Source organism: Dendronephthya gigantea, unplaced genomic scaffold (genome assembly GCF_004324835.1).
Source record: "Dendronephthya gigantea isolate DGI-Jeju-01 unplaced genomic scaffold, DenGig_1.0 000039F, whole genome shotgun sequence".
NCBI lineage: Eukaryota > Metazoa > Cnidaria > Anthozoa > Malacalcyonacea > Nephtheidae > Dendronephthya > Dendronephthya gigantea.
Window position 1 is genome coordinate 1,115,841 of NW_021163049.1, and position 144,179 is coordinate 1,260,019.

The window sequence follows — 144,179 nt, forward strand, 5'->3', positions numbered from 1 at the left end:
TGAAACGAGCAAAGGCATACACTGCTGGATCGAAACAATGCGCCCTGTGTTTGATGGAGAAGCTCTGTATTATAAACGCTAACAAAAACACTCTTTTAAACAAAAGATCTGAATTAATTTCTAAGTGTAGACATGAAAACAAATTTTATGCAAGTAAAATATTTAGTCTGATGATCGCTTTTGAGCGTGAAACTCCGAGTTACTGACGGTTTTTAGTTTATAATTTTAGTATTTTAATATAAATGGATTTCTCGTTTTAACAGTTTTAACTATTCTATGCATGCTCTACGCAGCCACGCGTATAGAGCTCTCTCCTACCGAGTGATCTCTACCTGCTGGTAACCACCTACTATTATTTGCTCCCGTCTGGTTGAGCTCTCTTGTTCACGAAGTTTTAGTTCAAAATGCAGAAAATCCAACTCCAATACACCACCAAGAACATCCCATTGCCTTCAAGAAACGCATATAAGTCAGAGCTCCTTACAAAGGTCGAAAGCGTCATCAAAAGCATGCGATGGAAAGCCTTCTTTTTCCTGAACCCAGCAACTAATCAAACTCTGCACAAGTTCCATTTTGCATCAACAAAATGCCCACCACAAATCGAAGAACTGATTCCTTTCGAGAACGACCTATTCAGGATGATTGAAACCATACAATTTAGAAACTTCAACGACCAATTCCAGAGCAAAATGAAAGCTGACATCAAGAAGATAAACACCTCAGACAAAGTTATTGCATTTGCAGACAAAACGAGAAACCTGTACGAAGTTGACAAAGAGGATTATGAAAAGCTCTTGCGGGAAAACATCACGAAGAGCTATAAACGAGCCGATGAACAGCATTTCAATGACATAAACCAAGAGATCAAGAGCATTGCTACCACCCTCAACATCGACGATAGGGTCGAAATAATGGCAAAACAACAAGCATACATTACCTTGAAAGACCATAAGGACAATTTCCTAAACAAGCCATCATGCAGGCTCATTAACCCTTCCAAAAGCAACCTCGGGCGGGTAAGCAAACAAATTATCGAGAGAATCAATGATAAAGTCCGGTCATGCATCAATGCTAACCAGTGGAAGAACACAGATTCGGTCATCAAATGGTTCAATGCGCTGGAAGATAAACAGTCACTCACGTTTCTAGTGTTCGACATTGTTGATTACTACCCCTCAATAACAGAAGACCTACTCACTAAGTCACTCGACTTTGCTAGCCAGTACGCAGAAATTTCCGATCAAGACCGCCACATCATTATGCATGCCCGAAAATCTCTATTGTTCGACGACGGAGAAGCCTGGCGTAAAAGAAACAACGCCGCGATGTTTGATGTCACCATGGGGAGTTTCGATGGGGCCGAGATTTGTGATCTTGTGGGCCTTTTCATGTTATACCAACTCACAACGAAATTAAACAACAATAACATTGGCCTCTATAGGGACGACGGCCTCGCAGCCTTTCGATACATGGGACCGAGAACAGCTGATCGAATGAGAAAACGACTATCTGAATACTTCAGTGAATTCGATTTGAAGATAACCAGCCAAGCTAACTTTCCCAAAACTCCATGTTTAGACATATAATTAATATAAAAATTTTACTCAAGTTAGTTTAAACTCACGGACAATGTGTATATTGTAGAAACATATGTGTATGTAAACTACTGATAATATATTCAAATCAAGACCTAACATATATATATATATATATATATATATACACAGGTGTAGTGATAGAAACTATCGTAAAGATAGAAACTAGCGCATACAAAATCGTCTGGGTAGAGTGCTCAATGCTAATGCAGAGCGGCATAACACAAGATGAGAAAACGCAGGTTACTTCATCGAAATTTTATTTACTACAGGACTGTTTCGTATGACAAGCTTATAGCTTGCCACACTCGTCAGGTAAATAATATAATATTACAACAGCACGACAGACTATATACAGGAGATGCATAATTAATTAATTAGATCATGTTACATGGGTGTTACTAAGGAGAAATTTCTTTCGATGTCGGCAGGCGGATACGAGTTTGTTGCGTTTGTTAAGAGAGCTTAATTCAGGGTGACAGATAATGATGAATTTTTCGGAAAGGCATAGATTACAGCGTTTGGTTTTGTTGCAGTATGGTTTTGACTTTTTCATTATTTTCCAATTGATGGTGTATGGTGTATTATTATCTTTTAATTGCCAAATGTGTTTGCTCAGTTCAGTTGCATTTTTCTTAGTTTTGTTGCGGAAGGTGCTGGTGTGGTTGAGATAGCGTGTTTTAAAAGTATTTTCGGTAAGACCAACGTATGTTTCAATTTCTTTCGTCGCCTCATTGGTTACAGCAGCTTGATACACTACGGCTTTTGTTTGACACTCGCCTCGAAGTGGACATGCGTCTTTCACGCGGCAATTGCATCGGTTTTCTGTGGTGATGTTGTTGTTAACTTCGTTCCGCAGTATTGTTTTGTTGTGGGATGAGATGATGCTCTGTACGTTTGGCATACAACTATAACTTAACTTTAACGTGTTTCGGTTGAAGATTTGTGCAATGGATGGTTTGGGGGAAGGATTCATCTATGCCTTTAAGGAACTTGTGGCCAATATCGGTTTTGACGTTTGAGCTGTAAGGTGGGTTGTACCAAGTGACATTTCTGGTTCTTTGTCGGGTTCGTTGAGTAGGTTGGGGGTTGTAGTGTAAGTTATAGTTGTATCCACTCTTCTTTAACGCTTCTTGGTATGGGCGCTTGCTTGAATCAAATGATTCCTTGTCTGATGAAATTTTTGAAAGGCGTTGATTGATCGTTTCGGGGATTCTACGCATAATGGAGGGAGGGTGGTTGCTCTTGACGTTGACGTACTGGGGCATGTTGCCTGGCTTTGTATACGGTTTGAATGTTCCGGTCATTAGATTGAATGTAATGTCTAGAAAGTTTACGCATTTCTTGTTAGCCTCGATAGTTAGTTTGAGTTTATTGTCGCTGAACACTTTACAGATTTCTTTCTTTATTTTTTCTATCTCGCGTGGAGGGACGTTGAACGAGCTCAGGCCATCATCTCGGTACAAACCAATAGCATTTCTATACGTGGCAGGAAGTTGTGATAGCAAGTAGGCTCCCACCAGTTCGCATGTTTCCGCACCGTCAAAACTGCCCATTGTCACATCAAAATTCGAGCTACTGTCCTTCTTGCACCAAGCTTGGTTTTCACTAAAGAGCAAGGAGTTCTTGGCTTGAATTATGATGTGACTTTCTTCTTCTGTTATCTCATCATATTGGGACACGAATGCAATAGCCTTGTTTAAAAGCTCGTCTGTTATCGATAGATAAAAATCAACGACCTCAAAGCTGATAAACGAGTGTGCGGGTTTGTTATCAATGTTCTTGAACCATTGAATGACAGAGATACTGTTTTTCCATTGCATCACACCGGTGGAAGATATAATTTTATTGTTGATTCGCTCGAGGATTTTTTTACTAATAATGCCGATCTCGGATTTGGCGGGATTGATGAGGCGCGTTGTCGGATTGTTGTTGAAGTTTGGCTTGTGGTCTTTTAACGTAATGAAACATTCTTTCTCGGCCATTGCATCGATTCTACTATCTAACTTTAGGTTTTTCGCGATTCTCCGTTCTTCTTTGGCTATTTCGGCTGTGCTGTTTGCTGTCGCTTTCTTGTAGGTTTTTGTAATGCTGTTGTGGAGAAGTTGTTTGTATGGCTCGGGTTTCACGCGGTAGAAGTTGGTAGTCTTGTCGGCGGGTATGAACAGTTCGTTGTCTTTCTTTATTTTCTTAATGTCTTGGTTCAGTTTATTTTGGAATGCAGATGTTGACGGTTGGAATTCAATGTTCTGAACTAGCGTTAGCATTCTTTCCTCAAAATCATGAAGTTCGGCGATTGGTGGTGGTGATGTTGTTTTTGAAGCCATATGTTTCTCTCTTGATTGAAGTGTCAGTTTTGTGGAGAAAGTGGTGCGCTTTCCATCTCAAATGTTGAAGGAAGGATTGCGTTTTTTCAATTAGGCATCTTCTGTACATGTTTGGCTGTGCTGTTGGGATATTCTTCGTGGAGTAGCCAAGGTTTGTGGGTTCCATTTCAATATGTATTAGAGTGCTCGACAGTGAAGGAGCGTGATATACAGGTGTTGTGATAGAAACTATCGTGAAGATAGAAACTAGCGCATACAAAATCGTCTGGGTAGAGTGCTCAATGCTAATGCAGAGCGGCATAACACAAGATGAGAAAACGCAGGTTACTTCATCGAAATTTTATTTACTACAGGACTGTTTCGTATGACAAGCTTACAGCTTGCCACACTCGTCAGGTAAATAATATAATACTACAACAGCACGACGGACTATATACAGGAGATGCATAATTAATTAATTAGATCATGTTACATGGGTGTTACTAAGGAGAAATGTCTTTCGATGTCGGCAGGCGGATACGAGTTTGTTGCGTTTGTTAAGAGAGCTTAATTCAGGGTGACAGATAATGATGAATTTTTCGGAAAGGCATAGATTACAGCGTTTGGTTTTGTTGCAGTATGGTTTTGACTTTTTCATTATTTTCCAATTGATGATGTATGGTGTATTATTATCTTTTAATTGCCAAATGTGTTTGCTCAGTTCAGTTGCATTTTTCTTAGTTTTGTTGCGGAAGGTGCTGGTGTGGTTGAGATAGCGTGTTTTAAAAGTATTTTCGGTAAGACCAACGTATGTTTCAATTTCTTTCGTCGCCTCATTGGTTACAGCAGCTTGATACACTACGGCTTTTGTTTGACACTCGCCTCGAAGTGGACATGCGTCTTTCACGCGGCAATTGCATCGGTTTTCTGTGGTGATGTTGTTGTTAACTTCGTTCCGCAGTATTGTTTTGTTGTGGGATGAGATGATGCTCTGTACGTTTGGTATGGTGTTTTATTATCTTTTAATTGCCAAATGTGTTTGCTCAGTTCAGTTGCATTTTTCTTAGTTTTGTTGCGGAAGGTGCTGGTGTGGTTGAGATAGCGGATACAACTATAACTTACACTACAACCCCCAACCTACTCAACGAACCCGACAAAGAACCAGAAACGTCACTTGGTACAACCCACCTTACAGCTCAAACGTCAAAACCGATATTGGCCACAAGTTCCTTAAAGCCATAGATGAATCCTTCCCCCCAAACCATCCATTGCACAAAATCTTCAACCGAAACACGTTAAAGTTAAGTTATAGTTGTATGCCAAACGTACAGAGCATCATCTCATCCCACAACAAAACAATACTGCGGAACGAAGTTAACAACAACATCACCACAGAAAACCGATGCAATTGCCGCGTGAAAGACGCATGTCCACTTCGAGGCGAGTGTCAAACAAAAGCCGTAGTGTACCAAGCTGCTGTAACCAATGAGGCGACGAAAGAAATTGAAACATACGTTGGTCTTACCGAAAAAGTGAATGTTTATATACATACTGTTATTCAACTCAACTGAATAATGTTAGCTCCACCACAAGTTCATTGCGTCACGCAGTTTCAATCAACCGGCTGGGAGGTTTTCTTTCGCGACGTGGGTTACGTGGTTCGAACACAGCACTTGCAGTCCCCTCCTCCGGTTCGTTTGTCGTAGCTGAATCACGAGTCTGCGTCCATTCAGCATCAGAAACCGATGACTGGGGCGATGAGTCCACTGGGAAAGCGTTAGGCTCCGCTGGAAGGACTAACCTGGGATTTTGACTAACCTCAGGAACAACTTCTCGGCCTCCCGGTGGTGGATTATCCATATCTGATGGGTGACAGGCGCAAATCTGGTCGATATGTCGTTTCCACGGCATGCTGTCGACTTGGACGGTATAAGTGACCGGTCCCAGTTTTTTTAACACCACTCCTCGAATCCATGATGGCTTCTTCGGGTTCTTCCGGTAATCTCGAACCATAATTATATCTCCTAGTTCATGCAACCGGGTTCTTTTCTCTTCAGGCATTGATCTTTTCATTACTGATTCTCCTAGAGATGGTTTACACACGTCTAATCTCGTTCTCACTTTTCTTCCGAGAAACAGCTCACTTGGTGTAACTTTAGTCAAACTGTGCGGTGTGGTACGGTACGATAGTAAAAACCAGATGCCAGTTTCTGATTTAATGTACCCGATTCAGACTCCATAGTCTTCATGGCTTGTTTAAAAGTACGAACTGCACGTTCAGCCTCCCCATTTGAACTTGGGTGATACGGTGCTGATCTAATATGGCGAACTCCATTGTTTTTCAAGAAGGTCTGAAATTCTTCAGCTACGAACTGCGGTCCATTGTCCGACACTAATTCTCTGGGAAGCCCAAACGATGAGAACAGGTAACGTAAGGCGTTGATGGTACTCTCGGCCATCGTAGATTTCATCTTGACGACATCTAACCATTTGGAATGAGCATCGACCACAATCAAAAACATTTCCCCCAGAAACTGTCCGGCGTAATCGACATGGATCCGTTGCTAAGGTGATTGTGGCCAAAGCCAAGGGTTGGCTTGAGCTTTCGGACAATTTGGCAAATGCTCTCTACAGGGTTCACACGCCGCAACTTTTCTCTCGATGTTGGTATCCAGGTTTGGCCACCAAACATGTAATCTCGCAAGGGCCTTCATACGCACCATGCCAGGGTGACTTCTATGTAATTCGTCCAGGATTTCTTCACGATAACATTCTGGGACTATCACACGAACTCCTCGGAGCAGACAATCTTCCTCGATAGAGATTTCCTCCCGCACACGATGGTACGCTTGTAATTCGCTGTCGACCTCACTTCGAGGCCAACCACACCTGGTATATTCGGTGACCCCAGACAACCACTTGTTGTTCCTTGTAGCGCTGGCCATTCGAGTGGCGGATATTGGTAAGCCGTTGACTTGCATTTTGTTCACAAGTTCTGCTTCTTGGAAGAAGACACCGTCCAACACTTCGCCGGATGCAGCGAGAGGGAAACGTGACAGCGTATCGGCATTTCCATTCTCTTCAGTTGAACGGTACTTGATGTCGAACTGGTAGGCTGATAGTTGGATCGCCCATCTCTGAATACGCGATGCTGCCAAGACGGGAATTCCCTTTTTTGGACCAAGAATCAGCGTCAATGGCTTATGATCTGTCAGCAAGATAAATCGTCGTCAGTACAGGTATTGGTGAAATTTCTTAATTCCGAACACAATTGCAAGGGCTTCTTTTTTTATCATGGAGTAGTTACGCTCCGCTGAAGTGAGATTCTAAAGGCATACGCAATCGGTCGTTCTTCATTCGCACTATCCATCTGATGGGAAATCACTGCTCCCAATCCGTGGGCAGAAGCATCCACTGCTAAAACCAACAGCTTCTTAGGGTCCTAATGAACCAACACTTCTGACAACACAAGATGCTTCTTAACTAGTTTACAGGCATTTGCACATTCTTCCGTCCAAACCCACTCCACGTTATTTGCCAAAAGATCAGTCAGCGGTTGAACCATTGTCGACATGTTTGGGATAAATTTACGGTAATAGTTCACAATACCCAACCACGATTGCAGCTCCTTCTTGTTGTTGGGATCTTCGAGCTTCAACATGGCTTCCACTTTCTTCGGTGAGGGGTGGATACCCTCTTTGTTCACCACGAAAGCAAAATATTCTACTTCGTCTTGCATGAACGAACATTTCGACTCTTTAAGTTTGATGCCAAAGTCGTCTAATCGTTGTAATGTTAACTCCAAATTCTGCCTGTGCTCTGTATCATCTTTGCCCGTTACTAAAATATCGTCAAGGATATACCCGACTCCGCCAATCCCTTGGAGTATCTCATCCATAGTTTTTTGGATTTAGTTTTTCCAACGAATCGAGCGGTTAATGGCGCGAGGTATTCAGCTGCGTACTTCATTACTTTAACTATGTATTCTATGCCATGGAAGACGCTGGCATCCTGTTTCTTGACAATCCCACACATGTTTTTATATTACACTACGTTTTTCTACCCCGAATTAACCATTCATTGCATGGATACAAGGATGCTTTTAACAACCATGGCATTTGGACTGCCAATAATTGGTCACCAAACCAAATGTGGTTGAATGGTATGTTGAACGGAGAAAATCCATTAGCACACAAAGGACCGCCTTTCCAATTTGCTCTCAAATTTCATTTTCCTTGAGTGTACTTTCTATCTCTATTATTTCACGCAGTAAAACTTTATCTTCTGATGACGACCATGGCATTTCAGTGTCTCTAACTTCCACCAATTGATACAAACTCATAAACTCTGGTTTCTTTACGTTTTTTTAACATTGAGTTGGAGTTAGACTGGTTGCTAACAACTGTTGCTCTTAAACGCTCTCGATGTCCAAGTTGAGAAAATGCGCCAGCAGTGGAATGTGATATCATTGCTTGTGCGCGATCCAAAACTGAACTAACGGTCCTTGATGCCATTGATGTGGAAGATGACACAGAAGAACTCCTGGAATTTGCTACGGTTGAACTTTGAGATGCATTTGCTATGGTTGAACTCTGAGATGCTTTTGCTACGGTTGAACTTTGCAATGTACTTGATTCATTCAAGGGTGCCATAAACGAAGTCAAAATAGAATTTGCCTCCTGCAGATGACGAGAAAGCACTTGCAGTTGCTTGGCGTCCGCCATTTTGTATCATTTGTATTACCATGTGCATGTAGACCATGTGACTTTTTAGCTTGGTAACCATGCATCATTAAATTGAATATTTGTTGAATTCAATAAAAATTCATTGAATTGAATATTTGTTGAAAATAAAAAAAAAGTCATTGAATTGAATATTTGTTGAATTGAATAAAAATTTATTGAATTGAATATTTGTTGAATTGAATAAAAATTCATTGAATTGAATATTTGTTGAATTGAATAAAAAGTCATTGCGTTGAATAAAATATCATTGAATTGAATAGTGGTTGAATTGAATAAAAAGTCATTGAGTTGAATAGAATATCATTGAATTGAATAATTGTTGAATTGAATAGTTATTGAATTGAATAAAAATTCATTTAATTGGATAATAATTGAATTAAAAGAATGAAATTTAATATGCAAAATCGATATTGAATATTGCTACAATCGGCTTGCCATAGTTAGGAAGAAACAACACTGTGTTGTTTATGTATTGATAGATCTCTTACATTAATGTATATTATGTCAATAGCAAGTCGATACCTGATATTCTGCATACAGTACATAAATGATTCTATACAAAACGGACATTTTGGCGGTATACGGTATTGATTATAAGTATATTGTTTGTAATGATTTATGCGTCGAAGTATCCACATCATAGAGATAATATGCACTGTGGTTTATTTACATTATTTACAAAGATTTTGCCTATTCTTATGAAGTGACAAATAAATTGTTGCCATCATATAAATGTAGTGAATGTAGTCAGAGCCGTTTGATGAAGAAAAGAGACTAAACCGAGAAAATTGCGCCCGGTTAGGCCGGTTTACATGGCAACTAAAATTATAATTTAATAGTGACAGTATCCGTGGCTAACGTAACTTGAGTACTTTGAGTAATTTCCTTTTGATTAATGTTTAACCTAGTTCATTATATTTTTACTGGCATAAGTCAAAATGTTTATGTTGGGACAAACACGTCTGGTTGCTTAGGTATTACAGGGCATGAAAACTTTGCACTATCCTTGGATCCCTAGTTAGTACAATCTAACTTCCTTTTCATATATTGTCTTTTTTGAGTATCTTTAACTTTTTCCAAATAGTTCTGCTTGTACATAATATTTGACAATTTTGATGATTTTGCAACCTTTTCGGAATTTAATTTTCTGGCAGCTGCCATTTTATTTAATTTTTTTACATTTTCATGATATGATAGTCTGTATGTTGCAGTGGATGCCTTAAAATTTTCTTTCACTTTTCGGGGTTTGATTGTTGGTATGTTGCAGTAGACGTCTTAAAAATCTTTCTTACTTTTTCAGGATTTGATTGTCTGTATGTTGCATTGGCTGTTTTAAAAATATCTTTTACTTTTTCAGGATTTGATTGTCTGTATGTTGCAGTGGCTTTTTGCAAAGATTCCTTAATTTTCTGAGGATTTGAGCTTTTGTATTTCTTATTATATGACTTTTTTCTCTCGCTTTCTTTCTTTTTAAATTTGTTATTCAACCTTCTTTTCTTTATGTATTCTTTCATATATCCGCTTCTTTTGAGAATTTTCTGAGATATTGTTATTACTATTGAACTGCAAATTTTGTTGATTTGGGTTTTGTTTACTAGTTCCTGTCTGATTTCCTATTTGTTGATAAACAGATTGTTCAATTGGCATTGTAGAAACATAATGCAGTTCTTCAAGGTGTACAATATAAATATCTCTTGCATTTTGTCCAGACTGAGCATAAATAGAAGTTACAACTGTAGTCTCAGTAAAATTTTGTGCACTTTCTGTGATATGAATTCTCAAATTATGTGCATTCGCAACTGCCTGTATAATAAATTAATAATATGGTCTGCCCATGAGCCTAGCCTTGACATGTTGTGTAAATAATGCGACCAATATTGTTCAGTATTAGACTCTATGAAATATTCTGAACGGAGTAATGTTGGATAGCATGAGCTCTGATTTAGGCATGGCAATTTTCTGTTCCATAAAGCTGATTGCTTACACTACGAAATAAACTGTTACCATCACCAACAATGTTTACTGGCTTTTGTCCTATTCGAGCTAGTCTTGTGGTCTATACTGACATCAGGGGCGGATCTAGGATTTTTTTATGTTCTTCAAAAATTGACAAATTTGCATTTCGGGGGGGGGGGGCTGTAGTTCAAGTTTTTTTTAATATACTTATATGATAAAATCGAATTGATATACAAAAGATGACTGTCTCAGCCAATATCAGGGGTCATCTGCATGCCTAGAAAAGAAAAACTGCATAGCAGCACCTTCCCAAACATGAACAGCCTCTTTTTTGGTTGAGGCCTAGCGGTCTGGTTTTAAGGTGCCAGACAATCGCCTTCACACCTTTGGGTTTGGTTGGAAATAAGTGACTATTTGGGACATTTCTTGGGTGCAAAACTGCTTAATTTTTTACAACGCCCAAGTCGGTTCCAACCTTTTAACCCCCCAACTATTATTTATTACATTAAACTACCAATTTCATGTATGTTTCATCATTGTTCAAAGTTCATAATTAAGAGACTGTCTCCCCAAAAACTGATCACTCATATTTTACGTAAAAAGTAAACCCACCTAAAACTTTATGATTTTTTGGTTTGGGCTTTTAATTACCTGAATCGCTTTTACGTTTCTCAAATATTTTATTTTTATCCAGATATACTGATCAGTAGTCCCAGGGATGTAGGAGACAAAATGGCGGCTGTCTGAACGCGACATTTCCTACTAAATTTGGTTGCCGCATACAATGAACTCTGACTTTCAATGTCAATTCTATTGGGATATTTTTTAACAACAGGTGGTTGAAATTTATTGTTAACACTAACATTCTTGATTTCATGTATAAGTTATTAAAAACATTGCACAACGTAACCAAGTCTGATCCGCCTTGTCTGTACGACCAACACACCGCGTTGAGTAGAATTTGATATTCCCAAATCTGGATTGAAATTACCACAACTACCATGGTTCTGTTATATAATAGTTAGTCGAATAATATGATATGTTATTTTGTGTGGGTCTGTTTGCGTTTCTTCAACAGAATGCTGTCAATATACATCAAATTCGGCTTAATTTGCAAACGGAAATAATTGGCACTGCGAACTCTTCAAGTACTCTTTGGCCAGAATAATTTGCTAAATACTTACAAAAGCAAAAGTATTGTGTTTTAAGAAAGCAATGTTAAATAGTTTCACAACTAAAGACTACTTTAAACTTCTGGAAAATCATAAATATAGAAAATATCTTGATTCTAACGGATTGCCAACAACCGAAAGACGACAAGCCACACACAGAGTTGACCATTACTTTTAATATTTTACGCGTTGTACCCTACAAGTTTGGTAAAAAAAAGTGTTTAATTATTCAAAATCTTATTATTCAAATACTTTCCCATATATTTTTTCCACTACGGTACTATACTTCTGGTATGCATAATTGAAATCAACATGCATACGAGTCATCATCAATTTTTATCACTGGGCGCTTCTAGCTTTTTACTAAAGTTTAAAAGTTTGTTAACTTCCAGAGTGCACTTTGACTTGTCAAGTACACAAAATTCTAAAAGTAAACGAGACTTACCTAGTCGAAGTTTTATTTGAATTCTGTGAGTTATTGGTCGGGAGTGGAGGAGTCATATGACATCATATGAGAAAGCCATGATCAGTATTTAACAGAACCAGAGAGTACTTGACCCAAATCGGGTTGGGATATCGTCACACTCCATAAGTATTCATCAAACATTTAGGGTGGGCATATTACTCCTCCGCTCCCGACCAATAACTCACAGAACCCAAATCAAACTTCGACTAGGCAAGTCTCGTTTAATTTTAGAATTCTGTTTCGTCATTGGTCTTGGTCGCTACGGAGTCATATGACATCATATGAGATTTTAAAGCAGTACAAGTACACAATAAACACAGTAAGTAAGCCCAATAAATCAAAACTTGATTCATTCATAAACAATAACATATAGGCCACTCGTTATTGAGTACTATTTAACAAAAACCTGCCAAAATTGCCCGCTGTTTTAACTGGTTTATTATAGTATTTTCCAAACGTAGACTCTTGTGACCATCCAGCACTCTGCATAATCATATCAACGGGCATACTCTCAGCTTTTGCTGCTGATGTTGCTGCTGCCCGAGTACTGTGAGCTTCAAATTTTGAGGTATCTATACCAGCTAACTCTAACATCTTTTTTAACCAACGACTAATAGTATTCCCTGAAACCTCTTTATGAGGCATTTGGTGACTAATAAAAAACCTTCGCTGTTCTCCCTGTAATTTCGCCGTTCGTTTGACTTACTTATTTATATGCACGACTGGACATAAGGTCTTGTCTGGTGTGTATGAAAGCAGTTCTATCAGTCTGAGGTGTTTACCAGAATGAGAAGTTTTTAGGAAGGAGTTAATAAAAAAGGTACACTTTGTTGAAGGATCATGGTAGAAATAAATAATGCCTGTAACGTTTGGCGGCATTGGCCGGTCAGTAATGCCAACAACATAACTGTTTTATGAGTTAACGTTTTAAGGTCTAGTTCCTCTGGTTTACCCAAACTGGTTAAATAATTAAATACGATATGCACATCCCATGTGTCAGAATAATGTGGCAACGATGGTCTCGTTTCAAAAACTCCTTTCAGAAAATGGGTAACCAGAGGGTGAGTCCCAAAGTGTTGATCGCTGGAGAAGGTACAAGTTGCGTATAATGCACTCCGAGCTGTATTTAACGCACTATAGCCAAGACCTTCCTTGTATAGCATTGCTAGGAAATTAACTCTTTCTTCTACAGTCGTTGAAAGGGAATCCAATTTCCTTGTATTGCAGTACCCTCGCCATTTATTGAGGTAAGGTAAATACTGTCTTTGCGTACTTCCTCTCCACGATGACATGATGACCGAAATAGCTCATTCTGAAAGGCCTTTATTTGTAAAGGGTTCCCGGAAATGTGGCACATCAATAACGTTAACTTGGGATGCAGAAGGTGGATCAGGTCTGGATTGCTGGGCATGTAGATTGTGTTCTCTCCGTTGGGTAACATAACAGGCGTCTGGATTATCATTCGCATTAGAAGTGGCTACCACGGTTGAGCAGGCCACTTGGGGACAACAATTAGGGCTGTGCTCTCCTCCTCCCGAATTTTTTGTAGAACTAAAGGTATGATGCTAAATGGAGGAAAGGCATAGAATAAATGCTGTTTCCAAGAAATGGTAAATGCATTCACAGCCTGGGCTTCAGGGTCAGGTATATATTGATAGGCAATAAACGGTTTTACTTTATAATTCAGTTTAGAGGCAAAAAGGTCAATAACTGGTGTTAGATTCAGTAACTTAATGCTTTATTGAAAGATTGTTTTATCTAGGGCCCATTCAGTATCCCTCAGAGGCTTTCTAGATTCTCCATCTGCTGCCTCATTCTCAACACCTGGTATATGGGCTGTGCTTAAAAATATATCTTGTTGTATACACCAGTCCCAAATTTCCCGAACTTGATTATTGTTTTTGAGAATGGCTGGTGCCCATTTTCCCAGTGTTTGCAACAGCAGTCATGTTATCTATTCTCAGACAAATGTATTTGCCCTTCAGGTTTGAGTGAAATGCTTTAAGAGCAAAGAAAACTGCTAGCATCTCCAAGTAATTTATATGGTGGGTCGCCTCAAGTGTAGACCATTGACCTCCACACTTGAGATCACCTAAAACCCCGCCCAGCCTGAGTTGGATGCATCATGTATAATGTAAGGTCACACTGTGGGAAGGGCAATGGGTTTGCATAAGCTATCAGCTGATCTATCCACCAGCGTAAGTCAGCACATGATATGCTGGATAGCTTCATAGGTTTGTCAAAATTCCCTTTGTTTTGTTTTAGTGCCTCTGTTTTGTCCATATCCAAATCTCGAAAGTGTAATGGACCTAATTGAGCTGCAGGAAAATTTGAAATTAATAGTCACAACACTGAGGCAACTTGGCGAATACTAAGAGATGGGTTGTCTAGTAACTCTGTGCATGCATCTTTTATTTTATTCATCTTTTCTGTGGTTGGAACTATCTTCATTTCAACAGAATTAATTGTAAACCCAAGGATGGCTATATTTTGACTGGGTATAAAGGATGACTTCTCTGGGTGTATAACAAACCCCAGAGCATCTAAAAGTCTTGTTGTATGCAACACATTATTGGCACAGTCCTCATAGTTATCACCTTGTAAATAAAACTCATCAATATGACTAACCGAAATGTGTCCCGGTCGCCTTAAGTGGGAAATAACTGGCTTTAGCAATTTTGTAAATTTTCTGGGACAGAAGGCCAGGCCATTTGGAAAGCAGACAAACTTATACAGTTGTTCTTTCCCGGAAAATTTTAAATACTTTTCATGCTCTACTGCTATTGGCACTGAATAATAGGTATCCTTCCGATCTACAGAAGCCATATAACAGTTTGGCTTTACCAAATTTACTACAGTGGAAAAGGATTCCATCTTGAAATGCTGATATTCAATAAATTGATTTAAACTTTTAAGTTTTAAAATCATTCTGGCTGACCTGTCTTTTTCTGGTTGTAAAGATTGGAGAAATGTACTCCCCAGTTTCATGTTCGCAAGGAACAATAAAACCCTTCTCAAGTAATTTAGAAATTTCAACCTCACATGTATACTTTTCAGCCGAATCCCAGCAGTTATCACTCTACCTCTTTTTCGGACTGTATCCTTGATGAGGCGTTTGTGAAAATTCAAGATGCTGTCCTGATATCATGCCTAAAACTCAGCATCTGAGGTTATGGACTGTCATTTATCATAAAACAAACTAAGTCTACCCGCTCTAAAACAGGACACTTGGATATGGAAATATGATACAAGGCCATTAAGGGTTACATCATCTACCTGCTAAATATTTGGGTACTTTGTTGCTTCAGTCATTGGTTTGTCTTTCTCTTGCCTGCCTGGAATTGTGTTTTTTGTTGGGGATAGGGGCGAGAGTTGTTGCCCCTGCCTTGCCATAAAAAAGGCTTACTATGACGGCTTTGAGGCGATTTTCCTTTCAAGCGGTTATTTTGGCCTTCAAAGTGGCGCCGCATGTTGTTATTGAACTTCTCGCTTGTGCTCGTAGTTGAATAGCTGATTTTGTTGGCTGCTTTGATACTAGCCATCCTGGCCTGTAAATCATCGCCAAACAAAAGCTCAGTGATTGGGGTTTGTGGCAAGCATAAGGAAATATATTCCTTATTTAGGTTTTGCTTTATCAATTCCTGGCGGCAGGTCAACAATTCCATATGCGTATGGCCAAGCAAAGCCAAACCGTCATGTTGTATGTCACCAGTTCGCCAAGCTGCTGTTTTAGTTCAGCATCTGAGCCCGTTGATGGTTTAGCTTGGAGCGACAACAACCCTTCTGTGGATTGAGTTAAAGCAACCCCAACCGCTACCAGCATTTTCTGATTGTTGACTAACTTGAGATCAGACCCACGGGTCGTATGGTTCAAGGTTGACCAGATCTCGTGGTTAATTCTTGGCACAGTGAGCTTCTCACAATTCTGCGGCCAAGCATATTTATTGATTTTGTCCTTCAATTTGGCCTCTTCCAATTTGGATGACCAACATTGGTTTACGATTTCTGCCAGCTTCTCGCTAACATCATGGCTCGTCTGAGTTCCCTCAACGTAGTCTTTCACTCAATATATAATCCCCAGCTGCTGAAGTATTTGGAGTCTCGGGCGCTTCGCCATCTTGTGTGTTGTCATTTATTAACTCTGAGTCAGAATTGCCCTTGTCTGCTTCAGACAGTGGGTTTTCAGTAGTAAGCTTGTCAGCTGGTAGCGCTAGAGTTGTTTCTTCGCATCTGGTTTATCTTGGGCAGCTTCTACCCTCAACAGACGTGTTAGAACCAAATTTATATTTTCACTCATTTTTGCCATCATTGCCATGATGCACTCTTGTCCACAATCAAATTGTGGGTTTTTGTCGTCTTCTTCATCCAGTAACTCTTCTTTGTGTTCTTCAGAGATAGTCTCGCAACCAGGTCAATTGATCATCTCATCCATAATTCAAGATTTCCACGGAAATATTCAAATTTTGCTTCTCTGATTTTGCGTGTAACTAACCTTGCAAAGGGTTCATGCACAACTGATCATGCAGTTCGTGCGCTTTCTCATATGATGTTATATGACTCCGTAGCGACCAAGACCAATGACGAAACAGAATGCTGCTGTAGTTGCGCACACTGGTCATACTTTCCATCAATGCCTTCCTCATATCCATCGCTGTCAGAATATCATGTCCTTCGTCTCAGTACACACAAATTGAGTTCTTCATAGGACAAATAATTCGATTGCAAAGGTCTTTGCCATGCTGCAGCTCCGGTGTGGCGGTCTGAGATTGTCATCGTGCTGAAATTGTACATAAAGAACTGCGCATGCTCGAAATCGAGCTTGTAATCCTGGCACGCGGTAAGGCAATCTGAAATTGTTATCGTGCTGAGATTGTGGTATTAAATTTGTAAACAAAAATTCGCCAAATATTCAACATAATTTTGAAAAGTAAACACAAATACCAGGAATAACTACATGCATGTCGTATTATTACAAATTATTTACAATGCTTAAAACGTATGTATTATCTTTTTACCAATGCTGTTTATTTACAAATTGTTGAAAAAAGGATAGCAATATTTTATCTGTTGTGCTGAGATTGTTTTGGTTTATAGTTTGTTGTGCTGAGTTTGTTGTGCTAAGTTTGTTGTGCTAGTTTGTCATACATAGTCTGTTGTGCTGAGTTTGTTGTGCTAAGTTTGTTGTGCTGAGTTTGTCTTGCTGAGTTTGTTGTGCTGAGTTTGTTGTGCTAAGTTTGTTGTGCTAGTTTGTCATGCTTAGTCTGTTGTGCTGAGTTTGTTGTGCTAAGTTTGTTGTGCTGAGTTTGTCATGCTGAGTTTGTTAATGCACCCTACTTTTTTTTGACAAATGCCAGACAATTTTACTTGTCAATGGGGAAGCTCTGAAGCTGAATGGGTTAAGCATCACCCAACTAGAATAGAAAGACTTGCGAAGTACAGAATACTATGCCAGAATCTCATTGTGTACCTGACAACAAATGTTTGCCCACCAAATGTAAGCAAAAAAGAGGCGAGGAACATTAAAAACCAAGCTAAGACACACTGTGGGATTCTAAAAGTAAGTCATGGTTGTCTAATGTTCATGGCTGTCTAATTTTGTCTATTATTTTCCTATGTATTATCAATTAACCCATCGAGCGGCTAATGCAGCCCAGTGCGCCCTACTTATTTTGTTTTACTTGTCTAACGCCTGATGATTTTACTCGTCAGTGGGGAAGCTCTGGAGCTTAATTAATGGCTTAAACACTGTCTTAATTGCACACACTATTTATAAAAGATTTAGTATAAGTGGCCCAGTGTAATAATATTGTGATTTTTATAAGATATTTCTTTTAATAAAAGATATCATAATATATATACAATGCCTAAATCCCTATTTACATTTTCTATATACAATTCCTAAAGACTATTTACAGTTCTTACAAGTGAAAAAGGAGTTTTTTGTTGACATTCCTTGGAATTCTTCGGCAGCCTCGGTGAAACCAATCTTTGCATTTTTCACACTCAACCATGAATATGCCTTTGGTGTATAGTTGTCGGCAGTGACAGAACACTTCAACTTTTTCCACACGAATATGTTTTTGGTGTTGTCCTCGAGTTACTGATTCAGGAAATAGAGTTAGATTGTCCTGCTGGTAGCATGTGGACAAGTGACCTCGCATCATCTCTTGTTTCCAGGTGCAATCTTGTGGTGAAATGCCATAGCACAAACTAATAGCAACTGCAATTGCAATGATCATCGAGAATCTGTACAAAAACCTCTTCAGGAGTACCTATAGACTCACAGCAAATACCCATTCTGCTTGCAGACCTCCAATATAAGGAAAATATCTTGCCAGCATAGCTTGGGCATGATCAGTATGTTCATCGGTCAGCCACTCTCCATTTTTAATTGTTGGTAGAATCATACCAACGTCTTTTTTGAAAGGGGTAGGTTTAACAGGCAATGGTCCAACTTTTCTTTTCTTTGCTTTCTTTACAGAAACAACAACTACATCTTGTTCTTCAACTTGAACTTTTCCTGGCCCAGCAGCTCTGACCTTTGATTCTATAATTAAATAATAATAATTGTTACTTTTACCAAACAGCTACTGAGCTACATACATATCATTGGTATTGGATAAACAAGTATACTTCTGATTCTACTGGAACCTCTTGAGCTGGATGGTCATCTACTTGTGGCATCTGAGATTTAGATGCTGTGTTTACGAACAGAGAATTATGCAGAATGTTGCAATCTCAGCACGGCAACATTTCAGCACACAAGACCGCGGGCGCATACTGCTAATGCGCATGTGCAGAACAATTTCAGCTCGGAACAATCTCAGACTGCCACACCGGGAAACAGTGGCATAGCCAACCTGAAGATTTTGTCTCGCTATGTAAATTTTGAGTTATTATAATTATTCATGTCTTTAGAAATCTATTGTTTTCTCAGTCAGTGAACACTAAAATATTAGCATAGCGGGACAAATTGACAGGATAGCTACGCTACTGCCGGGAAATCATATCTTTCAATTTCAATTCCACTTCTTCTGCTAATATAATGTAAAATGGCAAGGAGAAAGTTATTATGATAGCACCCAGCCTCGTCAGAGCAAAGGTATGCTGTTTTTATCTGAGAATTCTTTCTCTTTATTTTGTCAGGCAGATTTTCCAGAATCGACAATACTGCATACCAATCCTGTTTGCATGAATGAAATAAATGAGCGTAGGACATGACATTAAACGTTCCTGAGTCTCGTTTCAAAATGCAGCTGCTAATATGCCAGTTTAGACCCCGCTTTCCAAACCAGTCGGTTTGTTTCTCGCGATATTTTACTGTCAGAAATTTTATTGCCCAGTAACAAAGTATAAACATGGAATTATTCTCCAGACCATCAACCACATTGTGCTTTGCTTTATCCTGATTCTGTGACCTTAATATGTGGGCTATCCATTGTTCAACTTGTGCCTGAGCGACGGAATTGTAGTGCAATAGATCTTCCTGTTGTTTTTTGCTGTACATATTCGCTGCTGTGCATATAACTATCCTTATATCTTTTAGAGTCTCTTTGAGGTGTTCCCAACTCATACATGAACTGGAATGGGAATGTGAACACTTTTTCTGCAGATCTTTATCTATAGGGTCACTTACTCACTAGCGCAAAGTTACAGCAGTGCTCAGCTCATGTGTTTTCTGGTTCTTGGCAGTGCGTCACATAATCTGTCTTCAAGGAGCGCTTCCCTTCCCTGAGAAATTTCTTTTTGGTATCAGCCCATTCTTTAGAAATACTAATCTTTTCTAGTTCTTGTATGATGTTCTCTAAGCTTTCAAATCCTACCGCGCCAGTCTGAGGCAATGTTGTCAAGTCCTTGCAACGATTTTCTTTGTGAGGCTTCTCTTACATCTAGAATTCTGTAAAGGGTTGATCTACTGAGAGGTTCAAACTACAAGTACTGGAATATCATTGTTGATCTTGGTACCGTTCGGACTATATTTGGCATGGTAAGTTGCTCACGGGAATCAAGTTTTACCTATGTTTACCAAGTTTTAGTCTGTGTACGAAAGGAAATGTCTTGAGAAATGTATGGTCGGTTAATAAATTTGAGAAAATTATCTGATTTTTCAGCATCAATGCAAATTCTGTGGTGCTTTTTGTTTTCTATGGAAATTCCAGGGCCAACCTTTTTTGCATATGCGCGAGCTCGTTTAATTTTCATTTCGTTAAATGTTCATACGGCTCATGAAGATGGATAAGTTTTTTGGCTGAATAGCTGAAAGCGTACAAGCTTAGTATCTGCAATTTCAACTTCCGTGTTGGTACGTCTCTATATGCTGTCATCAAAGCAACAAGCTGCCACTTAATGGCTCTTCGCATGGTGGATGGATTGCTTCAAAGAGTTCTTCGGCTGCATCTGGAGCGATAACTTCACAGACAACAAGGCATGCTTCGACTGCTTTTTTTATGCAGTTCGTCTTGATATCTGACTTCATTTGTTCCCAGCTACGATGAACCCTTTGCTCAACAGGCGAATAGCCCTAGCCCACAACAGAGGTTTTACCGGCGATTCTTGACAGAAATTCAATATAGTTTGTCAAAATTTCTTCGTTATCACTGCCAAGAATAGTGTCTTCTTTTTCCTGTTCATTGTCATCTGGAAACCACTTGTGTACCATGCTCAACCGGGAAGCTCGTTTCAAAGTTGGTAAAGGAGGAGACTCTAAAACTTTATTTAATTTTCATTCTAGCCATATTAAAAGCTATCCTGCAAATTGAAATATCATAGTGAATAGTAATGCAGCACTATGAAGTTTTTACCTCAACCAACCAAACCAAATGTTTTGGAGATGCAAGCCACACCCAGGCTATGTGTTTTTGCAATGTCGGTACTCTTTGAATAGATAAAGTTAAATCAACGTGATTTGGTATTTCTTAGCTAAGCACCCAAACCAAAACAGTTTGCAAGTGTAAAAAAGATTGGATTTAATTATCATACAATACCTCTCCGTTGAATCATCATCCTTCGTGGTCTCTTCAGGAGTGGTATAATTTAGCCAGCAGCAGGATGCCATGGTCTCCTTGTATTCCTTTCTGCATTTAACACATATTGCTAAATAAACCAATGAAAGTTCATTGAAATTAGCTGAATTTCAAACAGCTCCCAACCAAACACTTACGCCTGTATTCTAAAAGTTCACTCACACTTAAACTCATTGAGTGTGAGATCTTAATCTTCTCATAATGTTTCAATGGCGGTATTTTTAAATGAATAATAGCTGATTTTTGCTTTTGCTGATGGAGATGAAAAAGAAGAGGAACAAACAAAACTTTTCTCACTTTCCAAAATACCTTCAAAGCAAAATAAAATGTGAAGATCATGCATTCCTTCCATAGCATTAGCACCATGCAATTAAACAAAACCTTATACCTGAGTTCTCTACAATCAGGATAATAAATAAAGATATTTCTATTTAAAGCAGAAGAAAGACCTAAAATACAAAGAAATTATGACCACTTTCCATCAAAACAATTCAAAATGGCCTCTTTAACCACTAGATCATCCATTTTGGCACCAGTATCCAGGCATTCCATAGAGACATACAAAGGCAAAAGGTTGTTGAAGTTGCTAAATAAATCACCATGTTCAATTTATAGAAAATAAAAAATTGGGATGTTGAGTATAAAATGGCCCATTAACAAGAAGCTCAATAGATGTTAAAATCCTTAAAGTTTGCACCAGACTATTATCCCATACCAATACCAGAGACACAGAACTGTACAGGCAATTTTCAGTTGGAGATGATCTGTAACCTATTTAGCAAAAGAACCACTGTTCATAATAAATGTTACAGTAATCAACCTGGGAACTAATTATAAAATTGGCAAATCTCAACCTTTGAGACTGAAATAACTTTTTAGAGTGTACATACTATCCTATAATCAATTATTAATGCAATATTGGACTATTCGCCCGTACCAAAAAATTAAAGTACATAGGATACTAAATTTTGAAGCAACAATAAGTAATCACATTTAATAAATTATGTACAATATTTGAAATAGCATCAAACATAAATACACCTGGCATAAATACACTATGCAAATATGATTCATACTTCTGTACAGCAGTAAGGTGAATAATTACATATACTATTCCATTATGTTATTTTATTTAGCTTTTGAGTTCCTATAGCTGGAATTTTAATTCCTGACCAATCAAGCTGATCACAATTAAAATTTAAATCAAGTGAAAAATTTGTCCCATTGCAATGTTCCCTTGCTCTAGACAAACACATTTGATATGATAAATGTTTAGGACACAGATACCTCGTCGGCGCTGGTGAAATTAGTTAGGCCTTGGTGCAGAAATTACGTGAAGGACCTTAGGAAATTATGTGAAGCACCACTATGATTAACATGGGTCATGCATGGCCGCCATGACAATGAGGTCTCTGATTTTTTCGATATTTATTGTGTTAAATTACTGTTTTTTGTTTATTGACTGACATGAAGAGTTTCCTAAGGTTACCATGCAGATACTACGGGAAAATCAGATCTCTTCATCACTGTTCAGCGACGTATGTGGGCAAAGAGTGATTATTCAATTCGGCCAACTTGGAAAAGTCTCTCTGGTGAAGCATGGTTTACGAAGGTCTCGTATGAGCCTTTCAAAATGGGCGAAGCATGGCCAAACTGCCTTACTGGTAGCTGGACATGACCCTCCAATCGATATTACTATCTATCTGGACGTATCTACTAATCCTGGCCCGCAATCTTGGAATACGATCGAAAATGTAATGACAAATAGAACAGAAACTAAGTCACGAAATCGGAATCGCCATTATTCAAATTTGGTGCAAATTCGATTGATGGAACCAGCCATTGTCTATAACAACACAGCGCCACTAATGAGGTGCTGTCTTTTGAATGCCCGATCACTCAGAAACAAAGGTCCTGAATTTGTCGACTAATATATGTGATTCTGAAGTGGACATTGCAATTATTACTGAAACCTGGCTGAAATCTGATGATGCTGCTGCTAAAATTGCCGCTACACCAACCGGATATCATCTTCAGGACCATCCTCGCCCAGATAGAACCGGATATCACCTTCATGACCATCCTCACCCCCGGTGGGGGCACTGGCATTTTAGTGTGGGACTCGCTTGTAATTAAGCAAGCTAGAGTGGGAGTTCTTGAGTCTTTTGAGTACTCAGAGTGGACCATTGTCTTTGGCTCATTTCGTCTATGCCTTGTCGTGATCTACAGGCCCCCCTACTCGTCTACTCATCCAGTTACTATGAATTTGTTTATCACTGAATTTACAGAGTTTCTTGAAACTGTTGTCATGACAACCGAATCGCTTCTAATAACTGGTGATTTTAATATCCATGTCAACATGCAACTGGATAATGATAGTTCTCGCTTTCTCAACCTTCTTTCGTTAGTAGGCTTACAGCAACACATTGATTTTCCCACGCATATTTCTGGTAACACTCTGGATCTATTAATAACCTGAACATTGGACTCTAATATCATAAAGGAAATCCAACCGGATATCTACTTTTCTGATCACTGTTCTGTACTATTTTCTATATACATTTCTAAACCTCAATTGTCAAGGCAGAAGGTATCTTTCAGGAAAATAAAAGCTATTGATACAACCACATTCATGGCGGACCTGTCTGCTTCTAGACTGTGTAGGGCCCTCCATCGGATCCTGACAAGCTAGTAGCATGTAATAATACTACATTAGCTGATTTGCTAGATCACCATGCTCCTTTAAAGACCAAGACTGTTACAGTTAGACCGCAAGTGCCTTGGTATTCGGAGGAGATCTGTGAGGCCAAGAGAGAACGTCGGCGTTATGAAAGGAAGTGGAGGTCCACAAGGACTGCTGCTGATTTTGAGTTGTTCAAGAGGAGAAAGAATCATGTAACTCATTTGCTAAAAGAGGCCAAATCGGTTTTTCTCACTGAATTTATCGATCAAAATGCGGACAATCAAGGCAAGTTATTTTGAGCTGTGAAAAGTCTCTTAGTTGAGAAGAAAACGTTATGCTTCTCGGACTACCAGGATAAGAACGAACTTGTAAACGAATTAGGGACGTACTTGTGCAAAAAGTCGCTCACCTTTGAGATGAGCTTGACCTAGTTTCCACGAATATGAACTATGTCTCAGATTACAGTGATGATTCATGGGCTCCATCTGTGTTTGAACAGTTTGTGTCGCTGACCGAGGACGATGTGCGCATGCTCATTGCGAACTCTAAAACTACATCCTGTTGTCTTGATCCTGTCCCTACGCCTCTACTAAAATCATGCATTGAGCCTCTTATACCAGTGATTACCAAAATAATCAACACCTCTCTGGAGTCAGGAGTTTTTACTAAGGACTGGAAAGAGGCCATGATCATGCCGTTGTTAAAGAAATTTGGTCTTGATTCGCTATTTATGAATTTGCGTCCAGTGAGTGATTTGGCTTATATTTCTAAACTTGTTGAGCGCTCTGTATTCAATCAAACTTATGATCATTTGGTCAGATCAGATCTTTATCCTGTACTGCAATCTGCCTATCGTCGGTACCATAGCACGGAGACAGCGTTACTTAAAGTTGGTAATGATATTCTTATGAATATGAACTTGCAGTGGGTTATGTTACTTGTCCTCTTGGATTTAAGCGCTGCGTTCGATACAGTGGATCATGGCATTTTGCTAAAATGCTTGACTTCGTGTTTTGGTATATGTGGGAAGGCTCTAGAGTGGTTTTCTTTGTCGTAGCCAGTGCATATTGTTTGACGGGGTTAAATCAGATAATTTTGATGTGTGCTTCGGGGTCCCGCAGAGAGTTGTATATTTCAAAGCTTTTTGAAATTGTGCAAGCACACTTGCCTGATGCTCACTGCTTCGCCGAAGACACACAACTATACCTGTCATTTAAGCCTAACAATCCTATCTATCAAGCGGAGGCGGTGTCTGTCATGGAGAGATGTATCAGTGACTTGAGGAATTAGATGTGCCAGGACAAGTTAAAGATAAACAATGATTTTCTCATTATTGGAAAAAAACTGAATTTATCATTATTGGATCTAGACAACAACTTTTAAAGATTAACCCTTGTACGATTCGTGTTGGCTATACAGACATCAAGCCTGTTTCTGAAGTGCGTAATCCGGGCTCTTGGTTTGATTCAAATTTTTCTATGTCTACCCATATTTCTAAGTTGTGTGGCGCAGCATTTTACTAGCTACATAATTGTAAGCGCATCAGTAGATTCATAGCAAGAGAAAAGTTGGAAATGGTTTTGCATGCTTTTGTTACAAGTAGAATCGACTACTGCAATGGTCTGTTCTATGGATTACCAGATTGTGAAATTGGTAAATTGTAGAGAGTGCAGAATGCTGCGGCAAGGTTATTAAAGTCTGTTAGCAAGTACAATCATATTACGCCCATTCTAAAGGAATTACACTGGTTGCCAGTTAGGTTTAGAATCCATTTTAAGATATTACTTCTAACTTTTAGAGCCCTTAACAGTATGGCGCCAGACTATATTAAGGAGCTCATTAATGTAAGGAAACATGTACGTTACTCGTTATGCTCCAATTCAGGTATTATTATTTCCCACTCAGTGGGGAAGATGTGGAATCGTTCGGTGATAGATCTTTCAGTGTGGCTGCACCAACTCTCTGGAATGCACTTCCTGCAAGCCTTCCTAACATTAGTTCTCTGTCTACTTTTAAATCCTCCTTGAAAACATATCTTTTTAAGTTGGTTTTTAATCTATAGACATAATTAACTGCTTTATAATAATATTGATTATGAGTATTTCATCAGATTTTTTAATGTATTGTCATGCGCTTTTGATCGTTACATGTAAAAGGTGCAATATAAATTAATAAATTATTATTATTAATATTATAATACATGCTACAGAGGTAATACATATTAATAAACATGCTTAGGTGACAGAGTCACACAGAATTATGTAAATTTCATGGATGTTTTTAAAATTAATTCATCCCTTATGGTGTGCTGGACTTGGACAGTCGCACACACATTTAATAGGAACTCGAAAGCTAAATAAAATAACATAATGGAATAGTATATGTAAATTTTCACCTCTTACTGCTGTACAGAAGTTGCCGTTTCTTCAACATGCAGATTTAGGGGTGAAGGATTCGGCACTGAAGTTTTAGCTGAGAGCCATGCTGGAGTTGTATATCGCGCTCAACAGCTCTTCTTCCTTCAACCTCTGCTTTTAAATCTTCATATCAATTTTGAAGATACTCACATTCACCTGTTGAAACACTGACCACACTTCCTCAAATATATTGACACAAGCCATACTGACTTGTAGAATCAAGACCCTGCAATTCTCGCTAAAAGACTTTGACCTTCGCATTCGAGTACGCAATACAGAAGGGTTGAATAAAGCTGTCTCTGATCACTTGATTGGTCAGGAGTTAAACAGGCAATAAGAAGTGAAGATCAGACCAACCTTGGAAGCCACCGAATGGGCCAATCAGATTGACCAGAAATGCCCCTAACCAACCTCCAGAACGATCAGGCCAAACCTTCAGAACGATCATGATTGTGCAGTTTCAAATTTGAATTTAGAGCGGAGACATCAGGAGAGATCAGTGTTAATTTAATTAATTCGGCCAGAAAATTAATTATGCCGCTGCAAATTTACAACTGGACTGTATTTGGAAAAATAAATATTATTTCACTTTCATTAAATTTTCCAACTAAACCGAAGTCAGTATCAACAAGCATTGGCACAAGCAAAGAGAACGATGCAATCATTGCATATGTACAGAGAATGTCTCCTATAAAGAGGAATTGTAAAAATACAGTTGATTACTCTACCCTCATCCTTTAGACAGTAATGTAGAAACTCTTCTTTATTCTAAGAGTAAGAGGCATTTCCAATAGATAGCGAGAACAGCCACACTTAATTAAGAATCCACAAATACACAAAGTCGGACGATGGGCGGAAAGTCAACATCAACGACATGACTAGAATTTCCTCTCCAGATCAAACTGAATATGCTTTCGAAGATATTCACACAAAAGTTGCATCCCTTGGGGAGATTTTAGGACCTAATTTCAAGGAATGGGATATTCTAGCAGTTTGAGTGAAAATATTTGTTGTCAGTCAAACTAGAGTTGGCAGGAAGGAATTTAAAGTTGTTTTCGCACGATTGGTTAAATACCACTAGGAAAATTTGGCTTGATTTATGGGAGAAACAGATCTCTCAGATCGCACAAGGAGTTTTATACCTGATCACTGAGGTGCAAGTCTGAATTTGGTCGGATGAAAAAAAGTTGACCACAACTGTTAATACCACAATAACAAGAATTGACGACACAACTGTTGATACCACAATAACAATAATCGACGACAAAGACCTTTCTAAAATTTGTAGCTACCATTATTACAAAAGAGATAAAAATAGATTGACCTTGAAATTAATGCGCAATTGACTTATTATTTGTTGTTGATTCGGGAAGAGATGTACGAAATTATGAATTTATAAGGATAGCTTAAATACAGTCGGTAAGAACTGTTTATTGGACTAGTTTGTTTGTCTTGTAAAATTTGTAATGTTTGTTGTTTAGTGAAGTGTACGTAGTAATATTATGTATGTGTTTATTTGTAAAAAACCTATTCTTATTAAACTGTGTTGAAAGTTGCGTGCTGTGAGAATTGAGCTTAAAGCGTATTAAGAAAGAAAGAAAACAGAAGAAATTGAGATATGTTCTTTTTCCAAAGAAATCAATGTTGGATTTATTGATATCATTAAGTCTGTCGATGTATCATTGTTATGTTCCAATTGCTCAAAAAAATCTTTACTAAGTATAATGTGTCTGTTCCCCATGATATAGAGGTGAAAATAAAACATTTCCTTGTCTTCATTTTTGTTAATGAGATGTTTTGCACTTGTTTACATTAATTCATACACAAACCAATCATGTGAACATCAAGTGTGTGTCATGTTAATCTCTGAACCCTGGCCTAATAACCAATTCAATATTTGCGATTCAAATTACCTTGTCATGGCATCGGCTTCTAATTCTAATTATTCTATTTTTAATTGCTAAGCTGGAAAATTTTTTAGCAAAAATTCTGTCTTTTATATCGCTCTAGAGACAACAACAAACCTTTCCCTTGGTCTTAATAAATATACATGTTCACTGTATCGACATATATAACTCAATAATATTATACTTGTTATAGACTATAGGAAGGAAGACCTCTGAGGGAAATCACCCACTCCAGCGCCAGCCAATTCGTTTGACCTACAGCCTCCAACCATCATGCTTAGCAAAAAGAAATTTTTATTGAGTTGTCTATTAGGAAGTTGAAAGATTTGAAGAATTCTTCGAGAATGAATAAATGGAAATCTCAGATTTTAACACTGATCTAATTTGTGAACAATTCTGGATGGTCAATGTTACAGTTCCCTCATCTGTAGAGCCTGATTTTTTCTGTAAACAGGATGTGACGTAATTTTTTGTTATACTATAATAAAAGTGTGGTGGTTCACACTCCCCTGTCCCAAGAAGATTCACATCTATTACTTACAACTTGAGCAAGTTATTTACATTGTGTCAAAACTCCTACAATTTTAAACGTCAACACTGTTTTATTTGGGAGAACTAAAAACAATAGAAGGTGACTCAATAAATCTACCGTTGATTCCCCGACGAATTGTAAAATTTTCCCCCAACAGGGGGGCTAGAGGGGGGGGGATGTAGCCCCCCCTCTGGCGCCACCCCTGGTTAGTGAGCACTCTATTCATGCAGTTTTAATTCATCCTGTTATAAGCCTCTTGATATCCATGCTCTTAAATCCTTTTTGTTTACAACAATGTACTAAACAAATTTTATTCTACTATAAGTATATATAAAATTTGACATAATTCCACCTACTAGCTATCTCAGACTCTCAGTAAAGTTTTAAAAACTCTTTTAGGCAATGACGTTCTTCAAGCACTCGATCATATTTCATATGGATAAATTTACTGGATAAAGAATCTTTCTTCTCTCTTTTATTACAGTTATGTTCCCTAAAGATCTCCAAAAAAACCTTTGCCATTAACCAAGACAAAAAGGACCAAGGGGCACATTAACTGAAGCAAGAAGGCTGTTCAAACTTTCTATAGAGAGCATGTCAGCTTTTCAAAGTTTATGATGATTGGGAACTAAATATATGTCAAAAATACTCCTAAAATGCCCTTATTGTAGGTATGTATATAATAAATACAGGAAAAGTGCAGGAATATTAAGGTACCTAGCAAAACCTTGTTATTTCAACCACCCAATGTACATTTTGAATAGCTGAAATTCTTCCAATTGATAAATTCCAGAATTAAATAATGGTAAAGTGTACAAATTAAATGCATGGATGTGTTAGAATCTATCTTAGATTAGAATTTATAGTTATAGTCAAACTGTATATATTTCACCATTTTAACTCAATTACATTTACAGGTCTTTACTCAAGAGAAAAGTCTCATATATTGCTACTGTTGCTTTCAAAAAAACAGCCGATCAATACACTGCGTACAACCTTAATCATATCATCAGGGCAATACAGTCCTTTCAGTTTTACTGTTAATATTGTGTTATACAATATTTACAATAATTCCAAACTATTACAAAACAATTATTTCTCAATTCATACATTGATGAAATCAGAAAGTTATACTGGTGCCAAAATGGGAATTTAAACCAACTTTTTTGTGCTTTGGGGCTAAACATGAAAATAAACAACAAAACTACAACTTTCTTACATATAAATTAAAAAAATGAAATATTCAGATTAATTTCAATACAATATTTACTTTTTATTCTCAAATGGTCTAATTGTCTCTTATGGCTTTACTGAAAGCACTATGTTGGGCTTTAATATTTATACTTCGAATACGCTTCCCGCCCGGCACGTCTCTGGCAACAATATTTACAATGTAAGATCTACTTAAAGAAACGTATATTGGGTAATGTGTGCATACCTGCCCACGTCAGTTTGAAATGCTCGTGATACCCCTTAGAAACATTTTCTAGGAATATCTCTGCACTAAATGGGACACCAATGTCAAAATGATGCAAATCAATGACTTCAAATGGCCCAAGAAGAAAAAAAATGCATATTCTAGTGCTGTTTTCGAATGAATTTCTCCTTTTTAAAGAGTCGATTGGTATAATAATAATATTTAATAATAACAAAGAAATACATAAATTTTGATACATAAATCCTCAAGAATACATGATAACTTCTCTCACTTGTTGCATCGACACCATGTTTTCCTTCAACGATAACAATGTCGATGTCACATGACTAAACAATCTAGTATAACTCTTAACTCGTATAGTTCAGAGTCTAAGTTAACTTGAATTTAACATGAAGTATAGCACACTCCTCCCGTTGATCACTGTGCAAGTGATCAACTGATGTACTGGTTATAACTGTTCATTCCTTATTAGTTCTCTTCGTCTTTCAGTAGTTTTGATCGCTGCTGCACGCCGACATCTCTGAGTAACTCAAGCAGTACATCTCAACCTTGTCCCTGACATGTCAACCCGAAGCGTTTTTGAGAAACTTTCAAAGATTCTGTGCGTGAAGAGGAGCACCCTCCCTGATGATCTCGGATAATGCGAAAACCTTTAGGTCAGCCTTGCGTAATCTTTCAGCTTTGTTCGAATGCCCAAGAATAATCAATCATCTTACCTCATCAAAGATTAAGTGGTCGTTTATACTTAAATGGCCCCTTGGTGGGAAGGATTTTATGAGAGAATGATAAAATCAGTAAAGAGATGTCTTCGTAAGACACTGGGGAATGCACAACTAACATAGGAAGAGCTACTTACGGAATTTGTCGAAATTGAATCTATTCTAAACTCCAGACCACTAACATACACATCAACAGAAGATTGCAAAGAGCCTGTCACTCCATCACATTTTATGTATGGTCACAGACCCCTATCCTTACCAACACCAGAAGGAGATGAAGATAAAAACTGGGAACCATCATCAACAGATAATATGAGACGACAAAGGCACTTGGCTGTTTTATTAGACCATTTCTGGGGAAGATGGAAAAGCGAGTATTTATTGAAACTGAGAGAGCCGCATAGAGACAGAAATTCTGCGCAATCAAGCAAAGAATCAATCAGGATAAACAATATAGTAGTTGTTCATGACAAAAACCGTTCTCGAGGACTTTGGCAAGTCGGCAGAGTCATGAATCTAGTTTGTGGAAAGGATGGCCAAGTTTGCGAAGCTAGGGTGAGAGTTGCAGAACGCGGTAAGAAACCAACAACAATTCGACGTCCTCTACAGAAGTTATATCCAATCGAAATTAGTAATCAGAATGATGAAGAAACTCAGCAGAAAGCGGACACTATGGTCAAACATCAGTTAACTGAGGAACCTGTTACACAGCATGTGTACATTGAAATCCATACCTTGGAATCAGGGTTCTTCACATATAGTGGTCCAGCGAAATCTACGCCTGTGTTTGCAAACGGGAAGTCTTCCTTCACGGACAGTCTGGCAATGGAGGGGGTGGTGGTACACGGTAAGGTTCTCCTTTGTGTCTTCTGCAAATGATGCATTTGTGGATAATATTTCTCATAAATTGTCGGCCTCTTACTATCCAGAATCGTGCCCGCAACTCTGTCAATGTTCCTTTAACGCCGCAGTGCTTGACTCTTTCGTGGCAATGTTTTACAATCAGAAGTGTTAGATGTCTTGGATCAAGTAAGATAGGGTGTTTCGCCGATTCCATGATGCTAGCATTTTCCAGTTGTCCACCAAGTTTTCCAAGTTCTGAAAACTTAATGCTTCGAGTGGGGATGTCTGCTGGATTGTCTAGGCCAGGGCAGTGTCTCCATGATGATGACGGGATGAGGCTTCACACTTCGTTGACTCTCAGCTGAACAAACTGCTTTCACTCTTTAGTTTCTCCCCTTACCCAGTACAAGGCAATGATGTTTTCATCAAGCTCCAAGACAGACTTGAGTGCGTCAAGGTAGTTTTCATAAGTCGTGCGAGAATAACAGCAAACAAGAGTTCTAATCTTGGGATCGTTTGTTTTTGACTTGGTGCGACTCTTGTTTTTGCTGTGACGAATGCTGCATATCTTCGTGTTGTTGTAACAACAAGATATATCACTGCTGCATATGCTGAAATGGAGGCATCACAGAATCTGTGAAGCTGGTGGGCTACGACTTTCTCCTTAACATGAACAAAGTAACATCTAGGTAGTGTTATTGGTTTTGTTTTCCCCAGATCATCAACAAGTTTCAACCATTTTAATCTCAGCTCCCCTGTTAAAGGTATCCCATTCAAGTCCATCGTCACACAAGGACTGAAATAATAGCTTCATTTGAATGATGATAGGTGACATAAATCCAAGAGGATCATAGAACTTTGACGTAATGCTGATAACGTTCCTCTTCGTTGGCTCGCATTCCTTTGCTGCCTGAGCGATTGGTGCCAAATCGAACATGAAACAAGCTTGTTTGTAGGTCCATTTAACTCCTAAGATCTTTTGTTCACATTTCTTCACTGGTTCGGACAAGTTGCCAGTCGTTCCTTTAGTATAAGATTAAGGATATGTCTTAAATTAATGACGCAAATGAGCGCGTGTATATATAGCTTCCTGGGCCCACGCACATGGTTACAGGTTTAGTCAATATGGCAGATGTTCCAACTTCGGTAAGTCATTAAATTTTCATGACTTTACACAGCTATTGAATATTCAATTTGTAAAGTTTATCATGAAAAAATGCAACGTGAATAAGTAGTGTCTTTACAAGTCATCAAACACTTGCGTTATTCAGTTCGGGAAAGTCTATTTATATTTTAAACACCCACTTTTTGGAGGGTTTCGATGTAAATATATTACATTTTAGTAGGCGATAAGCTGTTAGCTTTTTTCTCATGGGAATAGGTCTCTATTTATAATAGGGATATTGCTTTATACTACTGTATAAATCATGCTACTATATAGATCATTCCATTTATACTAGCTGTAATAAACTGTAAGAGCTTTCCAACCAGTAAAAAACTTAAATATAGGAATTCGCATGCAAGTACTTTAAATCAGTAAAATGTATGGCCAAATTGTAACCTCATTCGGGTTAAATTCCTCTATAAAAATATATGTTCGAATTGTGTAGTTTTTCTATGTTTGGAAATTCATCTCACCCATTTTACACTCTATATTGCTTTTAAAACAGACCCCATCTATATATTAAATTAATCCTTATCTCTATGTACAGACTACAGTGCCTATTGCCAGAGATCCACTTATGCCAATTATTTCCGGATTATTTTTTGCCTGTTTATATGATTTCACCTAGGAGTAAACTCATCTGGGTTGGGCAGCATGTTATATGTGCAAATACATTGCCAGAATGAAACCAATTAAATGCTTGACATTGCCATCTTATGTGTACCTGGGATCATATAAACAAACTCATAAAATGTTTTTCCTTGTTTAATTAGTTAAAGACAATCTGCCAAGCTCAAGTCAACACTCTTCTGCAAGGAGTAAACGAAAGGAATCCTTTAAAAGTGTTAGTCGAACTCGTTCATATATTGCAAAACATGCAAGCAATGACAATAAGGGGAGGAAAAAGTCAGGCTTTTTCATCTTTGAGAAAGATTCTTTAACTGGCAAAAGGAAGACACACTGTCCTTACCGGCCAGGGCCAAGAAAGAAAGCAAGCACACTCAACTCTGCAGAAAGTTCATTAGGTAAGATTACATGATACAGATATATGCTAACTGCATTGATATAGATTAGTTAGGAAAGTGTTTGCTGTCGATTGTTAACCAATACTGGTACATGTACTATAGAAAGTATCCTAGTGGTTCCTACAGTACATTAATTGTTATTTTGAGGAAACTTGAAAATGACAACAATGACAGGGTGAGTAAATTTGTTGGTTGAATTTTGTCCAATGATTAAGAGTCAATCTCAAGGGTTTCTCGATTTGTCAAAAACAACATATCAGCTGAAGATGAGGCAGTATGGTATTTTGATGTGTTAGACACAAGAACATTAGATGTTAGATGATGTGTTCAGATAGACTTGAGTGATGGTACATGTGCTGATGTTAGTTAAGATTCTTTACAGTACAGTAAATACGGTACTGTGTAGATAACGTTAATTTTTTTTATTTTGTGAAATGTTGTGTAGATCATGAGATTGTAATACCTGGTGATGATATGTCAAATGAGCCTGAGATCATCCCAAGTGAAGGTTTGTATGACTACCTCATTGACCAATGACTTTGCTTTGCTATGAGATTTTGGCCATTGATACTGTACCTTCAAAATCTCAACCCATTGACTAAGTTACATTGTACTGTACCTAGCTGAAATGCCCTACTTTACTATTTTACGATATTATATATATATATATATATAATATATATATTATATATATATATATATATATAAAATATGTATTTAGAATCATATATGAGTAGAGTGCTCGATATACCAAAGTATAGAGCTAGTATAAAGATAAGATAAAATAAACTTGCTTTACTTCATAAGATTTTATTCACTACAAACTTGTTTCGTATGACAAGTAATGTTTGCCACACTCATCAGGTGACTTTAAATGTCGCTCTATGTTGTTGCCAAGGTTATATATACTATATACATGTTTCACGTAAACAGAAAGCTTTAGTGTTAAATTACATATAAATATATACAGATTATATCAAGTAATTATATTGCTTAAGAGAAATTTGTTTCTATGCCTGCATTTCGATACCAATTTGATATAATCTGTATATATTTATATGTAATTTAACACTAAAGCTTTCCGTTTACGTTAAACATGTATATAGTATATATAACCTTGGCAACAACATAGCGCGACATTTAAATTCACCTGATGAGTGTGGCAAGCGTTACTTGTCAAACGAAACAAGTTTGTAGTGAATAAAATCTTATGAAGTAAACCAAGTTTATTTTATCTTATCTTTATATATATATATATATATTTAGTAGAATCATACTAGCATACTATTGCAAATGCTGAAATTTGATTGGCTACTCTACTCGCTATCTAATTGTTGATTCATAGCGAGTAGCGAAACAGTCGTATTTCTGGCGTATTTTTTAAAAAAATGGCCTCCGGCTCGCGTTTTTCTGAGGTTTCTGAGGATGAACTTGATTGTTTACTTGAGAAGGCAATTCCAGAGAAGACTAAAGCTGCCACAAAATACGGGGTCAAGATATTTAAAGGTAAAAAGTTCAATTAAATTAACTAAACATGCATTGAGGTTGAGTCGTTCGCATTTTAATAACGATGTCAACAAATACAAAAACAACAAATTAAGTAAACCAAAAACAACCTTTTTCCTTAAGAATGGTTTGCAAGTCAAGACAAGTTCAGCACTCCTATCGAGGAGCAGTCGAAAGCAGAGCTAAATAAATGTCTGCAGCTGTTTTATGCCTGTGTTCGGCAGAAAAATGGGACGTGTTTTAAAGTTTCTTCGCTAAAAGCTATTCGAGCAGCACTCGACCGCTACCTGAGACAACAACCAAACAACAAACCTTGGTCGATAGTTGGACACCCGGAGTTCAGTTTGGCAAATAAAACACTCAACTCTATTTGTGTCAATATGATGAAGGAGGGGAAAATAAGTTCGGTAACCCATAAAAATCCCATAACGAAAGAGCAACTACAACAACTTTTCAAGACTGGGCAACTCGGCAAAGCTGAAACAACAAACCCGTCTCTACTCCGAACTGCATGGTTTTACGTTATACTATACTTTGGAAAAAGGGGCGAGAAAACTGTTGAAGCAAATGCTAGTTCTTTGGGAAACTCCAGGCAAACGAAAGTACTACGAACTTCGAAAGGACCTACCTGGAACAATGTTGGCGACCAAAAATCATCAAGGAGGTCTCTATGACAGTGCTGACGAGTCAGATGGGAAAATGTTTGAAACCCCAGATTCTCTTCGCTGTCCCGTAAAAACACTGGAAAACTATCTGAAACACCTCAACCCGAACGTAGAAAGTCTTTTTCAGCGACCAAGTCCAGCATCTGTGAAATTTAATCCAGATATTGACGAGGTTTGATATTGTCAAGCGCGAGTTGGTGAAGCGATGTTGCAGGAATGCAGGAATCGAGCCGTATCTGACCAACCACTGTGTCCGTGCAACATCTGTTACCGTTCTTTCGGACAGTAATGTCGAGGCAAGGCACATAAAATCTGTTACCGGTCATAAGTCAGACCAATCGATCGAGTCTTACAGCGTTCGCCCGTCCTTTCGCCAGAAAGAAAATATGTCCAACATATTAAGCTGTTTTATTAACGAAGACAACAAAGACGAAGCCTCCACTCTTCAGAACTCGGCAAGTCCTGGCGATGGTGAATTGGCAATCCAATATTTTGACAAAAAGACATCAGTGTCAAACCGAAGTGTTCAAAATATTCATCCAAACTACTTCAACCAAACACAGCCATACACTTTCAACAACTGCTCAGTTTCAATCATCAACAACTATCGTTGAAAAGCGTTACACCAAAATGCAAGGATTTCTTCTTTGAATGATTTATATAGTTATACCCAAGCCAGTTTCACTTTTTTATAAGTTTTCCTTGATAAATTCTGGCATGGCTGATTGTTTACGACTTGTTTGTCGTAAACTTCGGGCTTCGCCCTCATCAACTATCACCTCATAGAAATCTCGAGCTCGTAATCTAATTGTTAAATATATATATATATATATATATATATATATATATAATCTATATTATAGATATTATATTATATATATATATATATATATATATATATATATATCAGCTCATATCCTCGAGTAGCAAAAACATATTGGCGGGAAGTTTGCTTGTTTGTTTAGAGGAAATAGAGAGGGTAATTGATGAAGCTAAACAGCTTATAAAGCAATGGAATTTGAAAAAGCAAGTTAATATCAAACGGAATTGGAGCTTACAGATGGATAACCTTGAAACAAGCTGGAAATATTGCAGACCCAACCTTTTTGAAGATGTTCTTGGCCACTGTAAAATTCCAAACAAAGATGAAGTTTGCCATAAGTGTGAAGAAGGCAACATTGTTCTAAGATGCAATGATTGCAAAGATCCAAGTCAACCATCTTGGCATAGGCAGCCCAATTATGTATGCATATTTATATGCTATATATATTTATATAAGGTTGGCAACTTTACGAGCTCTGACGAAGTATATGATGTAAACAATTGAAAAATATACACACAAACGCTGATGAAAACTAAAAAAGAATTTTAAAAAATAAAACAATGCTAGTTTTCCTCAATTCTCTTTAAAAAATATTGTTCAAATACAGTGGATAAGTGCGAAAATATAGGCAATTTTTAAAGCATTTGCTGCCAAAATTTCTTGTCTCAATGCAGGATACCAAGGGTGCCGGTATTCGTCATTTTTTTTTAAATACAACACGCAATATGACTGGGCAGAAAAGTATAGAAAAACATTCTGCCCAATCATATTGCGTGTTGTATTTAAAAAAAATTATGAATACCTGCACTTTTGGCATCCTGCATTGAGACAAGAAATTTTGGCAGCAAATGCTTTAATGCTATATTTTTGCACTTATCCACTCTATTTGAACAAAATTTTTTGATGAGAATTGAGGAAAACTGTCATTGTTTTGTTTTTTAACATTTTTTTTAGTTTTCATCAGCGTTTGTGCGTATATTTTTCAATTGTTCACATCGTATACTTCGTCAGAGCTCGTAGGGTTGCCTACCTTATATATAATATATATAGTAAACTATATAAACATGCATACATAATTGGGCTGCCTATGATCTTGGCGGCAAATATGTCCCTCTAGGATTTTGGCCCAAGTCAACATTGATGCATAAATCAACCTCGTTCCCAGGGTATTCGCTCTGCCTTAATTAACATTACTCGATTTTACCCAAAATCTGGGTAATACCATAGAGATTATAAATAACACTAGAGGGGGCATTGGTATCAGAAACATCAGTCGAAAAAGGGAGCGCGCTACTGGGGGGCAAATACAAGTCCCGGATGCTAAGCCAAGCGCCTATTGGCCACATTGATGCCTCCTTAGCAACCACGTTAGCAACAACTGAAATCTGTATTAAAAAATTTCCATTTGTTGTTTGAGGTCACTTTGCCGGTTTTTGAGGAAAAACAGTGTTTTTTGAGCTGGCTTTACCACCTTGGACATCCTGAAATGATATTTTAAGGCAAAAACCATTTAGAAATAAAAAAATCTCGTTTAAAACGACTTATTTTGGCCTTGGACATTGTGAATGAATGAACATTAGCGTGCTCCCCAATTTCACCTCGATGCCTCCTGTAGTGTTATTTATAATCTCTATGGGTAATACGTCATCAGCTCATATCCATAGATATGCTCATACCAGGGTACGTCGCTCAAGTGTGGGCAGAGCGAATACCCTGGGAACGAGGTTGTGCATAAATATGGCATTATAACTTTTGAACTTTTGTAGTGGAAGCACTGGAACGTTCTACCAGGGCGTTTTTCTGCGTTATAAAAATAGTCCCTGGGACCATGGGACAAGGTTAAAAAAAACTTCAAATAGTCAAATACAAACTCAACATGGCCGAACTTGTCGACGACGGTTAACATGACAATGAACAGTTTGATGCAAAAGATATTATACGCTATCACTTTTTCAGGGGTTTCAATTATGAAGAAATAAGAAGATTTTTAAAGAAAAATCATTTCATTGAATTAAGTATTAGAACATTGAAGAGGCGAATAAAAAGCTACGGACTTCGGAGGAGGCAGGCAGAATACGATATTGCCCAAGTGAGGGAGGCTATATAAAATATAATTGATGGCCATGGAAGCTCTCAAGGATATAGATCAGTGTGGCATAAACTACAGTTGAAAGGATTATGAGTGCTCCGAGTTGTTGTCCAGGAGACTCTGCGAGAAATTGATCCCGAAGGAGTCGAAGAAAGAAGAGCACATGGTCTTAAAAGAAGAGAGTACAGGAACCTAGGTCCAAATTACACGTGGCATGCTGATGGGTATGACAAGTTGAAGGCTTATGGCTTTCCGATCCATGCTTGCATAGATGGTTGGAGCAGAAAGATACTGTGGCTATATGTAACCAGATAAAACAATCAGCCTGACAACCATAGCATCCTTTTTTCTTAAGGCTGTTGAAGAATTCGGTGGGTGCCCTGTAGACTTGGTTACTGATTTAGGAACTGAAAACGGAACAATGGCTGCCACTCAAGCTTTTTTCAGAGATGATGCAGATAGCCATTGTTATGTTCCCTCACCTAGGAACCAAAGAATTGAAGCATGGTGGGGGGTATTTAAAAAGTCATGCTCAGGTTGGTAGATAAATTTTTTCAAATACCTAATAGAACAAAGAGTGGTGGATATTGCATCAAAATTACATATGGAATGTCTTTGGTTTGTTTGACCTTATACAACAGGTCTTAAATGATGTCAAAGAACAGTGGAACACTCATTACATTAGGGGATCTCGAAATGATACTGTTAAAGGTCGACCAGACTCCTTATATTACCTACCTGAGCTAAGTGGAGGTATCAACAATCTTTTATTGCCAGTTCTACAAGCTGAAATTCATTATGCCCGTTCACATATTGTAGAAATTCAAGAAGAGAATATATATCAAGAATACTTTAACTATGTTCTACAGTCATTATCATGTGATAAACCAACAGATTGGAGGGGGGCACTTGAACTCTATAATGTCATCCTACAACATGCCAACCGAGTTTGAAAGCATGTTTTCTTTCACAGATGAAAAAAATACCACATTAAAAAAAACTGTACATACCAAACTGAAACTATTTATATACAATGTAACAAGATAAATAATATATACATGCTGGCAAAATTTAAACATTTCATTTTATGAAAAGAGCAACACAATGAAGATTAGAAATTAAGGTGATCAGTTCAGTGTATAAGCATCCAGTGAGCTTTGTATAAGTAATCTTCCTTTGCTCACTGCCATCACAAAGGTTGAAAAAAAATAGCAAACCATTAATCACATGTATATAGACTAAACAGTATTTTAATATAAATATTTCAGTAATATTTTGTAGCATTAGCCAGATGCCTTTTTAGAGATCATACAGCATATCCAGCAAGAAACAGAAACATCATCTAAGATTATGGGTTTGCCATAACAATAGATTTTACCAATGCATAATTTAATATGAAAAGACAAATTCAACATGGAAGAATTGTACTCAGTGAAGTGTCAAACCAAATGTCTGATATCATTCAACGAAAAAATCTAAATAAGTATATAAATATAAAATTAGTTGAGCTGTTTAAATGTTCTGCTCCATCTTCTCCCAAATTGTTGACTTTTGCAGTAGCCAATCAAGAAAACATGTTTAAATTTGTCACTTGTTTTCATTGAGCATCAGGCAAGGTGATATCTTGCCCACATGCTCCCACAACAGGAAAGGAGAGTGTGTGCAAGTTATTACGCTCCATACAGTCATGATCAAAGTTAACATTGATATTGAGATTATCTCCATTAATTGGTATGTGTTTTTGGCCAGTTAACCAACCAAGCACACCTGCAGGTGTGAGATCTGCTGATTGATAAATGCATGGATCTATTGCATCACAATCTTCCTTTGTAGTTTCAATACTGTCCTCTCCATCGTTCCATGTGAGAGCTTCTGTGTATCCTGTTACTTGGTCATCTTCTAAACTTATCAGTAAATCTTGGAAGTGGTCAACCATTTCCTCTTCAACCGCTCGTCATGAGCTTCCCTCTTCTGAATAACAGGGTTTTAAGCAAGATAATACATAATTGGCATCTGCTGGTTTTCACTCTTTCCCTCTCAAACAGTCTTTTTACAGATCACTATTAGCATGCGTCAAGGCTGGTAAACTGTAAAGATCGAGACCTTTCCTAAATTCGTTAAGATATAGTAATCTTTTACTGATGATGCTCACAATCACAGTACCAGTAATATCATCAATATGATCTTCATCAATAATCCTGGTGTACCCATGTTCTAGTATAACGTCTTGAAAGCCTTTAGGATCATTTTGGATTGCTTTAAGTAACTCTTGCTCGTTAGAAGTCAAATGCTGTTAAATGTTTAGAGAACTCAGGTCAACATTACCATCAATTAGCATTTTGTAAACACAATCTTCAAGGAAACATGGAGGAGGTCCCCCCTTAGCAATGCTTACGGCTATAATTTGACCACATGTGTAGAAAGTACCGTTGTGTACATCGAGCATGGAATTTACGGGGCTTCCATTTGGGAAAATGTTCTTTCCTATTTCATTTACCACAGATGTAAGAAATTCCTTGGCCAGAGCACCATTGTCAAATCCATATTCTCCTGCAAAATGTACCATTAGTTGATGCCTGGGACTTTTCTTTTTTGCTTCCCTTTGCCATATGGTCAGTTGCCGCAGCAAGTTGCTTCCCCTTCTGATAACAAAAAAAAACTGTTCGAACTGGTCAACTTGATTTGCCATTTCTTGAACAATATTCAATATACTTTGGTGTTGCATGCTTTTTTCAGATTCTTTTTTGCTTTTACTTTCATCTGGTAATACAACCACTTGTGTATTAATGTAATCTGCATTAGGCTGTGGCACAACTGCTTCATCCTTACGAATGATTTTTGCCTCGCTATCATCATCAATGTATACTGTATCATCACTGTCATGATTGAACGATTGAAGTTGCAGTTCTCTAGCAAAGATTTCATCCTGCTCAACTTGAGATTTAGCCATTTTTTCAGCTGGTCCTGCATAGCATCATCACTTTCAATATCCTGGTCAAAGTTCTCACTCTTTCTTAGATCATCTTTGCTGCAAAGATACAAGGTTATCCTCTTGTAATCTTTACCACTTTCCTCCTTGTAACTCTTTGCAGTAAAAAACTCTTTTGTCCCTGGCAAAAACAGGGCTTCTTTTTCATCTTGATAAACCAGAGTATATTCTTCATCTTCATCAAATTCATTTCTGTGGTAGGCCTTCCACTTATCAATTCCCTTTTCTTTTACCTCTGCATATGGCGCTTTATTTGAAATTTTTAGAGCCACTCTCTTACCACGGGCAGGTTTTAATTAATGTTCTTTCCACTGAATCAGTCCTATGAAAATCACAACATCTTCTGCTTTGTCGTTCTTTTTTACTTTGGCTTTTTTATTCCATTCAGTTCCTTTTAATTTTTTGTATTCAGAAAATGACTTGCATGCAATTAAACTACTCGATGATGAACTGGTTGATGATGAACTAGTGGTTGTCTTCAGTGTTTCTGTAAGAATATTGAAGTATATATTTTTAATTTCGGGAGAAAACATATACTTTGATCAATTTGATGTAACTTTGAGGTTTCGGGGGGGGGGGGGCTTCTCTGTTGACAAAAATAGAAAATACACAAACAAAAAATTCGAACATCTCTAAAGAAACCATTCATTTTCTTTTATTGTTGTATAAATTTATTAATTATAAAAAGGTGACATACCTGTTCTGCAATTAACACAGTACTTTCCGCTTGCTAATTATCCACAATTGTGGCAATAAGTGTGATTTACCACCATGTTTTTACAGTGTTTCCACGTCACTTACTAACACTTAATAATGCATTAAGGAAAACACGCAAAGTTTTAAAAATCATTAGCAATTAAAACATCTGCAGTGTGTGTTTTATTAGACCTAAAAATCTTTCTTTCCCCCGACTATCTTTATATCTGATAAAACTCTGCTGCTCATGTTCTACATTAAATAGTACTTGAGATTTTAATTTGATTTCTCTTTATATAGACATATGGTTTCATTTTAACTATTTGGTGTGTCCTAACTGCAAATCAAGTGACAAAATGCTGGACTGTACAGACAAGTTTCATAACAATTATTATGCTAAAAAAATTATATATATATATATATATATATATATATATATATATATATATATATATATATATACATATATACATACTAATACATATACATATACATATACATATACATATACATATACATATACATATACATATACATATACATATACATATACATATACATATACATATACATATACATATACATATACATATACATATACATATACATGTACATGTACATGTACATGTACATATATATATATATATATATATATATATATATATATATATATACATATATATACATACATATACACATACATATACATATACATAGCTTCCTGAAAATAAATAATAATTTTTTAAAATCGTAAATGTTCCATTCACAAAAAACCCTTTTTGAGGTACCTTAAGTCATCAGTTACCGGCAGAATGGACAGCATTTATGGCTGGCTTGCATGACTAAAATTGTATATACTGTTTGTATGAATGATTATGTACTGTACTCTATGTATATTCAGCCTGGTCCTATCAATGTTTCCACGTTTCCCGGTCTTTTCGTGAATGGAAATACTGTCAACATGAGCTCGATATGTTGATGCACAAAGACTGGATGGCTTGCCTGCCATGTCATTTAGACCGGCATTCCATGCATATCAACGGAAACATGAAGTTATACAGATATCACTCAGCTGGAGGGTATGAGAATAGATGTGATAATTATTTATGGCTATACTATAAATGTTACAGTACTGTAAATGTATAGTGTGATTAGGCTACTGTGTGTATACCTTAAAGCAAACGTACAAAAGAAAGAGAGGATTGGGAAGTCATGTTAATAACCAGTCAATATTAATGTTTTCAATAGTACTTAAATATAATATCAATTTGATTATCACACATTTTTTCTTACATCCCAACTGTAGGAGAAAAAGGAATGTTACTATGACGAAAAGTTTGTTGCATCCGATAAGAAAGTAACTGAACACCTAGAAAAAGTGTACGGAAATGAAAAAAGGGTATGTCATTGTACAGTACAAATGGGGCCATTGTAATATACATATGCAATTGTATGTGGTTTCGTTGCTTATTAAATTGTGCTGTGTTTTATAGCAAAGTGCACACGATGTAACTACAAATACATGTGGAGACACAAGTTGGAGAGCTGCCAAGAATATTTTGAAGAAGAAAACGAAGCTGGATGAAACTGGACTGGAAATTGCTGGTTGCAGACACGGTATTGCACAGCGTTCTGTTAACATGAAGTTTGGTGAAGTTTATGGATATGCCCATTATTTGCAAACAACTTACTTTATACCGCTGCATGTCCGGTTTTTTTGGTATGATGTTGTTTGCAAATATTCGCCATGGCTTCGAAAACATGATAACCAAACTGCGCAGTTGATGCAACCAGCACTTTCTGTTATGCATGCAAAAACCCACTCGTGGTCGTGCCAGGTTTGTTTTGCTGTGTTTGGTATGTCTGAGTCACTTACTGCCGGTTATCCTAAAAAGGTTTTGGTGTTTGATTTTCATTTAAGATAAGTTATAGTTGAAATATTCAATCCCCTATGAACATGTATTTCAGATAAGTAACATTGATATATATACAGGGTTTATTTCATAAAATGGCGAATCTATCCACTGTGTTTGAACAAGGAAAGGGTATTGATATATATACTCTATCTGAAACACACATAGTTGAAAACAGTGAGTTTGACAACGTTGAGCTTTATCGAATCCCGAGGTACCACTTTGTGAAAAAGAATAGATCTAATGGACTACATGGGGGAGTAGCGGCATATATATCAAACAGACTGCAATGGAAAAAGCGACCTGATATAGAATCGGAGAAGCTCAAGTGTATTTGGATACAGATTTTTCCAGCAAAGGCGAAAAGTTTCCTAGTTGGCTGTATTTATCGCCCACCTGACTCGTCACCTTATCATCTGAAAGACTTCAACAAACTTTTTAAAAGTATGCTATTAACTGTAAATGACCTTAAAATGGAGACGATACTCGTGGGAGATATGAACATAAATTATGTTAAAAAGCCTGATCACCAGGAAATGAAAGATATCATAAATACCGCTGGTTTTAAGCAGATTATTGATAGCCCCACAAGAGTTACTGCAGAGTCTAGTACGCTGATCGACATTATTTTGACGAACAGAACATTGCTGAATGGGAAGTGGTGCCATTATCGTTAAGTGATCATGACTGTGTGGGTTGTGTGCGCAAGTTAAATTATGGAAAGTATAAGGCAAAATCAATCAAAATACGAAATTATTCATATTACAACCCGACTGAATTTTGTAAGGATATAAATGCAGAAGATTGGCACAAGCTTTACCTGATACAAAGTGTAAATGAAGCGTGGGCATTTATGAGAGATCTGCTATTTGCGAAACATAAATAAACATGCTCCAATTATAGAGAAGCGGGTCAAAGGTCGTTTTTGTCCGTACTCTTGTCTGAACTGAAGAATCAAATGAACATTCGTGATAAGCTTCTTCGGAAGGCAAGGAAAACAAATAGCGATATTGACTGGAAAGCCTATAAACAGTCAAAAAACCGATGCAACAACGCTGTAAAACAAGCCAAGTATGAATATCATCAAAATCTTCAAGATGAAACATGCAATAATCCTAAAAAGTTTTGGATAGTAATAAAGAACATATTCCCAAAAGCAAATTCAAAACAAACTAGTTTGGATGAAGCCAACAAAATAGATGTAAAATCAGTTGCGAACAAATTTTGCGAATTCTTCTCAACAATGGCTTTTAAATTAAAACAAAAGTCATTGCCATTAAGAAATTTCATCTGGGGAAAACCACCTGTACAGGCAAAAGTGAGAACAAATAAACAGTTTAAATTTACCTATGTGAGCAAAATCTTTGTTGAGAAGCAGCTAATGGCTTTTAAACGAGGAAAATCTGCTGGACATGATAATATTCCACCTGGTATGTTGAAGGATGCAGCAAGTGAATTGGCGAAGCCATTATCGTATATTATAAACTTGTCTTTACGTACTGGTGTAGTGCCCTCAGAGTGGAAAATTGCCAAAGCGACGCCTATCCACAAGAGTGGATCAACATCACTGTTCGACAACTATCGACCTGTTTCAGTGTTGCCGATCTTATCCAAAATCTTAGAACTGGAAAGCAATCACTTGTTATCTAAATATCAATTTGGCTACCGTAAAAAGAGATCTACAGAACATGCAACGGTTTTGTTCACCGACAACATTCGAAAGAAAGCGGATACGGGGAATCTTGTAGGGGCAATATTTGTTGATCTTTCCAAAGCTTTCGACACACTATCCCATAGTATATTACTAGCGAAACTCGAAAGTTATGGTATTGTGGGTTTAGAATATAAATGGTTTTCTGACTACTTATTTCAACGAAAGCAAGTGTGTAATTACAAAAACACATTGTCAGATGAATTCCCCTTAACATGTGGTGTGCCGCAAGGATCAATCCTGGGACCAGTATTATTCCTATTATATTTTAATGACCTGGAAGAAAATCTCACTCATTCGAGTGTTATATTATTTGCTGATGATACGGTTCTTTATGTGGCAGACCCATCATTTTCCGTCATCGAGAGCAAGCTAAACGCTGATTTAAAGAATTTAAATAAATATTTTACGGACAATGAACTAATTATTAATTTAAAGAAGAACAAAACCGAGTCAATGCTATTTGGTACAGCGAAAAGACTAAGCAGTTGTCCAGATGAACTAGACCTACGTTACCAAGATACAAAAATTAATTCAACGACTACATACACATATCTTGGAACTACCCTAGACAAAACATTAAAAATGGCTGAAAATTTTAGAAAAACTTATAAGAAATTATCGTCAAAGTTACGGTTACTTTCTTCCTTGAAGCCGTGCTTAACTCGGAAAAGTCTGGGGAAGATCTATTAGGGAATAATTTTACCAACAGCTTTATTCAACTGCACTGTAAACCTTAACTATTCCAATACTCAACTAACAATGCTCGAATCTATAGATCGAAGGGTGGAAAGGATTCTTGGGGAGAAAAAACCTAGTATCCTAAACGAAATTTATAAACACACTGTGTTGATTGTTAAAAAATGTATGTTAGGGGAAACTAATGAACATTTTGCAGATTACTTTACTCTTAAGGTGCATGAAAAAGTCACGAGGAATAATGGGACTTTACTTTGTATTCCGAAAACAAAGCTGAAACTTGCCAAATCAGGATTTTTCTCTATGGGTGTTAAAATTTATCATACCTACATAATTACAGTGACAGTTTTGTCGCATTTCATTAACAATAGAACGCGGAATAACGAAAACAACGCTATTAATTTTTAAGACAAACTTTAAAAGAGTACATTAGAGATCTGAGTGATGAATGCGTTTTTTAAGTTCATGCAAGGGAGTATTTTATCTGAAATCAGTCGATAATAGAGGCCAGCTAGTACAAATGCGTCACATTAAACCAGTCAATCTATAATTTTTTCAACGAAACTAAAATTGGCAATTCGCAAAACCAATTTTAATTTAGCAACCAGTTTTAATTTGTTTATTTACTATGCTGGGGGGATGAAGATGTCTTCAAAAAGGGGTATATTTTTTCGGGGCCCTGTTGGAGTTATCGCAATATTTTCGACGATCCCCTCCAAAAGATACTTCAAAATTTAAATGCCGCCCAGAAATCAGAACCCAAGGACCAAGGAGTTGAGGTATTTTTATGCTCAGCATTAAAATAAGAGTAGTTGGCAAGGACACACTTTTCTTCCACAGTCAGAAGGGCAGTTGAGAAATTTGTTTAGGTTAGTGACTTCATTACAGGCGCCACGCCATGGTTAATCAGAAACAGCGTTTTCAGAGTCTCATATACACACCTTTTAGTAGGGTCATGATAAATGATCATGATGAGGCCCCGCCTCACCAAAACATTGAAATATTTATATTCCGCTTCTGTATATACAGAAAACTTTCAGAGCCCCCCCCCCCTTAATGCCTGAAAATATTTTGGTGCCCCCTTAACATCTTCATACCCCCTCGGTATGAGTGTTCCCTAAACAATAAAACTCTTTTGTAATATAAGGTAATCCCCTCAATAATAGGGTAATCCCCTCAATATATATATATATATGTATATTTATACTGTGGTTGATGCTGTTGCTTCTGTTGTCGATGATCGCGGTTCTTGACTTGACATACAAGTTTCTAAAATAAACAAAAAAGAGGCAAAATAATAAATAAAACAGGGTGCAATTGTAACAGTTTCTTTTGACAATTTGAAATCTAAGGTTACCAAGAAGAAACTAGCTAATTTATAATCCTCCTATAACTGGGAAGACTATGTAGACTTAGACTGAGAAGACACCTGCATCATGGTTACTTCAAGCTTTTTTCTTACAGTAAAAATAATTTTGGGCTGTATCAACGCTTGCATCGATGCACGGGCAGACAATCGCAGGCTACAACACCATTAGTACGTTTAGTTAGGAATAACACATATACAAAAATGTTTTTACAATAAATTTTTAGCCTATGGCTATGTACACATAGCTAGCTGTACTGTTGTGCTGTATAGTGAAACCTTTAAATTCATATATTAGACTACGCAATGCGAATTTAAAAATGTCATTGCCATCTGTCAAAAAAGAATGTCATCAACGAAGCTTTGCTTTTTCTGCCACAAAGCTTTGGAACACTTGGTTAGCTAGATGTATTCGTGTCTTAAGAAATATACAACATGGGCAGGCGTGTTGTGTCAGAGATACAAACACTCGTCTTCGACTTGAGTTTGTATCATCTGATACAACACGCCTGCCCATGTTGTAATTTTTTTACATATATATATTCTTACAAAACTTTCCATTCTTCAACATACACGTCAAACCACCATACTCTAATCGTACACATCTCTATTCTTGACGTTACAAAGACTAATGCCAGCTTGTGTGGACAGAAGATCCTCAGCAAAACCTGGAGTGTCATAGCTGAATATGCTGTGGCCCCAAGCATGCTTTCTCTAATGAAAAACTACCACATCATAGTTATGATGAATATGCAAAACATCCGCCTAGAGAGGTAAAAATTGATACAATATTCAATAAGTAAAATACATTGATAACAATTCACTGATGAATGATGATAACTGTACTTTATAGTAGGTCGAAACAGAAATAAACAATTCTAAAAATAAGTTCTTTGTAGGGTTGCATGGCGATAAGGCATATACTAATATTTTGTTTGTTGAAACACCATGTAAGTTTATCACTGCAAAGCATTCGATCCGTAATCGGGGATTCTCACTAGTGGTAATAATTAACAATTATTCGCCGAGGGCGAGGTGATTATCGTTGAAAAAATCCCGAAATGAAGTCAAGGTTCTTATTTAAGATAATCACCGAGCCTGAGGTGAGTAATTGTTTTAGCATAATTTCATAGGTGATTATGGAAGAAAAAAATAAAAATTACACATTTCTTTGTCATTTACAGGTACTGTAATAGACAAAACAGCTTCGGCCACCGTTTTGAAAATCGCCTCTGTGATTATCGCGTAATAACCACCTGGGATCGGTTGTTCGTACGGCGTTTAGCTTAAACGCTGTAAAAGTGAAAATTAATTAACATTCTTATTTGTCTCATGAGTCAGTTAACTTAAATATAATGCACTAAGTATGTTGTTGTAACTATTATATTGTTCTATTAACAATTAAAACTTTTAGTTTTGTTATTCAATGAATCTATAAACTGGCTTTCTATTTTGAACTTAACCACCGTTTAAGCTAAACGCCATACGAACAACTGGCTCCTGAACGGCAACCAATCAGCGTGCAGAATTTTCAGTAATCACCAATGCAGTTATACTAAAAACATATTATTACGAATCAAAAGCTTTGCAGTAATAAATTTACCCTGATGGTGCATGTTTCCATGTTTTCACACTAAATGTTTATGACTGCATTGTAAAGATCACTTAAAATGACTTAATAAGTTCTTTTATGGAATTTTGGTAACTTGCAATATTTGGTAACTGAAAATATTTGTACAAGGTGAAATATTGCGTTTTCAAAATGTAATTATGCAATGTGATGTCACACCGGTAATATTTGCTCAATACCTAATAACAAAGTCAAATATCTTGAGGAAAAAGCAAGTTACTGAAATTCTGCAAAATAACTTATTAAGTAATTCTAAGTGACCTTTACAATGCAACCATAAACATTTGGGGTGAAAGTTCGTGTCATAGGCACTTAAAGTTACCCTACAGGCTACTTAATTGGAAAACGGCTATTTCCAATTGATAAACAATCGGTGTACTTCCTACAATTAAATTACTATATGTTTTAAATTACAATAAAATGCGCAAACTTTTGAAGTAATCTATTTTGCATATTCAAAACTTATTTAATATTGAATTTATTAGTCTGCCATTATGATATATAAAGCTGCACCATAGTTCTGACTATAATCCTAGCATAAATTACGTAAACAGTTGACAATAGGCAAAAAAAAATCTCTCAAAAACCCCTCATAAATGAAACTTACACTAGATATGAGACTTGCAGTTGAGGTATAAAACATATTTGCTTTAACTCTAACAGACATGTTTGTAAACTCTATTTTAATACGGCTTAGTACATCAATGTTTTATACGTATATGTACTTACCCTGTATTCAAGCAATTTTCTCTGATCTGTTGCATTTGTCATTTTCTTGTTGCTAATGTCATCCCAATATTTTTCATCTTTCATTTTTGCAGCAAATTCGTGTGTACATGCTGTATCCTTACAGCGTTTGGAAGCAATAGGAGAATACATGCCACACAAATCACACATTTTCCCTGACTTTTTTTCTTGACTAAAATATGGCCAAAAATATTAAATTATGCGAATGTAATCCTTTGCCGTAAACTAACAGGAAGTTAGTTGTTGACAACTACGTCGAACAGGCGGATGTAAAGATAGTGATTTTAAACAGTTTTGTACTGCCCAGGTTCCTCTTCTGTTATTGCCTCAATTATTTGCTGGCACATGAGGTACAGTATGTGTCATTAGGCACCACCATTTTGGTTGATGAAGCCATTTACTTGGAAATAGTTGAGTTATTTTACTATATTTCGCTTGCTTTTAAAACATCTTACTGTATTATCGAGATCTGGCACAAAACAACAAAGAATAAAGAATATAAGATGGCGTCAATTGCAAACGAGCAATTACCAAGAGATGAGACATGGCATATACATACATTTGTTGAAAGTAATTCAGGAGTTTTGATTGGCTAGGAGCTGTTGGTAAAATTGTCATATCCGCTCGGTAGCTGCCCAACTTTGGAGTTATGACATCACCGTGGTGTATGAAAACAATTATACCACATTTGATGTGATTTTGTGGTATAGTGAAAAGGTAGCACGCTATGACGTGATGCTAATTTATGCAGCTTGTGCCAAAACCCAAAATAAATTGCTTTCTTGTCTACAACGTAAGCATTTAAACTGATTCCAAAATTTTTACAAATTAATAATAAATACATTCATTTTTCTATGGACAGGTGTGCATGAACCAGTTTTGTTGGTGCCGGCTAGGCTAGCTTTCAACAGAAAACACAAGTCCAAAATGTATGCCGTTGGAAAACTAGTTAGCTCCAGCCAATCAAACATAACACTACAAGTAACTAAACCAAAAAATGTGCTTGTTGTTGGTAAAACTTTACAGAAAACTAATTGACCAATTAAGCTAGTCAGAAAATGACCTAAATACTGAATATACCTCATTTGATTTCCCTTTCACTAAAGTAGAAAATTCTGATAAACAAAGTATACAATTTAAAAAAAACATTGCAGTCAACTTATGCTATAACATTTTTGTTTTATTTTTACCTTCACTCAACAAATATGAAAAATAGCGACCTAACTTTCACAGTAGATTTTTTCTCTTAAATCTGTGATTTTGTGTGATTACAGTAAGACAATAAGATTAAATATGGAAAATCTGAGATGCAATGAGAAAGCAACATGCACTTTAAAATAAACTTGATGCAATAAAATATTGAAAGCATTTGAAAGTCAATAAAACCAAATTAAAACAATTTTTCATGCACTATACAAACTACTTCACATTATAACCTTACTATATAAAATTAAAAAACAGATTTTTTTTCTAATCTATATTCCTTACTAATCTGATTATTTTGTGTATACACGTAATTATATTTGGCCAGTTTTCATAGTTTAGTATTTTAACTGTTAGAAACTGTATACTTTGTTTATTATCAAATTTAAATGTATTATAAAAGAGATGGAATAGATTAACTATATTTAGTCTGATGATTTAGTGTACCCACTTTTTTCATGCGCATGCACGACAAGTTACTAAATGCGTGCATCCCCATTAGATGAAACTTGCTTGCGTAATTTGTTTCGCAAGTAATATTTAATACGTAAATTTGACTAAAAGTTTGTAATAAAAGGCTCTGCAGAGGGGAGTGGGAACATTTTGCGAAGAGGTTTGTGACTGATAGATGGATGGATGGATAGACGGACGGATAGATAGATAGATAATCTTTATTGCCTCCAATACTGAAGAGTATACGTATAAAAATTACATATCAATTTTTTAAAAATTATCTACAATAGTTCATTTAATAAATAGAATTAAACTATAATGATATAAATGTAGAAATGATTTAAAATATTCAAATATATTGTAGAAATGTTTTAAAATATTAAAATATACTGTATTATGTAAAACTAATTTACGTTTCTAATAATGTTGTTACTTTACTAAACAGTTTAATTATACTGTTTGCCAGAATTACCATAAAACTATTTAAAATTGTTTGATCCATATTAAAAAGTTGATGGGTGCCACCAATTAGAGTCTCAAAGAGATCCTGTTCGTCCATATTGTTCAAATTTGAGGTTTGACACAATTTGGATTGGTAGGTTGTCAGTTATATTGTCCCACATTGAACTTCGGTCGCGACACAGTTTTGAGCAATCCATAATGAAGTGGCAGCTAATATCTTCCAGATTTCTCTGGCAAAGTTTACATGTATAAAATTCATCACACTCCAGAACACCTCTGATTATACTGTCAGGAACATTTCCACAAAGTATGTTCACCAAATTTGCAATTGGGACACGATGCAGAGGATTTCTCTTCGCTACCTCCCAATGAATAATAGGTTTCAAATCATGATGCGATAGATAGATAGATAGATAGATAGATAGATAGATAGATAGATAGATAGATAGATAGATAGATAGATAGATAGATAGATAGATAGATAGATAGGCAGACAGATAGAGAGATAGATAGATATCAAAATGGTCATATCATAAATTTATGTACAGTCAATAGACTAAGTTGCGAGTTCAGGCAGTTCACTTGTTTGCACACATGTCTATGTAAATCTGCTCCTTTGTTCAACAATTTCTTTAATAAGAGGAGGTGGGACATGAACAATTGTTGGAGGTCTTAAAGCAGGATCACTTGTATTGAGGGCAACAAGTTGTGTCACGCCACCACTATCACCAATTCTCCTTCTAAATATTTTTGAAATGAGCACTGGCACATATTCATAACTCTTTGTCACTTTTACAACTTTGTTATCCCACTGCCTTGTCCTTGGGTTTTATTTCCTAGTAACCAAATTTTCACCAGCTTTTGTTGTTGCTTGTGCAAGATTTATATGGAAATTCGAATCAATTGCAGTGAGCTGCCTTCTTGCTTTGTATGCTCTATACCTAAATCAAATCGCAATGTGTAATAACCTTTGAATTAAGGGCATGCATTCATTTGCCTGAAGGGCATTCGTTTTGGGGTGTAGACTAAACCAAGGCTATTAGCACACTCAATACCACCAGTATGCCTATTAGGTGAAATAAAAAATAAATTAAAATAACCACAAACTAGATTGCTTATTTCAACCAGTTTTTCTTCCTTACCTGAACTGGGTATAATACTTGAAAGAAGCAAGTAATTCTGGGTTCAAAATTACTTTTTGCAGTTGAGCAAAATCTTTGTCTCATCGATCAAACTGAGGGAGAGTTTCATCATGGTGACCCTCCTCTTGGTCACATTGGCCACCTAGCCATTGATGATCATTGCAGATGTGATGCAATAATCCGATCCATTTGTCCTAAAGATACTATTTGGGATATGTAAGAATATTCTGCTGAACTGTATCAATGTGCAAAAAAATCCTACATAGCATTAAAATAAAAATACCTTCATAACTTTTAATGCCTCTTTGTCAGTGGTTGCTTCATTCTCCCTACATCTATTTGAACAGTGCCAAAAATATTTGATTATATGGGGTGACCAGTCTTTCATTTTGGCCATTGCTTTTGAATTTCCTAACTGAAGAGAGATCCAAATTGAAGGTAGTTTTTCTAATTATAATGGCACAATTGCACTTGTGTCAGTCTAACCGCAAGTTAAGTGTGCACATCAAAAGTGATATACAAACCTTGGCAAGGCATTTTTGAACGCTTTTGGACTTGTGCCACACGTCCAAGCTATGTATCATATCCTGATATTCAGCTTCTGTGAAAGATAAAACATAAATTGACTTTTATTTAACTATTATAGCACTTTGTGACTTTCTTTCACCTAAAGGTTTTAAAACCTGGAGAAGAGCTAATATCTGTCTTCTAAAAATGCTTGTTGTGATAACTTTTGTTAAGACAAAAGATTACCATTTAATGAAGCTGCAAATCATCATCATTATGCATCTTTCAACCATTAAAAAAATGAAAGGAAAATATTTTAACATGCCAAGTAATGCTTTAACAGATGTGGAAGCATCTGTTACCAGTTCCACGATTTTCAATTCATCCCTTAGACAATCAAGGCTTCTCATGACTGCCATTTTTTCCATGTTGGTGGATTTTAAGCCAACATGTCTCTTATCCAAGACTTCAACATCAAGAATATAATTTGACTCTTCTTCCACCATGAAATAGCCCATATTCTTGGCATTGAAGCCTGATGAGTCACATTGCCTGTCACCGCCAACAACTACATCCTTTCCAAAAAACTCGCCTATTATATCTCCTCTCATCTTATATTGGATGATTCATTAACATGGAGTGCGCATGTTAAAAATCTCGTTGGTAAATGTGGTAAAAGAGTGGGGATGCTGGGTCGACTGCGAAAGGACCTTACAACGCATGCAGCTGAGACCTTATATAAATCTCTTATAATGCCTGTTCTGGAGTATTGTGACAGTGCCTGGGAATGTTGTAATAAAGCCGATGTTGACAAGTTGGAACATTTGCAGAGAAGAGCTGCAAGAATTGTGGTAAAGTGTGATTCAAGTGAGAATGCTTTGAGTATATTAAAGTGGGACACTTTAGAGTCTCGAAGGAAAAAGCATGTATTAAAGCTAGTGAAGAAATGTATTAATGGTAATGTTCCACAGTTTCTCTGTGATTATTTTAAGTTTAATAGAGACGTTATTACAAGGAGAACACGCCAAAGTGACCTTCTTAGAGTTCCGGCGGTTAGGATAGAAGCTGCCAAAAGATCATTTTATTATAATGGAGCCGTCATATACAATAGTTTTTTAAATCAATAATGTATAACAACGGCTTGTGCATACGGACACAAATTTTATATATATATATATTTAACGATTAGCTAAGTATTAATCATTGTAATAATTTGTAGTTTTATTCTTTTATTGTACATATGAATGAACTTACCAGGGCTCCCAATGATAACAGTGTTCCTTGGGACACTGAAGGGATTACCCTGGGGGTAAATAAAGGTTTCATAGTCATAGTCATCCAAGACCACCATTCATTTATCTCTGGAATCATATAGAATCGTTGGAACCGTTAGAATGTCGAGCTAGAGAGAAACTCCAGATTAAGGAATCTTGCCATCCGTTCAACATTGGCATCATTACTTCCAGACAACAGGATAGAGGCAGCTGCTTGCAGATTATTAGCAAAAATGTCATTAACCACATGTGATGATGTGAATCTAAATTTTTGTCCCAAAGGACACTCTGCATTGACAATCACTGTAACACCAACAAAGTGATACTTGATGTGCAGTTGAGCAATGCACCCAGGTATCTGACATCTGGATTGAAACACTGACAGAAGCAGATCCAGGGAGCAGACAATTTTTTTTCCATTAACTTGTGGTACTTTTCAGGCATTGCATACAACTCCTCCCTCCTACTCAGTTTTCGATGGGGTCCATAGCCAATAGTTGAGGGTTTTATCTCTTGTGGCAGGTGAGATATTTCTGGCGAGACTTCTTCTTCAGACTCATCATTATCTTCCAAATCATGGTCCAAATTCAGGAAATCATTGTCATCAAAATCAGACATGTTGTCTTCACTGATAATGAAGGGAATAATAAAAGGATAAGAAACATGATATGAAATATTAGAAAACAAACTAACTGAACAACATCATATTTCTTACTCTGAATCACTTTCTTTCTCTATAGTTCTTTCATCATGTTCTGTCTTCAATGGCCAGCTGTGTAATTTCATATGATCTGTACAAGAAAAATAAAAAATGTTTTATGAAATCATTGACTTTTTACATAAAAATTGTTGGGAAGAATATACCAGAAGACCATACCTAATATCCTCCAAACTGCTATCATCTGACTCTTCTTCGTCATCAGTAAACATAGATGTATTTCCCTTATCCTCATCTCTTGGTGTGACATTATGACTAATGTTTTATAAATAAGACTTTCTTAATAATCTTATCAGGTTGTTACATGAAAGGTAATATTCATTGATACTGAGAAGTCAAATAATTAATAGCAGTATACTCCATAGGTTTATACCTTTCAAGTGATATACTTGGTCCACCAAAGCTTGAGTCACTGGCCATTGGTGGTAAAATAGGCGACTCCACAGGGACAACAATGTCTCTCACAGCTTTTAGTGGAGTCGATGTTGTCGGACCTCAAAATGCAATTTCAATGTTTATTTTGGCTCATTGGCAATATCTATGGTTACGCAAAGCATGCACTTTTTTGAAAGGAAATCAATATTCTCCCTAGAGAAAAAAAAAACGCCTTTTCTTACCCTTGTTAGTGACATGTGATACAACCCCAATGTCATCTCCTCGTGCGACACTGTCACATTGGTGCGTTCTTCCTTTCGGTCCTTTCTACCTCCCACACATGGTGCCGCCATCTTGGATATTAAACTTGATATCTACAGGCTGTAGTTTTCAAGTTTCTATATGTTGTGCCTCCAGGCTTGGAGTACGTAGCGTCAACCAACTTACGATTTTTCTTACATTTATTTTACTTGAACAGTCGGTGAAAACTAAATACAATTACATACATAAGACTAATTAAGACTGCTACGACTATATACAGCTAAAATAATGCAAACAGATCACAATATACTCGGTAACTTACATCTTTGCTTCTACGTCTCTTGGCTATAGCTCCAATAATGTTAGGCTTCAGATTAATACTCCGATATATAGGTTATACTCCAAAGAGGATTCCGATTAAAAAAGGTCTATAGTTCACTGTTTGTTTTATATCTACGATTCATGACTAATCATGCATGTCATGAGCAATGTTTTGGCATAATAATATGTTCGATAGTCATCACACTATATGCGCAGAAAAGATGCGCACGAGGTGACACAGCTCCTTTAAACTTTGGAGATACTCTCTCCACCATTGCTTTGTGAATTCATTCAGTATATGTTGATGGTATTTCTGTCTTAGAGTGAGAGATCTATGCATACTGCTAATTTCAAACTGTTTGTCGTTTGGTGTGGTGGCAATGGTTCGACCGTAGATAAGTGACGAGGGGGTAAGTGGATATGAAATACCTTGTTTGTTATCATACATATATGTCAAAGGTCAATTGTTCAACCTGGCTTTGATCTCTATCAATACAGTTCGCAATTCTTCAAAATATGACAATGCTTGTCCCACTGCTTTCTTCAGGCAACGCTTCATACTGCCAACCAATCATTCCCAGAATCCCCCTTGCCACAGCACCTTCTCAATAATGAATTGCCCTGTGACTCCTTTGTTTACCATATACTGCTGGGTCTCTTTGGCCCTAACAATTTTATTTACTTCTTGAGCTGCACCTTTAAAGGTCTTCGCCTTGTCCGACAATAACCGAGAAGGCACTCCTCGTCTCGCGGCGAATAGTCTAAAAGCTTGTAAAACCATTGTCACCGATAAACTGGGCACTAACTCAAGGTGGATTGTCCTAGTCGAAGCACAAGTCCAAAGACATACATAAACCTTGCTATTCTTTGTTTCACTTTGACTTCAATCAGTGACTAAAAGCAGCCCCGCAAAGTTGACACCAGTATTTGTAAATGGTGGAGCATCACTAACCCACCCGACTTGGTGGTAGGGCTGTGATTTTGGGTTGTTTAACGGTTTCCCTTCTAGTTTCTTACAGATCACACACCGTCTTACTATGACTGCCTCCTGTCCTCTGACAATCCAATATTTCTCTCTGATGTTATTCAAGGTTTCTTTTGTTCCATTGTGATTAACCGTCTCGTGACTATCCAGAATAGCAAGGTCGGTAAAGCAGTGTTTCTTGGGAAGGAGTATCGGTTGCTTCTCAGATAAGAACAATGATGATTCGTCAACTCCTGACAATGAATAATGGTTTCTTGATCTTTAAACAAACCTAAGTGCTTGACTAATAAGGGCTTTTTCCAGTTGGCATGTGAAAGACATTGCAATTCATTCTTGTAATTGCTTGCTTGAATTGATCGTATCCAGAGTTTCTCTGCTGCTTTCATTTAGTCTGCGGAGATTTTACGTGATACTGAACGACACCCTCTTGAGATGTTGATAAATCGCATCATGCTCACTGTAACTTGCAGCAATCTTGTCTTACTGCTATAGCGATTACAGTCAATAACTGCCTCTATGTTTGGCGATAGAGCCGTCTTTAAAACGCTGGTCAGCGATCTCGTAATCGGAGGAGGTGCCTTTGGTTTCAGCATTTCAAAGTTTGCTTTGTTCTCCTCTATCTTGGTATGTCCTGGTTCGGATGGCCACAATTCTTTGGGGGCCGCGCCATTCCACCACGTTTTGTTTTTTGCCAGATCCGGTCCACAAATTCCGCAAGAAGGGAGGTCAGCTGGATTCTTTTCACTGGGGCAAAACTTCCACGAGTCTATGCCTTTGAGCTTTCGCATATCACTTACACAATACTGAATGTAAGCCTTCCATGCTTTGTTGTTTCGAATCCAACATAACACCGTGTACGAGTCGGTCCATAGAAAGATCTTAGGAACCTTCGGTAAAGACAAAATGGCTCGTTGTACAGAATTCACTAAGCATGCTAATATGGTAGCCCCCGAAAGCTCGAGACGTGGAATTGACTGGCGTTTAATGGGTGCAACTCTCGTTTTTGATGCGACTAAGGAAACTTTTCCCACTTTGATGTACGATGGGTAAATATACAACAGTGGTGTATGCCATAGAAGAAGCATCGGTTCCTTGTGTTCGTTGTAGCTGAAGTAACATCGTGATATTCGAATGGGCTTCATTGCATGAATATAGTTAAGAATTTGATTCCAGGCGTCTAACAAATCTCTGACTAAAGGATCATCCCAGTTAGTCCCATCAATACATAAAGCTTGAAACAACATCTTCATAACAATAGTGAACAGCGCCAGGAGGCCTAGTGGGTCAAAAAATCTTTGCAGATAGTCATAGCACCGAGCGCTTTGTTGAAGGAAGCCTGTTGATGAAATCCATCAACTTACTAAAATTATACTCAAACTCATCCTGTTCAGTGTCCCATGGTATCCCTAGTATCTTCACGGACGAATACTCATCTTGAGTCAAAGAGTCACTAATCGACTGTTCTTCTAATTTTACAGGTTCTATATTATCTCGATACTGCTTCGTCGAACTAGGTATCAATTCATTATTGTTTTCTTTGCTAAGATTTACAGATCTGTCGACTACTTCGATGTCTCGCTTGCTTCCGTGGGGTTTCATGATCTCTTCGTCTTGTTTCGTTACTTTCATTTGTCTTTCGTCGTTGGCGACTCTTTCTTGGGAAACCCTTGAGTTTGATGTCCATTTCCTCAACCTGAATCCACCATTTTTCATAATTTCCTTAGACTTCTTGTAAATTTCGACTGCCTTGTCATTGTCTGTTGAACCCCCGACAAAATCGTTTACGTAGAACAAATCTTTAAGCAAGGCAAAGATTTGTGGTTCTTTCTGTTCGTACTTTTCTAAGTGATGCTGGATCAGAGAAGACAAAATAGCTGGGCTCGGCGTCAGCCTGAACACCAAGCGACAAAACTGGAACTGAACATTTCTGGATGTTCCTTAAAAGGGTCATCGAACCATAAAAATCAAAGCATCTCTCGGTTGTCAGAATGTATTACAACTTGATTAAATGTCTTTTCAACATATGCACTGACTCCAACTGGATATCCTCGAAATTTTACCAATACATTGAAAAGATGAGGCACCAGATTGGGGCCCTTTTCTAGACATTCGTTGATTGACAATGCTGATTAACCATGCTTGGCAGATCCATCAAACACAACTCGTACCTTTGTTGTTAGTTTCTCACGACGCACAACTGCATGATGGGGTAAGTAATGTGCCGACTCATCATGTCCTGGTTTCTCCGCAATTGGCTCCATAATTCCAAACTCTTGTTGTTGATAAATAACATTAATATTAATTTTTTGTAAACTTATGTTCTGATTGGTCGATTTGTACCATGTGAGTGAATTTATATAGCAACAACGCCACAGCAGTGCCATTATAGGATTTATTGCACAATCAAAATGGCGGCAATAAACAAAAAATTTGCCGAACTTAGTTAAGATGAAATTAATGTAATTATAGATGAATCCACACCGAAAAATACTAAACAGGCAACCGGTTAGGGTGTTTTAGTATTTAAAGGTAAGCATGTGTTGTTTATTTTTAAAAATGATATAAAGTCTTTACGAGTTTACTCAAAATGAATATTAAAAGCATTAAAGCACTCTTTGTTTGTGTATTATCGGGTTTTACATGCACTTGTTCACTCGGCTTCGCCTCGTGCAGTATTGAACTTCTCGTTCCTTGTTTGTGAACTTGTGCATGTAAAACCCGATAATGCACTCACAGAGTGCTTTAATCCTTAATTATCGTACTCTTTCAAACATTCCGAGTCCCTTTTCAGTTGTGAATGAGTTTGTTGTAATCTACTGACACAAGGTGAATAACCACTAGCAATCGGTTGGCATTCCTCCTTCCACGGTAGCCTCACTTGATATCGTTGACTATCTTCAATGAACCTGACGTTTTTCAAGATTTCTGGTTTGGTTGATTGTTCTGCTTCGACAATTCTTATGGACTCAGTATCCCAAAATGTTTGAACAGCTTTCGTTAATTCATCTCCCTCCTCGTCGATAAGGACGTCAGCAGGATAGGTGCGCTCTAACGTATGATTGGTCGTTGTCTCATAATTTCTAGTATGAATTGCTTGTGCATTTCCTGAGATTAACCAGCCAAATTCACTTTGCACCGCAGCAGGACCCTCATCACCTCGTTGGATTTCTCCCATAATTATCTCAAAATAATAGTCGGAACCGATCAAGATATGACTAGCTGAGGTGGAGTTGTGAAGTAGACCAAGACCATATAAATGTGGATAACACTCAATATCTAATGTCATTAGGGCGATTTAGCATGAGGACGTGAACGTCAAAGAGGACGTGAAAATGGTGAATAAATGGCGTGATGCGCCCAAATATGGACATGCCACGCCATTTACTCGCCATTTTCACGTCGTCTTTGACGTTCACGTCTTCTTGCTAAATCTCCCTATTGACAAAGGAGAGCATTAAATCTTTGGGAAGCAAAGTGCTGAGATTTCAATGTCCTTGTTCTGACCTTGCAAACACAGTCATACTTGGTCACAGCATCGTTTTCGAAACTTATCGTCCCCAAAAGTATTTAGATTCAATACCTCTGTCCTTTCAGTAACAAGTTCCAACTTTCGCTTTAGTGATTCAGTAACGTAACTTCTCTGACTGCCGCTATCCATCAACACTCTTACTGGTACTGGAGAATATATTTGAAGAATATGCATAGGTTGTTGCGGTTTGCAGAAAAACCTTGCTTTTGGTTTGAGCTGCAGTTGTCTAGATTTGATTAGCTGTAACAGTGTGGTTATCCTTCGGATTTAAAGTAGGAGGTTTAGGCGCATTCTCCTCAGGCTTGGATTCATCGGAGTTTTTCTTGTTCTCTGGAGGTCTTGGTGAACCTGCAGTACATATCGATTGATGATGGGCTCCCTGACAATGTCAACACTTTTGAGATGGAAAACACTGGTTACTGCAATGACCCACACGCAAACAAACGAAACACTGTCCAGCTCGTCGTAATATCTCTTTCTTTTCATTCAATTGCACCACTGTCTTGCATGACGCTGAATAATGCTGCTTTCCACAATATGCACATGTTATGCGTACGTATCCCCAACGCTTCTAATGCATGTACGTTCACACTCACCTTGTCATAAACAAATCTCAGTTGTTTGGATTTATCACCATCGCAAGCAGCTATTTTCAACAGTTTGCCCATATTGGCACCAATTATCTGCTGCGTTTTCCCGAAGCATTCTTGTAAAATGTCAATTGCAAGCCTGATAATTATCCTCGATAATAGCAAGCCCCTTTATTGCACAAAGTGCAGTTTATCTGTATTAACAAACACACATTCAACATGTTATACTATTGATTTATCAACTGTTGTAAAGCCCATATTTGAGGCACAAAACATAATTACTCAAACCACCAATGATCTGCCCATTCTGGTGGAGCCTATTGAGGCACAAAATGTTATTCATCCGCCCATTGTGGTGGAGCCCATCAGGCACAAAATGTTAAAGATCTGCCCATTATGGTGGAGCCCATTGAGGCACAAAATGTTAAAGATCCACCCATTGTGGTGGAGCCCATCGAGGCACAAAATGTTAAATATCTGCCCATTGTTGGGAGCCCATTGAGGATCTGCCCATTGTGGTGGAGCCAAACCAAGCACAAAATGTTATTGATCTGCACATTGTGGTGGAGCCCATCAAGGCACAAAATGTTATTGATCTGCCCATTGTGGTGGAGCCCATTGAGGCACAAAATGTTATTGATTTAACCGTTAAAGAAAAAAATACAATATATTCTGGTATTCAACTTTGGTTTCTAAACTATGGGAAGAAATAGATCATCACTATTTCACACTTGCTTCAGCTTTAATCAAAACATCAACACATGACAAGTATGCACTTTTAATATTAGAAGGCTATATGATGGCCTTGATAAATAGTGTAGATTTGTTTTTCTATCTTTTTGACCCTCATGCTAGAAATTATGCTGGCATGCCTGATCCTAATATGGCACTGCTGTTGTCATGAAATTTGCAAGTCTCACTGAATTAAAGACATATTTATGTTTGTTGTCTACTGAACTAAATACGAATTTGTTTGAAATTGTTCCAGTGTAATTTTATGTTAGCTGCAAAAAACAGTATAGAGAAACTCAATCTATGAAACAATCTATGTCTACAAATAGCCAGAGAGAAAAAAAAAGAAAGCAAATAGTGGAAACTGAAACAGAAAAACAAACTAGACTAGGAAATGATAGAATGTGTAAAAAAGAAAACGAGAAAGTGAAAATGCGGTTCAAAAAAAAGAGAAGACTTGAAAATGCTAAAGATGCTACGAAAAATTAAAGCGAGCAAAGGTGATAAGCAAGCAAGAGAAAATCTAGACCAGGAAGATTAATTGAAACTATTTGACAAAAAAGTGGTGGTATTGAAGAACAATGTTGGGCAAAGGCTAACAATAATAAATTTCATAAGTCTGTACAATACACTGTCTATCAGTGTACAGAATGTAAGGAGGGCATGGCCTTCGAAGTCTAAACCTAAGTCACCTTGTGTGTGCTCACGATGCTCAAGAGATAAAAATTCTAGTCCTAAAAATTTTCATATGAAAACTCAATGATACCGTTGTGTGTTCCAAATGAACTAAAAAATTTAACTCAGGTTGAGGAAATGTTAATTACTCAGGCTCTTCCTATTATGAAACTATATCTTAAACCTGGAGGTCAACAAGGTTATTCAGGGCATTGTATTAACTTTCCACAAAATATCACAGAGCTTGCAACATCTTTGCCGAGATATCCCAAAGATTTGGCAGTGATTATTGTCAAAATAAAAGGTAAAGACAATACCTTCAAAGATGTCAGGGTGCGAAAACATAGAGTACACAATGCTTTAGTTTGGCTTATTAAGAATAACCAACATTATTCTGAGTTATCAATAAATGAAAATGCATTACATTCTTTACCTGAGAATGGTGTACCTCCAGATCTCATGACTGTTGAAACTGATGATGATATAGTCTCAGATGACAATTGCTTTCCTGATGTAGGTCCACCTACTGATAATCCATCAGAGGATATTGTTTATAATGACTCTACTGAAATGAGTACCTTTTTACCAGTTGGTGAATAACCGCAAAAAGAAATTCAGGCTGTGACAAATCAGCTTTCTGAAAATGAGTTGAAAAATTAACCATTTGAAAATGAACCGTTGAATCAGTATAAGGTTTCACATTTGGCCACCATGGCTCTCCCAACTTTATTTCCAGATGGGAAAGGTGATCCTACAAATCAAGGCCTTCTGAGAGATGTTCCTTTTCAGGAAAGAATAAAGCATCTAATAAAATTTGCTGAAAATATTAATGGCAAATGGGTATATCGTTTGCCCAACCATCCCAGATTTTCTTACTGGGCCTTTAATATGATTCAAAGGAAATTGAATTTTACATCAAAGCGGAATATTCCTCAAACAGAACCCATGTGAAGCTCATCTCACAATTGATGAACTGCGTGAAATGGCTACCTCCACGTTCAGAAAAGTTCACTGTTCTGTTTGATAAAACGTCAACCATAAAACCACCAATGGCAGAGTGTTGTTTTAATACAACATTATATCCAACATTAGAAAATTTTATGAAGAAAATGGATGTTGGAATTAAACATGGATCAAAGGATTTTCTTTTACCTGAAGCTCTTTAATTAAAAACAATAATGTTATAACTCACTCACGTTCGAAAGTTATTTTGTTTTCATGTTTCGTTTATATATGAGATGTTGAAATATGATTCACTATGTTATACATTATAAATGTAAGTGGTATCTAATGTACATCCTAGGTTGTTCTTAAAAGAAATTGGGACACATAGAAAGGCAAAGAGGGTCAATTCTTTGTAACTCTTGGAACTCTTGGAAGTTATAGTATATAAGAAGAAGTATATGTAAATGTCTTATGTAAATGTATGTATAAACATGCTTATAAATAGTCAAGTGCTTATTAATAAAGTGTTCATTTACCCTCGCAACTTACATGGTGTCAGGTGTGGGATTATAGTTGATGATATTCTCGTCTGGGGGAGAACAGAAGGAGAGCATGATCGTAATTTGCTTATTTAGAATAATTACTGCCACGTGTATATATTTTTTTTGTTTTTTCTTAATTGTCCTACATCCATGTTCTAGCTTAATAAACTATTAACTCTATCTAAATTCAAGGTACAGTTCGTATTCTAAATAAGAAATAGGGTTCTCAATATTTGTCCTTCAATTTAACCAAGTGGATGTATTTAACAAAGTAATTGTTACCAATAAGTTTTATGCCTGATATTGTTGTACTGGCTTCGACAAACGTCCACTCCTTGTTACAGTAACATACGGTGCAGTTGCTCTAACATGATTCTTTGCACTTGTCATCACATGATCACGAGAAAGCAACGGTTTTCTGTCTGCTCGTCTGCTTCGCATATCTGACTCAGATTCAGCCACTTTTAAAAGATTCCTGTGGTTTCGCCGATAATCCTTACTGTTCACCGTTACGATATACGATCTTGGTTGTTCGGGTGTTGGTGACCTTCCTAAACGTGCATGCCCAACTGGTGTTTGAACTCGCACTTTATCACTGATTTGAAGACTTGGTAAAGGACGTGCTGACTTGTTGAAATATCTCTTTTGCTGTAACTTTTTCTGCAACAACTGCTCATTCACTGACAAAGGATCAATCTCTTTTGGAACAAGCAATGGAGAGGCCGTCGGTAACTTGGATTTCAATCTTCTGGCTTGAAGGCGTTGTGCTGGAGAACCAAGAATTTGATCACAAGGTGTATTTCTTAGGTTGAGAAGTGCTATGTAAGGATCAGTTCCGTCATGCTTGCACTTATCCAGCATTCTCTTGGCGGTTTGAACTGCTCTCTCGATAAGGCCGTTACTTTGGGTAAACCCAGGACTGCTGGTCTTGGGTACAAAACCCCATTCGTTAGAGAACTCTCTAAATTCCAAACTTGAGTACTAAGGGCCATTATCTGTGAATAATTCGTCTGGTATTCCGAATCTCGAAAAGTGCGCCTTCAACTTTTGAATAACTGTCCTGGATGATGTCCCACTGTTTAAGGTATTTAACTCAAACCAACCAGAATATGAATCTGCTGTTATAAGATAATCTGATTCGTTCCACGTGAAGAGATCGGATGCAACAATAGACCAGGGTCGAACTGGAACTTCGTGAATCTTGAGAGGCTCTTTTTGTTGATGGTGACGATAGGCATTACAAACAGAGCACTGTGACAACAAGGCTTCAATGTCTCTGGACAAAGCTGGCCAATAAAATATATCACGCACTCTGTTCTTCATGGCTTCCAAACCAGGATGCCCTTGGTGAATCTGGTTGAGGTATTCAGACCTCAAAGAAGATGGAACCACTATCTTTTCACCTTTAAAAACAATGTCATCTTGCACAATTAGTGGCTCTCTAAAGTTAAAGAATACCTGTAGCTCTGTGTCTGTTTCTTTCAACAATTCGGGCCAGCCACTATTGATGGTGGCTATCAGCTTGGCCAATACCGGGTCAGAAGCTGTTTCTTTCTTTAATTCATCCATTTTCCAAGGTGCAATTGGAGTGACCATCAAAACTTCAAATTCATCTTCCTCTTCTGCCATAGTTTTTCCCAAATGTGAACGAGACAATGTGTCCGCGATGTATAACTCGGTTCCTTTCTTATAAACGACACTCAGGTCATAACGCTGAAGCTTCATCATTATCTTCCGCAATCGCTGAGGAACTGTAAACAGGCATCTTTTGAAAAGGGTTTCTAGGGGCTTATGGTCCGTCTCAATTGCTACTTGTCTTCCATAAATATAATCGTGAAACTTATTACAGGCGAAAACTACCGCCAGTAACTACTTCTCGATTTGAGCATATTTTTTCTGGGTCGCTGTCAACGCTGGAGATGCATAAGCAACCGGCTTACCATCTTGTAAACACGCTGCACCTAGTCCATGACTTGAGGCATCACACATCAAGGTAACCTCTTTCTGCACATCATAAAATTGGAGGACTGGGGCTGTGGTAATGGCGACTTTAATCCTGTCGAACGCTTCTTGTTGCTTATCACACCAAGACCATGATACACCCTCACAGAGTGATTCACGTAATGGGGCTGATATTTCACTCAACTTCGGTATAAACTTTGATAAATACGTAACTATACCCAGGAAACGTCGAAGGGTAAAAAGGCTAAACCCGCATTGAATTATTTCAAGATGCCCGTCAACTTGGATGCACATGCGATACTTCTGATGAATGGCATTACTGTGCGTTGCAACTTTTAGCAAATAACAACATCTCTGTGGACAATTTTGCTAACTGCGTTAAAGATTTGTTAACGAAAGGCCGTGGGAAGTTCCGGAATATTATGTTGGCAGGCCCGGCGAACTGCGGTAAAACGTTTCTCCTCAATCTGCTGAACAAAGTATTTAATACTTTCACCAATCCGGCATCTACAAGCTTTGCATGGGTGGGTGCTGAAAAAGCCGAGGTCGTCTTCCTTAACGATTTCTGTTGGTCGCCACAGATAATCGCTTGGCATGATCTACTTCTCATGCTCGAAGGTCAGTTGGTCCATTTACCTGCGCCCAAGTGTCATTTCGCGCACGACATTGTGTTCGACAAAGACACGCCAATTTTTAGCACAAGTAAACACCAACTTGTCTACGTCAAAGGCGGCATTGTAGACGAAAGAGAGACAGAGATGATGGCCATAAGATGGAAAATATTCAATTTCAACCGACAAATCCCAGAGGAAGAACAAAGAGAAGTCGACCTGTGCACAACATGCTTTCCTCGCCTTATCCTTGATGACTATGAGTTTTTAGTTTAATATATTCATGATACATATTTGCTAGCATGTGCATAGTACATAAACATTAAAGCTAAAGCATGTCGACAAATACGCTCTACAGGATGCACTGTCTTGCTTTTCAAACCGAATTATATGAACAATCTAATTGGTAACGAGTAATCGGGGGAAGTCTAAATATAGCACAGCCACGCATGCATGCATGTTAACCGTATACATATCCACAAGTAACCGACTCTAGGCATTCAAATTTTTGAAATAAAATGCACAGTTATTTTGCACAAAGTCAACACGGCTTTCTAACGTTACACACACATGCTGAATTTGATATTTGTTCACAAATGATCTGCATCATAGTGCAAGTTACCACAAGTAACCACAACTAACCATTGATGTAAATATTATTGACTTTATACCATTGTAGTTTTTAAACGGATGGTTACTTGTGGTTAATTGCAGTTACTTGTTCAAATAATTTATCATTTTTAAGAGGGCAAATGGTTACTTGGTATAAATATTGGTATTTGGCCCGTATATACTAATAGATCTATATGCATGAACTTTATATATAAGCATGATATATATATATATATATATATATATATATATATATATATATATATATATATACGCAATTTTTTATGACTGTTTTAATTAGGCTAAGCTAAGCCCTATATGTAATACAACAGTAATGCATTGAGGAATTATAGCGGCCGGGACTTATATCTAATCAGTAGCTAATATTTTGTTTGTTTTCCCTTAAGTTTAAGAATATCTTTAATTCTCCTTGGCATACTTGCAATTGTCTTATCTACATATTCTTGTGAGAGAGACCAAATGTTCAGCTTAACTCTTTCGACAAATTCATCCCATGACTGGCGTATCATGTTCTTCTGCAAGATTTCTGCTTCCATTCTTTTTCGAACAATATGGAATAAATTTTCAATCGGATTCTAGTCAGGTGATCTGGCTGGAATAACTTGCATGTTAGCTCCAATAGATTTTAAAGCTTTTTTCGCAACAGCAGAGGTCTGTGAAGGATCATTATCCATTACAAATAATTTCGGTTTGGTATTATCGTTTTTTGTAATGTCAAATAGAATGGGGAAATGATGGCGTATAAAGCGTGCAAAATATGGGCCGTCCATCTTTACATATGGTTCTGCGCAAATAACACCGTGCCTGTGTGCCATAATAGCAACAAGCAAATGCAATCGTTTACCGCCAGCAAGTTCTTTACTCCTTTGGTAGTTAATAGCAATCCTTCGCCTCTTTTCCGCCAAACACTATTTTTAAACTAACAGTATTTTTAAATCTTTATTCGTAAGAACACCTTTCTTTCGACTCTGATAATATCCATATCCTAGCCGTTTCACATACGGAAGAAATGTTCTGTAAGTCACGCTTGTTGGTGAAATGCCGCTACGTTGAACTACCTCCATAACTGTGAAGTTTGGACTTCTTTCGTGGAGTTGCATAATTGCTCTCTTCAGTTTACGCTCATCTCGTTGCATTAATGTTCTTTTTCGACCTTGGCGAGACTTTTTTAACTTATTATCGTTACCTTTTTTTTCATATCAAAGCTTTTAATGACTCTAAGCACACTTGACTTTGACATGTTTGTTTTTAAAGCAATTTCACTAAAAGAATATTTGAATTCACGCCTCAATAAGAGTGCTAAAGCTTGTTGCTCTGCAGTTAAGTCATGAATTTGTGTCATGTTTGTACGTTTAAATGAAAATATTGTTACACAATATAATTAAAAATGGAATTTATTCGACGTATAATTAGCTTAATTGCTTCTTATTACTTGCTAAAAATTTCATTAAGTTACAATACTTGGTTTTAAAGTTACAGTCTTTTAAGTGCCTGCGGATAACGCAATAAAATACTCGGACAATCAGTGACATAAATATTGGACCCGCTTAGCCTGGAAAGGCAACATTTCCTCCTCCCCCCCTTTTTCAATGTTGTATGCTGAAATAAACCCTTCACGGGACAAGCCATTGCCTTGGATTTGTTTGCCAACATTTTTTTCACCAGAAAAAACAACAAGGGGGGTTACAAGTTAATTTTCTAAGATCACGTAAAAATGTACTCTGTCTATACAAGTGTCCCAAATTCTAATGTCACTGATTGTAGCTCAACTCCGCCGTCTTGAACTTGAATCTCTTCACCTTCAACTTAAGATTAACTTCTCATGCTCGATCCAAAACTTGAAGGAAATTACGATCATGCTCTCCTTCTGTTCCTCCCCCAGACAAGAATATCATCAACTATAATCTCACATGGCAAACCAGTGAACATCTGATCCATAGCTTTCTGGAATACCTCGAGAGCTGATTTTATACCAAACGGCAAACGCTTGAAATAAAAACGTCCGTATTGTGTATTGAATGCTGTTTTCAATGCAGATTTGTGGTCCAAGGGTATTTGCCAAAACCCATGAGAAGCATCTAAGGTTGTAAAGTACTGTGCATTAGGCATTCGAGCTATTACTTCGTCGACAGTTCTCATTGGATAATGTTCCATTTGTATAGCTCCATTGAGATCTTTAGGGTCGATGTAAATTCGAATTGCATCTAAATCTTTCTTTCTTGCAACGACCATCTGGGACACGCATTCTGTTGGATCTGTTACAGGCGCAATGACTCCTTTTGTAACCATATTATCAAGCTCTTGCTTTACTTTGTCTTGAAATGCAACTGGAAACCGTCTTGGCGGTCGAACAACTGGTTTAACATCAGGATTCAGTTTCATCTTGTATTTTATTGGCAATTCACCCAACTCGCCATCAAACAAATCTTTATAATCATCTAGAACTGCTGCTTTCGTTAGTGTAGGACATGGTTTGGTATTCGTTGGTGACGGGACTTCACTAGGACAGACTGAATCAATAACAAATATCTGTTCATCATTAGTTGCGTGTTGTGGATTTCGGGTGAAATATTGATCCAGTTGTTGTGAGTCACAAACAAAATATCCATCCCGATTTTCAGTGACTTCGTTGACATGTCGTCTTTGCCTTGGTCTTGTGAAAGGTTTTCTTGAGGACTTGCACACTTTCTGAAAATGATTCAACTTTCCGCATGCTCTACACTTCTTACCATAAGCTGGGCATTGTTGTCTGACATGTACTCCCCCGCAATTACCACAATTAATATTAACTTTCTGCCTCATTACAGGTAAGGTATACTATTATGCGCGTAAATGCGTCAATACCACCATGTGAATTCGATATTCATCATGGAGGACGGTCATGTTGTTCAAGGCTCATCTCGTCATATTAGAAACAGCGATATTTGTTCTTCTCAGTTAGCTAATAGTTTAGCAGCGATTGTCGACGATTCACCACATCACATTTCCATTTTCCATTTTTGACATTGAAAATATGTCTGTTAAGTATTCTAAATCCATAGTTTAAGTTATCCATAGTTAGTAAATCCAAGTTTAACGGAGATTCTTATCGCTGGGTTGGGGATTTCAACAACCTGAAAAACTATTTTAATGAAGTTGTGGACTTAACATGCAGATGGTCCTCTCCTAGTGGAGATGTAAAGTTATTTACAGCAAGTAACAATGCATTTTCAGTAAAATGGCAAAGATCAAAGAAGCTGGTTGTACTGAGGAACAACCCAGATAAGTATTTACTAAAATCATTTGAAAGTTTGGTTAGCAAGGCCAAGAAAGCGACTGAATTTGATAGCGATGACCGAGAAAATTATTTGAATGTCAAAGACGAGTTGCAACAAGCAATGCTACTCTCAAAAATTTATCAACTGGCTGCCACTTTTAACAACAAATTCGGCTGTATATTTGAACACCTTGCAAATTTAAAATTTTGTTGGCCCGGTAGTTTGGACACCGTTTTAATAAGCGCAAACCTACAAGAGGAAAACACGTCGCTCAGGAGTGATAACATCAATCTAAAGGAAGAACTCAATAGCCTAATGGTTGTGGAATGGAACTCAATAGTTGTGTCTGACCTAAACTCTCGTATTAATTGCCTCGAAGAAGAAAAGTCTACTCTGTTAACTGCCATTAGACTTATTCAAATTGAGAATAATTGTGCCTTGAAACACCTATGAAATGGATCCTCAATTACAGACTCAGATCCGAAATCAAGTGTGGTAAACAAAAATAAGGATTTGTCAGTTTTGTTTGTTGAAGAATGTCTGTCTTCGCCAAAGGCAAGTTCAAACGCAAGTATAAAAAGAAGAAATCTTTATCAAGCGTTAGGGGAAAGAATCATCTGCAGGAAAATCATGCAGTTAATCCCTCTAATATGAATTCAAATCATAATGACCCAGCTGGACAGTCAAATCAGTCATTTAATATTCAAGAGCAAAATGACATAGATGTTAATTAATTGAGTTCAAACACAGGAAACTGTCGATTAAATTCACATGCCCCTAATATAGCTAATAGCACTGAGCATGATTCGCAAAAAGGGAGGTCATCTACGTAACGACGTGAGAAAGTGAAAGGCTGGCATTCTAAAAACGCCAAAATGTAACTACTCGGTGACCTAAATTGTGATTTATTAACTCTAACACCCAACGCTAATACTCTTGAGCTTTTGGATATTTTTGACATTTTCAATCTTACTCAACTTATTGAGGAACGAACACGAGTGACTAATACTTTGCAGTCTTTACTTGATCTCTGTGTTGCAAACACCCCGGACAAGATATCAGTCTCCGGTGTCCAGTCGCTTTGTATAAGTGATCACTCGCTTCTTCATCTACATTTATTGCTCTTCAACACTTTCGTATCAAGAAGAGATAAAAATAAGTTAACATAAATTATTTGTCTATATTCAAAAATCTCTATAAAATGTCTATAAAATATAAATATAATAAAATAATTTAAGAAGATAATGTCTATGAAATGTAAATACAATAAATTAGTTAAGAAAAATTAATAATGCCAATATAGATTAGCATTTAAAAAAGAAAACTATTCAAATTGTTACAAAATTGTGGATAGCTATGTACAGATCTTAAGTCATTTGGGATATTGTTCCAATCCTTAATTGTTCTTGGAAAGAAACTATATAGATAATAATCATGGCGTGCCTTAGGTTGTATAAACGTATTATTTGAATAACTTCTGGTATAACGTGTTGATCGCTGATAATAATTAGGTAATGGTAATGCAATGTTATTGTTTACTAATAAATAGAATAGTTTTACTCGATGTGCCTTTCTCCTTTCGCTCAGCGGGTCCAAAGACAGAGATTGTCTCATTTCTGTAACACTAGATTTCCAGTCATAATTCTGCTTTATAAATCTCACCGCACGACGCTGGACTGCTTCAATCTTGTCTACTTGCTCCTGTCTATAAGGGTCCCACACAGCTGCTGCATACTCTAGATGAGGTCTTACAAGTGTAGTATAGGCTATACGCTTGGTGTCCTCAGAACAGGAGTACAGGTTCCTTTTTATAAAACCGAGCACTGAATTAGCCTTGTTTACAATCTTGTTCACATGAAGATTCCACCGTAAATCATCAGACAGCTGGACACCAAGATAAGGATGGTGCTTTACACCTGAGAGTTTCTGGTTGTATAATGTGTAATCTTTAAGAACCGGTGTCTTCTTCCTGTAAACCGACATTTTGTAACATTTTGTAGGGTTAAAAACCATTTGCCATCTTTCGGCCCATAAGCCCACTTTATCCAAGTCCCTCTGCAAGACCGAGGTGTCATAATCTTCTGAGATTTTGCGGTACAACAATGCATCATCCGCAAATAGCCTTAAAGTGCATTCCAGGTTCTCATGCATGTCGTTGATAAACAGGAGGAACATTAGTGGACCAAGTACAGTGCCTTGTGGCACTCCTGACGTAACATCAACTGGGTTTGATGACACTCCGTCCACTACTACTCTTTGTGTTCTATTTGTAAGCCATGACTCAATCCATGCAAGTGTTTTGCCTTGAATACCATAATGTGATAATTTACTGATCAGGCGCCCATGAGCGACCTTGTAAAAAGCCTTACTGAAATCAAGTATTAGCAAGTCTATTTGATCTCCGTTGTCTATATTTCGTGCCAGGTCTTCAACTGTTGATAAGAGTTGGGTTTCGCATGAATGGTTTTTGCGGAAACCATGTTGATTTGAAAATAGGATGTTGTTATTCTCGAGATGTTCCATTATGTTCCTGTAGAGGACGTGTTCCATAAGTTTGCATAATACAGCCGTCAAAGAAACCGGCCTATAATTGCCTGGGTCGTGCTTCACTCCTTTCTTGAATATTGGAACCACATGTGCATTTCTCCAGTCTTCGGGTAATTGGCCTGAACAATATGATTGATTGAATAGGAATGTCACAACATCCGCTATTTCTGATGCAGTTTCCTTAAGTAATGTAGTTGGTATTTTATCAGGTCCACTTGCTTTCTTGCTATCTAAGTTCTTAAGTAGTTTTTCCACACCATCCTTATTAAATAATATTGAACTCATCATCGGGATTTCACTGTGTCCTTTATTTGGTATAGATGTTAGATCCTCTTGTGTAAATACCTGTTGAAATTGGTTACTTAGGATTTCTGCCTTACTTGCACTGTCCGTCTTCACTAACCCATTTTCCTTCAATGGTGGAATTCCAACTTGATCTTGTCTTTTTGATTTAATATAAGACCAAAATTTCTTTGGTTTGTCTTTTAGATCAGAGTTGAGGGTGTCTGCTATAAACTCATCCTGAGCCTTCTTCATGTTGATTTGAAACAGTTTTTGGAATGCACGGTATTTTTCTTTGTCACAGGCCTTCCCTGATTTCTTATAGTTATTATATAATCGTTTCTTTTTCCTCAGGGCTGTCTTGAGATCTCTTGTCATCCAGGGGCAGTTACTCCACGAACCACTCTTCTTGTTTGGTACTCTTCTGTTTAGAATGTCCATAATACCTGACTTGAAAAATTCCCAGTTACTCTCGATACTTATATTATCTGGTTGTCTTTCAAAGAAATCTTCACTGAGAGTTGTTGCTTCCCTGCGTATATCAGTTAAGTTAGCCTTAGCAAACTTGTAAACTGTACGTGGCTTCTTCTTGTTAAGTTTTACAGACAAATTCAAATCAAACGACACGGCTGAGTGATCACTAATGCCTTGGACACTTGCAAGGTTCTGTACAAGATCTGGATGGGTAGTTAATACTAAGTCAAGCACTGATTCTTGTCTTGTTGGAAAAGTTACAAGCTGAGTAAGACCATGATCATCTATAAGATCGATCATTGTCTGGTTTACTGTAGCACTGTATTGTGGATTTGTCTTAACTGATGTATAGCTCCAATCAATGTCTGGTACATTCATATCGCCAGCGATAATAATTCTAGGGAAAGTTCCATTTGATTGCAATCTGTGTAACGACTATTTGAAGGCTTCAAGTGGTTTCTCATCATTTCCTGGTGGACGATACAATGAAGCAATATATACACAGGCTTCTGATTGGTTATTTGGATTTTAATCCATAAAGCCTCAGCTTGGCAGTCCAGTTGAATTTGATGAGTAGCAACAATTGAATTGTGTACAGCAATAAAGACCCCTCCTCCAGGATGTACATCAAGTCTGTCTTTACGAAATATCTCGTAGTCCCTGGGGAAGACCTCAGAGTTTTTTATAGATTCATCAAGTTTGGATTCTGATCCCATGATTATATGAGGTTTCTCTTGATCCACTAGGGGTTTAAATAGACCACTTTTATGTTGACTTCGAATACTATTGCAGTTCAAATTTAATACCTTTAGTTTTTGTAGATATTGTGACTTGTTAGATTTTTTTGGTTTATGTAGATGATTGATTCTTTGGTGGTTAATAGTTGACCTCGATTTGGATTGATTTAGGTTTGAATGTGGAGACGAGGTCGAGCTCAAAGCGGCAAAGGAATTATTTGAAGATAAATCAATCAATGATTGAGGCTCAGAATAACTAGGTTGGTCACAGTTGACACAGAGCCAAACGTATGATGCATTTGCTACGGTATTGTACGTCTCGTCGCCCATCGAACAACATTTAGTATGATACAAAATATCACATTTATCACATTGAATTCCTCTCTGGTTTACTTTTACTGGTTTAGAGCAGACTCCACATGGGTATTTCCAGTTGGGACCAGGATTAGATTGGATGTCACCACTCAAAAGTAAAGTGGACAACAATAATAGCTTAGAATTCGACGAAGTCCACAATGTCGTTGATCTACATCGCTGAAAGAACGCTTCATATCCTACGTAGAGCGAAGTTTTTCTTGCCAAAGTAACAACCAGGTTGAGGTTAGACGATTCATGTGCATATTTGAAGAAATGATCTGGTTTATGAGCATAAAAAATAGCTATAACTAATAGAATAAGTGGAGCTATAAAATTAGCCGCCATCTTGTAAGCGCATATTGTTCGCAAAACCACATGGCAGGGAAAAACTTAATTTGTTTGTTCATAAAAGACAATTAAAGCATTTTAACGAAAGCAAATTTTTGAACAACTTAACTACGATTGATTGGGGAAATTCTTGCTTGTCAGATGATCTTAATACGATGTGATCTCAATGGTTAACCAATCTTACACAAGTCCTAGATAAGCATGCACTTCTTAAGAAGGAACGTACAGGTAAAAAGAGGTCTGTATGGATAACCTCTGCGGTTGTCCAAAAAATGAGAGCAAGGGATTATTTGAAAAAACAATATGACAAGACACAAAATACTCTCTATTGAAAACAATAAAAACAATAAAATAGCTTTAAATACTCTTTATTAAACAATAAAAACAATAAAATAGCTTCAGTTAAAGAAATTAAACATCCAGACAGAGTGATAACTGATCCACCTGTTATTCTGGATGCTTTTAATTCATACTTTACTTTGATAGGTGAAAATCTTGCAGAAACATAGATAACTCAAATATTGATCCCATCTCTTTTATTCAACCTACAAACGCAGTATTTTCTTTCAGCGAAATAGAAATTCAAGATGTAACTTGTTTGCTTAAAAATGTCAACTCTAACAAGGCCACTGGTTTTGATGGCATTCCTGGAAAATTTTGAAGCTAGCAGCTGATATTTTGGCCCCTTCATTGACAAAAATATTCAATCAATCTCTCAACCGGGGAATTTATCCTGATGGTTGGAAAATTGCTAAGGTTGTTCCTGTCTTCAAAAACGGAGCGAGAAATGATTTGAACAATTACCGCCCAATATCAATTATTCCAGCTGTTGCCAAAATATTCGGAAAATTAGTGCACAATCAAATCTATCATTACTGGAAGTGTAAGCGCCGAATATAGCTGCAGCGTTTGAGGTTTGCATATAGTAAGCATTATATGCAATATATTTTACTAGGTTTTTATCTAGATATACAGTTTGTTATATCTAGATAAAATTGTTTGTGTGTATACATCTAGAACTTAAGAATCCGTACATGTGACAGGGAGGAAATGTTTTTTCAACGAGTATCGTGCAGCATATATATCAAACTGGACAAACTTTTAAACGCCTGACGTACACTGGTGAACTGCTCTGAAATTTACGACCGACCCACTGTTTTTTATATCAATCTTTTATAAATATAGTTCGATTCACACCAATATCAAGATTCATCAACAAACGGGGATCAAGAAGCGGTAGGAAAGTCAAAGAAAAACTAAATGAGAGCAGATATAAAATATCAAGGATTGATTCCAGGTTCTAGGATTGATTTTGTCAAATGTTATGTCACTGGCACCAAAAATCGATGAACTCCAAGCATCTTTGTCATCTTGCTTTATAAGTATCGATATTATTTGCATAACAGAAACTTGGCTAAATGATTGAATTTCGAATAACATCGTCAATCTTCCTTGTTTCTCCATCATTTGGAAGGACGGCTCAAAAACAATCATGGAGGTGTATGCGCTTATATTAGATATGGAATTGAATTTATATGTTTAACCGATATTGAGAGTGTGGATCACGAAGTGATATGGGTTGAATTAAAGCCAAAGCGTTTACCAAGGAAAATCCATAAAATTATTTGTGGCGTTCTATACCATCCACCTTCGGCTAACAATGAGAATATGAAAAGTTATCTTTTTGGCAGTTTACAGAAAATAGAATCTAATCATCTGAATTGTGGGATTATTTTGGCTGGCGATTTTAATCGGCTTAGTGTTGCAACTATATGTCGTCATTACGGTTTAAAACAAGTTGTCAAATTTCCAACTCGACAAGAAGCAACGTTGGATCTCATCTTAACCAACATCAGTGAGTTCGACACAGAATCGAATGTTCTCCACCGTTGGCCTTTCCGAACATTGTACTATTTATTTAACTTTATTTATCACCTTTCAGGACACTTGTCCTTTGTTCCGAAAATCCCTTGGTCGATACTTAAGCAATATCCCCTGGTCAACTTTGTCAAAATTGTCAACATATAATGGAAAGTTGTTTTACTTTACTGACCTAGTATGTAATGGCATCAACAGCATAATTATCCTCGTAAATCATCTGGGCCAGAAGGTATTCCAAGCTGGCTACTACGCGAATACGTGGACGTCCTGGCCCTTCCTATTACTAGCATCATAAACTCATCTTACTTTGAACAGCGTCTCCCAGATATTTGGAAGAAAGCCGATGTTGCCCCAATACCTGAGTCAAAACCCCATTAAAGATGTTTGTAAACATATTCGACCCATCTCCTTAACCCCAATTATGTCCAAAATGGCTGAAGAGTTTGTAGTGCAACAATTCGTCCAGCCGATCCTCTCTGTCCTTGACAAAAACCAGTTCGGCGCAATACCAGGATCGTCAACGACCAATGCCTTAATTAGCATGATTGATTGCTGGTCAAAAGCCACCAACGGAAATGGAGCAACGGTAAGGATTTTGATCTAATTGACGACAATCTGTTGATGAGTAAGCTTCGTAAATTGGAGCTGGATAATCGCGTGATCAACTGGTTAAAAGACTTTTTGACTAACAGATATCAAAGAATTAAATTGGTTAATGACTGTTATTCGGAATGGGGCCGAGTACCATATGGAGTTCTTCAAGGCGCTAAACTCGGCCCTTGGCTCTTTCTTTTAATGATCAATGACCTTGCAGCTCCTGGTGTAAGTCTATGGAAATATGTCGATGATACAACCGAGTCAGAAACCATTTCTAAAGGAGCGGTAAGTAAAATACAAGAGTCTGTAGACCATACAAATAACTGGTCTACCTCTAATAATCTCCATCTTAACCTTGATAAATGTAAGGAACTTCAAATCACCTTTGGTAAACAAAGTAACCATTTCCAGCCACTGACAATCGGAGATCATCGACTTGAACGTATTTCAGATTGTAAATTACTTGGCATGATTATCAGTGATGACCTGAAGTGGAATAAGCATATAGATAACCTAGTCAGCAGAGTACTGTGCCCCATGGTGGGTTGGCAACTTGAGAGGATGGTGGGGTTGGTAAAGCAGGCCTTCTACAAAACCACTGGTAAAACCAAACTGCGCTGGAATGAACTGGAAAAAGTACTTTTGGATGTTGAAACAAACTTAAATAACTGCCCACTAAGTTACGTTGAAGATGATTCTCAAATGCCTGCCCTTACTCCACATGCTATGATTGTTGGATGTCCTAGCTTGATACCAGAGAAAGCAGAGCCTGATGAAGTCAGTGCTGATCTAAGAAAGAGAACAAAGTACTTGCAACTGTGAAAACACCTGGTGGTCGAGATGGTCAGCTGAGTACCTAAAAGCTTTGAGAGAGCGGCACAACTTGAAGAATAACAACCGAGATGAAAGCCATAATCAGCAACGTGCTTTTGATAAAGGGAGATTAACATAATTGTGGAAGATGGAAAATGGGTGTTATCAACAAGTTGATCAAAGGAAGAGATGGCATAGTATTAGCAGTGTGTTTGAGAGCTGGAAAATCTTTCCTGGAATGTACAATACAGCATTTGTACCTGATGGAGATATCTTGTGACCGAACAGCCAAGAAGTTAGATCCTACAGTGAGAGAATTTACACCTAGACAATGTGCAGCAACGATCGCAAGCTCAGGTACATTAATGCCTGGCTCCGTCCACGTTTTAAGAAAATAGCGCACGCGCGGAACACGCGCAATTTTGAGGCGCGTGTTTAGTTAAAAGCACGAGAGAAATATGGCTGAAATGATGATTGGATTTTATCAACTATTTTGTACGGATTTATATGCATATTTATACGATATACGGTATGTTCTTTTTATGGTTCGAACCTTGCGTGTGTTTGTAAGGTCAGTACTTTTATTACTAATATACCAAATTATTAGCTAATAATTTTTACTTGTACACATTTTATAATCATGACGCTTGAATATTCTGCAAAAGCTGGCAAATATCAATATAAATATCATAAAATATCATATTCTGGCGTTGTTTATACGAAAGATTAAATATGTAAGAACAAAAGAACTATAATACATAGACACGAGTCACAAGTAAATGCAAAATGGGTAGCGTTTTTACAGCTTTCCAAAGCATTTGTTTTGGCCTTCTAGTGTATTTTGCCAAAGTGCAAGAATAGACTCAATAGAGATAGAAATATACAAAGAGAAGCATTTTTACAGCTTTACATGGAAATTATACTACGCTATATATTAGCAAAGATTACAACTTTAATTTAATGCACATAAATGTTTGATATTGATAAGGTTTGAAGGCTTCAGAGCATCAAATTCAATTAACCATTTTACTCATGCTATCCATACTGTATAAACACAGTTTCTACTGGCCAACCTGCTGACCAAGGACTTGAAGTCTTGACAATGTTAGTTTCAACTATTCACAGTATGAAATCTAGTTTAATTTATTATTTTAATGTTTATTTACATACTATTCATATACTGTAACACAGTTTCCACTGGTTGCCGAAAGACTCTAGGTCTTGACAACCTGCTGACTAAAGACTCGAAGTCTTGACAACATAAGTTTTCACTACCCACAGTACGAAATCTAGTTTAATTTATCATTTTAATGTTTAATTACATGCTATTCATACTGTAACACAGTTTCCACTGGTTGCCAAAAGACTCTAAGTCTTGACAACCTGCTGACTAAAGACTCGAAGTCTTGACAACATAAGTTTCACTATGCACAGCATGAAATCTAGTTTAATTTATTATTTTAATGTTTATTTACATACTATTCATGTTGTAACACATTTTTGTATATAGGCAAAATTACAGAGTGCCCTCATTACAAGTTCTGGCATAGATGGCCTCATTGCTGGCTTGCAATGTTTACATTGCTTTCCTAAGGACTCCATACAGGTATTTGGCAATTTTATTCCAACACTACATAGAATGACCCCAAGTGAAAAAATGTCACTGGATATACTGACAGGGAAACCTCTTAAAACCTCAGTGGCAATATGATTGTAAAAGGAAGTGTACTTTCGAGCTGTTGGCCTAGAAATTTGGCAAGCTTTACCAAAGTCTATCAAAAAACCTTTCTTCCTTGCAACAAGAACATTGTTTAACTTGACATCACAGTGCAAAAACCCTTTGTTATGGACATGAGAAAGAGCCTCTGCAATGTCGAGCAAAATTGAAATCCACTCATTTGTAGTGAGTGTTAATGGTTTTGCCATTGTTTGATTTGCATGTAACAGCTTATGAACTGTAACAGATTCTGTATCCTCACCAAGAAACTGCATGACTAACGAGAAAGGCTTTTCTTCAATCTGTACTCCCAATAGATATGGAATAGATGCATGAGTGAGTGTATTCATACATTGTGCTTCATTCATAACTGCTTGCAAGTTAGATGTTGGCAGTTTTTTTTCAAGAACAGTTACACCGAGCCTCTTAATTTTTTTTAGAACACACCGAGCCTCTTAATTTTTTTTAGAACACACTCTCCATAGGTTCCAGAGCCAACAGGGGCGGTAGCCAGTGTATTTTCTGCCAGTGGTAACAAGTCGCTTGCACTAATTTGTTTTACTGAAGCAGCAATCATTTTGGTTGATAAGGTATTGCCAATTGCTGCACCATCCACTGAAATCTACAAACATTAGAAATAGAAGTGAATGTGTAAATAATCAAACAAATAGTAATTGGTGGAGTTGTTAATTATAGAAATTGGGGGGGGGGGCTTAATATAATAAATTTTTCTTTGTTGTAAAGGGTTGAGGGTGCTGCATGGGACTTTTAATAATACATTTCTTTATTCAAAAATTGAAGACAAAATATATTTTAACCCTTATACATGAAGAAAAATCGTTATACGTACCTTTCTTATGTGGCTTTGTACCGGTATTCTACGCCTTAATTCATCAGCCTTTTTTGAAATATTTTTCCATTTCGTGTAATATTTCTCAGCTAGCGCTTTTTGGTCCTTTACTCCATCACTTATTTTCTGCGCTATAGCCGCTTCAGCAACCGCGCGTTTAGCCATCGCTTGCTGTTCCCTCTTGCGCTTCTTGCAAGTGTTTCGCATTCGCCTATTCTTTTGCAGTTGGCTTACTTCGTAGCTGGCTTTCCCCATTATGCCATTAGCAACAAAACCAAAAAAAGCACTCGAATATGTTGTATTATAGAAAAAAACCAAGTAGTTGTGATCACAGTCCCTGAATCAAAATTGATTTTAGCGCCAATTGTTTGATTTTGCGCGAAACAACGAAAATACGCGTTTCAGCAAGGGACTGGTGACGGGAGTGAGAAGTTATTCTATTAAAGTAAATGAATCGTGATGAGATTTAAAATAAACATTTGTGACATTTTTTTAAATAAATACTGATAAAGAATAAGTTTGTTTCGCAATAAATTCGTAAATAATGATAATCTTATAAAAGTTGTAAATCTATATTAATTTCATAGATTTCAACAGTCTGATTGGGTGACCTATGTTCAATGTCAGACCAGCGTTGTTTCTTAGCAACGACCTTTCTGTTTTTTTATACACAGTGATTTCAGTGGTTTGGCATTGTAAAATATATGAATCGTGCTTTTATAACGAATAATTTTTTATCAGCGAGCGTGTATTTTTGTAAAAACATTTAAAAGAAAACAAGGAAAGGAGACGGCTGTATTAAGGTAAGAATTCTATCGATTTTTCGTTTACGATTCTTTTATATATTTGGTGGCTCTTAAAAGAGCCGTTTTTTTAACTTTTCAAATTATTTCTTTTCCAGCTGCCACTGATACACCAGGGCTTTGCAGTATTTCATTTTGGCCATTAGCAGTTTGGATGTTGGATTTTTCATCAACTGTTTTGATGTTAGTAGTTTACCAGTTTTCTCGAAGTATTGATGCTCTATTTTCTTTAAATGTTCTTTGATGTTGGTTTGTTGCTGAGATATTTTGGATTCCATGACTGGTAAGATGTCTGTGTATGTGTCTATTAGTGTTGTGTTTTTTGGAGAAGCCCTCAATCTTTTTCTTGCTCTGTCAAACTGAATCACCTCATCGGTCAGTCCTAAGATAAAACCCAGCTTTTGGCCTTGGTGTGTTTCTGTTTATCTCTCTAATAAACAAGAAGAAATATGCTAAGTGCCTAAGCAAAATATGTTCATACATGGACGACAGTGATCTATGTGACAGTCAAATACAAATGTTGGTGAAAGTACCTTTATCTGTATTTGTGGTTTGCATGGTACCAGCTTCAGAATTTGCATTTTCATCGGCCTCCTGACAATTAATCTCAAGACAAGCAACATTTTCTTCAGAAACTTCAACTAACCTTACATTACGTCCAACAGTATATTGCTCACCACTTCCATTACAATCATCTGCTTTCTCCCCCACCACTAGTTTGAACAATGTCAACACAACCAACTACAACATCACAACCAGCTGCAGCATCAGAGTGTTCCTCAGCATCACAATCAACCACAGCATCACAAGCAACCACAGCATCACAACCAACCGCAGCATCACAACCAACCACAGCATCACAATCAACCACAACATCACAACTACCTTCAATCTCATCCACAGCACCGACATCTGCACATCCAATTTTCATACTTTCCTCATCCTCCTGATTTGCTGTACACATGACAGTCTCCATATTACCATCAGAATTTTCCACCTGAAGTACTTTTATAGGCATTTTTATTTTTTTCTCCAAGCAGGTTTGCCAACAGCATTTCAAATAAGCCTCTTCTTTCTTAAAGTTGCTGGAGCGAAAATGATGCAAAGTTGGTCCTTTAGGAACTGCTTCAGGATTTCCCTTTGCATCAAAAAACTCAATGTCACCATTGTTGCATGTTCTCCACCAAATTCCTTCACCTGCTAATAAGAAATCACAGATCCTTTCAAGATGAACTTGCCAAGATCTGAAATTTCTTGCTAGCATCTGTTTAGAAATAACAGTGTTTCCAAAATTTGGTAGAGAAGATGCAAGTTTGGAAACATGAGCTTCTTGTGTGTCGGAGGTTGAAGGTTGTTCAGCTTTCAATTTCTTTTCAGCCTGGACTCAGATAAAGACATTACCAATGATGTGGTCAGGATGGTTAGATGATGTCATTCGGGTTATATTGGTAATACTATTAAATACTCTTTCCTGTTCTGTGTTTGTAGATCGGCCGCTTATTAATCTGTTCTGGATTGGTGCATGTGCTGTAATGTTGTGGAAGTAGTTACCATAAAACTTCCGAGTTGACATTTGCTTCAGGAAAAATCCGATAACTGACCTGCACAACATTGCATGATGAAAGGTAAGGTTATGGAGTCTCAGAACTGCTCGTGGTGTTCTCTTGGCTTCTGAGTTGTAGGCTATTTCTTGAATTTCTACAAGGGTGTCAAGCAACGATTGAACCTTTGGATTAACTGAGCCTCGAAGCTGATTGGAAACAACAATCAAAGCACAGCGGTAATCAAAGGTTCGTTTCGTTTCTTTTCCCCCAATGCTCAATTCAAGAACAGCCTTCAACTTAGAAGCTTCATTGGGTGGCAGATGGTCTGGTAGCTCACAAAATAGATTTTCGATGTGCTTCCCAATGTCATGGAGGGGTTCAAAACCTAGAATCTCATAACTAGCACAGTTAATTGACCCTAAGGTTTTGTTGGGACTGGTAAATAGTAGGGCTGGCACTCTTTGAACTCCATGCAGTTCATCCCTCAAGAGATCTTCTAGTTCTTTCTTCTTTTTTCCTTCGTAGATTGATCTGGCATTCAACTCCCTGATCAAGTTGGGTTTTGTTAATCCATGGAAAGGTTTATTTGACTTTGCCAAAGAATTTGCTGCACCGCATGGGCCTTTAAACACCAACTGCTGTCGAACCTCCAATGATACGTGTGGGCAACGAAACACATAATCAAGTTCATACACCCGATGAGCATTGGCACCACAGATGGCACAGTAGAAATTCCCACCCTTCTGTTGGCCAGCTTCATATTGACGAGAAGGACTGTCACCATGGAAGAACCTCATCTTGTCTGCAACAGGTACACCAGTGGTTGTTGTAATAGGATCTGAGAGTTGTTCTAAAAACTCAAGTCTGGTCTCTATGTAACACAATTGATCTTCATCACAGGATGATGACTGGATGTTGACCTTTTTTCCAGTGATGGCTTCGTATTCACTGTTGGTATAGAATGTGGCTTGGTCATACAAGCAAGTTGCCATAAAGACAAGGTGGGAATGGTTTGCAACTGTAGATAGGTCATGCCATACAAGTAGATGCCGTGTTCTTTCCATTACCTTCAGCCGCTCTCTCATATCTGTTTCATCCTCACCCTCTTTTCTCTCATTTAGCATTGTCAACCTGTTCTCAACTTCTGTCACACTCATGCTATTCACATCTTTTTCATCATTAATCCGCATAAATTTCTCCAACTCATGTAGCTTTCTTCTCCTGATCTCAACCAGTGCGCATTTGCGTCCTTCCACAAAAAAGGAAGACTTCTCGATTGAGCCATCCTCTTTGAGCACTAGCTTCTCATACTAAACAAAAATGAAAGATTCTTAAAAGTTTACTTGGTCCGTCTTGTTAAAAGTGTATTAACCCACTCATTGCCCCTTAATGGGTTAATCTACAACATTTACTACCTTATTAACATTTACAGTGCTAGCTTTTCTATATATGTCAATATTAGAAGTTAGAATCACAAAAGCTAAAGTGCATTTGATCTTGTCATTAATTGTAATTAATATATAATTGAGATTTAATTACCTTTCTTGGCACTATTACTCCCCAACATTTATTTCGCCTGACAAAACTTTTTCTTGCAATTTCTTCAGCACTTTACCATTATTTTCAGGAACAGGAACAGTGATTTCACCACCTGCACCTCTTCTTAACTTTTTTCTTATGTTGCCCTCATTACATTCTCTCCTTCTTTTCCTAATCTTTCCACATTAACACCTTCTGACTTTAGCCACTCCATAGCAATTTGACCACTGTTTTGAGCTATCTCTCCAGCTTTGTTTTTGATTTGAAATTGTCTTGCTAGTTCAGACCAGTTGACCAAAGTGTCATCTCCATAACTGTTTACTTCATCTTTCGTCCTTTCCTTATCCCATTCCATGTCAGCAAACTTGCCAACAGGACTTTTCTGTTTCTCTTGCTGTTTCTGCTGCCTTGTGCGTTCTATTGCATCTTCTTTACTTTCAAAACCAATTGTCAACCTTTCCCTTTGTCTTCCTGCTAATGATTGTCGATTTCCAAAGCATCTATTAAATAAAATTATATTTCGTTTTCACTAATGATATATCACCAGCTACTCTGGCTGGGTATTTTTACCTTAATTACCTGTAATTTACCCCTGATCACAGACTTAGGGTATATGATATCTCTATATACCCTGGCTGGATATTATAGGATATTTGTACAGGACTAGTTATCCTGGCTGGGTATGGTATCTCACTACTTATACCTGGCTGGTATTTTTACCTCACTATAAACTACCCGGCTTCTTGGTTGAACACCTTTACCTATGTGAATATTTTTATATCATTACCTTATAAAAGATGTATTTTCCCATTCTTTCTGCACTGCTTCCTTGAATTTTCTGTAATTAGTTCTCCTCAATGTTCAGATCTTTGACCTTTGTCAGCACATTTACAAGGGAATGGCCTGTTACCTTTTTAAAAATGGGGTTTACTTGGTCGTACAATGACTTTGCAGTCTCGCTCGCTTTACGGAGAGTGGTGGTGGTGTTACATGGTTGGTTACTGGGTAGTTGGATCGCAATAGTCGTGTTTGCAACATGAGGATTGTTTTCCTTCATTGAGCCTGTGTATCGATGTGATTTTACCGGGAATAATGCTTGAATATGACTGTATTTGAGCTGGCATGGCTTACAATTTTGAAACGTGTGTTCAATCTTCATCGCTTGGGACAGTTCATTCCATGCTTTAATGTTAAATGTCGCAGTGTATTGGTTCCGCTCTGCTATCTTCCTGTGGTTCCAACGACTAAATTTCACGCGTAGGGTTGGGAAATGTTTATCAAAACGTTTCACGTCAAGTTTTCCTTGCAGCTTTGAAATGTGTTTGAGAAGCGATCATATCTCTCCCGCATCAATCGTGCTTGATAAAGTTTTCGCGTCTCATTTTCTTCGCATTTTAGATTCTCATCTGCGTCAACTTGAGCTGAAATTTGCCAAGCGATCCCTCGCGCAAACCCAAACGTTAAAGGATGAATGAATGTCCCAGACATTCAGAAATGTATTGTCTCAAATAAAATGAGCTACACTATAATTTATAATATCGATTGTATAGCGATAGTGTAAATATATTTTGCTGCGCCAACGATCGCGTTCTTCACTGCAGTAGAACGTTTTGAAATTTGCGCGTAAATTTAAAACTTGCGGAACTGCGTCACTGGTCTTGTGATAATTTCACATATGTAACCTAGCCATATAAATTTTCCTGCGTTTTGTCGCCAAATATACATAACTTTCTTCGCAGTGTTTATGTAAATTCGGCAAACATATATTGCGCGCATATAAAGCACTTTTAATTCTATTGCAGAAGAAAATCGTATATATACATGCTAATTATAAGTACTTTTGTCTATCGTTAGTACAAATATGATTTTTATAACACGCTATATTGTTTTCAAAATACAAATATTGCCCTAGAAAGTGAACATTTTTCAGTCATATTCATTTGAAAATGGCCTCCATGTTGTTAAACGCTAAATCACCATGGAAATAGCCATATTATTATGTGTAGCCACTGCATCGATGTCAATATTACGCTGGCGCAATTTCATGATGGCGACTATTTAATGTCACACGAAAAACGCGTTCGACTTGCAGCATGATAATTTGGCAGATTTTTCACAATTTCATTAACTAAAAACATTAACAAGGGGGGAAAGTTTCCTACGTTTATTGGAAAATCGTACATTTATTTGTAAATAACATTTAATGACGCGATTAACATTCGTTCGACGCCGATCATCGTAATATAGCCTCATAAAATATTGAAACGAAGCCTAATTGTCAACTTTCCCGATTCATTCAACAAACACTGACATCATATATGAATGATTATGGCAATTCTGCGTCCTTTCAATCACGAATTATACTGCTGCAGAGCCTCTGAATATAACGTATATTTTTTTGTGTTGTTTTTCAAAATATACATCACGTGATCGTTGCCATGACAACAAAAAGTAGGTTAAATTTTAGAAACTACTTAGACAAAACATATAAAACTTGAATGGTAATAATTAAGGCCATATTTCTTTTTTAATGATTTTTTGTTTATTTTCCCTAAATATGCTACTGGGAGCCAGGCATTAATGTACCTGAGAGAGAGAAAATTTGGCTGATAGCTGAAGAAGAAGAGAAAGAACAATAGTATCAGAACATTTAAAGTTATGGGTCAATTGACATTGAACAATTTGTTGGTATTATATCATAATATTGAAGTTGATTTTATCACAATAACTGAACTTGTATTTACTCTTAGACTAGCCAAAGTAAATAGGGAGAGAGTGTGGGAGAATAAGTGATATACACAAATAGCAAGAAACATTAAGGGACAACTAGGGAAAAAAAACATAAGTGCAAGATCCAAAATGGTGGAAAGTTTATGTTTTCAAGAGAGATATATATTCGCTTAAAATAGTAGGTCTAAGTAATTTAAAGTAAAACAAAACTATTTGTAGGTATTTATTGTCATCTCCTGAAGCTATTATTGACACAATCGCTTTTACCTCATCTCTGCACAGTTGCGAAAGGGCTGCCAAAATCAACTGAGACATGGGAGAATGATCTTAACAGTGGTCAAAATTGACTCAACAAAAGCTGTACCATTGCCTGGCTAGCTGCTTTAGCTTTCTTTTGTTTGCACTCATTGCACTCCTTTTCCCGATTTTTTACTTCTTTTTGCGCACCTTTATTCCAGTATTCAGTACTGATGTTGACCAAAGTATGATTGGTTCCCAGGGTGTGTCTTCCAACCTCACGGTAATGCTTGACTGTCAGCTTCGTCACCCAACTTCCATGGGGCAATGTAACCAGAAACAAACTTCATACGGCAGGAATTCTGGATTACACAACCAACAACTACACGGAGTACTTCATATTCATCGATATTTGGCATAAGCTTTAAAAACTTGCACTTCACGGTTTAGTAGTTTCCCTTTTATGAAGAAGTTAATACTCTGGAAAACGTTTTCTCTGTGCGTCACAGATTACAGAAAGATGAGCTTCTTGGACCTCTTCTGGCTGCAATGGTCTAAGTTCTTGATTTTCGCTCGTCAATCGATAGTTGGGAATGAACCTCAATACTCAAACCAGGACATGAGTTAATTGTTGCCAGCTAGACCATCTGATTGGATTTAACCTCAACATGGGGTAAGACGGTACTGTAATAGGCTGTTGTTCACTAATCAATGTCCTCTCTCTCCTGCAGGTCAGCGACTTCTTTCTTCATAATGGGCTTCAGTTTCCATTCAGCTTCATTCTTTGTAGAAATTGAGGACCTCTCCACCACAATTCATTGGAGATTAACACTGCAGCTTTACTTCTTCAAGAACATAAGTTGGCAGGATTTTCCTGTGTCCCAGCATGTTGCCATTGTTCAGGGTTAGTATGATTTTGGATTAAGCGAACTCTGTTTGCCACAAACGGTCAGAATTGGCAACCTTTTCCACAAACCCAAAGAAACATGTTCATGCTGTCAAACCAGAAATACACCATGGTAATTGGGATCTCCAATGCTTTTGTGATTGCCAATGACAACTGCCATTCCAAGACCGTTGCTATAGAGTGTTATGAAGGCCTAGGTCTAGACATGGTATACTCACTGGAATGAACGGAGCTACGTGGGTTTTCAATGCAATTATATTAACTTGAATTTGTCAGTTCAGATGCTGAATTCCTAAATAGCTGACTGCACCATATGTGACTTGGGAGGCATCCACAAACATGTGCATGGACACTGATTCTTCTTTGGTCATGTTGAGCCATTAAGGGATCTTTAGCGACTTGAGATTTTCTAACTCTCCTAACCATGTCTTCACTTGCCAGCTGAGGTCATCCCAGCTTACTAACTCTTGCAGCAAAGGGAGAGATAAAAACCCTAATGGATTGAATATGCATTGTCCTAGGCTAACCACAACACCCCCAAGGTCTTCATTGAGGCCATAATCCTGTATTCCAAATAAACTTTCGCTGCTCATTTTTCACTTGAGATTTGTTCGAGAACATTACGGGAATTGGACACCCACTTCCTACACTCCATTCAATAAGTATTTTTTTTTGTGTTTTGCGGCCGGTTGATCGCTGTCTCATAATTGCTTCTCAAGTTTGGATGCTTCTGTTTCCAAGGGACACTGAGACTTCATAATGTTCGCCGGCATTCACTAATGAATCACGAACCCATTCTAGAGCAGATTTATCTCACAGGACATGGAATGGAAGTTGGATAGTACCATCACTACTTTCAAGTATCTTGTTCACCGGCTTTGTACTGAAAGTCTTGACTGTCTCGTTTAAAGCTTGAACTGTAACCGGTTTGTATTACGCTGACAATCCTAAAACTCCAGCTACATCTTCCTGGATGTAGGATGCACTGCTGGCTTCATCCAAGACAGAGCAGCTGATCTATGTTTCCAGTCACAGCAGCAGATATTAACATTTAACTACATCGGCATCTCAAGACGATTCGTTCATGAAGAGTTAAGCTCTTCTTCGGTCTTTATGTTTCGGCTGCTGCCCGCTTTCTTGTAGGCAGTTGCCAAAATCTCAATAAATGCCACAACTTCTATTTGTTTCTCCTCATGCAGTTCTAGGCCTTGTAATAAACACTTCAAACAAACATCAAACACGAAAGCTTCATACAAAGCTTAGTTAGTAGCATTTCAGCAGTTTCCTTCTGCCTTTTCAAGCGATAAATCTCATCTGCAGGCTTAGAGCCAAATTCAAAGACACCTTATTATTCTCGACGCCTTCGCTTGCTTAGTCAACCATTTCCTGCTATCAAATTTCAAGAAAAAAATCGAATACTCATACCAAGAGCAGTTCTAACAATTTATTAAATGAGAATCCTAAACGATAGTAAATATAGTCTATGATGAATGAGATATAAATATTTTTGTCTTTTTTTTATAGGTCTGTCTTTTAATCCCTAATCTCTGTGTTTGCAGAATGGCTTGGTGTGGATGTTGAGAGTGATTTCCGATGCCATCAGCGCCTTAGAAAACCACCTAGAAAAATCAATGACAACCCCACCACTAATGCTGTAGCACTTAGCCTGGAGTATTTTACAGGAAATAATTCAAAGCAGTATTAGATACTGAAGAATTGTAAACAATTCCAAAGAAACAACTGGTCCACTGATGTATGTTTTGCATCCTTCCAAAGGCAAGGTTCCACTGGAATCATTTAAGGACTTCAGAGAATTTTTCCCATGAGACCAACAAGTAGACAAGAAACCTTTAATGGCTGAACTTGCACACAGCTGTAGTGTATTGATATTATACATAGTTAGGTCATGTGGTTAATCTAGTAACCCGGATGACCACAAGGGATTTACCGTCTTTGGGAACGAGTTGACTAGGCGTGTAGCATGTAAAATATGTACTAAATAAAGACTAAGGAAAACCTCTACATTGGCGACGAGGATATGGGATCTAGGTCCCTACAATAACACAAACTGATACATACAAGAACAAGTCAAACAAAATCGAAAGAAAAACGGAGAATATGGCAGTGGCTTTACCTCATTCGCTGAATTAGATGTTTAATCGGACGGAGCAGTCAATACTCGCTGGAAGAAGTGGCTCACTCGTTTCAGAAACCTTCTGCTAGCATTAGCTGTGAACGACGCCAAAGACAAAGAGCTCTTTTGTTGCACTATGCTGGAGAAACACTGCCCAATACAAATGCTGGAGAAGACGAAAATACGTTAGAAAAGGCTGTTACGGCGCTTACAAACTATTTTACCCCCAAGAAGAATCGAGAATACGAGGTATATGTATTTTGTAAAGCCAAGCCTGAAAGCGACAAGAATATACTAGCGTTGAGACTCGTTTGCGACGGCTAGCTATCACTTGTGAATTTGCAGACACAGACGGACAGACAGATTAAAACACAAATCGTACAGAGTTGTTTGTCGCGCAAACTTCGCATGAAAGCACTACAAAACCACGAGATGACCTTAACACAGCTACTGGACGCCGGTAAAGCCATGGAAATGTCAAAGTCTCAAGCAGACAAAGACGCCAGTTCAGAAGAATCGGATGATATTGGTTATGCATTTTCTGTCATTGGCTCTGGTAAAGAACAATCACAACCCATGTTCAAAACCAAAGTCGAGTTCTTTATATCTATGGCAAACCTGTTACCGTCTACACAGATCACAAACCCCTAGTGTCTATTTTTGGCAACCCAAGCTCAAAACCCCCTCCGAGAATTGAGAGATGGGCCCTCAGGCTCCGGCCGTATCAGATCACAGTCCACTACCAGAAAAGCGAAGGGAACCCAGCCGATAACCTATCACGCCATCTCTCAAACAATCCGCTGCTGTCAGCCGAGAAGAAAAGATCGCCGAAGAGTACTTCAATTATATCGCCATAACCTCAACGCCAAACGCGCTAACAGTTCAAGAGATCAAAGAGGCTACCGAAACCGATGCAACACTACAAGCAATAATGACGGCGATAAGAACGGGCAGCTGGCACAAAGGATCAAAGCAACCCGGCATAGATACAGCAGATTTTGCAGCATGGCAGAAGGTAAAAGACGAACTGACGGCAAGCGTGAATCCTCAGGTTATCCTTCGTGGAACAAGAATAGCTATACCCAAAAAGCTACAAGATCACGTAATCAACTTAGCCCACGAAGGTCATCAGGGAGTGGTCAAAACGAAATCATTGCTACTCAAAATGGTGTGGTTTCCCGGCATTGACAAAATGGTGGAGAAGAAAGTCCAGTCATGTTGCCCGTGCTTGGTCTGAACACCTGAGTCCAAACGTGAACCGCTTCTGATGTCTCCGCTTCCAAAAGCTCCCTGGTCAGAAGTCAGCATGGACTTTGCCAAGCTTCCAACCAAAGAATACCTTCTGATAATTACTGTCAAAGTACTCAAAACTGTCAAGTCTACTTCAGCAAGTACGGTTATTCTAATAGTAGACAAAGTATTCTCTGAATTTGGCATACTAGACGTGGTCAAGACAAACAACGGACCGCCATTCAACAGCAGTGCATTTTAATCTTTTGCACAGACCCTCGGTTTTAAACACCGAAAGGTAACCCCTCGATGGCCAAGAGCAAATGCCGAGGTCGAATGATTCTTACGAACGGTCAAGAAAGTAATCAAGACTGCGAATGTTGAGCGCAACGATTGGAAACAAGAAATGTACCGTTTCCTCAGAAACTTCAGCGCAACACCCCACACCACAACAAGATCCCCCCGCAACAGCGCTATTTGGTCAGGCAATGAAGAGGAAGTTACCGGAGTTTAAAGCAGGCCAACAAGAGTCAACAATACGAGAAAATGATCGTAAAGCAAAATCGAAGATGAAGAAATATGCCGACACCAAAGCGTATGTTCAACCATCCACAATTGAAAAAGGTGACACAGTGTTCGTCAAACACGACGATTCAAAGAGAAAGCAAGAAACTCCTTACCAACTCGAGCCGTACGTCATTACTTAAAGGAAAGGTTCGATGGTGACAGCAAGCAATAGAAATGGAACAGTTACCCACAACTCATCGTACTTTAAGAAAGCACCGACCCAAGATAACGATGAAGAGTCGAGTGATGACGAGGATTTCGCTGATCCAGTGTGTCACAACCTGAGGTACCTGAGTTTGAAGCTGCCAAGGTACATCGCTACCCCAGACGAGCGCGAAGGCATCCTCTCAGATATGGCGCACAGCTGCAGTGGTGAAACGGAGGACAATTCGAACAGTCATTGAACTTGATAGAAATTATATATATGACTTCTAAGACATTTAATCAGAGTGTTGTGTTAGAGTTGAACTCATACAAATTTTGAACTTTTAGCGTACTTTAGCATCGGAACGTTTAAGTCCTGAGCTTTGAACTATGTCTCTTTGCATTTTCTAACTTGGGGAGGGATGTAGTGTATTGATATTATACGTAGTTAGGTCACGTGGTTAATCTAGTAACCCGGATGACCACAAGGGATTTAGGGTCTTTAGGAACAAGTTGACTAGGCGTGTAGCATGTAAAATATGTACTAAATAAAGACTAAGGAAAACCTCTACAATAGCCGACAATCACGACAATGCCTAGGCTCGTCACACCCAATACTGTAGCGAAAGACAAAGAACATTTAGCAAGTTAAAACTTGTGAAAAACACTGAAAAAACTACAAATTATTTAGAGTGTAGTAAAGCTGTAGAATTTAGAGTGAAGCTCCAAAGCTGTAATTTCATTGCTTTCAAGCATATCCGAAATGGTTTGAAAAATCGCTATTTGATTTGTACAACTGGTAATTTATGGTAATTCAATGTATTTTTAAACAGTTTGCATTCCAAATGCATTCCTATTTGCATAATAGTATTGAACATACATGTTATGATTGCAAATGGAACATTAATGCAATATTAAGTTGCAAATTCTGACAATTTACACGTTTGCTATTTGTTCAGCAATTTCTTTTGTAGGGGATGTACATAAGCAATTCCATTTAGATGCATTAAATATAGGATCACTTTTATGTAGGGAAACAAGTTGTGTCATGCTACTATTATAAATATTAGATCTTAAGCACTCTAGAAATTAGCACTAGCATGTTTTGTAGCTCTTCATTACCTTAAAAACTTTACTGCTTTGCTTTCATACTGGCTCATTATTGTGTTTCCAGATTTTGTTGCTGCTTGTAGTAATTTATTGTAATTCAAAGTATATATTAAAATGGTCTTATAAGTTTGCTACAGTACCGCTCAGAAAAAAACCTAATTAACGCATTCTCCTAACATGTTCATTATAAATGCATTCCAAATAGCATTCCAAATGCATTCATATTTGCATTCCTAAGCCACTGTAATAAGCCACGGTATTTTTTATGGTAGACTGTGTGGTGTGGTAGGAACCATATAGGGTTTAATTAATGAAGGTCATTTGCCATTGGTATTGCTTCCTTGTTGCATCTCATAATGGTTGTGTACTGCTCACAAAGTTGCTCATCCTTGTCAATAGGTTTAACCTCTTCACTGCAACTTCATAATTATCAGGAAGCTCAGGAATATCAATAAGAAAAGGAAGGCATAACTGATAGTGACTATCTACCATGTGTGCAGATTATGCATAGCTTTACGGTTTTCAATCAATAGTGCTATAGCAGTGGGTTTGGTAAAATATGCAGGATGTGGGCCCTGGGTGCAGGATATGGGGTTGGTAGAAAATGTGGGTCGGGAGAAAATGAGGGGTTGGTGGAAAATGCAGGGTTGGTGAAAACAAGGGATCAGTAAAATTCTGAACGGGTTGATGGAGATGCGAGGGTGATTGGTAGAAAATGCAGGATCTGTAGCAATTACTTGAAAATGATAACAAAAGTTGTTTAAACTACTAAACTTAAGCTACTAAAGCAAACACTCTTAAGCAAAACAAGTAAAAATTGTAAAGAGTCACAATACCTTACGGCGTGTGATCAAAAAAGTGTAGAGTCACAAAATTAAAAAGTTATCAAAATTTTTATAGCAAACTGTTAAGTGTAATATAAATATATATGGAAATTATTATACTTAATATAAATGGAAACTTGCCATCCTGATAGTAAAATGGAATACCTTACCGTGTGTGATCAAAAAGTATATACAAAGTATAATTTGGAATACTTAGACTCGATAATTCAGTTCTGTACTTATTTAGTTTAAAAATAAATATTAGAATCATTCCTGTATGTGAAAGCCAGTGAAACACTGATTTCCATTTTTCCACGATCATGATCTTCCCAGTTTCATTTTGGAGTGAAATCAATATCAGCGAGTTAACGAGTGGACCTTTTGGTGGTGTATACATAGAAAAATATGTGAAAATGGAAGAGAGTTTTATTATACTCTTGTTGAATCATTTCAGTTTTACGTTGTTCGTGTTGACGATTTACTGGTTTAATTTTGTGAATTGTGTGCTATTAAGGTCCCATTCTTGGATAACATATTGTTGTTGTTGATCATAAACTTGAAAACCTCTTTTTCCTGTAGTAAATACTTGTATACCAGTGATTGCTCTGCAAACTTGTATGCTGTAGAGTATAAAATTATCCAGCTATTATCTAGTACATTGATTGTTGTTTCTGCAAGCTGTAAGGCAAGCAGCTCACTATTGTCGATGGGGTCATGTGGGTATATATGCTCTCGCAATCTCGATTTTTCATCTCATGGCCGATGATCTTCAGTATACGCATTGATTACCAGTCAGTAGCAAACATTATGAAATTATGCGCTGCGTACGTCAACACAAGTCACGCTTGATTTGACCAGGTTGTGTTGTGCGACTTCTCGTCTTCCCTAGGCTTTCTTTGACTGTGTGGCAGTTCGCAATGTGGGTTTATTCAGGCCCCAATTACACTATATCGGATTGCATCGGAGCGACGTTATTTCCGTACCGGATTGGGCTGTTAATTACATTACGCCACTGCAATCCAGTACATGCCGCGGAGCGAAAATCACTTCGCTTTGGAGGTGATATGAAAAGTAATCCGATACGTGATTCGCTACGCGCCAACCAGTGTAATCAGAAAATCCGGTACGATCCGTTGCAAAATTAAGTTTTCGCGCGAAATTTTGAGCTGTGTTTACAAGTTGAATTGAAAAATGAATCCCCTAAAAAACGTACTTATGCTCACTATTATAGCGGCAAGCGTGCTGCAAATAATGTCTTGTTTGTTTGGCATTGCAACTGAGTTTTATCGTTCACGAAGACGACTTCGAAAAATTAATGATAACATCAAATTGTCGGGTTGATAAAGGTGTCGAAAAACAAAGAAAAGCTCGTCGGTTTTGGGTCAGACCAGGCCGAAGCTATGCCTGGTGGTCTTGCTTGGAAAACGAGATTACTCGTCCCGAAGAATGGAAAGAAAATTTTCGAATGTCAAAACAAACGTTTGATGTTCTTTGTCGCGAAGTTGGTCCGTATATTGCTGGAAAAATAACACCTTAGGACGCCAATTTCGGTTGAGAAGCGGATTGCAGTAACTTTGTATTATTTGTCGGATGGAGGAAGAATGAAGAAAACTGCAAATGCGTTTGGTATTGCACAATGTACGGTTTCAATAATCGTGAAACGAGTAACTCGGGCTATATCAATAAACCTAGCTGGTACATATGTGAAATTGCCTTTAACAGAAGAAGACGTCAAGACATCTGCAGCAAACTTTTTTGCTCGTTATGGTTTTCCCCAGTGTATAGGTGCAGTCGATGGGACACATATTCCAATAAAAAAAGCGAAAGAAGATCCAACATCATATGTAAACAGAAAAGGACAGTATAGCATTAACGTTCAGGCTTGTGTGGATTACAGATACTGTTTTTTTGATGTAGTAATAAAATGGCCTGGTATATATAAAATGCACGTATATTTGGTAACTCTGGAATCAATACAAAGTTAAGGAATGGGGTTATACCACCATGTAAAAAGACTGTTGTTGATGGTGAACAAGAAGTACCAATATGCATTCTTGGTGCTCCTGCCTACCCACTTCTTCCATATCTAATGAAAGAGTTTGCTAAAGGTGGTGAGACACCCCAATAATTCTTTGGGTACCGCCTATCATCCTCTAGGATGGTTGTTAAATGTGCTTTTGGTAGGCTGAAAGCACAATTCGGTATTCTGCGACGGCCCATGGATCTAAGCTTAGACAATATCATAACAACAATTCATGCTTGACAGTGCACTTTTATGACTTCTGTCATACGTTAAGCTTAGACAGTGCACTTTTATGACTTCTGTCATACGTATTCAAAGCGCAGATAATGAGATGCAAAATTAGGATATGGAATATTTCAATTAATCTAGTGGAAATTTGCATATAAATACCATGTTTTGAGGGAAGCACTGGCTTCTGGCTCAGTTAATAAAAAACGACAGCTGTGGTGCGGCGAAAAACAAATAAGGAAAATCGTGTACTGTCGTCCAGCCCATAAAAGATCAGTTTTTTCATTAATATAATGGCTGATAATAATGGAATATAGTACAATATCCAGATGTTGCTCCTTGTCAAGCTGCTGTACAAGATCCACCAAATGCAGAAACCCAAGCAGACGGTTAGCTGCCTCAAGTAGGCCAAGCTGAACGAGCAGCACAACCCAACGTTGCTGTTGATGCAGCTGATCATGTGACACAACTTGAGATATTGGTCTTTTAATTTTGTCCTATTGTAACACGTCTATATCTTCCTGTTGTATGTACGTCAGAATACCTAAAAAACTTATGTTGCATTCTGCTTTAAGTTTGACCGCCACCCGGGCAATAATGCAGGTATTTGGTCACTACATTCTGCATATTCTGCATACTCTTAATTAAATCAGGAAGCCATTGTACTTCCCTCCATGATCTTCCAGTTAACCAACTTGATTGTGTCATTGCAAGCATTTATTAAAAACACACACACACAATAAAACAACCCCGGTCACTTGCCTGCGAGCTGGCCAACGTTTACCCTTAGGTTTAATGAGGATTGGGTGTTTACTAGTTGGAATAGAAATACTTGCTGTCGTTTTACCCCCAATAGCGTATTCTACTACATGTTTATCCCGTTGTAGGAGTTCGTGTCAGCTAACCGGTGTACGCTTGCCTGACTGTTTTTAACTTCGTTCAACATGAATGATTGCATGACTTGTGTGCATGAGGGTTCACTAGGCAATACACTGATTTGGGGCAGGCAATCGCCAGTATTAATTGCTTATATGATATCATTGTGTGTGTATGAGTATAACTAGATAATATAAGCTGCTCTGGGCAAGAGATCGCCAGTATCTTCTCACCAATGGTTCATACCTGAATGAATGTTTGTCTGTGTTAGTATTCACTACACAGCATACGTTGCTTTGGGCGAGAGATTGCCACTACTTTATTCCCCAATGGTTTGATGTATGAATTATTATTGCATTGTCTGTGTGAGTGTTCACTAGACAACACAATTGGTTTTGGGTGAGAGATTGCCAGTACTTTTGTCACAAAGGGTCTAATACATGAATTATGGCACTGTTTGTGTGAGTGTTCACTAGACAACAGATGTTGCTTTGGGCAAGAGATCGCTACTATTTTATTCACCAATGGCTTAATACATGAATTGTTGCATTGTCTGTGTGCATGTTCACTAGACAGCATATGTTGCTTTGAGCAAGTAATCGCTAGTATTCATTGCATACATGCCAATATGATGTTTTCATTTCCGTTTGAGTATAACTAGACAATGTACGTGGATCTGGGCAAGAGATAGCCATAATTGTATTCATCATGTATGAATTATTGTATTGTCTGTGTGAGGGTCTACTAGACAATATATGCTGATTTGGGTGAGTGATTACCAGCATCTTTTGCATATATGATGTTATTGTTGTATGTATTTTACTAGACAATCTACGCTAATCTGCATGGGCGCAAGATCGCCATCATTTTGCTTGCAAGGGCAATGGTTTAATGCCTGAGTTATTGTATTGCCTGTGTGCGTGTTTACTCGAAAATACAGGCGCTGATGCGGTCGAGAGATTGCCCTTGTTCTCGTGAGGTACTATTATTTTGTCAGGGAGACTATAAACATTCATTCATTCATATTTTTTATGACCATGATGTTAGAGCCTCCAAAAATCCTTTGAAAGTCTACACCTGGTGTTGGAAAGACTTTCTCGTCTCTCTGTAGCTTTTGTCTTGAAGAAAACTATGGATTACGCCATGTGTCTGGCTGTGGAATTTAATAAAATGAAGCGTTGGACCACCTGGAAAACCTCCAAAATATTGCTCAGGATGCAAAGGATGAGAAATGCGAGTATTATCGCCTGGTTTACCAAACTGCATCTGGCAAGATCAGTTTTCTGGATGATCATTTTCGGTCCCTCGTCCTCCGACTATTAGGTGACAAGGAACACCAAAGAGTCTTTGCTGTCCTAGCCAAAGTAGATAAATCAATGCAAAAAAACATTAATTTCCAGCTATTCTACATATAGTTGCACACTTCCTCCAACCAGCTCTGTTTGTACCAATCCATACAGACGGCCTTCCCCTCTTAGATGTTTTTACTGCAATCAACCAGGCCATAGGGCAGCCCGTTGTTTCCTTCGGATGGCGCAATCCCATTCCTCAACCTCATCCAAGTCCCCGGCAGCGAAAGATAGTGAAAATAGTCATACTCCCTCAATGTACTGTTATTATATATGTGTAGTTGAAACTGAGACACAAAACACCATAGCTATTTCTCTTAATAAATATTCCTAATATTTGTAGCAATAAAATATTCTCAACAAAAAAAAATTAAAAAAACAACAAAAACACATCAATCATTAATAAATAGATGATTAAAAAAATTATATATAATTATAGGAATAATAAAATTTGTTTCTTCTATCACTTCTTGTTCGTTTCTATTCCACATCCCATGACACTTCCCCATGTTATAGGTCTGCGTAGACAGCATTCATTACCTTGGTTCAAGATTGGAAAGCTTTGAAAACGGGGTGCTGTTCTCTCTCCGCTGACATTGTCTGTTGCCATCGGTGCTTCCATTTTTCCTCTCTCTTTTACCATGATTTTTTCTGGTCGTGGGAACGTTCTGCATCCTTTGATTCCGCACTCTCCCAAGTAGAAAAGCTTCTTGATGAACAATGGGTTACTGATAATGGTGAACCCGTGACTGTCAGTGAAGCATTGGACAGCTAACAACAGTCATTTCGATACACACGTGCTGTGTTATGACCCATGCTATCTCAACTTGTGGATGACGGACGAGCCTTTTAAACTCAATAAATTGATTGACCTTCCACGTTATGTCCCAAAAATACGTATCAAAATGTACTAGATGACATGTGGATACGACCACCTTTTCATGTCCCCAGATAGTAGCACCTTTTTTGGCTTTCAGTGGGGTGGATGGTACTTCATCTACAACACTCCTTCTTTCGGATGGAAGATCTCACCCTATATCTACCATTCTACTGGCCTCATTCCAACTAATTACTTCCATTCTATTGGGATACTGTGCCTTTTATACATTGATGATCGTGATAACGGACAGCTCCAAGTCAATCTAACAAAAGGTACATACACCTCAATCGTGCAGGCTGATGCTCGTAATTTTTCTGCAGCAAAGGCTGACATTTTTCTTGTGGCGTATACCTTAATCCGCCTTGGGTATTACCTAGGCTTAAAGAAATCCCTACTGACACCACGTAAGGAAGTACCTTTCCTTGGCTTCTTTGCTAATTCTATCACTCAGGCCTTTCATTTGCTTCCAGAGAAGAAAGAAAATTTTCTTAACCTCATTCGTACTGTCCTCCAGAGTAACTATGTTTTGGTGAAAATTCTCTAACGTCTCCAATGTGATACGAACCGTCATATCCCCATTCATCAAACATTTGGAAAGGTTTAGAAAAAAAGGAGAAAAGGGTACGTTGACTTCGAATAAATGAAACTGTCTCAATCAGAAAAGTGCACAAATTTGAGCATTATTCCTATTGTGATATGCACTGTAGATAAATCACAAATTAATCTTTCACAGAAAGAACATTTTCTTAACCTCATTCATACTGTCCTCCAGAGTAACTATGTTTCGGTGAAAACTCTCCAACGTCTCCAATGTGACACGGACCGTCATATCCCCATTCATCAAACATTTGGAAAGGTTTGGAAAAAAAGGAGAAAAGGGTACGGTGACTTCGAATAAATGAAACTGCCTCAATCAGAAAAGTGTACAAATTTGAGCATTATTTCTATTGTGATATGCACTGTAGATAAATCACAAATTAATCTTTCACAGCGTTCATTCAAAAGCGATGCCCAAAATAGACTGAGAGCCTCCATATCAGACGGATCAGCTAAAGAAGGGAATACAGATCCATTCGTGAAATTCCACAAACAGTTCTACAAAAAGTACGATGTCAAAAAATGGCGCAAATTTCCAAGCTATGGCACATGCGAAAAGATGTTCTCAATTTTTAAAGAAAAGTGTGCTGATCCAGTTTGTAATGATCCAACATCCTTCATAAAATGGCCCCTTTTGCCATCAGCTCTAAGTAAACTTATTGATGAATTTTACAACATTGTCAACGAATACAAGGTGTTTATTACTCAAACACAACTAGGTCCTGCCCAACTTTGTAGAACAGTATTATCACGACAAGGAAGCAAAGAGCTTATCAGTCTATTTAAAAGAATTTGGTCACTGAATCTGCGCAAACGCTTAATTCTATATGTTTAAACAGGACGAGTATTTATAATCAACTAGTATGTCAAGTAAAATTGTTCGTGTGTAAATACACCTAGATATGCTCAGGTCAAGTTACTGTCTTCTCCGCAGAGATTTTTGCAGCGGAAACATACCACAATATTTGAGTCCCTGAAACCATTACGATAATTACGAGTAAACTCTAAAATACAATTTGTTTATCATTGCACTAGGTTTTCCCTACAAACGCCTATGAATCTGTGTTGGAGTAAGTGTCAGGTTCAAATTGTTACAATTATTAAAATATGATTTTTGTATTACCTCAATAAGTAGATAGGGCTGTTCATAGACAGCGCACGAAAAACCCCTCACAAAGTTAGTGCAGGTTTTTAAAGTTTTTATAAGTTATCTGATTACAACATATGTCTAATATTTGGATTATTATGGCGAGGTTTGTAGGGGAGATCAATGAAACTGAACAAATCTTTCAATCAGGCACACAGGGAAAACCCCCAGAAATGATAACAAATTAATGCATTTGTTTTGACTGGTGAATCAGGGGATGCATACTTCAATATTGTTTGCTTCTTCTCGCTCTATGTTAACAACTAAACTACAGAAACAAATGAATTTTAGTTAGATTGGTGCCTCTAATTGTCATTGGTGCCTCTAATTGTCAATTGAGGAGATGTTTTCATTTTGCCTCGAAAATGTGCCCACTTTTTTGTGTTTCGGACAAGATTAGGGGTTTCAGCAAGACTTTTTATGCTTGCAATTCCTATCAGATGGAATGACCTCGAAGGCCCAAACTCATAGATATTGTTGCTTTTATATTTATGAAGAATGGCATTCAAGCGTGTTTTGTGCCATTGCTTTTTCGTTTGGGAGAAATACGGCAATATGTTCGCGACATGTTGTTTGGTGTTTGAGATTAACATATGGCGGCGCATAATGGCACATATGTTTTGCTCGGTCTACAGACCATACAACACCAGGTAAAAAGTTTTGGTTCAATAAATTGGATTTTCCCAATGCTAATGAAGAATGTTTAATTTGGAGCAAAAAATGTCTGTCAAGAGTTTCTTGCTCAAATAACTGCAGGAAAGAACTTATATTTATCTATTCAATGAGCAACATATACATTCGTTAAAACTTATAAGACCATTAGGTACTGTGTTAAATTTGATTAGAAATGTCTAACCCCTTTGTTGAGAAAACAATCATTTTATTTAAGAGAAAATTTGGCAGCATGACACTGAAAAATGAGTTTGTGAGAGTCTCAAGACAACTAAGTGTTCACTATGTAAAATTGAAGATCAGATGAGTGACAACAAAGTCAAATGCAAAAGATGTTGCTAGAGCTTCCATGTCAAATGTTTAAATCAGGGATTTCAAACCACTAGACAAGCAAAAGAATGTACCTTCTGCTCTTCTCAACATGTACATTAAGTAAATTGCCAACTACATGATAAGACAGGGTTGTATGTATGCAACCTGACCACTCATTTTAAATACTCTCTACCAGGCAAGTTGGTCTTAAAATTTTTAGTAGAACCCACACCTTGCAAACCACAACCAACACATGCTGTAATCAGATCAAAATTTAGCCTTTGAAAAAGAGCAAAATGCCAAGTGTTTTGGAAGAAGGGCCTTCTATTGAAAAATCATGGGTGGGGCTTTGGAATTTCCCAAGGGGTAAGCAGAAGTGTCATTTTTTTCACAAACATGTTAGAGGGTTTAGCATCTTGCTCACTTTGAGAAAATTTTAAATTTTTTAATATTCTTAAAGTTAAAGAGTCATAAAAGACTCTCAGAAACACATTTACTGCATCATGTTCCCAATTTTCCCCTGATTGAACCTACTTATGTGCTGTCAAAATATCAATGTTATCTCGACAAAGACGTTATAGCCTTCAAGACATTCTTTTCTTATCAGATATACTTCAAACCTTCATTTTCATTACCAGAAATCTAAGACAACATGGTGCCCGCGCACACAAAATAATTATATGGAGGGGCATTAGAGACAAATATATCATGATGTCATTATCTCATTGTATTACATTGTGTTAACATGTCATTATGTTGTGTTAACATGTCATGTCGTGTTATCATGTGAAAAGAGAATGAACAGTATTCCACTTGCAGCAAGTTGTTATCAAAAAGTAAAAATCGAATAGAGTGTATGAGAAGTGATGCTGTGCCGTTTATCCCATATGAAAAGCCATCTGCAAACAAAATATGATGGATAGAAATTCACCATACCTTTTTTGCCCTGACATAATTCCTCAACATACTGCATAACATAATTCCAATGTGGGTCTCTGTACCATTTTCCATAAATGACCTAACTACTGAAAATGACATGCTCATTTCACTTGCATGAGGAAATAGTTTTGAATGGTAAGAAGGATGCGCTCTTAATAACTCAATTAGTGGCACTTCGTTTATTCCACATTTCAGATAGTTTAATTCTGTTTGCCGGCTGTTTAATTATCACATTGTATGTAAGGAGTTCTTGGACAAAAACATGTCGATTTCCACCAAGTGCATTTATTTCTAATATGTTCGCTTCGGTCAAGTATGGCTGAATCAGCTTGTTTATCTCTTGCATGTCATGCCTTTGAGAAAACACAGCCGTGCTCCTTACAGAATCCGCTTCTACCCAATTTAACATCTACAAAAACGATAGTTTCAGTAATGGGCGAACAAAGAACATTTTCGACGCAAAACTATATGTTTATCTACAGTATATACCTGCTCAAGTAGAGTTCTCAGTTTGAAGTCCGGCACATCCTTTATAACTAATGGAGGTGGATTGTCGTCTAAGTGTTCATAGGAGAACCAATGAACAACAGCCAGAGAAAGACTGTAGAAAAGTGGACCACCATGTAGATATATATGAGCAAACATCTTTCCCATTGTTTTCTGGAGTCCCGCTTGGGCTAGCAATGCATCCGCAATCGGGATCTTGTGATCAATCTTGCCTTTAAAAATTTGGGTCACCTCAGATCCTCCATGGATATTGAAGCCGCAGTTTATAAGCTTCATCAAAATACTAAAATATTTTCAACTAGGCCCTGCCACCAGTTCTTCTAACTTCACTTTTGGTTGTGCACAAAGATCCACATTTGGATTTTTGTAAAAAAAGCAAACACATCAGAAGAAAAGTCATCCTGAAGGCGGCTGACGCAAATTTGTTGGATCTTTGTTGATTTGTTCTGCTCTGAAAATCTTCATACGGATCTAAAATACAGGTGTGTACAAGATTTTAGATTATTACATGTATGACGAGTTTATACAAAATAACAAGAACAAAAATAATTTATTCACAAATTATCTAGAGTAATTTTACATTTACATGAAGAAAATTCCTATAGGTCTAAAATATATACACATGCAGTTAGGTTTCACCTTTTAACTTCAACTGAATTTCATCTTCAAATTCATCAATTCCTTGGATTAAATCATCAAATGGCGATTGTTCATTCAATACGTCTTCTAGTAACTCTTCACTTGTGTTGGGGCCTTTTGCTATGAAAAAAATACATTCAAGAAACATTGTCAATCTATCTATGGGACAAATTGAAGTGTGTTCATGAAATTTTGAACACAGAAATATCAAACATACATACTAGTTGCACTTAATAGCCAGTTAAGAGTTTCATATCCACAACATACTGCTTCAAGATGATGTCATCCTCCTTACCCTAATAATCAATATAGATGAGAGGCTATATGTACACACTTCAGGACTAGAAATAGGAAAATTATCAGGCCTGCCAAACATTTTTTTTTTGGCAGATCTTATAAATTATGGTCGATCATTTCTATTTTTACTTGGCAACTAAATATTTTTTCACCTGCCATTTCTAAAAAATATGGCCTGTATTTTAAAAATATATAATATGTATTCTAAAATAAACACATATTTGTCCTAATCTTTTATCCATTCAACCAAAGAACTTTCTGAAACAGAAAATATATAATCTGATTAACTACCAAAAATCATAAATAGTGTTATTTTTAAGTCTGATCAAATTTTTGTAAAACTACTGCAGTATGAATGCAAAAATGACTGAATGCAAGGAAACATTTTGATTTAAATAATGCGCAAACAAACAAAAATTATTATGGTGCTGTGTATGGCAAAGCATGTGTGTACTCTTAACTATGTTTTACTTGGTATGACTTTGTCATCTTCAGTACAAGAGTTCTGAACCAGTTAATATCCACCTATAGACCGGGAGCCCAGAGGGTCGAGCCTAGCTGGAAAGCAAACCAATTTTAATGCACATAGTGATGTTCTACATGCGTACGAATATACGAAAATGAACGTCTGCCAGGCATACGCTGGTGGGCGTGGTTAGGATGGGCACGTGAAAGATGCGAGAAAATCAGCTAGATCAGCTGTGAGATAACCGAATAAAATATTTGCCAAAATGTTCAGCATAACTTTTGTAGTTACAAATGTCCACTGCCAGACATATTGGGTGGTGGGTTGGCCCCGCCAGACAGCCTCGAAAGCCCACTCCCGAAATTTGTCTAGATCAGCTGTGAGATAACCAAATAAAATATTTGCCAAAATGTTCAGCATAACTCTTGTAGTTACAAATGTCCACTGCCAGACACATTGGGTGGTGGGTTGGCCCCGCCAGACAGCCTCGAAAGCCCACTCCCGAAATTTGTCTAGATCAGCTGTGAGATAACCAAATAAAATATTTTGCATGAGGTTCGGTATAACTCCATTAGTTCCAAATTGCCACTGCCAGACATTTCGAGTGGTGGATTGACCACGCCAGACAGCCTCGAATTCCCTCACCTCTAGAAAATTGTTCATGATCATCTATTTCTAGATAATCAGCAAATTATATACTTCGAAATATATATATATATATATATATATATATATATATATATATATATAATAGTTACCAAAGACTATTGTCAGACATTTCTGGTGGTGAATTGTTTTTAACTCAAAAATTTGAATATAACTCATCACAGTTAATAGAAATGAACTTATTTAAGCCTAGACTGTATACAATCGGCCTGAAAAGCAACAGTACAAAATATTTGCAGTCCATTTCTGTCCGACATTACCAATTGTAATCTACGCTGCGTCCAAGAATTATATGCAAAATAGTTTTTCCGCTACATTTCATTTGGTTTTTAAAAGAGGATTATGAAATTTCGTATATATTATGAAAACACTGTATCATGCCCACAACTGAAGCTTTTGGCTGATCTGAGCAGTGGTAAACAAACAGCGGCCATTTATGCTTTAAATAGAGATCTTGGGCGTCCATTTTTATATGCATATTACACTTATACTGCTATTTAGCGAATTGATACAATGGAAAAATTTATAAAATGAGACAATATCGTCTATCTAGGTAATTTTAATCAATATATTCTCACACACATTTGATAAATAATAAATTATATAATGATATACCAAAAATAGAAGATTAATATTATTCATTAATGTTTAATGTATCATCCATGATTTGATTTGACTAAAAGTAGCCTTCGATCCATCAATGCGATCAGTTTCCTGTTGCATCAGGTGAAATACCTCTAGCAGTAGTTTTAATTGCATTCCAAAGATCTTCTGTTGACGAGTACTGTCTTCCACCGGCATATACCTCTCTTTTTTCCACAAGTTCTGAATTGGGTTGAGATCCGGAGAGCGTGCTGGCCATTGCATAATTTCACCTTTTTTAACAAGAACTTTACTAAGAAAGCCTGTTGTCAAGTGTGCAGCATGGGAAGGAGCATTGTCCTGCATAAAAACCATATTCCTCCGAAATGACAAATTTTCTTCTTATACCATGGCAAAAAATGCTCCTTTAGGAAAGCTATGTATTTCGGGGCGGTCATTTTAACCCATGCATCCTCGACTCTAAATGGGCCGACAAGTTCATCATTGATGATCGCAGCCCAGAACATAACTCGCCTTGTTGATGCCTGAAACACTGGAGGTAATCCTTTCATATCACACCATCCTCTTCTCCAGCCATCGGATCCATCAAGGGTTGCTCGGGACTCGTCAGTAAATAACACCAACTCAAAGTTCTGTTTCACATATTTTTTCACCAACTCAAAGTTCTGTTTCACATATTTTTTCGTCCACTCGAGTCTCTTTTCTCCATGAACTTTCCTTAAAAGAGGTCGCACCAAGGGTGTCTTACATTTTGCATTACGCTTTAGAATGGAACATCGGCTGCTTTAAGAAACGTTACACATACCAACTGCTTCGAAGACCTGCTTGGAGGTCTGTAGAGGATTACGGTGGACTTCGCGTTTAAGTGAACTGACTCCCCGACGAGACACACCTGACTTTTCCTGAATCTTCCCCTTGTCTGCTCTTCCATTGCAGGATTGTGGATTTGTAGCATATTTTTTGATTTTACGATGGTCACGTTGAAGCATTTTAGCGATTTGAAGGGTGGGTTGCTTCTGCTGTAGTGCTTGAATAATTTTGGTCTTTTCAACTCCGCGGCCTATCTTGCATATAAAAATGGACGCCCAAGATCTCTATTTAAAGCATAAATGGCCGCTGTTTGTTTACCACTGCTCAGATCAGCCAAAAGCTTCAGTTGTGGGCATGATACAGTGTTTTCATAATATATACGAAATTTCATAATCCTCTTTAAAAAACCAAATTAAATGTAGCGGAAAAACTATTTTGCATATAATTCTTGGACGCAGTGTATATAATTTGCTGATTATCTAGAAATAGATGATCATGAACAATTTTCTAGAGGTGAGGGAATTCGAGGCTGTCTGGCGTGGTCAATCCACCACTCGAAATGTCTGGCAGTGGCAATTTGGAACTAATGGAGTTATACCGAACATCATGCAAAATATTTTATTTGGTTATCTCACAGCTGATCTAGACAAATTTCGGGAGTGGGCTTTCGAGGCTGTCTGGCGGGGCCAACCCACCACCCAATGTGTCTGGCAGTGGACATTTGTAACTACAAGAGTTATGCTGAACATTTTGGCAAATATTTTATTTGGTTATCTCACAGCTGATCTAGACAAATTTGGGGGGTGAGCCTTCGAGGCTGTCTGGCGGGGCCAACCCACCACCCAATATGTCTGGCAGTGGACATTTGTAACTACAAAAGTTATGCTGAACATTTTGGCAAATATTTTTTCCGGTTATCTCACAGCTGATCTAGCTGATTTTCTCGCATCTTTCACGTGCCCATCCTAACCACGCCCACCAGCCTATCCCCGGCAGACGTTCATTTTCGTATAGTCGTACGCATGTAGAACATCACTATGTGCATTAAAATTGGTTTGCTTTCCAGCTAGGCTCGACCCTCTGGGCTCCCGGTCTAATAAAATAGAAGATTATCTAAACTGCACATACTGTACAGTATACCATACCTCATCAGTTTGATTTGCTGGACTTGTCGCCAGCCCACCAATTTGGTCATGTTATGAAAATTTTAAATAATTATCATTCATTTCTGTACAAGTTGATCGTTTTAATCTTGTTATAAATATGAGAGCCCAACATATAACATTTAAGAAAGCCATCAAAACAATTTAAAGTTTAAACATAAATATATTTGTACATTTCGTCTTTAATCTAAGACAAGTGATATATAATTACAAGAGATTTGAATATAAATAATTTATTTACATATGTAAATTAATGATGTTTTAATCTTGGTCTATAAATTGAAACAGAAATATTTGCATAGCATAACAAAGTTGTGAGGCTGGCTTTGCCACTAGAAGCCAAACATTCTTTTATGCAAAAAATCACTGTATAACATAGGGTTATGTCAACATGGCTCTCAGCCAATCAGCATTAAAAAACTACAAATGCTATGTTATAAATTAAATTCTTAAACTTGTTAAATATTAATTAGCCTCTTGGGTAATGATATTAGGGAAATCAGCCATGTTGATCTGTACTTGAATATAGAAAGAAGTATGACCTGGAGATTAGGAAAATTCCACATTCATCAGGACCCTTCCTACATACCATGAAAAGAATATCATATATACATACAACGCCAGTAACAGGAGCGTCTTAACTGATCTTGGTTATGGGTTTGACGAAACTGGAAGCGGGACCTCACAGGTATCCTCAATAGTACTGGAAGCTTCTTCGGGTATTTCGCGCTCAACTAAGGTCTGTGAGGATGAGATATCAGGTAGAGAAGGAGGTACCAAGATCTCTCGGGGTATAGGTGCTGACAATGGGGGGTCTATCTGCATAGTTAGTAGGGGGTCTCATCGTCGTCATCCGATTGATCACCTGACGGATGGTACACGGTTGGATTGGTAGTAGGCGGCACCTTATAGCATTCACTACATTTTACGCGATGTGTTGTATTACGTAACTGGTTACCCCGCAACTTTGTAGGTGTCTTTGGTACCTTACCAAGTGGGGCCATAGAAAGTTAACTATGTCCATGGTTCTGAATACGAGCTTCGTTCTGGTTAATTATTAAGGCTCGATCAGAGAGAGGAAGCTGCGTGTTAGAAAACTGGTCTCGCTGATACCACATTTCTCTCGACGATAAACCTCGATTTCAAATACGAGCATTGAGGGTGGCAACAGCAATCGCTAGGTTTAGTGGAGATATCATACCACCCAAAGAATCAAGGCGGAGGAGCTCAGCCTTGACTTCTTGAACTGCCTTCTCACTGACCGGATTCTTGTTGATATTTTTAACTCTGCCAACTTCTATTGAAATACGATGGTCGCGGAGTGACTCATCGTTGTTAAGAGCTTTAAAACTAGGCGCCGGATCCGTTCGTACGACAGCAGGAGGACCATTAAGTGGGCGTAGCTCAATGCACAATCGGATCAAGGCATCTCTCAAGGAATTTTGGCGCTCGTCATCAATTAACATAGCAGAAGTTAACGACGTAACACATTCACGTAAAACTAGAATGAGTTGGCGATTCCGTTTTATCACATCTGCTGCAAAAGACACACCAACCGCCTCAGGTGGATCAGAAGTTGTCTGCTCACAATAGTGTGAGGGGTCTTTTGGAGTGACGCACATGTGTGGCATCCGGATGTTAAACGTTCTATGGACCGGTCTATTTCCAGTGCAAAAAATAACAACGGGTGACCATTTTCAATTGGTGTGCGGTTGGATGGCTGAGTTGTATATGAAGAGCTGTTAGCAACCTGTCGAGAATTTGTTGAGGGACAACTATGCACTCTCGAGTTGGTAGTAACAGGTCGTGGCGTTTCACAACCAGAAGACCATCCCTTGCAATAGTTACCACATTAAGATAACGTTTAATATCTAGCACGTTAGTCATCTTCTTAGATGGACGTGTTCCCTGTTTCAAATGAGCATGTGTCCTACGCAAGTCCGGGCAATCAGATTGTATGGATAGCCACACCGCCCTGCTTGTAAATGGGAGGTGAGCATTTCCATTTAAACAGAGTTGATATCAGTTCGACGTGCAACAGACAAATCAGCGGTACATTCGGCGGCATTGCGGCTCGTGAAGTCCGATTGAAGGATTGCACTTCTTGCTACATGTTGGACTCAAACCTGATAACGACTGGCGGTGGATAGAAAGGTATAAACTCTAGGACTGGTGGAGAACTCGCCTCGACACAGCTTATCAAAGGCCTGGGTACACGGCTTACTGTCAGTGAGGACACATGTTGTGTTCATAGACTGTATGATATACGGGCTGAAGTGCTTCACAGATGACGCGATCGCTAGTGCTTCAACTTCGCATGGTAACCATTGTGACTGGTAACTCTGAAGCTTAGCACTAAAGAATCCTGCTAGCCGCAACTTACAAGAACGTGTGACGTAGAAGGTAGCACCAATACCGGGTTTACGGAGAGCACCATCGGTGACAATCCACAGGAGATCGAATGGAGTTGGGATTGTTATGGTGCAGCAAGTTCATCGTCAGTCCATGTTAAGACCTCGGTTGAGTTATGACCGGTGATTGCGTTGTCTAAAGGGGCCATAAGGGAGGAACAGCCTGGTAACACACGAGAGAGAACTTTATAAGCACCAATAAACGATTTCATCCCACTGACCCTTTCAGGCGGTAAACATGAGGCCAATGTTGAAACACGGTGTGGACTGGCAGAAAGAGTGCCTTGCGACCAGACCCAGCCAAGAATATTAATAGTTTTTGGGTTGATTACAGTCTTTGATGAGGATAGGCGGAGAAGTGCTAGCATTTGATGAGGATAGGCGGAGAAGTATTCTCAAGTGCTAAGACTTTGATCCAGTTGTCTAGTAGCTCAAGCGGCGTATTCCCTCCACAGTACAAATCGTCGGCAAGTTTGACAACAAAACTTTCTCATAACAAATCTTCTAGGACGCGACACAAAAGCTCCTCCAAAGCTGTTTCAGACCCTGGCATACCCATCGCAGATCGTACATATACGCGTGTTCCTCAAAAAGGAGTAGCAATTCCACAATACTTCATCGACTCAAGCGCTAACGGGATTTGATAAAAGGCACTGGTGAGGTCCAAATTGATTATGTGATTCCACTGACCAATCAGCCTGAGGGTTGAATCTACATCTGGCATCAAAGACAGTTGGGGCTTACTGTATCGTGCTACTTCACCAAACGATGTCACTAGTCAGTAACCTCCACTCGGCTTTCGCACCAAGAAAGATGGGTTTAAATACTCAACGGCAACTCCTACATCTTCCGGTCGTTTGAATACACTCAGATCTTCTAACTCATCAAACTTATCTTGTAGCTCAACCAGCTTATCTCTTGCATATTGTGGTAATCTACCCTTCACTGGAGTGGGGGTTCAACAGGGCCCATGTTCACTTTGCCCTCAAATGGACCACAGGAACCACTATATCCTTTAAAGTGTGGATCGAAGACGTTATCATAGCGGGTCAATACCTCTTGAAATTTCTTAGTCACATAGGATGGAAGAAGACCAGCTGGATCTAGGCTGACAGTTGATGAGAAAACGGGCTTATCGCCTGAAGATGTATACATGCTAGTTGGTTGGGGCAATGGACATCGTTTGGGCGTATCCGTGTTGGTTGGGTTAAAAACAGGACTCACCTGGCATAGGTGTTCATTACGTTTGATATGGAGTGGGTGGTCAAAGAGGTTGGGGATACGAATCCGCCCAGCAACACTGGATGTGATTTGAGGGGGAGGCCACAGCTGGGAAGTCTTCAAGGCGGGTAATGAAGAAGTATCTGTACGGGGTTCGAGAGCATACTCATTATCAGGAAGATTATCTGTTGGCGAAGCCAGCTCTAGGAACTCACCAGGCCATATAGTAGTTGCCACAGGAGGAGCACAGAGGACTACGGCATGGCGGGCAGTCTTCAAGGAATTTGGCTCACTTTCATGGGAGCCATATAAGTATGACGACTCGTTTATTCGAACTTCACACATGGAAGGTCTAACAGAGATATCATTAAGCTCCATGAACGGGGTGCCAGCGAGCAACTCAATGTCCAAATTCTCTACGACAAGGCCTTCAAAATGTAACTTATGATCTCCACGAGAAAATGATATAATTGTCTCACCAATGACATTCAGAGTGGAATGTCCATCTGCTTGACGAGCAGACTGTGAACTGGGCTTGATAACTGCAGCTAATCTTTTAACAGTTGTATGCCATATCATATTACATGTTGCCCCACCATTGATGGTGATATGTGTGGTATAATGACGATGGAATGCATCAATATATGGAGATTGACCTACTTGGACTAGATGACTAGCAGCTACTTGCGCTGATGTATCCTGTTGGGAGCATGGTACACTTTCAACAGGTGTGTTTTCAACAGGTGTGTTATCATCACCATCACCAAATGGCGGCAATTTGTCGAGTTCTGGTCATACATTTCCGATCTTGTTCAGGAAGGAACTTGCATTCACTAAGGAAATGATTGTCAGGTCGTCTAGCCTAGTTGAATACCTATTTCGGTGAAATTTGGGAATGTACGAGTCTGATTGCATGATCCTTGCGTCATTACTAGACGTAATTTCATCCAGCAGTGAGCTCAGTGCTTGAGATATTTCAGGTTTAATAGATGCTAATGTCCGAGAACATAGCTCAGTGCCATAACGTTGCTTAACCAACGATGGAAGTGCCGGGTTGATCAAACGGAGAGCCGGGTTGATCAAAAGTACGACAAAGTTTTCTAGTGAAGGTGTTAGCTCTTCATCCTCAGTAAGTTGTTCATCATGATGTGTCAGTACGCCATTAGCACGTAGTAAGTTGTCTTCAACAAATGCCATCAAGCGCTTGTGTAAGTCTTCTGGACGTTCACGAGGCTCTAATTTAATCTCATCAAAATCGACGAAATGTGCTCCAGTAGCTTGAAAACCAAAATGTTGTCTAATATTGCTCTTAATGGACTCTATGCAAGTACTATTTTTTATAATAGAGTTTTAAGAGTCCTAACCTCAACTCCAGCATGGTCAGTTTCTGCTGAGCTGTATGATGTCTAGCTTCAGGTACTGTATCAACTTCATCTTGAAAGCCACGTAAAAAGTTGGATTTTGTTTTTTTTTTGCCAAGCACAATCTTTAGTAAGAAACGAGGCAAAGTTTGGGTCTAGAGACAGAGTGTATATCAGATTTTGTTTCTAACTTTCAAATGAATTTATATTTTCGGTCTTCGTAAGACACCACTGCTTCGGTGCACGTAATGCGGCCTTTCCGTACTTTCTGGCTATCTGAGATTGTTAACTCAGTTTGGGTTCGTAGTAGACGCTGCCACCACGCCAGTAATTGATTAAACCAATGCCAGAAGAGTAAATAACGTTTTAATAATATCAATGTGTAGTTATGTACAAAAATGGGCGACCCAATCTGACACGAAGACCTGCACCCACAGACACTAGGGACAGCAGCCTTGAAATGGACTGATAATATAATGCTAAATATGCTGCTCCCTTCAGGCAATACAACATTGGTAATCGATAACCAACATTGGTAATGTAGCTAAGTCAAGATATTAAGAAAAAACAAATTAATTAACACATTTCTCTCCTACATTAGGACATGTATTTCTGTGAGATACCATGTCAAAGTAGGAATATTGTTCTCCACATGATACACATGCAATTTTATGGCACCCACTTGATGAACTCTTGCCCTAAAGTGTATGTTTATGAAATTGTTATTTGGCCACTTACAACATAATTACCAATAGATATTAATTGTGAATATTCAATTAGTATCACAAAATTTTCAAACATCAATGGTATAAATACATGACCATTAATAATGCACAGCCTTTTGTCTAAGACGATTAATGGTTCCTCTGTAATATCCAAATTAACTTGCAATGGTTGCACATAAACAATAGCTTGGGAAAAGTATTCCTTCAGATATGGCACACAATATCCAGATGGTCCAGGTTGCACAACAACAAGTGGCAAAATTCTGTATGGCTTGCATTCTTGCACAAATTTTCATTGGTAATGATTAATTATTCACTTCTTTTTAGTTTTTCTCATGAATTATTAATAATGATCTGATAAAAAGTCAGACTTCAGAATAAAACTGCTGTGATTAGTGTGATAAATCATAAACTTCCCGAAATTCCTCAAATGCCCGATCCGTAGAACGCACAGAAGCTGATGAGGTCCTAGCAGATATAGGTGTACTTGGTACATGGAGAGATTCTTCTGACAATCTATTTAAATAGTTCATTGAACTTTGTAGAACTGGCTTCGCTTCATTAAACAATCCTTCAACTTTTTCCTCACCTCGAAGAGATTAGGATGCAATTTTGATTGTCCATAACGTTCTTTTCCCACAAAAACAGTGACGAGTTCCAGCAACAATTTCCGGCAGGTTACAACATGAATTACGATATATTGCGGCAAGTTACAACATTAATTACGACATAATGACATGATAGCACGACATAATAACATGATAGCATGGCATAACGACATGTTAACACGACGTAATGCAATGATATAATGACATTATGATATTTTTGTCTCTAATGCCCCTCCATATAATTAATTAATGCAATCAAAATGGCATAGAAATAGGAGTAAATTACATAGAAAAATGTATAAAAGTTTAAATCATGCTGTTCATAGCCTGCTGTGGTTTGCCGACCTCTTCAACAAAACATAAAATACCATGTTACTATCAGAAATTGTTGTTCTTTCTATTGAGTAAATGAGCAATCTGCCTTTCAAGCCTATCATGAGACCTTCATAGCCCCATATAAACCCTTATAGTTGCTTGAAAAAGCATAAAATGGCCTACCGGTTTGTCTTCACCGCCAAGTTTGTGTAAAAGAATTCAAAGTGCCAACCTCCCAAATCGTTCATGCTTATCTTAATTTTAAACAGTTCAAAAAAGCAAGTCCTAAAAACCATTCCACTTTCTGCCAATTCTTTGGCAAAATGCGGTATTTTATGATGAAAGAAACAGAATTCATCCAAACAAATTCATAGGTTCTTCTTCAAATTTCCTGCTTTTGGACACCATGTTTGTTTTTATACAGAGAAGTATTGAAGATGCCCTCATTGAGCATATTGGTTAATGAATTGATGTTTGTTAAAGATATGATGGATAATGCTGAGCATATTGGTCAATTAGTAGAAAAATGGTGAAGAAAATATTGTCATTTAGAGGAAGAGATGGACAGTTTAGCACAGGTGTACAAGCTTTATCAAGAAAGGATCAAGAATTGGAAAGCTTAAATAAAGAATTGCTAGGTTATATTAAAAACGGGACCAACATCGAAAAACTATATTGCATTAATGGAAAACCTATAAACTGTTTTGGGCAAAGGCAGAAAGGTCAACGAATCAAGGAACTAAAAGAGTAAGCTGAAGTGGCTCTATGGTTCCTGGAGACATATGGTTTAAAACTGTCAAGTAAAGGAAATGGAATCAAATGGCATACACACTTTAGACTTCCAAAGTGACAATTCTTCTGAGGATAAAGAAGCTATTGAGCAGCTATTGTTCCTATTATACACGTTTTGTGCTAGTGATGAGTTGTACCATGAACTTACACTTGTTTGCGATGATTTACCCACTCATATTTGGTAAAACAAAAAAGATCTGAACTAAATAAACTATGCCATGCTGAGAAAGTACCTGGTCAATTTCCTTGGGCACAAATCTCGTTTTCAGAAACCCTTAAAGATCACATAAGGGATTTCCTTAAGTCACATCCAGATCATAATGTAACTAAAGATTCAATTAAGGTTAAAGTATGTGCAGATGGTGCAAAAATGTCAAAGAAAAACAAATTTTATAATCCTATCATTTGCTTTACTGCAAACAGGAGAAAGTGCTATGTCTTCCAGAGGAAACAGGACAGTTGCAATAGTGAATGGTGCTGAAGAGTACAATACTTTGGCAACATCCTTTGTTACAGTCAATAATGATATCAATGGTGTTATTAAAAATAAGAAATTAAATGTGGATGGACAGGACATTCCAGTCAAAATGTTTTTAGGAGAGGATTATAAGTTTCTTGTAATGGCCATGGGGTTCAGAGGGGCAACTTCAGACCATTCCTGTCTATGGTGCAATATCTACCAGCTGCAAAGATGGGATATGAGCAAAGATTTGGACTATTACAGTACAGGTGAATTAAGCAGGAGCATTGAAAAACTCAAAGAATGCTGCCATATTTTGCTCTTTTCAACCTCCACTTTTTATATTCATCTGGATCATGTCATCTTAGACGAATTGCACTTAATACTTAGGATCTTAGACAGAGGAAGGTTTCAAGCTAAGAGCAAGAGAAAATGAGTAATTGCTTAATTGTGTCTGAAGATGTAGTCGATTTTATGATAGCATCGGCCATTTTGAAAATTTAGAAAACCAAATGGATTTTAATCAAACTGTGTACAAGATATTTGATCCCAACAGTATCGACCCAGGTAAGGTGATCCGGAATCTGACATTTTTTTGCTTTGGAATCCAGAATCCAGACATCGAAACTCCTGGTTATTCTAGAATCCATTATTTGAGAAGTTTTAAAGTGAAATATGAACTGCTTTTCCTGGCAGCAACACTTTCTTGGTATGCCAAGGAGAAGGAGTAGGGCATCTGCAAGAAATACACAGTATAGGGCCAGATGGAACCATAATTTCACAATAAGAGTCTAAAGGCTTGGTCTTTAAGCCAATCCATAGCTTACCTGTAAAACTATATAGGGAATTGGAACATTTTCAATTGTTGGCCTATAAAGAAACCTTTTAGCCTCAACATACGTACATGCTTATAAGCATCCATTAACTTCTATAGGCAATTGAAACATGGCCTATTGATTGATATAGATGCCTAATGTTCAAGAAGTATCAAAGAGGCCCACCATAAAACAATTACAATTAGTATTTGTCAAAAGCAGTAAAGCGCTGCAGTAATAGGGCAATCTATGTTGATCAAGTAAATAAAATGTAATAAAATGCTATGTCCATATTAGTAATAATTACCAAAAATTAATTTAATCATAATTATTATGTCCATATTAGTAATAATTACAAAACTTCCGAAATTGCTTCGACGAAATCAAATATAGAATGACCTTGAACCTTTTGGATCTCTTTATATAGGTATGCTGACTGTGCACGTGAAACATGCTCCATGCATGTGAGGGGAATATTACTTAACTGTAGCAAAGTGCGAATAGCCTTGAACTTTCTCATTCCGCTAGGAATAAATCAGGAGAGCACGTTTTCCAAAACGTCACAAAGTTTCCCTGTGCTCAAATCTATAGATAGGCCAGTTTACAAACGAGTTTCCCTCCATTGCTCTACGCGTGCGCTACCATATATAGCTATAACGCTATCTACAAACTACAAATAAACTAAGAATAATACACGCAAGCAATAAACTTATTATTCGCTATGGCAAATAACTCCTTTAGCCTCAACATATGTACATGCTTATAAGCATCTATTAACTTCTATAGGCAATTGAAACATGGCCTATTGATTGATATAGATGCCTAATGTTTAAGAAGTATCAAAGAGGCCCACTATAAAACAATTACAATTAGTATTTGTCAAAAGCAGTAAAGCACTGCAGTAATAGGGCAATCTATGTTGATCAAGTAAATAAAATGCTATGTCCATATTAGTAATAATTACCAAAATTAATTTAAGATGGCAGTTAAAGAGCTAGCTTTTATTACATTGTTTTATCAAGCTTAGTCAAGGTAATAGTATGGTATTCCATTCTGCAATAGATATTTGCACTGTTGTTATAGATTACTACACTGCAGTTTAGGATCAATTGTATATACTGAATTCAACCAATCACAGTCACGAGACATTTTCTTGTGTATACACGCCGGGCTGAACTTCAGCCCAAATTGGCCATTTATATGTCCACGTTGATATTTCAAAATGGCCGCCAAAATCACTGATGAGTGACGGTCATTAAATATTAATAAATATTTTCTGCGAGTACATGGCTGGATAATTGGTGGTATTAAAGATAAATTAAATACATCCTCTAAAGTCATGGATCACCCAAAGTACGGATAAAGAACACAGAAAAGAAATATGGCTGCAAAACTTTGTAAAAGTGAGTGTAATTTTAAATCGTTTCCAACCCGCTGCAAAATATTAATTCGTTAGTGAGGTTGTTTTGTAGCTTATAATAAGATTCTAAAACCATAGAAACGTTCTTCTTTGACTTGTTTTTCAAAATATTTAACGTCTATTTCTCCTCGACAGTGTATAGAGTCAAACTTTGTTGCCAACATTGAAAATTCAAGCACGTCCATGAGGTGTACGATGTAGTAGAAACATATCGGATGAATTCTTCAACATGCCGAGTAACAAGTCGGCTTCTTTTAAGCGATTTCCAATTGGGGACCTTGCAAGAAAGCGAAAGGAGTTAAAGGAAGACTTCTTGGCTGCAGAAAGTGAGACTGCTAGACTGCAGAATGAAGCAAACATCGCACAGAAAGACGTCAATAAACTGAAAAAGAGGGTAAGAAGCCATATTTCATATTTATCTGACATTCCTGTTCAGTTAAATACCAATATTTGTCGTTTAGTGTTTTAGATTTCATGAATCTTATAAATATGACTTGTATTTAATATTTACTATAAAGGTAACTTCCATTAACTGCATGTAATATATGTGACTTGTGATTAATATTATTTGCATCAATATTTACATTAATGAGCCCTTCAAGGAGGGCTGGCTCTGCTATGCAAAATCCTACTTGCTTTGCGTAATCTATATTAAAACATGTTTTCGCCCACACAAGTTGAGAGCAGTCCAAACCAGGCAAGCTCTCACTATTATAGACTGACCGAGATCTTGCCCAGTAGGCCTGGAAATTTCCCATATAAACACAACAAATAAATATTTAGTTGGTAGCAATATCGAATTATCTGTTTATCCGTGGAAGCCATTAATTTAAGGATTTTTTACTGAAGCAAAAAAGCCCTCCTTCATGGTAGAGTTGATTTTTCTTATACAAATCCAACCACATTGTTGTCTGAAGTACCTACACTATAGCTAGCTTATGTCAGCAACCCCTAACTTCTACAGATAAAACGGCACAAGGAGAGTTTAGCATTACTTGAGGAAGAGGAGCAGTCCCTAGCTGTGAAAAGAAGAAAGCTTGAAATGCCGTCAAAAAGAAAGAATACTGCAAGGGACAGTATGCCGACATCACTATGCCAGAACAACTCAGAGAAAATTAGCTTAGATATATCAGCCAGATCAGCCAGAAGACGATGCAAAGAAACACTAATTGCCTGCGAAAATGTTCATGGCCATATTGAGGGTAATTTAATAAGATATATAAGTTTTATCATCACAGTGTAGTTGATGTCTAGATAGCTCCAAATTGAATCAATATTTTGGTTAATGCCACCCACTGCAGGCAAAACCTAACAGATACCATGGTCAAATACATTACATGCACATTATTCCTCTTATACTTTAGGTAGTAACTCTGCTGCGCTGGATGGCATGTGGGTAACCTTAGTAAATGAAAGTACTCCGAAGCATCTTCAGTCATTCTTTGATACTTCACGGAAGATACAAGATAAGGTTATCCCAGCTATAACCAAAGCTCAGGTTAAGGAGTATGAGAAAAGTCAAGACAACTTGTGTAGAAGCTTGAAAGTATTGTATGAAGATGGCCTTATGTCAAAGAAAAAGTATAAGTCAGTATGTGTAAATTTAACCTCTACAGGTAGTTATGTGCAAACTGCTAAGCTTGTTTACTATGATAAACTGATAGCTTTTACAAAATCAGTGGATATTGCTAACATCCATGACTTTGCAACTGAATTTTGCCAGGGCCTAGAAAGTTTAGAGGAGCCAGTTAGTGGCTCATTCAGAGAATTATCAACATTTGTGCTTGCACTGGCAGAAATGTATATATCAGAAATTAGCAGCTGAGTCATTTTTCAAGCATTTAGGTAGCCCACCATACCATTTTAAGATAGCCATTGGTGCTGACGGTGCCCCGTTCGGAAAAGACGACGAAGCAACCGCATGGCTTCTCTCTTCCTTAAATGTCGGAAAACATATTCAAAGTCAGAATGACAATTTTTTGCTTTGTGGGGCTAATTGCTCAGAGAGTCACACTGGCATGAAGAGATTTGCAAAAAAGTTATTGCATGATATAGCTCATCTAGAAAAACAGGTGTATACTGTTAATGGCTTTGAGGTTAGGTTTACAGTCGAGCTTATTCCCTCTGACATGAAGTGGTTGTCATTTGTTGCCGGGGAGCTCAACAATGCGGCCCACTATTTTTCAACTTTTGGCAATGTCAATAAGGATAATAAAGTTGTAATAAATGGGTCGTTAGGAGAAGACAAGGCCTGCACCTGGCACCCATGGGATTTTAATGAGAGGCTGACCATTGCTGAAAAAGTTGCAGACTCATACTTTTCTCGAGTTGAAATTACTGAGCATGAAGTTGAAAAATGTCAACAGGCTTGTCAGTTTTTTTACAATATCAGTGCACTAATGTTAAAGGAAGTGACTCCAACTGTATGGACCATTGGCTATGTGATACCTAGACACATCAAGATATTGTTTGACAAATATGGAATGGGTTTAGGGGTCAACAGTATGCAAGGTCGTGAGGCCAAACATGTTAGGCTTGCCCAATTTGCAAAGCACTCCACCAAATCCACCAGGTGGTCAATGGTGTTACGGCATGATTATATTGCCAATGTCTGGATCCGCAAGCATGATCCAGGTCAAAGTTTGTACACAAAATATGAAGAGCGTTATATACCAAAGCATGTAGCTTTAGAAACCTTTTGCTATTGTGGTTTCCCAATTGAAAAAGAACAAAATGAGTGTAGTATTTGCTCATCAGCTATTTTCAAAGCAATTGCAAAAACTGCTGTATGTGGTGATTTGGAGAATGTTAAAAAATTTGTTAACCTAAAGAAATAGTTCTATACATGTTTTTCATGTAAGTTATATGTAGTTGAAGAGTTATTAAGTACATGCATTTGTTATGTTTTTCCAAAAAGGTGTATGTTTTACTGAAATAAAGTTTTTACATAAAAGTAAACAGTGTGTGTTCTTTGAGATTTGTACTCGGTATTATATTAGTGCATATCCAATTAGTCGAAATGTATAATGTGCAAAATAGACATGCATGACCAACTTTGTCAGAATGTTTCTGGGAGTGGTGGATCAGCATTACTCTAACAATTCTGATTTCCATGCAAAAAAGTCACCAAAGATGGCAAAGAATGCAAATTATAATAGGCTAACTGCATGTAAGTAAGGCATAGAGTTCAATTAAACTCTTAAAGATTATCAAGTATTATTCAAGTATTTTCTTCAGTTTGTTTATGCATATGTAAGCAGTCACTTGTGGGGCATATCTGGATAAGCAATATTATGTAAACTTTAGGATTCATGTAACTGGTAACCATTTTGTCACACAAAAAAGAGCAGACGACTAAACTCAGAAAGCTACTCATCAGCTGCTCACTTTATATAGACAGAATAGCATCTCATTTATATCATAAATTTAGGTTTTCCATTACAATGCTTTTTTGACCAGTGTTGTCCTTGATGCAACAGGTTCATACAGTATACAGGTTGAACTAATCTTCATTTACATGAACAAAACACGATATAGATTTTAATGTAAAATTAAAAGGTCTCATGAGCAATGTTGTGGAACGCCAAATGTATTCCAGTATCCGTAATGAAGTGAAATCTTGACATTTTCTTGTGATTTGGAATATTGTATAATCAGAGGATGGTCTGTGCATATGACAGCTTCACAATGTGATCCATCTTTAAACGATTTATAGAAAATACTTGCCATTCATTTCATTCTGAATTAGTTTTGCTTCCTACGTGCATTATCCATTTTCTTGCTGAACTTGCAGTTGTTATCTCGAGAGTTTCTACACAACTTGTCTTCTTGGCAACCGTTCCGTAATGTCCTTTTAAAACAGTGAGCTTTAACAAGTCGAATACTTCTTCCGGCATGTTTCTACTAAATCGTATACCCCAAGGATTAGCTAAAGAAGACCTGGGCTTCATCCTTCTGGCAACAATCTTGCTCCATCGAAGTAGCTCTCTTGAAACAATTGGATAAATTTGCGTAACATGAAACATACACGTATCTTCACCCTCAAACAAATATTTTTTCGCAACTTCTTTTGACCTTGTAAGCACTTCTGAACCAATTTTCCCGGCCTTTTCCCTGTCTTTTGCTGTTTTAATATAGTGGTCAACCAGATCGTGCAAGCTGACAATAAGAGACGCCATGTTTTACGCAATCCTAATGGGGGACTCAGCTGACATGCAATGGCGGACTCGTATCAAATTATCTGGCCATTTTCGGCACCGCTTCAGCCCGCCGTGATATAATTATATTTCAAAATACTCGACTCAATTTAACAATGCAATGTCTTTATTTTCACTCCAACAAAACCAAAATACAGTGTTTTTAAAGCACCAAACAAACTAATAGAACTCAAACTCCTTCCGCCACCCTCGGCCAAACACGTGACTGCTCCCAACTCCTCGTCTTTTTTGTTCACTCCTGCACCTGGATGTTTGTAAAAAAATGGCAGAAGAAATCGACGATCAGAATCCATCGAATCCTCCTCAAACAGAAGGTGAGCCGTTGCCAATTTCGCCTAATAACCTTGTTCAGGCTCTCGTTGCCAACAAGGACGCGATTTCTGTCCTGGGAAACGCTTTAGCGAGTGCCATTGGGCCGTTGATTCTTAACCATGCTCGAGGTCAGAGCGATAAGGACTCTGAACCGGAAAATAATTTGGAACCTGCTGTGCCAGTTGGCCAGTCGGGTATAGAAACTGAGAAGGATATTCATGCCCGTCCAGTGGCAGAAATTAATAAACGCCCTTCTGAGGACGATTGCCTCGAGATTAGGGCTGTCAAGCGCCCTCTTATTGAATGCGATCTTGATGAGCTTGAAGAAAGTGATCAGATCCTCGCACCTAACTCACGTTGGGATGCCAGTGTGAACTTAAAGGAACTCATTAACGCTAGTATTCAGCCGTTGAAACGTTTCGAGCGTAGAGCTATTAAGAAGGAATTTCCCCGGCCTGATGTAGACGCAGCTTACACGCCTAACCTTGATAGCTATTTAGTGCCCTTAATTGCGGGCATTAAAGGCCCAGACTAATCACTCCGTGATGTTCATGACAAGATCTGTGATATATTTGGGCCTCTTGGCGTAATGTATGAAAACTTGCTGCCCCTGTTAACTGCCACAGAAGGTGGTGAAGAAGTTACTTTGGACCATCAAGCTGCTTCAGCATTCATGAACTGTCCGAAGAAGTCAGTCATGCTTGTGGGGGATGTATCTGCTATCTTTACTACCCGGCGTCGAGAGCAAATACTTACCAAGCTAAACCCATCTTTGGCATCTCTTGGTAAGGAACAGTTTCCTGATGCAGGAAAGCAACTCTTTGGAGAAGGCTTTGAGGCTCGTCTTAAAGCCAGATCAGAGACTGCTCGTACAGTTGCAGCAGCTCACAATGCTGGAAAGTCGTTTTTTCCAAGGACTGCCTCTCGGGGATGGCGGGGTCACCGGGCAGGCAGTTTCACCCAAGCTCAGCCCCGACTATATTCCCCACACTTCCAACCAAAGTTTGCATTCAACGGTTACCCACCTCGGTCCAAGAGCCCAAGATTTCAGTCCTCAGGGAAGAGGCCGGGCCAGATTCCACTCATACAACAGTCCCAGCCAGACTTAAAGTCCAGACCACATCTTCCAACAGGTATGCCTCTGCCTTTAATTCATTTAAATTTCAATGGTCCAACATCAGGGAGATTAAAACACTTTCTCCCAAATTGGAAGCTAATTACCCAGGATCTTTGGATCTTACAAGTAGTCAAGGGGTACCAAATAGTTTTTACAGAGACCCTGTCCAAAATTATCCACCAAAGCCTTTGATTGTAAGCGCTGAAAATCATGTGCTAATAGAGACCGAAGTTCAAAAGTTGGCATCCAAGGGGGCTATCCACTTAGTCCCACAGTTCGACATGGCGCAAGGGTTTGTAAGCACCCTATTCCTTGTGCCCAAAAAGGGGGGAGAACAGCGCCCTGTAGTGAACCTGAAACATTTGAACCAAACGATTCCCTACGAACATTTCAAGATGGAGGGCATTCATATGTTAAAGGATTTGTTAACAAAGGGGGATTTTTTAGTCAAAATAGACCTCAAAGATGCCTACTTGATGGTCCCTGTTTGGCAAAAACACCAAAAATACCTCTGCTTTCTTTGGAAAGACAATATGTGGGAGTTTGCTTGCCTTCCCTTTGGTCTTGCCAGTGCCCCCAGGGTTTTCACCAAGCTACTAAAACCAGTAGTTTCTGTTTTAAGGAAAATGGGATTGAAAATTATAATTTATCTAGACGACATTTTGATTATGTCCCAATCTCACAACCTAGCTCTGACTCATGCATCAACAGCACTGAACCTTTTGGAGGGCCTAGGGTTTGTAGTGAATTTCTTGGGTTCACAATAAACTCAAAAACCCTTACAATTTTGCTCCCAAGGGACAAAATCAGGAAAATACAAAAGAAGTGTCAAGAGCTATTAGACAATCCCAGCCCATCCGTCCGAGAATTATCAAAGTTCCTGGGCCTCCTGACTTCTTCCATTCAAGCAATTTTTCCAGCCCCCCTTCATTATCGCCATATTCAATTTGCCAAAAACCAGGCATTGAGACAGTCCCCATCTTAGAGAAAATTGTACAACTCGATTCTCAGGCATTACAAGAGATACAGTGGTGGAGGGACCACCTGTTTGCTTGGAATGGGCGGGCTATTCTGAGACAACCCATTCAAATGACAATAGAGACAGATGCGTCAACCCAGGGCTGGGGTGCCCATTGCCAGGGAATAAGCACGGGGGGCGTTGGTCACTCAAAGAGAAAAAGTTGCACATAAACTGCCTAGAGCTTCTTGCAGGGTCTTTTGCAGTAAAGACTTTTGCAAAGGGAGTGGGGAAAGTACATATTCTTCTGCTCATGGACAGCGTCTCTGCAGTGAGCTACATCAACAAGCTGGGGGGGACCCATTCTCCCATTTTGAACAGCCTGGCTCACGATCTATGGACATTTTGTTTGACCAACCACATCGATCTCACTGCACAACATATCCCGGGGATAACCAATACACTAGCAGACAAGGAATCAAGGGTCTTTCAGGATGCGAGCGATTGGAAACTCAACCCTCAGGTTTTTGCAGCCCTCGACAAACGCTGGGGTCCCCTAGAGATAGACCTATTTGCGACCCGCTTGACCAAGCAACTTCCCCAATTTGTGAGCTGGAAACCGGACCCCGACGCCCTGGGGACCGATGCATTTACCCTAGATTGGAGCCAATGGAAAGGATATGCCTTCCCCCCATTTTCGTTAATAGGTCGTTGCCTCAGACAGGTCCAAGCGCAGCTAGTTGCAGAACTAGTAATAGTAACGCCAATTTGGCCAGCACAAGCTTGGTACCCTTTACTGCTGGAGCTATGCATAGACAACCCAGTTCTTCTCCCTCAGGACCCTTCACTTTTGAGAAAAGATCAGGAATCACACCCATTAGATCATCTCCACTTAGCTTGTTTCAACAGATCATTTGAAACGTTGCAAATTTCTCCAGAGGTTAGGGAAATCCTTTTGTCAGCCTGGCGCCCTAATACAACCAAGTCTTATGAATCAGCCTGGAACAAGTGGAATAGCTGGTGTGTGGAACACCAGTCTGATCCCATTTCACCGTCTCTCCCAGCAGTTTTAGAATTTTTATACTCTCAGTTTAAGGCAGGGCATGCATACCGTAGTCTTAATGTATATCGATCAGCCTTATCTGCTATTTTACCGCAGTCTGATGGCAAAAAGGTCGGTTCACATCCGCTTGTAGCGCAATTTTTAAAAGGGGTTTTCCACGTAAGGCCCCCTATACCACGCTACGCAGCAACATGGGATGTTTCGAGGGTTATACGTTTTTTAAAATCGCTGGGAAACAACAGTTTATTGTCAACTAAAATGTTGACTTTGAAATTAAGTATGTTGCTGTCATTAACGGTTCCTAGTCGGTGTTCTGAACTATCAGCTAGAGATTTACGTTTTCGACGGTTCTACCCGGAAGGGGTAGTATTCAATTTGGCCGCTCTAACTAAGACTGTTCGAATGGGCGGAGTTTTGAAGTCGTGTTTCCATGCTAGGTTTACTGAAGATCTTGATCTGTGCCCATGTGCTTGTCTGGAGGAGTATGAATGTCGCACTAGTGCACATAGGACTGGGATCCCAGACCAGCCAAATCGGTTATTCCTATCTTTAATCAAGCCATTTAAACCGGTGTCTTCCAGCACTATAGCTCATTGGATTAAAGAGATTCTGGCCATGCCAGGAATCGATACCACTATTTTTAAGGCACATTCAACCCGAGGTGCTTCAGCTACTGCAGCTGCCGATCAGGGCGTGTCTATCTCCGCGATATTACAACTTGGTGATTGGTCACAAGAGAATACATTTCAAAAATTTTATTATCGACCTCAATTTAACTCCACAATGGGTAGAGCCATTTTGTCGGTTGACCGGGAGGAGAATTCACAGCTTTAAACGTGCATTGTTAAATTGAGTCGAGTATTTTGAAATATAATTATGGATTATACAAGGGCCGCTTGCGGCCTGAAGTGTAATACACATTATATGAGAAATACGAGACGAGATTTAACAATGCAATCCCACCCTCCCTACCCGCTTTATTTTGTTTTGTTTTATTACAGGTTTGATTCGTTCGCAAAAAAGACGAGGAGTTGGGAGCAGTCACGTGTTTGGCCGAGGGTGGCGGAAGGAGTTTGAGTTCTATTAGTTTGTTTGGTGCTTTAAAAACACTGTATTTTGGTTTTGTTGGAGTGAAAATAAAGACATTGCATTGTTAAATCTCGTCTCGTATTTCTCATATAATCTGTATTACACTTCAGGCCGCAAGCGGCCCTTGTATAATCCATAATTACAAGTGTAACAGAAATGTTTCAACTGTTTAGAACACTTTATAGCTTTACACACTACAGAACTGTTTATAGCTTTCTGTTGGCATTACATTAGGTGTGAATAATAATTAAAAAGGTATTATATTTTTGTTAATTTGCAGATCTCCGAAGCTTTCTAGACACTCACATAGGTCTCGCACACGTGTAAAGCATAGGTAATATGCTATACTGTACATTATAGTGAGCTAAAATTATTGTTATGTTTCGTCTTGCATTGTGCCATGAAAGGCCAATTGAATCTTTTGTAAAATGTTTGTGTCTTTGGCCTTTTCAGACACTCAAGATAATTTTCTCAATCTTCAGCAGAGAACAATAGTTTGGCTAATTCACCCCAAAGACATAGGTTGGTATTGGTGATGCACTCTCATAAAATACATTTAGTTGAGTCATTAAAGTATTTCTTAAGTTATAATAATTTGTTTTATAATATGATTAATTGATAATTGGTGTTGTATTTATGTTCAATCTCACAGATCTTCAAAACGTTCCCAAATGCTCAAGATCATCTCCTCAAACTTCAGCAAAAAGCACCAGTCTGATTCATTCATCTGTTAAACATAGGTTGGTTTGGCCAATAAGACTTATTGCCTTGACGTCATAATCTCATAATGTATTACATTTGTCTTGCATATACCTGACAAAAACAATAAACCAAAGTTTTAAATTCCCTCATTTGTGAATAGCAAATGCGAACTGCTAAAATGACGACTCACATAGATGTCATAAATAAGACTTCCTTACCAACCAGAGAACGCATTATTGCTTTATGGGCAGAAGGTGAAAGCAATAACAATATTGGTACCCGTTTTGGCATAACTAGGAATACTGTATCGAATATTGTGGGGAACATGATGAAAAGAGGCCATCTACTGGATATAAAACCTGGAATAAAACTTGAGATACCCAACCTGGTAGAACACATTGAATTAAAAAAGCTATCAAAACCAAATACATCTGCCGTCGAAATACAAGCAGGCTTGCTAAACGATAGGGTATGTAGGGTTGACAATCCAGAAACGATCTGAGCTACACATACAAAAAGCTTAAAGTAGTACCTGTGGAATCACTGACAGAAGTCGCTAGAGAACGTACATTGCAGTACATCATGCAGATGAGCAAACTTGATCCTTCACGAGTTCATTTCTTCTATGAATCGTCCATTAAAACGACTACTGGAAATCGAATATATGGTCATGCACTAAAAGAAAAGTATATTCGGCATAACGAATTACGGAATTTTTAATTGTGCATCTAATGGCCTAGGAATGCTCGCATTTTTTAATGAGTCGCTTGATCTAGTTGACGACATTTACGAAATTCCTGTTCTTGCTAACGGAGATGCTGTGGTTAATGACAAGACGATTTTCACCACAGATGATTTGCCCAGGCTGAATTGCGAAGAATATTAGAAAACAGTTGCATTAATGTTCCAACCACCATATTCTTCTGAATTCAACACATGTGAATTCAGCTTTCGACTGGCATTCATGCAAAAACACAAATAAGTTTCAATTGATTTCACAGAATGGCAATATTGCAAGCACTTGAAGAAATCACGCCAGAAATGTGTTGAAAATTCTTCAACCACTCTGGATTCTTAGTTCAAAATTAATTCTGTTTGCTAAGAGACGATTTGAGTATTTTATAATACTGTAACATTCATTTTTTATTTTGTAATATGACATGTTCATTTGAATTATTGCCTGTAAAATTTGCGTTCAAGATTGTACTAATTTGGAAACATTCGTTTCAAATCTTTAACTCAGCAATAACTATAGACGTGAGGGAAAGCGAGTTTGAAGTTATCATAACACTGATAACAGAGCAAACAGTATTTACTGTATAGACTAAAAATAGACTAAAAATAGGCTTTATGAATACACAATTGTGTTATTGTAACAAACCTTTATTAGTAATATCAAAATTTGCTTTTAGTGCTATGTAAAAGCTAAAAGTTATTTTGAAATCCTCATTAGTAGCAATAGGGTGTAAACAATATTAATGTACATAGTATAAAAGTTTGAATATATTCTGCAACATTTGCAAATTGCAATCATTGTAATAGGTAATTATTTGATATTGTTATTATAAAATTACCTATACTTTAAACAGAACACAACATAACAAAATCCAATGAGTGAAAACAAAACAAGCAAGATGCCCAGAGCTAAAATTTGTAATATAATGTGTATGTATTACCTACCCTAACTTGGCATAATTTTCTGCAACATTTGCCAAGTAATCCAACAAATGTGTCCCACTAGGCACATTATAAATGTCACTGTTATTATCAATGTTTGTTTTATTTCTATTGCTTTGATAGTCAATTGTTGCTATAGGCACAGTTCCTTCTCTTTGATAATTATACACGCTGCTATCTGAAGGCAGTTTTACCAAAAGAGAACTATGCCATCGACTCTTTTAATACTTGCGCTTTTTCTTCCCAGTATCGCAATGTTTTCTCTTTGCATTGTACTCATGACGCTTTTATTCACGTACATCTGAATCACTTGAGGAACTACTAGAATCGTTGTCAGAAGAACTAGAACTACTACTCTATTTTCTCCGATGATTTTTCTTAGACTTTTTCACTTTATAGGCGATGAAATTTTGTTTATGTTGGTAAAATTTGGCGAGTTATTTGTCAAATAAATGTTGAGGTACTAGCACTCTCACGATGCTGTCTTTTATCAATACTGTTGATTTCATCAAAACAATTTCGCTGTTCTTCAAGTAGATTTAGAAAATGATCTCTGTCATCCTTAACGTTGTAAAATTTGGGATTTTACCATTGCACGCCAGTCGAATTGTAGCAATAACTTTCTGAAGTTTTATTTTTCCAATAGATGTACGTGGGTCATAACGGTCAGGAAAAGCTTTTATAAAGCGGTTTGTAACTACGGTAGTAAATGCCCAGATTGACTTTGACTCAAACACTAGGAGATTCTGTTTGTCTTGTCTTAGAATGCCAATTTCTGACTTGAGTTTTTAACACTGTTTCATAAGAGTACGTTTTGCCTCAAAATGCTCTGGATGTTTTTTCTTCTGGCCACAACGCAGATACGGAAGGAAGAAGGAAGGAAGAAGCAATACATAAGGAAGAAGCAATATTTTTATTACCATCTGATTGAAGGCCGCGGACATGACAATTTCCGCAAACTATCGTCCGGAGATTCCAATATAGGCCTGATCATTTCGTCTAGTTGAGCTTCAACCGCACAAAGTTCATTTTCTCATTCTTCGATCTGAGTAGTAATATCTTCCTCTTTGTTCTTCTTCCAGTCTTCGACTACAATAGGCTGGGTCTCGCTTTCAAATCCAAGTTTCTCGTGACTTGCGAGTTCAACACGTGGCTCTGATGCGGCGAGTCCTTTGCTTGCCGTTTCTTGGTCAATATTTAAGTTCTGGTTGACACCACAACAATTTTTTGGCAATAAACCACGAATCAACTTCCCTTATTTTTATATGTACTGTCTTAAATGAATCTGAACCGCAGTCATAGGCATTCCAGAAAGCTTTGTTTATAATTAAACTTTCTCCAGGCGAAATATTGATAGTAGTAGGCAAGTATTTGCGAAGTAGGCAAATCTACTTTCAAGATAAGAAACGACTTGAAACATTGTGATCAAATTGCAATTTGCTCGGCACAAGAGCTTAGGAACTTGCGCAAGTCGGTTGCAACCGATTAATATTTTTTGATTGACAGCAATGTTGCAATATTCTGCGGAAACGAACATCCGGTTTGACTGTAATAGAGCAAAAGATATTTTATGTTAATTCGTCCTCTGCATGCCTACTGTGACAGCATATAATAATAATAATAATAATGATAATGATAATGATAATGATAATAATAATAATAATAATAATATGCAAAGGGCTATATACTACATCAAAGTACATCATTTAATAATAATAATAATAATAATAATATGCAAAGGGCTATATACTACATCAAAGTACATTCGAAAATCTTTTATACAAGAGTATGAAAAGTATTTCATCAGTTTTATTCTGATTTATGGTATGTACAGTTTTTGACTTATAAATAATTGGTAACGTAAGTTTGTTCAATTTTTCAGGTATTCAAAACTTTATAAACAATCTGAAAGATCGTCATCGGCTGATTCAATAGAAAATACAAGTTTTCAGGCTTGTTCTCCTGCAAAACATAGGTAGGTTTGGTCAATGCCTCGAAATACTATTCTGTACACTACTGTACACAGATTAGTTTATCCTTGTCATAATACCATACCATATTGTTTAGGAAAGGAACTTTACGTTGAATATCATTCAATATTTAGTAATCTTTAAAAATTTTACAAAAAGTTTTCTTTATTACTTTGTATTAAATTTTCCAGAAATATAAAGTTAGAAGCACATATTGCTGTACACTGCAGGAGTATTTTAGAAATTCATGTTATATTTTATATGAAATTTGCATTTTGTAGATAGTCCGGGATGTTTGCACTTGCCTGCTTCACAAATCATACATCATATTTGAGACTATTTCCTTATGACATTAATAAAATATCTGCTTTTGTTTTAAATAGTTACAAAATTACATGTACATTGTCTTCTTTCAGTAAACAGCTACTTATTGATAATTTTGTCAAGAAAAACAGTAAGTTGATCGTATTAATCATACATGGTTGAAATAGGTAAATTTATACCTTTTATACATTATCATTTAAGGACTTATTTGTGTACTTACTTACTGTTCAGGAACCGAGAATTACTATACATGTACAGTAAGTCTCAGTTTCTGAAGAGCAAAGATGAAACCAATACAGTTTCTTCTTACAATTTTTACCACAGCGCTTCCCATAAAGAATGCAGGTAATCTAGTTCAAAAACCAGAATTGATGACCCCAACACCACCACAACATAGATGAGAGCAAGGTATCATGTATGTACATGCCTAGTGATTCAACTGCGAAACAATCAATGGCAGGCACTAGGGAGGCTAGGAATCGCAAGCTCTCCCAATCTATTATACAAGGGTTTGTTTATTTTTAATCAAATACAAACCTCAACAAGAGTGCAACCATTTAAATGTAACAATTTTGGCCCAAATCAGTTGGTCGTAGTGTGTATTTCTTATTTGACAATAACATTAAGAATACGATTATCCTCATTAATTGCAATATCTTGCACTGAAAAACTCCACATTAACAATGCTGAAGGAACTTCCCAGATCTTGTTAAAGAAATGAAACAGGTGATCATGATGCTTTAGGCGTTTGTTTTTCTCCTATTTTTGCGTTACCTCGCCATTCTAGTGTCCGTCACTGGACACAATCAATTGAAATAGCTACTTTCGAGATTATTATTATATATGCAGAAGCATTAAACCTGGAGACAAGTTTATAGCCTGAGTGAAATAGGTGAATGAGTCACATCCCTAATTTGCGTACATGTAATTTAGTGCTACATGTTTTTTATAATAAACACTGGAAACAGTATATAAATAGCAAAAAACAATACATATCGATTGATAGTGTAAAGTATTGATTGGATTTTTTAATCTTTTTTTTAATTTTCAGTATATGAAGCCGAGTAATCTAATACCTTGAGAATTAAGTTGCTTGTCAATCCTTCAGATGTTAACAGACGCTTTTCACTAAATCAAAGATGTCTTTGGGACTTAACAGTCAGTGATAAAGACCAGCTCTTACTTGTTTCAACCATCAAGTGTTTTCAGGCTTACTTCAATAGGAAAAAGTGGTTAGAAATATTATATTTTGATGGTGAGGAGCAAATGCTAATAGCAAAAGATGATGACTTAAGAGAAGATTGCAACTATTTTTTTTTTAATGTTACAAATGCTATGAGAACTACCAAGTTTTTTTGAAGCTCTTCCTTACTGAAGAGCTTACCGAGCAAGCTGAAAGAAAACTAATTGTGCGGTTACCTGAGAGTAGCACCAAACCAGCCGAAGCTATGTACAAGACGTTTTCAAAGATTGTCCGCTTCGTCCAGAAATGACGCTTACATTGGTCATGAATTGGGAGTCGAAACCACACATGACAAGAAACTCAAATGAATGAATGTTACTAAAATCATTAACACAAAGGAAGTTACGGTTAAAGTGATCGACAAGTTAACCTTAAAATGTTTGAAGTGTAACAAACATATAAAACTTGGAAAAGCTTATAACAACATGCACAACATAAAGAAGCACCGTAAGCGTTGTGTAAAACTTGCTGTTGGTAATCAATCTATATCCACCCTGTTCTTAACAATGATGGCAGTTGCTGAGAAGCCTGCCTCCTTGGATGTTGCTGTGGCCAAATACATCCACAAGATACTATGCCTTGTGATTGGAAGCAATACAAATGACCAATTATACACATGCTTTGTAGAGCTTTGCGAAGCAGGTAAAATCAGTATAAAAAGTGTCATAGAGAGTTTAAGTGATGACAGCAATTCACCAAATTCAGATGAAGAATGTGAAGAAGACGTTTTATGACTAGATGAGAGAACATCAGCCAAACAAAGCAAGCACACAAATTTACTTAGATCTTGAAAAGCTAGACGAGGCAGCAGCAAAGCAACGTTCGCTTTTCTGACATCCTCTGGAATACTTTCAAAAGATCATGTCTTTTATGAACAAATGGGCTTATCCTGTACAAGTGCTATTATGGGACTAGTAGATGAACAACTGCTTCCGAAAATGTACCCTGTGTTGTACCAATTTCAACAGGCAATACAATTTAATTGCAAACCTGTTGCATCATATCTTCTTTCTGGTCCAGGAAAACATGGACGTGGCAGAAATTATCACAAACACCACAGGTGTACGTAAATATGTACAATTTGAGTTTTTTTAACCCCCGACGACGATAACAAAGAGCTTGCCTCCCGGTCACATGATCAGTGGAGTTATCAAAGAGGATGTTCAGCTTTGCATTGAAATGTGCATAGAGAAAGGATCCTTTGCAATTAAGACAGATGAAATATGTGGATTTCTTTGTTGCCTTTCAACTGATGAAATGGCTCTTGAACCGAGTTTGGAGAATTCATCTTTTCATTGCACAGTTGTCCGACTTGTCGAACCTGAACAGCTGACGTTTGAAAAAAGACAGTACTTTGACACTAATGCAGATGTCCTAGCATACTTGGATAGGCACTAATTCGTCATACAGGCAAGGGAAGTAAGAATATCTTGTTGTGATACAGTTCATTTCCCAGTCAATGTGTTTTACTGTGGCAGCAAGGGTGGAGCCAAATGCATTGAAGAGCTATACAGGGTGTATCAAAAAAAAGGTAATCCAACTTCAACACGCTATTGTACATGAACTACTCAGTCTAGGAACGAATTTTTTTCACATTCGGAAAGATCAGGCTTTTAACTATCGGATGACATGTTTTTAATACCAAATGGTGAAAAAGTGAGCACATACGAGGCTGATAAAAAATTTTAGTCGCAATCGCATATTTTCACCTTTGAGCCTAATTAAAGCAGTGCATAACAAAAGAAAAAAACAATTAATCACGAACATGTCACAGCTTGCACTGGTTTTATGCCGCATTGCTTAGAATATTCTCCTGATGTGATTTATTCCTACTTAATATGCATATGCCGGTATTTTATTCAAAAGCAAAATTCTTCAATTTAATCCCAAAGAGAGTTAATTTTCAATGGCTTTAGCCCCAACCCTCAGAGGTGAAAATATGCGATTTTGACTAACACTTTTTATCAGCCTCCTATTTGCTCATTTTTTCACCATTTGGTATCAAAAACATGTCATTCGATAGTTAAAAGCCTAACCTTTCGGAATGTGAAAGAAATTCGTTAATAGAATGAGTAGTTCATGTACAATAGCGCACCAAAGTTGGATTACCTTTTTTTTGATACACCCTGTACAACAAAATTCTTTATTTGACTGAACTGTGTGTAGACTGTTTACAAAGCAACAAGGAATGCACAATTTATTGCAAAGATTGTTTCACTGAAAAAGATGTTTGTGATCCTTGCAAAGCATTGGGCTATTCGAATGGCATCCACTTTTGCGTTCATGTCAACTTTGTCTTGGGAAAAATGTTTGTACAAGGCTGCTGCCATTGGTTTGGTGTACGGACTGTGACCCAAAGCAGAAAAGTTTTATAAACAAGTAAGTTTTATGAAAGTACCCTTACCCAATAGACATTCACCGGAAAACGATTCAAGGCGTCATTCCAGATCAATTTATTAGCACAACATTGGTTTCAGAACTACAATTTAAGCAGTGGAAAAAGAATTGGACAAATCTTTTGAGATGTCCCACTGGACTTTCTTTTTCTGCAAAGTACAGCAAGTTATTTGTTACTGATCGCCTCCTTCATGCAATTTATATGGTTGACATGCAATGTCCGAGCAACGTCACATTAATGGTATAAAGCAAAGTTATGACAACGGAAGCGGCAGAAAAAGCAAGGCTTCATAACCCTTCTGCATTTGTGGCCTGTATTGATCAGCTCTATGTCTGTGATCAAGAAAATGGAAGAATAAGAGTACTAAATATAGCATCCCTTTTTTGTCATGTCTCTCAGATTGCACAAGATGTTGAAGAAAGTGAAAATAAAGACAAAGAGTGTGCGGTTTGACATGTTAGACAGGTTGACGTGAGGAATCTGTCTTTGATTTCAGAAGGTAATGATGCTTCGAATTTGGTGTGTCCTTTTGCCATGTGCGCTTCTTGTAAAGAACCATTTCAATTATATGTATCAGATATTCAGCTTAACAAAATTTTTACAATTTCAAACCTCGATCAAGATGAGAAAAGGAACATTTCTGGTTATGTTAATGAAATATGGTGCTTTGAACAATCTAGTGTTCTGACATTGTTGGCCTTTACACAAGAGGAGGAACACCTGTTAGTTGGGGACTGCAACCAAAATGGTTCAACCTTGATAATCATCAGGAGCTACAATCAATTTCAAATGTTCCAGGCCCTATGGGAATCGCTATAACAGAAGAAGGAACTTTTACCGTGTCTTCCAGCAATGAACACAGATTATATAGTGTGAGGCAGGACGAAATTCTGACGGACACTGGTACCCTTACACAGATATGTGGGGATACTTGTCCAGGTCACAGTGATGGTGTCAATAGTGAATGGAACATGCCTTCTGCTTTATGTGTGTACCGGAATACTATTTTTGTGTGTGATACCGGAAACAGGGCTGTACAAATGGTGACATCTGCGAAAAAACTTGTTTCCCTTCAGCAAGAAATAGCCAAGTTTGCCAACATATTTAGACTTGACAAAAAAGCTTTAAAAAAAAGATAGCCAGCTACATTTGACGATCATTTTAAGCATGCTAGAGAGGTTCACTCGCTTTTTTGTAAACAGGAACAGCAAGCACTTGAGAGGACAGGCAAACATAATATTAACGGACCAGACATGACAGTTGCATGACAGTAATTTGGACACAATACGCCAATAACTGGTGGCGTAATATCATAAACTGTATAAATAAACACAAGATGATGTGTTTTTATTAAACAAATTCATATTTCCTTCAAATGTACATTTTTACCTCCCACTTCACTTAAACCTAATGAATATACAACCTTCTGTTAATCTTTATCTGTTCCTTGTAATACATTTTTTTATCCTTTAGTTTTTTTTATCCTTTTTGTATAAGCTTTCTTTTTTCTTGTTTGGATGTAGTAGATATTTTTTGTAAATTTGATTTTTTTCCTGACAGATTTTACTATGCATTTTGTCATCCATGGACTTTTGACTTTGTTAATTACTTTTTTATTTGATACTTTTCTGAGTGGAAAATTTAATTCATATTTTTTTCAGAATATTTAAAAAAAATGATTAAAAGACTGTACAGGATCATTTTCAATTGTCGCAGTTCCCCATGTTAATTCCCCCAATGATTCTGATTATTAATTATTCTCTTGTATAGCTACCATTATTTCTAAAATTGTTCGTATTATTAGTTAAATTAATAGTGCACATATGAACTTTGGGTAAGTGGTCTGAAATATAACTAATGATTATCCTATTCATACTTGTGTCAATTTGTTAAATATTGTTTGTAAAAATGTCACCTGTAAATGTGGTAGTGCACTGACCCTTGTTGGTTTTGTGATGAGTGGATAAAAGGATGAGGTAAAGAGTTGCTCAGTAAATCTGTTTGAATAAACTCAGGAATATATGTCCAGATGAATATATGTAATTTGGAAGGAATATATGTCCATTGATTGTTTGTGGTCATGTCCCGGGTCTGCTGAATTCTTGTCCGGAAATAGAAACCGGAAATAGGTTAAACGTCACATCGCACAATGATTGGCGTGTTGTTTTGCCTTTCGTGTTGGGGCGTTTTTATTATTGGACTTGAGACTTGAGATCGATTACAAGGGCATATATTAAACATGATTAAACTGTGAATAAACAAAAATATCTATGAGATTTGTTCGTGATACATCTTAAGAGGCCAAGAAATCCCGTACATGTGGCGACCCCGGCAGGATTCGAGAATTCAACAAGCGAAAACAAGAATATTTACTGCAATATGGAGGAGCAAATCGCTAATCTAGAAGCAAAATTGAAGGTCTTAAACTTTACAGCAAGAAAGACGGATTCTACCATTGCCAAAGCAGACATCGAGGTCTCGGAAAGACTTTGTTCATCGATCAAAGGAATGATAAAGGCGGTAAGCGACGTTAAAGAAGCAATCGAAGAGCAGAAGTTTAAATCAGGGGCAACCGTAGATGAAGTGAGCAAATGGAGCGACGAAATCGAACAACAAATTGAATTTGCAGACAAACAGGTGCGAAAAATAACAATCCAGATTCAGGAGTTAAACTTCGAGTTTAAACAAGCCGAGGATGTTAAAAAGAGAGATGCACAACTTGAATTCGAACGGGCTCAAGTAGAATTACAACAACAACACGAGAAACACGAAAGAGACGAGCAGATTGCACAAGAAGCCAAGCTTTTAGATCAAAAACTACAATATCAAAAACTGTTTGACGAAGAATTGCAAACTAGTAGCGCACCAAAAGACGGAGTACAAGCAAAATTACCGAAGCTACAAATAACCAAATTTAATGGCCAATTTAGCGACTGGTTAAGGTTTTGGAATCAATTTATCGCGATTATCGACAGCCAAAACATCAGTCCGATAACGAAGTTCTCCTATCTTAAAGAACACTTGGACCCAAAAGTAAAACGAAGTATCGATGGGCTACCTTTTACGGACAAGGGATATGCTAAAGCAAAAGAAATTCTAGTCAAAAAATATGCCAATGAAAGCGAGATTGTCAACTCTTACGTCGAAGAAATAATTTCTTTACCAACAATCAACGGATCTCAGCCAGGGAAAATTCATTCATTTTTTGAGAAACTTCGATATAATGTACAATCGCTGGAAACACTGAATAAGCTGAGCGACATAAACGGATACGTCAGGATGACAATTAACAAACTACCGAGCATACATGGAAATCTGGTACGAACTGACCCAAAATGGAAAGACTGGACGTTCGTTCAATTATGCGAAGCTTTACGAGATTGGACTGAAAGAAACCCAGTCAAGCACAACCAATCAGAAAATAAATGAAGAGATCGATACACTAAAGCATTTAATACGCAGCAGAAGAGGGACCCAACCAAACCTCGGGTGTGTGTTTACTGTGATTCCATAGAACATAAGTCAACAACTTGTTCAGTTGTTAGCACACCTGTAGACCGAAAGAAGATACTAGCACAAAAGAAACTATGCTATAATTGTGCTGGGGGGTCACATCCCGCTGCCGAATGTCGAAGTACCACCACATGTAGGAATTGTGGTAAAAGACACCATACATCAATCTGCGATCCTGAAGCCAAACCAGAGATGTTAAAGTCAGCTTATCAATCTGATGAAAGCGAGGTGATATATCCAGTCGTGTTGCTAGAGATAGATGGTATCAAGACAAGAGCCTTACTTGATACTGGGGCTGGAAGCTCATATGCTTCGGCCAGGCTAATCAAAGCACTTCACAAACAGCCTACGGAAACTAAGACCAAATGCATAGAGATGATGCTCGGTTCGACTACAACAAAAGTGGAAATTTATAACGTTAAGGTCAAGGCAATAGACGGTGATTTTACCATGGATATTAATGTAACAAAGGTGGACAAACCTCAATTAATGCATTTGGATAACCCAAATTATGAGACCTTGTTAAAAACTCACCCCTATCTAATTGGAGTACAGATCGATGACGTTGATGTTAACCCTCACCTACCTGTTCACGTTGTGCTTGGTGCCAGTGAATATGCTGCAATTAAAACAAAGACAGCATCAAGAATCGGATCACCCGGTCAACCAATCGCAGAAAAGACCCGACTTGGCTGGACGATTATGTCACCAGGTAGAGAAGTAGATACTGCTCCACTGTTGGTTACAAGTTCCAAGAGTGTTGATTTCAACCAGCTTTGTAGTCTTGATGTGCTTGGTTTGGCTGATTCGCATGCAGGAGATCAATTTGAAGTGTACCAAGAATTCAAAGAGCAGTTGACACGTATTCCCGAGGAGTGGTACGAAACCGGCCTTCCCTGGATAGGGAACCACCCAGAGCTACCTACCAACAAGATCGGAAGTATTCGAAGGCTTCAGCAGCTGGTGAAGAAGTTAGAACAGGACAACAATTATACTACATATGACAATGTTATTCAAATCTTTGAAGATGCGAAATTCAACCTGCACAAGTGGCACAGCAATGAGAACAAGTTAGAAGTGGACAAAGACGCGAATGTCGGAAGTGACGATCTATCATACGCCAAACAGCAGCTGGGAACAACATCATCAGGAACCAAGTTACTGGGCCTTCCCTGGGACAAAGAGGCCGACACCCTGAGCATTGAATTCCCGCAGGTGGAAACAGAGCCGACCAAACGAGGAGTCTTGTCCACCCTAGCCAAAGTGTACGACCCTCTCGGATTAGTTTCCCCAACGACATTATCAGGGAAGCTGATTTTCCGCGACATTAGCGACGAGAAACTTGCATGGGACGCTGAACTACCTGAACGATTGAAAAAGTTGTGGAATAAGTGGTATAACAACTTGCCATCATCTGTAACCATCCCAAGATCAATCGCACCCCATCAACAACTCATTCAAGAACATTCTGTTCAATACAAAAATGTTAAAACAACATGTGTTGTTGGTTCATGAGATTTCCCAATACCACTCTACTATCAGTCCAATATAGAATGTTGATCTGATTGTAATCCAACTCTCTTTGATTTTACTATTCATTTTGTCATCCATGGACTTTTGACTTTGTTAATTACTTTTTTATTTGATACTTTTCTGAGTGGAAAATTTAATTCATATTTTTTTCAGAATAATTTTTTCAGAATATTTCAAAAAAGTGATTAAAAGGCTGTACAGGATCATTTTCAATTGTCGCACTGCCGCCTTTGCAGTGAAGATGATGACTTCTAGTCCAAATGTCTGGAGATGAAAACATTTTTTGTTAGGCGTGGCTATCCCTCTACACTTACCGTAAATGATCGATTAAGCGCCGCTACTCGAATAAGCGCCGCTGTCGAATAAGCGCCGCACCTCAATAAAAAAAAAATTAATAAGCGCCGCTGTTGAATAAGCGCCGCGCGCCTATTTAGGAAGATATAAATAAACGCTAAAAATGTAGAAATAAACGATTCTTTATTTAAACGTGTTAATCCTAACATTTAAATTATTGAGGCCAGTTATTGAAACTTTAAAGTTTTATTGTCGAATATCTCCTACAACCGGGCTCATGTCGTCGATTTGCTGTATATGCTGTGAACTTAGCTGGAATCACCAGCCCAACTTCGCGCTTTCTTTTTCCTGTAACCTCTACCAAAAGTTTATTCGATTCATCGGCCTTCAGAAAATAATCTATTTGTTCACTTTGAAATAAGCGCCGCTGTCGAATAAGCACCGCTGTCAAATAAGTGCCGCGTCTTTAAATCGATATTTGCAATAAGCGCAGCGGCGCTTAATTGATCATTTACGGTATTGCCACTGCCTTATCTAAGGCCTCTGACATTTCCTGCTTGAACACCCTTAAAGACTCTGTCTCTAGCACCCCTAGCATTAATTCTACTTGCTTAGTTCTTACACATCATCCCTTCAATTTTGCTGTTAGGGATAACTTACCTAGGAACTTTCATATCCTGCAGAATGATCCCGAAAGATCTTTCATTTTCACTGATAACCCCCTAGTCTCCTTTTGGCGTGACAAAAATATCTGGAACACATTGGTTCACAGCTCTCCACAGCAAAACTGTTCAGAGCCCAATGGCACGTTCCCATGTGGCATTGGCCAGTGAAAAACATGCTTATTTACCGATTCCAGCACTGTTATTTTGGCTCCCAATTCACAGTTTTTAATCCGGCACCATTTCACATGCCTCTTTTCCAACTTCATTTATTCTATCTCATGCAACAAATGTGGTTTACTATATATCGGTGAAACTGGAAGATCTCTAAGAGTAAGGTTTGATGAACGTTGTACATCAGTTAACAACCAGGATAACACCAAGCCTGTTGCCAAACACTACCTCTAGTAATCATTGTGTCACAGACATG

The 144,179-nt window shown here is 37.7% G+C and overlaps 3 protein-coding genes and 6 pseudogenes across 3 annotated transcripts; 6 read left to right on the forward strand and 3 right to left on the reverse strand.

Moving 5' to 3' along the window:
* Positions 1 to 6,465: 6,465 nt before the first annotated feature.
* On the reverse strand, positions 6,466 to 7,799 carry LOC114526551. The gene is made up of 2 exons (XM_028548157.1): positions 7,394 to 7,799; positions 6,466 to 7,109 (listed from the first exon to the last, which is right to left on the reverse strand). Exons 1-2 carry the CDS (start codon positions 7,797 to 7,799, stop codon positions 6,466 to 6,468), a joined length of 1,050 nt encoding a protein of 349 aa, XP_028403958.1.
* Positions 7,800 to 23,150: 15,351 nt separating this feature from the next.
* Positions 23,151 to 24,245, forward strand: LOC114526552 (annotated as a pseudogene).
* Positions 24,246 to 24,859: 614 nt separating this feature from the next.
* Positions 24,860 to 25,469, forward strand: LOC114526553 (annotated as a pseudogene).
* Positions 25,470 to 35,380: 9,911 nt separating this feature from the next.
* LOC114526554 lies at positions 35,381 to 36,777 on the forward strand (annotated as a pseudogene).
* A 446-nt stretch (positions 36,778 to 37,223) lies between these two features.
* On the forward strand, positions 37,224 to 40,028 carry LOC114526555 (annotated as a pseudogene).
* Positions 40,029 to 53,747: 13,719 nt separating this feature from the next.
* On the reverse strand, positions 53,748 to 55,204 carry LOC114526556 (annotated as a pseudogene).
* A 17,195-nt stretch (positions 55,205 to 72,399) lies between these two features.
* Positions 72,400 to 82,861, reverse strand: LOC114526557. The gene is made up of 5 exons (XM_028548159.1): positions 82,607 to 82,861; positions 82,233 to 82,378; positions 74,642 to 75,703; positions 73,666 to 74,431; positions 72,400 to 72,450 (listed from the first exon to the last, which is right to left on the reverse strand). The coding sequence occupies exons 1-5, from the start codon at positions 82,859 to 82,861 to the stop codon at positions 72,400 to 72,402; spliced, it is 2,280 nt and encodes a 759-aa protein (XP_028403960.1).
* A 37,852-nt stretch (positions 82,862 to 120,713) lies between these two features.
* Positions 120,714 to 122,407, forward strand: LOC114526558. The gene is made up of 4 exons (XM_028548160.1): positions 120,714 to 121,071; positions 121,642 to 121,879; positions 122,042 to 122,268; positions 122,342 to 122,407. Exons 1-4 carry the CDS (start codon positions 120,907 to 120,909, stop codon positions 122,405 to 122,407), a joined length of 696 nt encoding a protein of 231 aa, XP_028403961.1. The 5' UTR covers positions 120,714 to 120,906.
* A 4,311-nt stretch (positions 122,408 to 126,718) lies between these two features.
* Positions 126,719 to 127,514, forward strand: LOC114526560 (annotated as a pseudogene).
* The last annotated feature ends 16,665 nt before the right edge of the window (positions 127,515 to 144,179 follow it).

What these genes read in the sequence shown, in the direction of transcription:
- LOC114526558 (XM_028548160.1), top strand. Translation starts at nt 120,907, where the DNA reads ATGCCGAGTAACAAGTCGGCTTCTTTTAAGCGATTTCCAATTGGGGAC. An exon ending in TCAATAAACTGAAAAAGAGG is followed by an intron (nt 121,072 to 121,641) that starts GTAAGAAGCCAT and finishes TAACTTCTACAG; the next exon opens with ATAAAACGGCACAAGGAGAG. An exon ending in TGTTCATGGCCATATTGAGG is followed by an intron (nt 121,880 to 122,041) that starts GTAATTTAATAA and finishes CTTATACTTTAG; the next exon opens with GTAGTAACTCTGCTGCGCTG.
- LOC114526557 (XM_028548159.1), bottom strand. Translation starts at nt 82,861, where the DNA reads ATGGGGAAAGCCAGCTACGAAGTAAGCCAACTGCAAAAGAATAGGCGA. An exon ending in TACAAAGCCACATAAGAAAG is followed by an intron (nt 82,379 to 82,606) that starts GTACGTATAACG and finishes TAATGTTTGTAG; the next exon opens with ATTTCAGTGGATGGTGCAGC. An exon ending in AAGCAGTCCAGCGTCGTGCG is followed by an intron (nt 72,451 to 73,665) that starts GTGAGATTTATA and finishes TCCATTTCATAG; the next exon opens with GTGTTTCAAGGCACAATTAT.
- LOC114526551 (XM_028548157.1), bottom strand. Translation starts at nt 7,799, where the DNA reads ATGGATGAGATACTCCAAGGGATTGGCGGAGTCGGGTATATCCTTGAC. An exon ending in GGAAGAATGTGCAAATGCCT is followed by an intron (nt 7,110 to 7,393) that starts GTAAACTAGTTA and finishes TCTTGCTGACAG; the next exon opens with ATCATAAGCCATTGACGCTG.